Below are 139,330 nucleotides of genomic sequence, written 5' to 3'. Positions count from 1 at the left end.
ACGAAGAAAGCATAATACTAAACTTCGAGTCACCGAAGAAACTAACAATGACTACAAATAAACAAAAGCTATTGACACATGTTCAATTTATATTTCTACTTATAAAACAATGAATTTCATCCATTAAATATCGGGGAAATTCAACAAAATTTTTAGTCAACACAGTTATAAGTGACATCCTTCGTAGAATACTTTGTGTGCGCTTGAACAACTCTAATGTTCAGTAAATACAGCAGATTTCCGTAACAACAAACTTCATTACATATTAAAACCATTGAACTTCTTGACTAAACAAAACATGTATTAAAACAAGCTCAACTTGTTTTCAAACAAAAGTTTCATATTTTGGAAACAAAACGATTACGGTGCGCGTTCAGTCAAATTTTTAGTTATTCACCAATCACACATTTTCTTGAAACAAAATTCACATTACTGGAAGGAACTCACGCCGTGTTATCTTGAATAAATTGATAGCCACCATGATCGTTCAAAGGCTTGATTCGGTTCTACGACTACATTGCATATGCAACTACATTGTTAACGATTTATAAAAAAACTTTAAAAATTGCATTTAATAATATCCACACGCCAATTTTTTTTCTATCCATTAGTATTTTATACGATTATGCTGATGTAAAAGAAAAAAAAATTTCTCCGACGTAGTATGTTATTGAAACAAATATCGATGGTTGATTGCGTAGCGATGGAATGCCCCATTGGCATTTATTATACATCGGTTTATACTTATTACACATCAGTTTATACTTATTATACATTCCGACGTTGGTGACGCACATTGCCGCACGGAGTCATATGTATATTCAACATTTAGCCGATTCAATACTGACGTGGGCTTCATTATATCCAAGATACTGATCAGTTTTTAAATTTTCCATTTTCAATCTTCATTTTATCGTATCAACCGTGGTGTATTTTTTCTCTCTTCATATTTACGTGCTCTATTGTTGCGGCAAAACCTCATTCTGCAACAAACGCGTACGCCATATCACAAACAATCGATAAGTGTTATTTTTTGTTTTCAGCATGTTTGCGTCACAAATATCGATGAAATTATATACAAAGACACGAGATGTGCTATAAAGAAATAAAGACAAAAAGAATAACACAAAGCTCTGGAAATAAAAAATGCGAAATTTTTTTTATTCTATGTTGAATCGTCTGCTGCGAGTTGGCACATACGTTACACTTTTACGAGCGTGTTTTGACTTCGAAGTCGTCACATTTTTACTGCGTAGGTATTAATCGACTTTATAGCCCAGGAAAGTTAGCATTTTGCATTGGAATAATTCCTTTTTATTCGATTTTGGTACACAGATCCGTTTTCGTCTCTTAAACAAAATCTGAAACGTCCCCGCATCTCAGCACCGGACGTCACATCGATGATACCTGAAATTTTCAGATTTGACTGAAGATGGAATCATAATTAGGTCTGTGTCAATATTCCAGGTTTTGATTTTTCTAAATAATAACCATGCCCGATAGAGTCGGTCCCCATGAGCCGTTTGCCTTGTGTGGGGCAGGGGGGGATAAATTAGTGAGCATCATTATGCATGCGTCTGCAACAGTCCTGAGATGTTCAATAGAAACACCTGCATTCGCACAAGGGGCAAGGAAATATGCAGAAAACTTTGCCCAGGTGTAGCTGGACCGAATTCAAACCTCAAATTTCTGGTGCAGCGCCTGAACGACGTGACCCGTTTTACAATTTTTGCGAGTGATGTCGAAGTCCTCGAGGATACGCTGAGGATTTGAATTTAGCTACTATACGGTCGATTTGGAATACATTCTATATTTATACCAATTTAATTATGATCCCATTTTTATCCAACTTGAAACATTTCAAGATGTACACTTGGAGACAATGAATCTGAGACGGTTAATTTTTTAGACTAGACAGTTATGTTGGCAACACAGACAAACCTACAGCGCCATAGTCGGCCGAGCGAGAAACAAAATTAATCTCAGTAAACGTAACATAACTCACGACCGTCGAATCTAACCTCAGGATTGCAATCCAACAAATCATTATGCCCCCGGTATTCTATGGTTAGATTCGATGGTCATGATTTATGTTATGTTTATTGAGATTGAGTTTGTTTCACGCTCGGCCGACTATGGCACTCTAGGTTTCTCTGTGTTATCAACGCAACTGTTTAGTATAAAAAATTAGCCACCTCAGATTCATTGTCACCAAGTGTACAAATGTGGGCATTAATTCAGAGACGTTAGATAGGTTAGTTTTTCGGCCAAATCGATTACGTTGGTAACGCAGATTCAGCTCGCAGTGCTACTGTCGGCCGGTCTATGAACTAGCCGTCTCTGAATTAAAGTTCACATGGTTTTTGGTATATACTCGACTAAAAATGTGGAAAAAACCTGTTTTTATACAGTATGAGAACCTACTTTAAAATGGGTTTCGTATTGGGGAAAATCAGACTTTTTTTTCACTAAAAACTGTATAGGTCATGTGGCTGACTGATGACAGGAAGCGCCAAAAGTTTGAGGTTATTCGAAAAAAAAAAAAAATCACGAACTTGTGTAAGCTTGTTGGGTAGCGACGGTATCGCCATCCGATGGATAATCGTGAGAACTGTATTCCTCAAATAATCAGTAAATAAATTTGGCAACGTGGCGTGATTTTCTTGTGTTGTAGTCTGCTTGAACCTTCGATGTTTACCTCGCTATAACCTTTATTTTTGTGAATCGAAATGTCGTATCAGTTACGATTTGAAGGGAGATTCGTGGTGAAAAAAAAATAAAAATAAACTGTTTTAGCAGTACCATATCTAAACAGCAGAAAAGTAATAATTTGAATACCGCGCGTAATGTGTTTACTTCCGATGTTGCCAAATGTACAACCTAACTAAAATTACAATCGGATAGTTTTTTTAAATTATGTTTTTAATTATTAGATGACGGACAAAATGCACAAAAATTTGATATATTATTCTTAAATATTCATTTTATCTTATTCAATATTTTTTCCCGTCCTAAATATTTTATTCTAAAACAACCAACTCGAAATTATCTGTTTTTATCCTAGTCCCCATCTACATAATATAAAATAGCTCAAATTTAAAATCAAAAAATTCAGTAACTAAACGGTAAATCATTTTCAAACTTTACAGGATTGTTTAAAATTACTTTATAAATTATGTAATTAAAACTCATTTGAATTCAACATTTCTGAAATTACTATCCAACTACCTTAAGGCCTAAGAGCCGAAAAGTTAAAGCATGTTCATATCTTGGTGTGTACTAAAGGATATCCAAATTGCTGCGAGATAAAAATTTTGACCCTAGAAAGCTCGGCAAAAGTTGGTGGATCGCCCTCGTGCAAGATAAGGGAACTTTGGCAGGCAAATCAATACAGTATGTGTGTAATTTGAAATGTGTGTAACGTGTGAATCGATTTTCACGGATGAGCATGCGAACACTTGGGTATGTGCAACCGGAGGACCGAGTGCCTTTTCGATGCAATTTGACAGGTGTTGGGAATCCCCGAACTGAATGACGAGGCAAGTTTGCGAACACTTTCGGCCTCCGGCTCGAATCGCGGACTCACATCACTGCGGAAGTTATTGCAGGGTGAATGTACGACGGTGGCGAGGGTGTCAAAATGCAATTCATCATTCCCGGACAGCCGGCTAAAACCCTCAGGTACCGATTCAAGCTTGTGCAGAGTGCGCACGCATCAAACGCATCAATCTTATTCTGGAATAACTTTTCAGCGAACATTCTCCTCGTCAATATCAAAGAGCGCCAGCCACCCTGACTAGATGAGGTCATGGAGGCTTATCTACCCAACACGATGAGAAAATTAAACCTTCGGGCTCCGGATGACTACTCGCAATCAGAGTACTTTCAGAGGGTGGAAACAAAAGTAACAAGAAAAAATAACAATCTAGATCAAAGCCCGAACTGCTTCACGTTGCAAATCCAAGGATCAAACACTTGTTTTTCAAATTTTAGAATACGATCTTGTTTGAATCTTCTTGGAATGTTTCAGAAGAAGAGTAGCTACGCGGTGTTTCTTCGATAGCAATTACGTGGTAAGGAATTCTAGTGTACGTGTAATTTTTACAGCCTTTGAGCAGGTATTCAACTGACAGAAAGTGTTTGCTGCAATTTGTGCCTAAACTTCACTGTAAAATTTATATCACCATCGTCTGTTACCGATTTTTCAAATTACATTCTCAATTTTTGGGACTTGCGTTAGTGGAAGATAAAATCGTATTTCAGTTAATCTTGCTGTTGTATAATAATTGATTTGATTGATATACAGATATTTGTGCAGCTGGAATAAAATTGCAATCATGTTAATTGAGGTCATGCTACAGTTTCCTGATTGCAAATTAATTATTAACCATCTGCGTTAAACCCAAGTATGTGCAACTCTGGAAACTCGAAACGAATTATTATCTCTGATTAGTTAACCTAACCTATATGAGTTTAGCGAGAGTTGTTGCTTGTTGCTGACATCCCGTTTAGCATTGTAATAGCAGAGGATATTAACTGAATTCTGAATACCCAAAACCCACGAATGCTCATCGTAAGCTGTTCTGGAATTTATCACCGTTCCGTTTGTCCCCCCCTACCGAGCAAACCGTTCGAAATCCCGCGTCGATTCACCAAACATTTACATAATTTCATATACACTGTATAGGTAAACGCGTACGTACACAGATGTAGGAATGTCGAAATTTATAGCTTCATTTTACAAACCGATCTCCGTCGACCTCTCGACTAGAGGTATGGATGGTCAAGTCAGGAATAACTAATCGTAACTCGACGCATATTTGGTTTACCCAACTTGCCCAGCACCAAATCCTACATATGTATTCGGCACGCTGGAATCGTGGAAACAAAAATCCATTTGAGGATTGCGGAAACCCTGCATACACATTGCATAATGTACATTGCGCGTTGCCAAGACTTGACTACAAGATTAAAATAAAATGGAATAATTTCAACCGAAATTTTAAAAAATTGTATTACTTTCGAATATACGATATTGCTAACAAGGAAGGTATCCCAGGTCGATCTCTCCGATTTTATTTCTTTTGTAATATGTTATACCAGACTAAAACCTAAGCGACACGTATTTTTTTTTATCTGCCATCAAACACTTTAAGGGAGTGAAACAACCCTCCAAAGTAAGGCATGTCGAGGGGTGGTTCGGCAGTTTTACTCACAAGAACATAATATTTTTTAATCAATTCAACCGAGATAGTTTTCACGTAACGAGAAATGGAGAATTTAATTTTCTGAATAAGGAAAAAAAAATGTCAAATCGTTCCTTGGCATGCCTTACTTCGAAGGGTGGTTTCACCCTCTTAAAGTGTTTAACGGCAGATCAAAAAAAATTCGTGTCGTTCAGTTTTTAGTCTAATAAAACATATTACAAAATTATTCAAATCGGAGAAATCGACCTAGGGTACCTTCCTTGTAAATGCAGGGATTTTTCAAATCGGACTTGAATACGGAGAAAACTCGAGACACGTGCTCAAAAATTGAAATTTTCTGGCTGTGAATGGATTCAACGCCTAATCTATTCTATTGCATAACATAACTTTCATTACATGGGGTATGTGATGTTTAAATAGGTTCAGTTCGTATTTCTACGACCTAGAATTTCATCGATTCCACACGTAAACGTCGATCATCTTTGCACAAAAGTATACAAGTAATTTTTTCCACCTGCATAGTTCTTCTGACTTTATTAATTTATAGAACGAACAATAGTTAAGTTTTCTGAAGAGTATATGAAGCATGTAGCAAGATTAAATTTATTTTTATTATCTTGCCAGTTATTCACGAAGTTCCTTCTCATTCGCTCCTGACAATGATATCAAACTTCGAGTTCCAATTGTTCGTCGCTTTTCGTTCGCTGCGCTGATATCAGAAAACTCGGGGTTAACGAAAATTGACACTTCTAACGTAACTCGTTTGTGTGATGAATTTCACCAGAAGAACAACACGATCGTCTTTCGATATACTGACGAATAAGCGGTACAAAACGTATGTGTTCAATTGCAGGGATGAGTTTTTGTTCGCAAGACTTCTAATCTCCGGAGTGATGTGAATTTCCATAATGTATGATACCGTAGAATGGACATTGAATTGCGCAGTGTCAACAGCTTTGAGTAGGAACTGTTTGTACCTACAAACTTGCTGCGAAATCGAAGTATTAAATATTCAGACACCAACTGACAGTTAGATTCGTATGATGCCTTCTCCCTGATCGAATTCACAAAAATAAGACGAAGGCTTTGCTCGTTTTTCCTCGTATCAATAACGACGGTTGCCCACTAACAGCACCTCACATACAATGTGTCGCCTAACTGAAAAACGTAAAAGGTACAAAAACAATGTTGTTATAATGTTTTCCCGACCGTAAGAGGGCCAAAAAACAGTGTATATCGTTGAAAAATTTGTTGAATTTGAACAAGACACGCTGTGTGTAAGTTTCAGCCAAATCAATTTGGATGGCTTTTGGAATACTGCAAATGGTTTATGTAGATTTTTAGTAAAATCTGCACTCTTTCAGTGAAATTCTTGTTTTCAAATAGGTATCAGAAATTTCATACAAAGATGCAAAACTTGTACAGGTATAATATATGTAATATGAGGTTTACTTTATTGAGTAGTCAAATGGGTGGCTGTAAAATAACTAAGAACCGTTTCTCTGAAATAAACAAAGATTTTGTATTTGATTTACTTATTCAAACTTACATAGTTACTATATGCAACTTGAAATAAACAAAGAAACTACATTCAATGTTTATTCTTAACCTCTTTCATTCGCTCTATTACAATAATCTATTTACTTATTATTTGCACCTGATATTTCGCAATCTCTATCTCCTCTCTTTTTGCCTCAATCGTACCGATGGTCCACTACTTTACCGACCCGCGTGTGAGCGCGGGTCTATTCAAATCATGGTTAAGGAAGTAAACTTCCTTACATATATATGAGTTTTATTCATGAGTCATGACTTGCTCTGAAAAATATCTGTGAATCGGATAGCTATGAAGTTCAATCTTTATCGTGGATATCGTAAAGGAACTATTTATTTATAAAAATCTCAAAAACTGTTAAAGGTGCAAGAAACTTGAGAGGAGGAGTTCAGGAAATTAGCAATCTAATTTTACATTGAAAACCCCGCATATCTTGTATTGCCAGTGAAGCGGCATTTCGAATCTAATAAAAAGGAATTGAAAGTGGATATAACAACGTTCTATTTCGTAGTATAAACGACATCACCGATCTTCGCCCGGTTATCCATAACGCCTCGTACGTCGTATCGCCCCTGGTGATCTTAAGTTATAATCTTTTAAACGACCGTTCACGCCTGGGTGTGAGTAAGTCGAGCGAACATAACTGACTAGGAGTTCCCAGTGTCGTGTGTGCATGTATAAGCTCGGAGGAGATTAACACGTTTTACCAAAAGCTCGAGGGGCAGGGGCTTCGTCCCGCATTGTATAATATGCCATTTATGCCCCTTTACATATGCCTCGTCACGATCCAAGGTCTGCGCAATCGAATACAATCTTAAATTCAACGGCTGATATACGTTCAAGGGTGACGGGACACTATGCTAATCACCCCTTCGACGCCACGTCCGTTGCGTGTACACAACTCGTTCGAATGCCACTGGGATTCAAAGAATAATCAAGCCCGATGTTTATTGCTTATCGTTCGTTTCGGAAAGGGCTGCAACTCTTCTAGCTGTGTAGCAGGTAGTCGAGGAAATAAAGCACTAAAAACGGTCCAACTGTCGATTTTTTGAGCAGTAAGACGGATTTTAATACGGTTTTTTGCATTCGATTCGTAAGAGCGCCTACAAACTTTGTGAACTAAATTGATTAATTAATTTTTTGAAAATGCATTATGGCATTAATAATATGCATTTTGCAAGAGCACTACCAAGAGACACTAAATAAAAAATTTGCTACTCGGGGGTTTTTGGGGTCGCTGAACACGAATATCGCCACGGCAACCGTCTCCGAGGTACCTGGTGCCCAGGGTGGACGGTATCAACGTCTTCTCCTAGAGTTTTGGCGAAAATTGTGATCGAATTTGTCGAAACTCGTTGCTTGGGGGTTTTTGGGGTCACTGAATACGAATATCGATACGGCAAACGTCTCCGAGGAACATGGTGCCCAGGGTGAACGTTTCAACGTCTTTTTCTGGAATTATCTTGAGTATTATCATTTTTACCTCAATTAAAGAACATTGTTCTTGATTCAATCACAAATTCGATCACAATTTTCGCCAAAACTCTAGGAGAAGACGTTGATACTGTCCACCCTGGGCACCAGGTACCTCGGAGACGGTTGCCGTGGCGATATTCGTGTTCATCGACCCCAAAAACCCCCGAGTAGCAAATTTTTTGTTTAGTGTCTCTTGGAAGTGCACTTGCAAAATGCATATTATTAATGCCATAATGCATTTTCAAAAAATTAATTAATCAATTTAGTTCACAAAGTTTGTAGGCGCTCTTACGAAGCGGATGCAAAAAACCGCATTAAAATCCGTCTTACTGCTCAAAAAATCGACAGTCCATTGCTTTATTTCCTCGACTAAGGGTATTCAGATTCGAAGCAACATTTCGGTTTCACCACTCCCACCTTCTTTTGCCTCGGACGTAGAATTGCGCCAGCTGTGACTTTTTCCTGTCAATGATGCACAGGTGTTGATAATATTAAAAACAACTGATATTTCACTTGGTCAGTAAGGACAGACTCTAGGCACCTCATAAAAAGGAATTACGTACCGGTTTTCAAATTTGCCACGTCTTTAACGGTAAATACATTAGTTGTTCAAAAAGATTCTCCATTTTTTGTTTCAACGTACTTGTTGACTGTTCGTGTCACGATCGGAGCATATATTTCTTGTAAAAAGTACCTAATTCTGGTAACCAAAAATTGCCAGGCTTCGATGACGCGTAATTTACAATTTGCTGTCAAAATCTTTTTATCACGAGCAGGAAAAAATTTGAAAATTCTATTTTTCGCAGTAGGTGACTGAATTTATGTTCGTTACTAGATGTCCATTCGCTGAATTTTAGGCAGAATAATCCGAGGGTTCCGGCAGTGACATTCAACCATTAATTACCACGAACATATAAATTGAACTGTGCAGCAAGATGCATTTGCATACACGTTGTAATTACGGATCATGCGCAGTATCCTATACAAACTCTGAAACCTAGCACACATCCTAGCCTCTGCAGTATTCGAGCATCCCGCAGTCTCCTCTTCACCTCTTGTCCACGATACACAAGCCGCCAATTACTTGCGGTTGCCGGTGACCAGTCTTAGCCCTCCATTAGATTCCTAACGTGTGGTGTAATTACGGCACTCAGGATTAAACGGAGGTATTTCGTATCTTCGTACACGCATGAAAAATTCTTGCGCAAAGATGATCGAAACCAGCAAACATCCGTGATTAAAAATTTGATGATTTGCTATGTGTGTCAAGGCGTAAAACAAAAGGCATGTAATTGTAAATTTTTGAGGCCCCTCGCTTCGCAGAGGCCCAGATCTGAGTTCTTGTCTTCTATTAAGCGTGAACTTTGACTTCTGCATTACAGGAAATCATAAGACAACGATGTTACGTGAGCGTTTTCTCTCTAATTTCACTCTTAGGTTCTGAACCTTAGGAACAACGAATTTATGCCATCTTATTTACAGGGTGATTTTTTTACGCAAAACCGTTAATTACAAATACAACAACTTGAGGGTTCGAAGAGGTAAAAAATTTAACGGTATCACATTTTTTGCAAGTTGAGACGTCAATGACGTGTAAGAATCAACTTTGTTTGTCTTTTTTTTTTTAATGCAATGGTATATTTTTTCCTGAGATCTGAAAGTGCATCAAATTCTGCATCGAAAAGTACCGGCCTACGTATATTCTCAACTTGATGGTCTGACGATTCGTATTGAATATAGAAGAGAAGACAGAGAGGGAGAGAGAGAGAGACGAGTTTGGGTCGAGAAGGTTTAGTAGATCTGCGTAGTTCGCTAATGTAAGACGTGTCATAACAGTGAGTTGAAGCGTAAATCCTAGCCAGGTAGAAATTTTAACTGAACATAGTACAGAGAACACAAAACCTTCATTCGCAATATTTTTTATTCATTTTTAAACATCGTCACCGTATTCTACATATATCTACGTATCTCACTGAGAAACCTCTCTCGGCTCGGTTTTATTTCGCGAACAATTTTCTCCTCACTCATCATCGTTTTATCTTTCTATTTATACATATGTGCGTTATTTGTTATTTATTATGTGTTTTTTTTAAACTATCAGGCTAATTTTGTTAGACCTGTGACGAGTAGGGTCCCTTTTATATTGTAAAAATAAAATAACGAATTTAAGAAAGGGTGGATAGATAAATGGAATAAAAAAATAAAGAAATTGCCAAAATTATATTAATTAATTTCTCTTGTCTGATTTCATGTTTTTATATCTTTATCTGATTTTATCGCGTAGATCGTAGAAGAACCTAAAATCGTTACAATAGGTTACAAGATATTAGCCGCGAAAACTGCGACTTTATATAAAAGAATATTTTGGCCCTTTTCGGTACTTGAATGCTTGGGTACAGAAATTTTTCTGCGGTACCGCGAGTTATCGATATAACCTTGCTGGTGTCTGACCATCTGAAAACTGATTCAACCTGTAACTCGACATACAATAAAAATCCAAGTTTCTTTGATTCGTCGAAAACGATACTTTTTTCGCTAAAACTTGTGAAAATACTAGCGTGTTAGTGTCAAAAAAAAAAACATATATAATACATTTCGTTATGGGGCTGGATTTAGTGAAGAAACTCCAAATTATTTTCTCTTGCAAAATCCTACGCAAATTGTAAATATTCTAGAATGCGTATATTGTATAATATATACCTATATAAAATACCTAATAAAATTGTACAATATTATGAATTATAGTATCTACATTTTAGATCTGTCTCATTATATGATTCGACGACAAAACTGCGTGGAAGATATAAGAGAAAAAAAGTCATAGCTTCCAAACTTTACCCGGTTCCATAATGGTATTTACACATGTAGTTTTATTACAGCAACACAAAAGTATTTCTTGAAAGATCTTCGAGAAATTGACGAAACTATAAGGTTTATTTTTGATATTTCATCAACTTCATTTTAATTTAAAAATTCACTTGAAACTGAAGTTTTTTTATATCCCACTTTTCTTTGTGTAATCTATAGTTTTCGAGTTATATTTATATTTAATCATCGGAAATTAGCGATTTTCGTTTATAGTTTAACGTGTAAACGACTTCGAATAGAAACCTACAAAAACTCACATATATTATAATCAGTTAAAGATTGATATTTTATAAACTTTGTGGTGAAAAGGTGTTGTCTCCCAAATTTCTATCCTCAACTTTACTTTATTACGGTTATTTATTTATTTAGTTCGTTACGAGAAGTCTTATCAATTTATCGCAAGATAAGATTGGTGATTTGCTTAAGGTGTTTCCTTTTAAATTTGATGAATTTTTGAAACCTTCAGCTGGTTAGATCCTAGTCTTTAGTTCTCTGGAAGACTTGTCCTTTTAGATAAACTAAAGTTGCCAGTATCTCTCTGATGAACTCTTACAGAACAGAGGTGGAACGACTTAAATTGAATAATGAATCTAAATAAACTTTTCCAGTGCACTTCATGATACCAGCGATATGAAATTCGTAAATAACTTTATTTATTATTCACAAAACGTCCCAATTTCTTCAACATCTTTTACCGAATGCTTTCTCCTCCCTTTTCACAACAATCCCGTGAAAAGAGCGTTGTTTATCAAACTTGAACTTATTTCCTAGGCAATCGAACATTTACAAACAACTTTAAATGAACTTAGAACTAATTTACAAGCTATAAGCCAACGAACAAGCCTTCCCTACACAAATTTAAATCGATTTTGACAGGATTAGGGTTATGATCAGCTTTATAACACGCAGAATGTCCCATACATAAGGTTCATACAGCAGCTTACTAGAAATGAAAGCAGTGATTTTCCATCTAGCACACCGTGTAAACGACGTGTAAATACAATATTCGCATTCCCGCAAGTATCTGCGAGCCGGCTGGCGCTTTAATGCGTTTCCACGCGCGTGTTCCTGCAGAACGTTTGGCGGTGTGGTTGAGATTTTATCTACCCCTTGGCTCCTGCAGGACGGGGACCAGGGCCAGAGATAGTCGGCTCGAAACCCGGTCTTCGTCACGCAGACGGGGACTCTGGTAAATCAACCTAAACACCAAACATGCGCTGCAGGTCATGTAGGGGCGGGTGTGAGTCCTTTTGCTCGTGTGTGTTTACGCAGAACCCTCCCCGACTCGTCAAGCTGTGTTTGAGAGAACTGCGGACTACCCTAAACCTGAATTACGTCGTGGCTTGTGGAGTTGGTCAAGAATTTCGGGTCATTTGTTCAACCACCAGGGGGACGAAAGGTGGATGTACGTCTGGTAGACACAGTCCAGGGATTATTTCGTATCACGGGTCGGTGATTACGTGGATTGGACACTAATTATCTCATCGCATCCTCAAAAATGATGTCTACTTTAACACAAACGGCCGATTGACAGATAGTACGTTGTGCATCAAGGGCGGAAAGAAGATAATTACGAGTGAAATCGCCCTCCAGCCGTCTTTGCACACGATTTTTCTTTTTTTTTTTTTGTTCTTGTTCCTTTGAAAACGCCACATTTGCACTCGCTACACATGCGCGAGAAGGCGAGTTTTCAACTAGGATCCAACAAAAAAAGAACTTCCCGATATGAAATCTTTTTTCAATTTCATTCGAAGAATTCGTCCAACTCCGTGAACTTCTTGCTTTCTTTACTTGCTGCTCAATGTTTTTACTCTCATTGTTAGCGTCAGTTATCGTGCTATTATTACTCTTATAGTATTATTGTTGTTAGTATCGATATTGGTGTCGGTATAATTAGTTTTCGCATTAGTATGGATGCTAGTAATGTCGTACTGCTACCTTTAATGTTGTCGTCCATACCACAATGGCTTGTGAATTATTGGACTTGCTATTCGAGAACTACAAATCCTCATGACATTGATTTGTTTATTCGAATTACTTCTGTCCTTTGTGACTAGTTACCCCAACCCAGCGCAAGAATTCTGATGACTTTATAATATTTGCATTAAGTTTTGTCAAACTACGGACTCAAATCAAGTTCACGCAACGTAATATTCATGTACACGTACGTTTTTCTCAGGATATCTTACGTCGCGCTACTTTTTCTATCCTTATACCTAGCGTATGCATGTCACGCGTATGTCGAAGATTCTATAAATATTCATATCGGCATGACGGAGATCGTCAAATAATGAGCATCGAGAGATACTTGTAACATGAAGAGACTGCACGGTTCAAGGTATCCCTCTCAGCGATATCTTAAGTGGTAAATATGTACCGTTGAAGTGAAATTGGGCACCGTGAGATATGTGTCAAGTTATAGGTTCACTCTGCTGAAAAATAAAGTGGGTGTAGTGTGCAATATAATTGCAGCTTCTACCGTACGTACGAGGAAAGAGAGTGGGTGCTTGATCGAGATATAAGTCTCTGCCGACTGCACTTATAAGAAATACCGCACGTGTAAGTGCCGCGTAAAGTATTGAACTAAAAAAAAAATTTTCATCGTTGCAAGCGTCGCAGTGGCGCCAGGCGCAAGTTAAACGTTGCAAACCATTTCCGTCGAGTTCGAAATAGGAGGAGACTTTGTACCGCGATGTAACGCCTTTTTTTGTTTTAATTTATTGTTTCGTTATTTGGCGAGAAAAACTGTTTACCGGATGAAAAATGGAACCGCGGAATGAGAAAAATGAGTCAGGAATAGGAAGTAAACGTTAAAAGAAAAAATCTTAATGGCCGTTAATTATCCGTTTTCTCTTGAAACTTGAAAATCAACCGCGCGTGTGCCAAATAATTCAATCTCATTGGTCGGCGAAATCTTCCCGCAGCGATATTTTTGTCTGCAATGCAGGCGGGCCAACGTAAACGAAATGTGTACGTTTGAATTTTCAAAGAACATGAGCATTAGATTCCGACCGTTCTTTGAAGAATCAACTTTCCGACCCCAATAACAAATGCTTTCCAAACCTTTCCGAGTCGCCACCTCAATTATTGGAGATTCTAACCTCGAAAATTCGTATCAACTACATCGCCGGCAGAAACAGTTTGACAGCTGAAAACTCGGGATGGCCAGCCTGCACGAACAGCCGATAAAACTCGCGCATGCGCGGTTGATTTTCAAGTTTCACGAGATTGTCCCGGTATGTGTACGGATTCGTACAACACGTGACATCGAAAGGCGGCCGTGAAATAAAACCCGGAACCGCGGATTTTCAGAGAAAATATTATAGATAATAGTTACGGAAACATCAAAGGCAGTCGAAATGGACACCACGGAATTGAGTATTCCTGACAGGTGAAACCGCTTTTGTGAAATCTATACGGTGACAATTTTTTCAAATGCATATTGTTTTTTCGCGAATATACAAGCTGTAGCGTCACGTTCAACTGAACTGTAAATACTATTGTTTGTATTTCCTTTGAAAACCCGAGTCTGCCATTTGAAAATTCTCTATCTAGTCAATAGTTTGAGTGATGCTTATTCATCTACTCAATTCGAAACAGAATACCTTGTAAAAATATGATTTTCGGTCCAGACTTATGACGAAAAGATAAAATCTTGAGACGGAAAAAACGGATACATTGTACCTAATGCTGCTTAACTCACCAAGCGTGTGTTTCCAATTTGAAACCAAACTCTGTCGTACGCTCGACCTAATCCTAAGAGGACACTTTTTGAGCCTGCGTGATTCGTCAAATTAACGAAATCTAGTAAGAAGAAAACAGCGAAAAGGTCAAATCTTTTTAATGTGCAGTCAAAGGATTCGCTTTCTTCGTGTAATAAACGTTTACTACTTTTCAGTATTATGAAAAGCAAATATAAAATCATCGACTACATCTACTGAAAGTTTCATGTTTTATACAGAAGGTTGGAAAAGTTTGACATTTTATCAAGCTTCCCGCATCATATTCATGTCTTCGATTGATAAATCATGAATAAAAAGTATTCCGAGTAGTCAAAACTGATAATTCTCGAATTTCACTTTGCAAATGTTTATAAAAATTTTACTCTCACGCACCATTGCTCACAATCAGTGAAAGAAAATTGAACCATAGTAAAACTCAACAACTGAAAAGCTGAAGATGATTTCACTTTAATTAATTTTCATAATGGTCATGACATGATTTGAGATTTACAGCGAAAACCACTTGAACTCATAGTTTGGTGGAAGCTCAGTTCTGGATTACTTTCAGAAATCGTATTAATCTACTTTTGTACTTTTCTTTTTGTAAACCGTCGGATGAAATTGTCGCACGTTACGCGTGCAAGTTGGAAAGACTTCATATTGTTCAATATACGTCCGCAGTGATGGAGAAAGCATTTAAACGAGTATTTGACTATTGACCCGGAAGCGAAATGTATATAAACATTTTCATTTCAACGTTTCTTCAGCGGATCTGTGTTAACCTTTTTATCCGAACTCTAGCGAAACTTTGCAATGCTGTTATCGTCAATTGTGAAAGCACATTGACACATTAGGGATTTGACCCGTTAACCCCGTCGACGAACAATCGATTGGATGTTAATTTTTCGTGACAATGGAACCGATCTTTTGTCCTCCGAGAGGTACAGCAAGAAGTGAATGAAAACAAAGATGAAGGTACGGGCGGGAAAATGTGTCCTTGAACATGCGAAATCTAGTTGTCCCGAAATGACAACAGACGTGTCGTGGTGGAATTCAGGCCGAATATTATTGCTGCGGCGTCGCAACTCGTCGAGTGCTAAGTCACACGCCTCAAATATATACACCGCATGATCGTCCGCTTACAATTAGAAGCACACAGCGCCAATGAATGCGACGCAAACGAAGCCGGGAACGCAACAGGCAGTAATCGTGCGGTAACTTTAAACGCAAGATGATTCACCAGAGGTGACCGTCGGCGAATCTTGAGTACCTGTGTTACGGGAGAACGCAAGTCGTAAGCATGCACGCAATCGTGTACGATTGTGGTTTCTACACAAAGCGACAGAGCTGTACTTGAGAGATGGTGCCTCGAGGTGTAAGCGGAATTAGATACATATGTATAATGTGTACTCACTCCCTAGAATTACGTTTTTGCATACTGTTATTCTGTAAATTTCAAACAAGATTTTAAGGTCACGTAATACTCCTACCTTTACCAACCGAGCAAGGTCACCCTTTTTCTTCCTATATTAAATAAACAAACGAACGAAACGGGTTTCCAATTTCAACTTTTGTCGCGGATTTCAGGAAAGTTACTCATATCCCGGAAATCGTCAAAAAAATGTGTGCCCGAGCGCCCACCTGATCGTTAGAGCATCTTTTGTTTACAAAATTATTGTAATTCTTAGTTCTAGTCTAGCGACCTAAACATTGTATGAGAACATTGGCACAATGGTTCCTTTTATTCCTCATTCTTTCCGGAATAGCGCAACGTATCTCAGCTATGCATTTAGCGGCTCCTGAATTGCGGGAAATGTGGGAATAGTAACACTTGTCAAAAAGCTAGAAATTTTTTAAATGATTTTCATGATAAGATTAGCTTTCCTGAATTCTGCTACAACAGAGCAATGCACCGTTGAAATTTGAACCCCCTCGGTTCGTTTTTTCATTTAATACAGGAAGAAAAAGTGTCAGTTTGCTCGGTCGGTAAAGGTAGGAGTACTACATGATCTTAATATTATGATGACAATGGAAATGCGAGACCAATTCTTGGCCTATTACACGTAGTTGATTCGATTGTTGACAGTAGATAACTGATTACTGGAAACGGAAAAAAATTACTACGGTAAACTCGGTACAGCGTAATGTAGCTGAAATTTTGTTTACTCTTAATTTGTATATCGATGCACCTTTTTACAAACTTGTAACACGATTGTCTCAAACATTTGCGAAAAAATCACGCTTGAAGCCAGTACTCGTAACACATTCCCTGTACCGAGCCAATAAAACGCGGATGTTTTTGTTATTGCATTTGACTCGTCCGTGCTAATCTGATGAAAAACGAAAATGTGGCAGAAAGAAAAAATTAGAAAAATGCCAAAAAAAAAAAAAACCAACAACTTTTTACTCATAGGATTTATCGGTAGATGTAGAAAAAGTTCGATATTCACGACGAATTCTCTCGTGCGACGGCCGAGAGCGAAACGTTTTGGCAACGTTGCACTCTGAGAGATTGTGTCCGGTGTACATAAGTGTACACTAATACATACATTCTTCAGAAGCTAGGTTCCAATGTACAGATTGACTATTTAACGATAGAATGGTCTAACGTGAATGCGTTAAAATTTTAGAACAAAAGCAGGTCTCTTGTTAGGTCGAGCAACCTTCATGAATTCAGATGAGCGGTCGCCGGGATGTATGTAACCTTAAATTCTTCTTGTTTCTTGTTGGACGTTGCGATGTTGCCACGGCCAGTCTCTGCGCAATGTACATGAGTGTGCGCATATAGATATAGGGATAAGCGTGTGTGAGTCAACTGTATCAGTCCAAAAGTTGACACTGGATCGTTCAAATCTCACATATAAAATATTACTTTTCTCGTTCTTTATTTGAATGAACCAGCGTGAATTTAGATCAACTGAAAAAAAAAAGAAAATTTCTAAAACAATTTCTGTTTAGTTCAGCTTAGTAAACGATTTACATAGTTGAGGGAGTTACTTGACTCAGGCCGGTTAATGTTTCAATCAAATAAATGAAAGCACAGTTGACAAATCCAATATAGTTGAGTAAATTTGATAATGTGGTTGAGTTTAGTAAACAAATAATGTATTTGATAAATCGCATTTAGTTTAGTGTGGTAGATGATTTAGTGGGGAAATCTAATTGAATTAATTAACGCCTGCTCGAATTAACTGGATTACAGATTATTCAGCCACTCGAATTCAATTGAATTCGGTGAATGATTTAGTTTAACATGGTAAGTGATTGATTTAAGTGTAATAAATAATCTAGTTGAGGGAAGCAATTGAATCAACAAACGTGTTTTTCAATCAAATGAACATTATAATATTTGACAATTCGGATTTAGTTGAGTAGTATATGTAGTAAACAAATCCGTTTAATACATATAATTGTGAGTATGTGTATGGCTCAAAATAAATAAGGAAGAGTCATCCAGCCTGTAAGCGATAGTTTAGCGTAGTGGTTATAAGTGTACGACTTTGACATTTGTAGGTCATGAGTTTAGAGTATGGCGTTAAAAAAAAAAAATCCAAGACGCTCATTCTTCGACATACAACTAATTATCAATAGTTGGCGTATAGGTAACGTGTTTGGTAAGTTGCAATTGTGTTAATTACAATGCAGATTTCACTTTTATTTTTAAGAAAATTTTCAATTTTAAATTTTACAATCCTGTGTTCTCTGGGATTACTTATTTGGCAAATTCAGACGTTTCTTTGTAGATTCACAGAACTGATAGATTTTTCGCGTCTCCTGTTCTTTTTTTTAAACTGAAACGTCATATGGTACAAATAATCAAATATACCAATCAAGTCGATCAAATATTCCATCAATGCAGAGCAGCTACAAATAGTTCACGCAAATTAGCATTTTTAGGAGAAATAATTTAAAAAGAGTTCAAATTTGATGTACGAGCTCCTGATATAAGCAGAAACAAATATCCGAAAAGTTGGGTGCATCATCCCCTAAATTGAGAAAAACAACCCCCAGCAGGTACTTTTTTTTGGGTTTTTCAATTTTTCTAACGAACCGTTGCTCGAACGGGTAAAAAGTATACAGATCAAAATGTTTATCATAAAATTTTACATAAACTATGTTCTATTGGCTTTTTACCTAATTCGCACTTAACTCTCACAATTAGCGTTTAAAGTAGGGGGTAGTTTACAGCGCGCAGTCAAAAATTGGCTCAAACTATTTTTTTACAGCAAATATCACGAAAACGGTTTATTTGTTGAAAAAAATTAATACCAACGAACTTGTAGCGTGGAATCTCATCTTCAAAATGAATATTTAAAAAATTTTTTTACAATAAATTTGAGATGTTTTTTCTCTTGTTGTTTTGCGAACATATATTTGCTATTTTGCCGAATTGATGTAATCAAATATATATTCATCAACTGAATAATTTTTCGGCCTCAAATTAATGTTTATTTCGCGGTCCAGAACTGCCGTAGTTAGTTCAGTGAAAGAATATTCACTTCGCCCAACAAATCTTTTTTCTCTGTGTGCATGAAATTCATCCTACATCAAATCCATCAGTCTTTTTATCGAGCCCAATAATCAATCCATTATTTCAAAGCGTCAGAATTTTGAACAAGACCGAGAAATTGGTAGAATCATTCCCCGCTCAAACGAATATCGATATTGCTGTACGTAATTATACGCTTGTATTTCAATATGAGAAACATTTATTACCGATATCTAAACCGTGTGAGATATTGATACTAAAGGGATTTTGATTTTTTGTTATATTTTGTTAATGTTTTTAATCCTGATATTTTTGAAGTTATTGTTACCGTCAACCCTGCAAGAAAAGTGTTTGAAAATGTAATAATAAGTGTCTGGAAAAATCCTCATTTTCAATGAGTATATATAATACAGTAATCAATCATGAAAATTCAAACAAAATCTACATGTTATTATTATACTGCATTATTTTATTACGAAAGTACTAAACTGAACTAAACTAAACTCCGTTATATGAGAAATGTAAAATTCTATAGTCAATTTAACACTGAAATCTTATTTCATTTTACTGATTACATCAATATTATGACCATATTTTCTTGTTGATATTTACCGTCTTCGCAGAACTTTTGACATTCCTAACCATGATGGCAATGACAGCAATGCAAGTGATATCGAATATCAAGAATTCATGTTGATGACATTGAGTACATAGCTTATTTAAAACCCTACTGTTATCTTTACTGCAAGTGACTTTCTCCAATATCAGCAAGAGACGCTTCCATTGCATGCATTAGATTTGTGTCACAAAGTCCACAAGTTTGATATTTCCAACTGGTATCCCAAGTCTTTAGTAAATTCAAGAGGCAGGCAGACGCTATTGACATAGCCGTTGGACGTTGGCCACAATATTAACCACGTAAGAATACAATAATAATAATCGTTCATCTTATATTTTACTCTCTGAAATATTTCGAATATTATCTGAAACTTGAATTTGATTTGACCTAAGAAAAAAATGTTTTTCAATTGCGAAGTGTGAGAGAAATGGTGAAAATCCAGTGTGAACCGTTCAAATTTCTGCTCTCTAAAGACCTGTAATTATTCACCAAAGTTGCGTTGTCCAAAGCATTGTTTGTTATGAAAAACAAAATGACGAATGATTATTGAAATGAGTAATTCGGTAGTATCGATATTTTATGGGGATGAAATTTCAACTGTCAGCTGCTGCAATTATCGAAATGTTCCAGTGAAAAAAATTTCACGATAACGGCAAACCAAAGTACGTTGCAAAAAATATGGAGTTAATTGATTAAATATGTAGTTAAACCAATAATTCGGTCTAGACTCTACAGAAAATTGGTTGTTCTCGTTGATCAAACATTTACAGGCCAAATTAAAATGTAGCTGAACGAAAACTGCTTGGATCCTCGATGCATATTATTCGAATTTCATGAAAAAGAGATGAACTTATCACCGTCACCTGAACCTGGTGCGAAGGAAACAAACCGTTCTTAGACTAAAACAAACTTCAAGTTATTATTACTCGAGCGAATTAAACGAATGGAATCCATCGTTTTTCCAGTTATAACGCATTATAGTTTAGTCATTACTGAAAACTTCTCCAAGGAATGTGAACAATAACTTTTAGAATTAAAAAAAAGGGCTGGAGATCAAAATATAGAAAGATTAAAATCGTAGAAAGCTCAGACGGTTTACATTTTGTGGTTTGAAAATCCGTACCGATTGTAAATTTCGGCGTGCTATGTTCTGATTAATTCAGGTAATTTTTTATTTCGGCTTGATATTTCTAAATTTCGAATTTCAGATACCCCGAGTTTGTACATTTCGAAAATTCTGTTCGGCCGATTTGCGCATTTCCTTCCGCTTCCGGAAATTGTGAAATTCTACGACAATCAATAGAATGCATCTCTCAGTTTCCGTGCGAGTACGCATTGTTGCCTTGTTGGGCGTTCTCCAGCGCAGCCACAGGGCTTCTACCCCGTTCTTCAGAACTCGGGCCGGCGTCGACAAGCGGTTTTACCGTTTGTTTGAATCTCTCTCTACTCAGTCACACGCCTCCAAAGGCTTGTGGTGGGGGGGCGAAAGTATGCGCGCGCATCTCGAAACCACGCTGCCAAGCGACCGGTCGGACGTTACCCGCGTGTTTCGGATCCCTTCGGTTTAGTGACTCCGAAACTTCTTAGCGGTAACGTCGTGCGTCGAACGATTTCCGTACTCCCCTCGACACCGCGCTTATTTAAAACCGCGAAATTACCCTCGGACAACTAAAACTAGCGTGGGCACATCTGCGAGTAGAATATTGAACGAGGTAAAAAATCATCGGCAAGGGTTGAAATCCCAACCCCCTCACCCTTCACGAACAGAATCAAGTGAGTGGCGGAATCGGAGCTGAAAAAAGTGACGGTGGTGTTCAGTGAAAGTGATCGCAAGGATTCCACCGACCAAAATGGGCCTCCTCACTTCGCTCGTCGTCCTCATCGCGATTTCGCCGATCGTTTCGTCGGAGCCGAGCGTGGAAAAGATACGGACCGCGATTCCAAGGTGCTGCCGATCCGGCGAGACGCTGGTCGAAGGGTCGAAGGGCGAAGTCGGCAGGTGCGTACCGACAACGGCGATGTGGCAACCTTTGATATTCTCGCTTTCGAGCCGAGGGCAAATCCCAATACCGGACGACTGGGATATCCGAGAGAACACGCGTCCGCACTGCGGAGTCGACAGGGTCCTGAGCTTCTATCCGAACTCGAAGACCCAGCCGTTCATCTTCTTCGACAACGGTCTCCTGATCTTGAACAGTGGTACCGGAAATGCCTACGAGCCCGACCAATACTGCGCCGAAAACGAGGCGTTGCTTCTATGCAGGATGAAGGAGGAACTGAAGCCGATGGTCTTCCAGTGCTGCGGAAGCGAGGCCACTTTGCACGAGGATAAATCTCAGTGCGCCCTAATGCCGGAAGGCTCGCCACCCGACACTTTCGCGATACCGAACGCTACCAGTTACGATATTATACTGGATTTCCCAAACTGCGAACATGTGGGAAATTATTCGGTGATCGGTGACGTGGATGATGCACACATCATGGAAAACGGGACTCTGATTTTCGATCATCTCAACATCCCGCCGGGACAGTTTTGCATCGAGAAAACTTACGATATGAAATCGGTCAAGGTTATCGCCTGTACCGAACACGCTAAAGTCAGGTGAGTCACGGAGCGTTGGGTGAAATTTGACCGGTATTTTTGTTGCAAACCGGTACCGGTGATCTCAGCGAATAGTGAGGCTGGGAATTGAGTATTTGAGTGAAATTTTTTTTACTTTTTCATTTTTAGGGGTGCACAATGCAGTGCAAGCCAAAATAACGAGGACGTATTTTTTGTTTTTCGTTAAAAATGATAATTTTTCACGTTACAGGTGATTGAATTTCACTGATTTTAAAATATATAGATATATCTTAACATGGGTGACGTCACAATGTTATAGTTTTCAATCTGTTATATTGATGGCAATTTTAATTCAATCGGAAAATAAAAAATACGTCCAAAATATTTCTTTCCAATCTACAAGAATATGAAATAAAAAAAAATCATTCAAATACTCGATCATTGAAATCGTGTGTTTATTTTGCGATCTCGAGAGCTTTTAAGGATGTAGAGGTCGTACGTTACAGTCCACTGATAATTTTGATGCAGCAAATGCGTGACCAAACACACGTGTAAAAAGTGGAACTCAACCTCACGAAATTGAAAATGATTTTGAAATAATCCCTGCGATCCGGAAAGAAAATTTGTATGCACTGAATTTCGGCTGTAAGAAGTGTTGTCAGCAAAGTCAGAATAATCGACTTTTTTCAGAAATAAGCGATAGAATAATGTTATTTCTCTGAAGTTTTTAATACAATTCGAAATTTAGATTTTAGAAAGTTTTTACCGTGTCACGGAAGACTTTTTCAGTTATATACAGCTAGATAAGCTTGAGCGAGATATTCTGTGCCTTTGTTTTGTCATGTTTCTATTCAAACCACTTTATCGATCCGACTGTACATCCTTGTTTCATCCGAAACATTCGTCTTGAAAATTCTCATTTGCCAAAAAGCATATCATTAGTATACTATAATATTATACGAAGCTATTAATGATATGAATAAAGACGGCCTGTAGATATACATCAGAATATCAAAGACGTGAAGAATGTTTCCAGCTAGAGTATTTATATTCTTTATTACATAGAATACTCGTATGTAAGACGTAACAAGTCCTCTGTAATCCGTAGTTGATTTTTCATCAGAATTTATTTCACTAGAGTATCCGATAAAGCTGATGCTAGGATAATTAAAATAATTAAAATAGTAAGTTTTGTCGTCCAAGATTCTTTGAAAGTATTGCCTATAATTTGGCAAGCTTTACTTCCAGCTCCAGCTTTGCCAGTATCAAAGACTTCGGTCAATCCGACACAAGATTTTTGGTGAAGAATCTTCAGACTATCTGATGTTTGGTGACGAAATTTCTACCGAGAATTTTAAAAGGATCTATATTTTAGCGGGATGTATTTAATGTTGATAGCATACGCACACATACTCGAAGACAAGACACGTGGCTCGAATTCAGAAGTCTGAAAGGAGAGAAGAACATGTCATGTTTTATTCTTGTAGGGATTGCACAGCGGTTGAATAAAGCCTGGCGATATATGGTAATTTCCAAGATCGAGCTGATTCGGGAAATATGAAACTTGTATAACGTGGTGAACAAAAAGTCGGAATATGCGAAGGGTTTTACGACTTCCGCGGTGTGTTTTATATGTTTTCTGACAACCCTATTTGTAAGTTGTCTGTTCAAAGGGGGTCGGGATCGAAATCGATTACAGAGAGAGACTGTTTTGGTATCACCACAGAACAGGTTTTAAGTCATTCCTTTGAGAAATAGGATATTGTAACGGGTTCTAGCCTGCATCAAACCACGTCAAACGTCACTTATTTTGACTATTTTGAAAGTCTCTGCGAATCAATGAGTACGAAGTTAGTAACGTTACTGTAACGATGCTTGTTTAGGAAAGAGCGTTGCTTCGCATCTTTGTAAATGTCTGAAATCTAGTAAACCATCGTAAATAAAATATACTCGTATTTTACGAAACAAACTCCTCGAAAGTCATTCTAAAATTGTACAATAACGATTTTATCCCTGATGTTTCGTTACGTTAACGTTACTAACTTCAGCCACATACGCGTCACTGATGTGATAATACCGCATAAAAATACAAATGTCCAAAAAAAGATTTGTTGTACCGAGCAACAATAGTACCAAGACATCTATTCATACGATTGAATTACCTCTTATCGCAGGAATACATTTGTTGGAATCATTTTCGCATAAAACCAAGAAGTTTTCGGATAATTTTGTTTGGCGTCGCATGTAGAATTGCACTGACTGCGGAATTTTCGCATCGTGATCTAAGACGAAATAAGTGATATTTCACTCGGTTAGTAAATTTGAAATGAAAGAGAATCGGAAATCGGTAAATCAAAGCGAACCCTTGATTCTCATTTCTGAAAACGTGACGTCCTTACGTAATTCGCTTTACATCAAATGTCATTGATGTGAAAGAACTGACCGATTCATTTTTGATTATATCGGTCATTTGGAAAATCGTTAGTATCCGTTACTGCCGAGCAGTTCAGAAACCGTTACTCTGTAATCTCAGATAACATCAGAAAAGAAAGTAAACGTAGCACCAATGCTACGAAACACTTTCGCGAAAGGTACATACAGGACCTTACGCATCGTTCTAGCATAACGGCAGAACTTGGGAGAAAATTCGTACCGTCAATATCTCAGTGAAATTGTCTTGGATATTTGAATAAAGGTATCGACAACCTTGCTTTAAGAGTTTGATTTTTCCTCGTCGAATTTAAATTCCCACCAACATAAAAATCGGCCGAATCAATAACGTTAAAAGTATTTTTTCACCTACACATTCGTTGCAATGTTAATTGCAATAATCCTACCTCGTAAATTTTAGTACCATTAAAGCTTTCAGAAAATTTGCAAAAACGCAACGCCAATTGTTGAAAATCATAAAGACATCGGGTAGATTACACATCAGGTATAATATATACGTATTTCACAATTCAAATACTATACGAGGGGTATAGACTTTGGAATTGAAACAAGCAATTAGTGCTGATATTATATAATCTTCGCAAACAGCGATCGTCGAACAGATCTCGATCGATGATTTTCAAAATAGCTACACGATACAGTTACAGCGAAGTTCGCAACCATTTGATTATATTCTGGGTTTTACAACATCGAGATCGGAAGACACGGTATATACATTGTACCTACTATGTATGTTCAACGTGTAGAGCGACCCACTTAAAACCGGGATCGACGGTTATTCTTACCGATATTGTGTACACGTATACGGTAATAAATTATTTTATTTCTCTCCCACATTCTTCCGAATCTAAACATTCCGAGAAAGCAGGATTAGCTGACGGCATCTCTTATTCTGCGTATTTTAAAAATAATTTCAGTATGGTTCCGAGTATCGTGTTATTATACCTGTGTATGTTGGAACATCGCGATCAACGAAAGAGATGAGGTTAAATTCGTTACACTTCCTACGCAAAGGCTGAATCCAAAAATATTAGCGATAACAAACCGAGGTGTCTGCAGATCTAATAGGATACGTTATACACGCGAAAAGAAGAAGACCACATCCTTAGACTCACCTTGCGAATCGGGTAAAATGCTTTATGTGTATATCAATCGCGCGCCTTTGAACATATCGAATGTCGGAAATATAAACTTGCGTACTTTGTACGAGGAACCAACCTGCGTTGTTGTACAATAATACGACGGTTCGGCTTTCACCTGTCAAAACTTGCGTGCCTGCGTACATTCGTCAAGAGCAGGCGAACCGCGATCTGCAAAGTCATCGGTATACGTACTGCAACACCGACAAGAAATAAGAAAACAACAAACAGCACGATAATTATTGTTTTACTAGCACCGTGCAGGTTTAGTAAATAAATTTTGAACATTTTTCGACGCATCATTCGTTCTCGTATTATTGCGCTATTTGTAGTTTAGTTTTATTTCTCTTTTGTTTTTTTCATTTGTCGTTTTCTTGACAAAGTTGAAGTTAGTAATAAAATGTTGAATAACTTTGAAGGTGTTAAATTTTCGATGCAAAAAGACTTCTTCTAAAAATACATCGTTTAGTCCACGTCACAAATTTCAACATCGTTTATTTTTATCTTCGATCAATTTTTCGATTCCCGTTAAATGAGGCTTTCTTGTTAATTAGACAATCTCTTTCAATATTAAAGTTCCCAACTCTACTTTCGGTTTCAGCGAAAAAAATTTATGTATATTGTAGATGTATATAAATTATCTGTTGAAACAATAGCAAATCGATCGACGATCTGTGGATATGTCATTAGAAAAAACGTATTTTGAAGATAATGTATCCATACATACTTTCAATTTCATGGAAGCATCTGATTCACATGAGAGAATCCTAAAAAAATCAATTATGCAAGAAATTTTTGACATGTTTTGAACCTGGATCACTTTTAACTTGATGATTCTGATACTCTAATTATGTTAAAAACTGATTTTCAACCGGTTTTGTACGCCACAGTTGATTCCCAAAAGCGCTACGCTACCGGATAAATCTCCCGTTCGACAGGGAAACTAGTGAAAAGGATCAATGCTCGCCTATGACAATTATTAGCTATGCAATTAATGGCTTGGTAACGTCCCACTTGACCTGCATGGAAATTAATTGAAATACTTGCTTTCGCATTATCGTTCGCAAACTCTTCTACGAACAACTTTAACACGCTGCTCGAGGACGTGTCGTACAATAAATATAACGGAGATAAAATAAAAAAGAGAGAGAGAGAGAGAGACGTTAATTCTTTCTGGCACGCAGGCGATGGCGTATGGATCAATCAAAAGATCGTTAAAATCCCTCCACGTATCATTTTCTTTCCTCCGGCATAATCAATCACGCAACTTTCCTCGAACGTTCGCTGATCCAAACTGATCATCAACGACCCCTTCAAAGCGCCGCAATCCCTTGCTGCACCAACCAGCTTCATATCTCGTCGTTATCTCGCTCTGTGAGGTTAACTGCGTTCTGCTTTACGATATCCTATTAATCTTTATACACGCTTTCCAATCAAGTATTCAGCTCGATCGATCAACTTTAGTACAATCAATTGCTCCACGGATTTAAAACCGCCATGCACTGCTCCAGTGCTACAATCGAACTGCCAAATACAAGACGATATCCCAATTTTTACCATAGATGTTTGAAGCCGCACCACTTCTATTACATTTTTCTATCCATCCCCATCGAAACAAGCAAGCCTATCAGTTTCTCCGGAATTCGGAATGCAATCGTCATTTTCTAAAAGGAAAAAGCGAATCCTCTGGCGCAGCAACGAGATGTACCGTCAACATATCGAGGTCAACAATATTTCTTTCTCGAGTTACTATAACTATAAATTCTGTCGTTTCAGCAGAATTCGCTGAGACGATGGAGTTGCAAAATTTCTACCCATGTATAAGGCTAGAATTTTGATTGCCTGCTAAATGATGAAACATTTTTGGTCATGACGGTCTTGACTTGCGATAGCTTCTGAAACATGACAATATGGGATTCGTGCTGGGTATTAAACCTCCTATACCTCGCATATCTTTATGAAATTTCATGCGAATTCACACACGGGAATCTGCATATATATACAATTTTTATGCAGATCCTATTTACCCGCCCGATGAACATTATTTTCTCAATTATAGCGATTCCGTTATCTCCGTTTGCGGCGAGTTATTTACGCTACTTTGTGCGGCGTCCCAGTATATTAACTTTTCAAGGACTGTACACTATTTTCTCGTTTGATTCTCCGCGACGGGCTGACCCGCATGTTATTACTCATTTAACAAAATGTATATATTTACAATTGGCATAACTTCGACCGTGTCAAGCTTCTTCAGCCTTTAGTGAATTTTATGATACCCGTATTTATTCGTACGACGGTCACATATTGTTAAAATTTTATTCGAATCGAAGACACTGATTTTTGTATCGCATAAACATTTTGCTAGCGCGCTACTTCGATAAATTCACAGGATGTTTTTTATTCGGGGAAAACATAATCGTCCAACCTTGTTTTAACTGTTACTACAGAGCTGGTGTTTTTAAAAAAAATCATATTATCCACGAAATGATACGAGAATTAGTAATTAATTGGGTTCAGGTTTTTTATTATTCCAATTTTTGCTTCACCGTGTTACCATTTCTTGAACATTACGAACAAACTTATACGATTAAACTTTCGGTAAAATCATTTTTTTTTTTTTTTTAGTTTTATCACAGTTTAATTTTTTACAAGCTCTGATTTTTCCTAGCGAAATTACATCACCGAAAGGTTCTTAAAAATGTCGTGTAATGTTCCGAAAGTAACGTTAACAGAATCTAGCAACTTTTTGCTACACAAGTCCTTTCTCCTGTGAAAAAATTACTTGGCCCATTTTACATAATAACGAATTCTTCTACTTTTATGATATTTGAAAATTATTGTCCCAGTATGGTCAGATGTCCTACCAATTACCACTGCCTGCTGTACGTACTTCGTATCTTGATCTAGTCTAGGGAATAAGCAATAAAATCTGACGAGCGCTTAACGTCCTAATTACAGGTCTGCAATCGACGAGGAAACTAGCCCACACTTCACTCTATATGCGGTCGGATTCCTGATCAGCGTTGTATTCCTGGCGGCCACCCTCGCAGCCGGATGGCTGTTGCCAACAGCCCACCATGTCCTCCATTGGCGGTGCCAGACGCAGCATGTTGTCTGCCTGATGCTGGCCGACCTTCTCATGGCCATCATTTACCTCGGCAGCAAGTCGCTACACCCCAATGCCTGCAAATCCATAGGTGAGTAGAGATTAACATTCAAAATACAGCCCCTCGTTTATCGTTGGACTTGCTATTCAACGGTTAGAATTTTCCCGCACGATTCGCGAAAATATTTCGGTTCAACCACACCGCGATACGTTGTACGAGAAATTTCTCTTTCAATCGTTCAAGAGTGCAGTGAAAATCGCACATCGCGACGCGTTCCATAAGGTAAGACTTTGCAGGACACGCCATGCTCGAAGGACGAGAACTCGCGAAAGCCTGAAACTGACATCGCGGCAGACGACGATAACATTTGAAACCCTATCGAACTCCTGCGTGATTTCGTCTACCGGGGTTGAAAATCACAGTTTCGGAATATCGTTTCCCTCCTGCAATATACCGAGAGGAAATTCGGTTCAGCCTAGAGCAGGTACCACGAGAAGCTGTGATTACCAGATCATAGTTTGCCATCTGTCATTTCCTATTCTGAAATTTCCGTGTCGTACGGTATGCTGCGACGGAAATGGGTCTGGTTTAGACCAAGCGGATGCAGTCCGCTTTGCAAACAATTGCTGCGAGTTGTTCACCGGTTTGAAACTGCAGTTTAAATATTACAGCGAAGTCGACGAATCGTCATCATCTGCGAGACGGTGCAACGGCATCAAACTTCTGCCGGAGTGACTTATCCCTCCAGAAATTAGACTTGTGCCTGTGCCTCCAAGCTCTCCGTCCACTAGTTCGAACAGATGCCCGTGCGCCACTTCCGGTCGTGCGGAGAGCTTTTAACGCATTCCGTTTCCTGCATTTATCCCACAAGCGTCACGGACATTCTTGCCTACGATGAATCTGTTAGACCGTATAGAGTGTCTAATTCTGTTAGGATATACGAATCGCTCTGCTGGTGACATTTCGAAATACGTGACCGTTTTTTCACTACCAAATTCTGCGTTTCTTTCTCAATATGTCTGCTGGTTTTCGTAGATAAGGGATTGCCGCCTGGCGTTCAATTTATACAAAGATGATTTGCAGAGTGACGATGGAAAAAATTTGCGAAACGGTGATGCACAGATTGCAGCCGTCGGGATACGCGCGCGAGGTCAGGTATCTGAACTTGGATAGTTCTAATCTTGAGAATAAATGTATAGAGGATTCGCAATTTTCTCTTAAAGAAATGCGGATACCCCGTAATCATCGTGATGGATGTAAGGAATACCCGTAATTCCATAGCATGGATAAGATGCCAGTATTAAACCTGCTTGTTTGTCTCTATGTAATTTGATACGTAATCAGAAAGGCTACGGACAAGGGTAATGGAAATTCTAGCCGAAACGGTGATTTAAAGTGCGGGGTAACACTTGGGGGGAACTGATATAACGGAACGTCACTTGATATACTCCGTGAAATGCCGAGACGTATAGGTTATCGAATATTTTCTCTCATCACCCGTGAGTGTACACTGAGAGAAATTTTTACTTCCGGTTACCGCTCAGTCCTGGACTATTTTCATTTTTTACCACAATCGGAAAATACAGTTCTAGGTAGAAAATGAAAATTAGTTTTCTACCTGTTACCGGAAAGTCTGGTATCCGTTACTATTCTTTCTCATTACGATCACTGTTACCATATTTTGTTGCAACTGTTGCGAAAATTTAACGCTTGTGCGACAATAAATTGACGTTAAAGCCTTGTTTAATTAAAAAAGTAGAGTAAACCGAACAGACTGATTTTGCGTTGCAATTACTAAAAAAGGATCGACGATAGCGCAAAATGGTTACGCGTAGCTCGTTTTTCGTAATTCCAACAATATTCAAACAGTTTTTTTAACGATACCTGTTTTACTCAATTTTTCTAGTTACTGTAACAAATGAATTTTTTCTCTGTGTACGTTAGAATGCTGCATACATTCACAACGTCGGCAGCATACGCGGCAATTTTTATCAACACGCACACGCCGCGGCTCTCCGTGACACAGACATATTACAGAGAGGTGAAAAAGAAGGGTTTGGAAGCTGGGAATTAATTGCCGCAATCTAAAACGTTCGCTGCTGAACCTTTTTACCAGTATTTCAAATTCCCCGAACCACGCAACCCAAGTTATCTCTCTAAAACGCTCATCACTCGCATCTTCTTTCACTTTTAAGTGTATTCCTCCAAGCGGTCAAATGCATTTGGGTATATTCTTGGCAAACCACTTTCCTTTTTTTTTTTTTACGCCTCGGCTGTTCGATCTTTTCCACCGTTCTTTGTTACTCGAAAAAATATGTACGTTCACTGCCTTACCGCGCAGCACATGGATGCCACCAAAGCGGCAAAAGTAATGGGCTTCAGATGTGCGACCGCAACACCCGCATAAGGGCAAGATGCGGTTGTGATCCTCAGAATGAGGCGAAGATTTGTGCCGTTGTCCATTGACGGGAGATACCGTTTTATTTACACGGATTATTTCGGCTTAAAATTTCGAAGAAACCGGATGATGAGCTCTTGGATATTAACAAGAAGATGGTACTGTGACCGATTTGTCTGAAACGAATTTTTTTTACAATTGGTACTTGCACCACGAGAGACATAATTATTATTTCACATCGCCATTGAATGGAATTTAAGAGGAATTGATACGCGGCAGGCAGAAGTAGAAACAATTATTCTAACAAACGGTTATTGATTATTAAGAAAAAGTCAATCACGATCATTTCCCACGCCAATGCAACGATGTGTGGCAATAATGTGTGACAATGTGTAAGGCATGAAATTCATTAACGCTCGTGAAAGCGTTCGAGTGGCATAGAGTACGCCATGCTTTCGTTTCTGATGCACATATCAATGAGTTGAGTCAGGCTCAGTAGCGATTCACATCGTATCTTCGCGCTCAAGCCTCTATTGTGAAAATTCTCTAACAATTCCGAGACTTGATAACCACATGCGAGAACAAATAATTTGCCAAACGGTCTCATGATTGCGAATCAGTGATCGGTAAAGACGTCAAAAAATTACAGTTCGAATATCGGTTAGAACGTGGAGAAGACTAAAAACAGTTTGCCAGTTTCTTCACTCACGAGACACAGTGATGATTGCTGAAACAATCGCATCGTGTATCCCGTTTTCTGTAATATCGTTCACCCACACACGTTTTATGTAATAGGCGAGAAACTCGGGGTTGAAAATATATTAACAAGTAATTTGAATAAATTTAGAGACGGTGACTCAGAGAGGCCTAATCGAACGTCTTGATCGCAGTTTTCGAACTTTTTGCAACTGTCGTCATACGGAACGACGTTTTTTTTTTTTTTTTTTTTTTGCGAGGCGATTTATTATCCAGAGAAATTAATGCACGCGTTTATAACGTGGATAATGTATCTATTATTGCACTTGCGGCGTGTAATTTCTACCGCGCAAGTAACGTGTACGTATACACGACGACGTTCAAAGTCTGTAATAATGGGTGCGGTCCAATTATTTCGTTAGGCTAGTGCTCGATCGGTCTTTGCAGCGTCCTTGACGGGAATTATTTCACTCGATTCTTACGCAGTTCAAAAGTGTATTTATGCCGATAATACGGCCAGGCGAGACTAGCACCAACAGCAGCCATACTGATTTCACGGGAAAAACATCTGATCTCAAGTCTGCTGAAATTGGGAGTTTGTTCTACAGGATTGACTGAATTTTCAGTGAATTGTCTGAACGTTCTTTATTTTTCTTCTGTCAGTCCATGTCTGTGTTAACATACTTGTCAAAGCATATCTTTCAACGACTCGACTTTCATAGTTCGTTACAGAATGTTACGAGTATACATTATTCAAAATATAGACTTCATCGCGGTTACGACGTTCTCAACTCATTGACACATTTTCTTTTTTTATAATCAACTCGCGCGAAATATTCGAAATTTTCAATGCTTGGTCGTTTCTGCTTCCTTCGTGATGGTAGGAAATAAATTTTTACCTACTGCAACGAAACCGATCAAATTATTTTTGCTCACTTGTAACGTTGAATGAGCCTAAATTAATACTCCAAATTAGTTCAAATTATCGGAGATCGATTTCTTTTTCCCAAGGTTATCTTACACATTTTAAGAACAAAACATCAAGTTTTTAAAGTAAACAAACTTTTAGAGGAATGCATTAAAATTTCAGCACCTTCGTTTCTCCCGATCTGTAGTAACTGCACAAAGTTTAAAACTGTAAACTGATTCGAATTCGTGAAAAACGTTGCGTCAATATAGCAGTTTGAAGTAAACGAGGAATAAATGATTTAGCGTTAATGTTTTGACACATGAATCGTAAGAAAATCTGAGATATGCAAGAAAGGAGTGGCTTGTGCTCGTAAAAAGCTCACATCCATGTAAGTAAAAAGCAAATCCATGCAGCCCTCGCTGCGTTGCATTGTAGGCGCCAACTCTTGAATCTTCATAAACGCTCAATTATTTCTCTCGACTCGTTGATGTATTCTTAGCAGCTCGAGCACTACTGCGTGTAGCGTACAAGCACACTGTACATGCGTTTATATACGTGGCTACATACATGTACACATAAAATAAGCCTCTTCCTCGTCGTCCAACAGAGGCCTGCGCTCCAATCTTTCAGCCACTCAAAAACGGTTCGGCTGCATTTCTGGCTTGACTGATTCTGGTTTGACTCTAGTACGGCGTAATCACGGATTTTGATAAGAAACTGTCGCCTAGATTGACTTGGCCCCCGTATAGGACCACTAAGAATGAGTCGTTCATTACGATCGTCTCCTCTTATTGCATTGAGAACAATCTCTGCTTATGGTTAGCCCATGCAGGACTTTGCTGTCGTTCATTTTCCAACATTGTCTATCCTGAAGATGAGAATTGTAAATATTCCTGGAAATGGCAATTTAACATTTTTTACAATTCATTCAACGATTACACAGCAAATTACTGTAAGTCATAGCCCTTGGCGTAACTGTAACACACGTCTCTTAAGCTGGAATAACCACTTCATCAAAATCGAAAATGACCTATATGGGTATTTAGTGCTCTTTAGTTGCTAATTTGTTCCCCAAATTTTGATTTTGTTGCTCCAGTGATTTCGCCGAAATTAAGGGCGATGTCAAGTATAAAAAAAGTTGGCAAAGCCAGGCAAACGGATGACGGAATATTAACGAAAAAATTATGAGAATTGGTTGCTAATTAGTTGCTCAAACAATACACTCATTTCGAACTGAAAGAATCAACCCCTGCTCCGGAAACCACCCCCAAGTCGTCACGTACAAACAATACGCTTGAAATGTAATTGAATGTACTGTACATTTTGTTTTCAACTAATAAATCACTGAATCACGTGAATTTGTCGTATCACCGATTTTGTTGCTCAACCCCCAACACCCAAAACTCACCCCCATGCCAACGACGCTACACAGAAATGACAGAACGCGCGGATATAAAAATTCGTTAAAAATTGATTTCAGATCCGCGATTTAGTTGCTCTCGATGTACCGTATCACCGATTTTGTTGCTCAACCCCCAACACCCGAAACTCACCCCCATGCCAACGACGCTACACAGAAATGACAGAACGCGCGGATATAAAAATTCGTTAAAAATTGATTTCAGATCCGCGATTTAGTTGCTCTCGATGTACCGTATCACCGATTTTGTTGCTCAACCCCCAACACCCGAAACTCACCCCCATGCCAACGACGCTACACAGAAATGACAGAACGCGCGGATATAAAAATTCGTTAAAAATTGATTTCAGACCCGCGAATTAGTTGCTCTCGATGTACCGTATCACCGATTTTGTTGCTCAACCCCCAACACCCGAAACTCACCCCCATGCCAACGACGCTACACAGAAATGACAGAACGCGCGGATATAAAAATTCGTTAAAAATTGATTTCAGATCCGCGAATTAGTTGCTCTCGATGTACCGTATCACCGATTTTGTTGCTCAACCCCCAACACCCGAAACTCACCCCCATGCCAACGACGCTACACAGAAATGACAGAACGCGCGGATATAAAAATTCGTTAAAAATTGATTTCAGATCCGCGAATTAGTTGCTCTCGATGTACCGTATCACCGATTTTGTTGCTCAACCCCCAACACCCGAAACTCACCCCCATGCCAACTACGTACAGAAAAGTGATGGAACGCACGTTTTCTATTGATATGCTGTTATTAGGATTCTGCCGTTCCACCCTTTATTCATTAAAATCACCCCTTTGTCAACTTATCTTGATAAAAATTAGAGTTTCACGTGTCAAAGTTGCTCGGCTCTATATCTAATGTCCAAAGTTAACGCTGCTGATGAGATTGCCATGATCGGAGAATGAGCTCGCCCACGAGTCTTATCCACTTTACAACTCGTCTTTCCAATCCAACTATTCGTGCTGTAATAATGTGTCGAGTTAAATAGTTTTGAGTGCCTGTAGAACGCCCAATATTATTTTATTCTCCCAATGTAATTCCTCGTGGCTTGACAGGCGTTTATGTCTATGGTATGTTAATGACATGTGTCGGTTGTTCCGCGATTATTTCAACAGCATTTCATTTCACCTCTAGTCTCATTTGTTCATTTGTAGAGGATTTTGTAGTCTTTCTACACCTTTAGAGGACGGTAACACCCATACACGGGGGCAACGCATGATCGACACTTTACCCATAACAGTTTCAACATATTAGATATCTTTTTTATGCATTTTCTAAAGGAGACCAAGAATCCGAAATCCGTGTCCTCTAAACTTATTACCTCCGCTCTCGTATCAATTTCCCAAAGAGGTATTGATATAATATGTCGTATACAAATATCTGAAAAAAGTCTCATTTTACGCAACAAGAATGCCAGAAGATGTATTCCTGTGATTTAATTACCACTTATTGCAGGTATACATATCCTTGCATCATTTCCACTCAAAACAAAAGATTTTTTAACAATAAATAATTAATATAAACTGAAACTTGGATAAAGATGAGATTTATATAACTGTATATGTCATGAAACACAAGAAAATCCAAATATCATTCAAGGCCGAGTAAAAATGGGTCACGTATTGTAATGCAGTCTCAGGTAACCCTGTAATGTTTTTTTTTTAATGCAATAACGGAATAACGCACATATTTCTGAAAATCTCAGAATTTGTAATTTATATTGATGACTTGGAATTATGTCCAAGATGACCGTCGTTGGCATGGGGGTGAGTTTCGGGTGTTGGGGGTTGAGCAACAAAATCGGTGATACGGTACATCGAGAGCAACTAAATCGCGGATCTGAAATCAATTTTCAACAAATTTTTATATCCGCGCGTTCTGTCATTTCTGTGTAGCGTCGTTGGCATGGGGGTGAGTTTCGGGTGTTGGGGGTTGAGCAACAAAATCGGTGATACGGTACATCGAGAGCAACTAATTCGCGGATCTGAAATCAATTTTCAACAAATTTTTATATCCGCGCGTTCTGTCATTTCTGTGTAGCGTCGTTGGCATGGGGGTGAGTTTCGGGTGTTGGGGGTTGAGCAACAAAATCGGTGATACGGTACATCGAGAGCAACTAATTCGCGGATCTGAAATCAATTTTTAACGAATTTTTATATCCGCGCGTTCTGTCATTTCTGTGTAGCGTCGTTGGCATGGGGGTGAGTTTCGGGTGTTGGGGGTTGAGCAACAAAATCGGTGATACGGTACATCGAGAGCAACTAATTCGCGGATCTGAAATCAATTTTTAACGAATTTTTATATCCGCGCGTTCTGTCATTTCTGTGTAGCGTCGTTGGCATGGGGGTGAGTTTCGGGTGTTGGGGGTTGAGCAACAAAATCGGTGATACGGTACATCGAGAGCAACTAATTCGCGGATCTGAAATCAATTTTTAACAAATTTTTATATCCGCGCGTTCTGTCATTTCTGTGTAGCGTCGTTGGCATGGGGGTGAGTTTCGGGTGTTGGGGGTTGAGCAACAAAATCGGTGATACGACAAATTCACGTGATTCAGTGATTTATTAGTTGAAAACAAAATGTACAGTACATTCAATTACATTTCAAGCGTATTGTTTGTACGTGACGACTTGGGGGTGGTTTCCGGAGCAGGGGTTGATTCTTTCAGTTCGAAATGAGTGTATTGTTTGAGCAACTAATTAGCAACCAATTCTCATAATTTTTTCGTTAATATTCCGTCATCCGTTTGCCTGGCTTTGCCAACTTTTTTTAAACTTGACATCGCCCTTAATTTCGGCGAAATCACTGGAGCAACAAAATCAAAATTTGGGGAACAAATTAGCAACTAAAGAGCACTAAATACCCATATAGGTCATTTTCGATTTTGATGAAGTGGTTATTCCAGCTTAAGAGACGTCTGTAACACAATGAAATGTATCTCACGAATTAACTCCTTGATTGTCAGTGACACACGTATGGATGGAAAACAGTTGTGCCACTTTTGTGTCGTGACACAATTGTGGACATTTAATAAAAAAAACGTGCTCTTGTTACATCGATTTGACTGCAATTTGATAAATCATCGTTTTTGAGGTCGCTGAATTATAGGATAAACCTATGACATTTTTTTTTTTTCTAAGGGGTTGATGGAGGATACAAAGATAGAAATACGACTATTAAAATTTTTTCAATTACTCGTCGACTGCTTGCATATAACGTCTGCTGATCTCCGCCTGTTTTCTGCACATCAACAATCAAGCAAGTTTACCAATTCGTTAGTAAAAATAACGTTCTGAGATGGCAAAAATCAGCGGAACTCAACGCGTGAGCGTTGTCATCTGTCAACTGAAACATTGGCCAACGAAATTCTCCGAAAACATAAGGCTGAGAACATTGACCTTTAAAAATCAGAAGCACAGTAAGAATTGTTGTCATAAAACACGTGCATTGATTATCGGGATAGTTATAACAACGGATGAATCAGGTCAACTGCAGAAACTTGTCAAGTTAATTTTACGAATGTGATAACTCAAAACGGGAAAATGTTTATTCGTGAGAATCGTCACGGGGTGAAACATTGAGAATAAAAGAAACCTATGAGCGACGAAATGATTTCAAGTTCAAGGCAGTTACCGAATGTTTCGTTTCAGTTGACTTGAGCATGACGAATGCTGGCGCAAAGATAAAGTTTGCCAAAAAATGTTGCGGTAGTCTTAATTGCGTGTATTCACCGTTTTTTTTTAGATCGACTCGAGGTCACCGATCTTAAAACTCGTTGAACAGAGGTTCGTTGAACTTGTCGCAGCAATTAGCATTTGATGCCGCAGACTTTGAGAATAGGAAGTGACGTCCCCCTGTAATTTTTTTCACAATCGCTACGAAAGGTCAAACACAATTGGGCCATTATTTCATGAAAATCTACTTAGAAATGAGTTAAGGTTATCGTGCGGTACATCGAATGTCCAAAACTGAAGAGGTACTTCCAATATACTTTTCTAGGTCTTGATTGAGTACAGTTACCAAGAGCAGTGGCGTCAGCGCATTCGGTACATCTCGGAGTTAATGACACGCACGAAGCAGCGAGATAGACCGAAAGACGCATATGAGTAGAAAGTGTGTAGATTGTTCGTACGAACGTGTGTAAGTTTTTTTTTTTTTTTTGAAAGTGTGGACTATATTAACTCACGGGTGGCAGTGTCAGCGTCAGAAAACAAGGTTGCAGCTCTCCGTTTTTATACCAGCTTCAGTTTATCTACGAAGCAGGATAATTTTTTTTCTCTCATTGAGTAACTAAATAAAGTTTGTACAAAATATCTTCCTATCAAATACGTATAATATTATCGTGGGTAAACCTCCATACAGCATTATCTCGTCTATGTAGACTGAACACATAAAGCGATGGATCCACTAACGGCAATTTGCATCCACAACGATATATGCTCTTCTTATCTTAAATTCATCACACCGTCGGGATTGTAGCTAGAAATAAAATATTTACCGCTACTAATAACATTGCTGATCCGTAGATCGGACATGTTGCGATTGATAGTGCAGGTCAGAACTTTGATTCGCACTCGTAATGATGATTCTGCTCGTGTGCAATGTATGCAAACACAAGTTGTAGAAAAGAGGACAGTTACGCTAATTTAGGTCAGTATTAACTGATGAAAATGCAAATGTTGCTGTTTTTTTTACACATTTCTTAATCTGCCACGTTTCTTCTCTTTTTTTCTTCTTTTTTTTTTGTCACTTGATCACGCCTGCGGAGTTAATTTTCGCGATGACATAGATTGAATCGTTGCTGCTTATTTAATACTGGTATATATACGTCACTTACCAATGATGGAAATTTAATATAACAAAGCAAAGATAGAGGTGAATTCGTTTAGCCTTAGACTCGAATTGATTCTCGGTTTTTATTTTGGGGCCTTACGGTATATTTGTAGTAGTAGGTATAAGGCCGCAGTCACGGACAACAACTTTCGCGAGTCATTCGGTTTAAAACTTTGGCGCCTATTCAAATCCAGCTCTCGTTTCTTTTGTTTCATTTTTTTACTTCAGTCTTTTAATCGCTGCTTTTCTCAGCGGTGACTGTCACCCTGTATAAATACAGACGGTGCCAATATTTAACAACTAAGCTCTATGGCTCCATCGTTTGTTTCTGTGAGATCTTGGAGATTTTAGACTTTGCTAGACCCAGATGTGAACACCACCCTTGAATTTTTATTTCAAAAAAGGCCATAGTCGGGTTAAAATGGCCAATTGACTTCGGACGGAAATGGCTTTTAAAGTTCCAATGAGATTTTCGAAAAAATTTCAGATTCGTGCTTCAATGATATCCATCTTTAGATTTCATTTGTCTATAAATGTCAATTTTTTCGAAAAACTGCCACGATAAAGGTGAGTCCAAAATGTTGTAAATCTCTGTAACAGTATTTAAAACTACAGGGTTCTGTTTCTGAAAAGACGTCAAAAACATATTCTGCACAGCTTGAAATTGCTACTGACCAAAAGTTTATAATTACTTCTGTTAGTCCGTTTGTACTAAAGGTTTGGAGATGTTTATTTTATTTCTTTTTGTTTGTTTTTTTTTATCACTATTTAATATAACACGATATAATGCAGTGACATCACACGTCCAACCTTCTTTCAAAATTCATTGAGATTTCCTCGGTTCCTCTTAATTTTTACCGATACACCAATAGACGGGGATTAGCTTTATTTATGGTCGTGATTAGTACGGCGCTTAATCCATTCTCAGTAATTAATTGTAAGTGTAGAACCTGGTATAAGTGTAGCCTAGATTCGGATCACTGCTGAGGTCATCGGGCTTAGCAATTCTTCGAGCGGCGAGCCCTTCCAGTTCGTGACTCTAAATTGGTCAATTATTCCTTAATCCATCGATCGGCAGCTCAGGAAAGGTGTTCGTCATTTTCTTAATAATCCTTCTCCTTTTTTATCGTGCGAGGAATTCTCAAACGCACTCCTCTACCTGCACGCAAAGAGATTAGGTATACATTGCTTTTAACAGTAATCCTTCAAACTTTAATATGCACTTAGGTGTACCGTGCATCTAAAAAAGGTCAAGTTTCTATACCTGTGCAGTTTTCTCACGTATACGTAGTGTGGAAATATTCTTCTTAGAAACTTGGCGAAGAGCTTTTGATTTCCACGTACTCTCAATACTGTTAAGAAACTCTCAAATCGTGTAAGACAATTTTTCGGAAAATATATAAGGTCTAAACATTTAGAATACTGTCAGAATTATGATGCTGGATTGTTATACCGGCTTTATTTCGACTTTAGTACAACGTATTGCTTTGAATTTCAATGTCAAAGGCACACAAGTTCCAATAACACGCCTGATGTTTTTTGTGGTATTAATAATTTGTCAGCCATTCAGGAATAAACACATTGAAAGACTAATCGTACGTTCTTAACCAATCTCCGATTAGATTATTGTCCGGTAGCTGTGGTTCTTGAGTAAAGAAGATTAAGCGCCATCTGGTAGTTGTTCCGATGCCTCCAGTACAAATAAGATGACCGTGCGATTATTCGAATGAAAAGTTCACCAGTTACAATTTCAAGGAAAAACATGAGTCCCGGTAGAAAGGAAAATATGCTCGACGGTGTAGACGACAAACTTTTCACATTTCTCACCTAATGGTACAAATCTGTCAAAACTGAATTCCTTGTCATTATCGAGTGTTGAAGAATCGATTTTTCTCGCAACAGTCCAATAAATGTTCTCGAAAATGTTGATCGACTCTTTTCCACTAAAAAAATATACACCTAAGAGAAATCTTCACCGGATCGCCAACCATGTGTTTAAGAGGGGCGAGCAAAAACTACGAACCCTGCGTGCAGGACCGGAAAGAAAATAGAGTTCTTCGAACGGTTCTGTAACCCTGTTACGCTGGCAAAAAAAGTCTGTTAACCGAGTGAAGAGGAAGCGAGGAGGAGAAACTCCGGTCTTATCCAACAGTTTCCGAAATGTAGGTAGGTATAGCAATCAATTCCCCGCACTTTATGGCAGGGATGGGTCGGGGAGCGACGGGTATTTCCAAGAATCGTCCTTCCTTCGCAATTCATTTTCGTGGCGGTAGGTGCCCCGGTTCTTCTGAAAGGAAGGAATTATCTTTCCTGGTACCCCGACGCCTCCTGATCTTGTTACCGAATGAAAAGAAACCACTCTATATACCCTACGCGGCGAAGTTCTGGTGCAGCTGACGAGGCAAGCAGGGGCGCCGAGTTCCGTTCACCCTCAAATATAATTCACACAGGCTTCATCTTGCGCAACGATCCTGCACCACACATCCAGCTGCGTCGCTAAAGAATAATATCCGCTCTCAAATTTCTCCGATCTCGGTGTTGAACTGACTTCAATACTTTACATCGACACGCACTACAAAGCGGTATAAACCTACGTCATGGCGGAAAAATTGACAAAGACTGTTTGCTGAATAAACTGAGGAAATCATACTTCTCGCGAGTTTGCATTATTACGAGAGAAAACGAACTGCGAAACTCGGCAGACTGAAAAGAGAATCTCACTGCGCATCCACGAGCTTTGTTGTCTCTTCATGCAGGCTTGCCAACTCAAGCTTCAGCTGTCAAACGTATCTCACGGAGGTTATGTAGATGATGCGAATTTGTTTTTTCTTTTATTCATTGCAAACAGATCTCAAATTGTTGATGTAGCGAGTAGAGAAGGCGTGGTGAAGTTTTATTGTTATACATATAATCGACCGGTGACTGACAACTGTTACGAGTCAAGATTACAACGTAAATTCAATTTGCCGCTTGATGCGGGAAAGTTTGACATCTCACGTTTCGTTTCGAGTAGTTGGCTCTTCTATACGTAACAGACGAAAATATTTTCACGGTACGATCTCGCCGACCAACAGAATCCAGTTATTCTGCGCATGCGCTGTCGATCATTCGGCCTGCTAATTGTAAGTTTCGCTGTTTTCTCTCTGTATATATGCGACACGGAGCGCAATCTTGAACGCTAGAAAATGTGAGTAGTCGAGTATAGTTTAAATTTTATATCAACTTTCCAAAGCAGTGATTTCAATATTTGACGAAGTCCGTTTACAAAAGAATGAGAAAAAAAAAAAATTCTACTTCTAACAAATTTGCATGTATCACACAGTTCATCACACCGGTGTAAAATATATTCTCATTTATCCGTAATATTCTCCAAAAAAGGTGAATCATCCATCGCGTGAATAAATTTGAAGTATAATACTCGGAAACTTTCTTTGCCTACAACACATCTGTATTCATGATATCTAATGATTAGTCGAGAATAGCACGATAATAGTAACTTGAGAATCACTCTTGAGTTTATTCGAACCGACCAATTGCTAACGTGGAAAAAGCGATGGAAAAATTGTTCATCATCCCGCAAGATTCTTCGATAATTGAGATATTCCGTCGTAACGGTGTCCCTGAAAGTCAGAAAAACCGTAGCTACAGTCATCCCCCCCACCTTACGTCGGAGGACGGAGATCGTTCGGGTATTCCTTCATCGGTCGTAACGAGCGTGTTGAGAAGATGAGGATCGTCCCTGATTCCGGGGGCTGAGGGCCGGATGGCGGGACTCTGTAAGGGAGGATCGACCGCGGGGATTCCCCCAGGTCGGTACAAAAACAAGGGAAGAGATCTATGTACACCGGGGTGGTAGCCAGTCGTTCCTACGACGGCGGAGCCTACATATTGTCTCCGAGGCGATGAGGACGGAGAAACTGGGAAGAAGAGGGGGGGGGGGGGGGGTGAAAATCACCACCGTAGGAGGCTCGGACTCCCCCCAATTGTCTGGCGATTCTCGGCGCCGCGGTTTTCTCTCCTTCTCTCTCTCTCTCTGTCTGTCTCTTTCGCGCCCCCTGACGCTTCTCTTTCTCTCTGTTATTTTAACCGCTTGTGCGTCTAGCCGAAATGCATTGTGGTGACTGGAGCTGGGTGCAGAAAAATGGCTGCATTCCAAACCCGGTGCATGGTCGTTGTTATCGTCGCGCCGATGTCTATATCTCGCGAATCAACAAAAGGTCCGCTCCGATATCTGTCCTGTGTATTCGGTTTTCCGCTAGACTAAACGAGGTTTTGTCATCTGCAATGGAGAAAACTCGAAGACAATCTGCCTGCCGAAGATAATTGATTTATCATAGATGTCCGCGTCACTTGCGACTGAAAAATTATGACGATCGTCTCAGAAATTTTCGCTGCTAAGAAGACCGCGCAAAAATGTAAACGACGTATTTAGTTTGGCCTTTGAGGCACGTTGATTTGTTCTGGTTGACCGAACTTCAGGTATAACGTTAATCATTTTAACGTGACTAAAATTTTTTGCAATTTTACAACAGGGTGTAACGTTTGAAAAGATTTTCTTTTGCTTCCATCTAAAAACCTTGTAATTAGCAAGAATAAAATTCAGCCACGTTCATTATGCGGATTTGATTAATTGATGCGTCTTAAAAATTATGCACAGAAAAGAATAATATTGTCCAAATATATTTCAATGAGATATTATTTCAAGTAAATTTGTGATTCATTCGAAGAAAAAAAAAAAAGTTCGTTTTTTGAAGATACACGTGTGCGATTAGTAATACATTAATGTACAGTTAATAGTTTGAATAGTAGAAGAGAGGAATTCAATTTATAAATGCGTGAGAACATTCCGTAAATTGAATATTGATGGAGATCAGTTCGCTCCCGGCATGTCGGTTGAACTTACGATTACCAAATTAATTCGTCGAATAATTAGCCTGTCATTACGGGAGAACGACTTTCATAGTGAAATCTAATCGAAAACCTGCTCGGTATGAAACTTATTTCTCGATAGTATTTTCGTCGCGCTAATTATTGATCACATCCAAGTATAAACAAAAGATTGTCTATTTTTTAAGTATTTCAACGCGAATTACTCATTTAAGTAAAAATAAAATATTAGCGGATATAAAATTTCTTGCCAATATAAACGGCAAAAACTCAGCGTTGTTTTCTTTTCACGAGAAACTTCGCCTTCTAACTTTGTGTGTATATGCATATCTAAGTATTGCGCTGTAAGAAATTTATCATCGATCAAGATATTTCGGGGTTGAATATTCTAAGGAAAAAAAAAACCTCGTGTATATCCTGTTTACAAACTCGAGAATATCAAATATGATAATTCCAAGAAATTTTTGAAGCGCCATTCCTATTTTCGCGACTGGTAAACAGCCAGAATTCTGTTTAACTTTGAAGTCTTTCAAAGTGATCGCTTTTGAACTTGCGGTGAAAATTGTCCGCTACTACTGTGATTTTTTTCCTCCTCGTATCAACCTTTACGTCTTTAAATATATATTTCACCCTGCATGTACATTCCTGTACACGCTTACAGTCGTGGGCCTCAAAATTTATGCATTTTTTTATAAAACTGTTCTCTTCCTGCAGCCTTTAGATCGAATCCGCTCCAGTTACAAATAATTAATCACAATCTGTAGATGGATATTTGAGAGGGATGTTCTTAGAAATTACAAGAAATCCATTCGTTTCACTGATTAACGGAAATCATTGCGAATGACTTGGAATCAATAAACGTTATTAAAAATCATGATAAATGCGAAGCGGTTCTTAATCGTATGGATCTCGAGTGTTTTTTACTATTTTTTATCCAATTGACTGTTTCCTTTTATTTCCAGTTTACCGAGTGACAACTATTATTTCCCAATCATGTTACAGTGTTCCAGGTGATTTCTCAGTAACTTCCATGAGAGAAAAATAATTTGTTGGACTAGCAAATTTTAGAGTTGATATAAATGCAGCAAAAATTTTCGCTGAAATGGCAGAGCAAAGTTTTGTAAGCATAGCGTAGTGAACTTCTCAATGTAGCAAACCCGTTAGTTAAACTCGAAAAATTCTAGCTGTTGCAACAAATTTTTTTTCTGTATCTGACAATGAATCAACATCTGAATTTGTTATTCCAGCGAATTAAAGTTTTCTGTGCAGCGACTGCGGTAATTTTTTGTGGTTTTCTGTGACTTCACCTAATCCGGAAATCACTGAAAATCACCTATAATGCTAGGAAAAACACGTGACTGAGTAAAAATCAATAGAAATTGATGTTCATGAATTGAAATAATTCGTTCGATTTCCAAGAGAATGATCCCTCGTGATATAACGTGAATTATTTTCTTGAGAGTTATGAGAATTCATAATATGATCATCATCGGCTGACTAATAACAGCTAATTTTGCAATTCGGACCAAATATGAAATGGCTAAAAATTGTAGATTCTCCTGGTTTTGAGTAAAATGATGTAATACGTCGGAATTGCTAACGATAAAGTGTTCCATCGTCTGCTATAGTTTAGTGCGCATGCGCTACAATTCGAGACGAGATTGAAGTTAGTAACGTTATCGTAACGAAACATTGAAAAAAAAAGGAATTTTCTTATTTTTACTCTGACTTTGAAGGAACGAAGTTTTTAAAATATAAGCATGTTTTGTTTTATCGCGCTTTACCGCACCTCAAACGTATTCCAAAATTGCGAAATAGCGGTTTTTCCTCAGCTTGAATCTTTACGATAACGTTACTTACTTCAACATGGTAATTCGAGAGCAGTTGTTTGTCAGGGCGACCAACCGTCATGAACGTAACCTCAAAAATTTTGACAACTTTCGGTGTTGAACATAACTACCAGCGTCAACCGTCAAAATTTTGGAGGTTACGTTCACGACGGTTGGTCGCCCTGACAAACAACTGCTCTCGAATTGTTGCGCATGCATATTTTTAACTATAGCAGACGACGAACCATTCTACCGCTAGCACTTCACCCTGTACATACCGATAATACGTCGACATGGATAGAGCGTTGCCTCTAAAAAGTATAAATATCCAAATGGTGCAGTTGCAGTGTCTGCCACTTGTTCGTAATTTTATACAACAATTTCCTTGTACGTCGTATGCGTATCACTCTAATTGTACACCGGTTACGTATAAAACATTCTTGCAAAGTACATGCCCGCCGAAAAATCAATAAAGACGTTAAGAATTGATTGCATAATCGTCGGCTTCGCTCGTCGTTGCAAACACTCTTTGATATGCAGAGGAGAGAAAAAAAAAACTAACACTATGTTCCGGAAATGGGCAAAAACCTGATATTTTCTTTATTCTGCTACGTGTTATAGGTGCATGAAAATGAAATATCTCTGAATTAAAGTCGAGAGCGTTTTCTGTTTTTTTTTCTTTTCTTTTAAAGAATAAAAGACAACAATTCAGGATAATCTTCGCAATTGCTGATCATACAGCTACGTATAAAGCACATTTGTCTGTAAACTTTGTAGGAAAGTACACGAAATATAATTACACCAATGATTATGCAGTAAATTATGAAATTGAAGTAATATGCAATTCGAGTATTGTAGGGTGATAACTTTATATGTGAAATTTGTGAACATTTATAATATCGTATTCATGAAATTGTCGGTATCTTTTCACGGTAAATATTCAGTAAAAGTTGGATTCATACAGTTTTACCAAAACTTAACAACTTGTGCGATACTGCAAAACTGTAAAACTAAGATTTTTTATAATAGTCGGAATGATATTGAACATTGATTGCAAATTTATTTGCTTTTATGCAATGCTAATTCTCTTATTCAAGATCATTTTATATCGGCAAAAAAATGTATTGCTCAACAGCTTTTATCGAATGACACGATTTCTTTCGACTTTGGTTTTTTTTTTCAAATCGCAAGGGAAGGATGAAAACGATAAAAAATAATACACATACAGGAAATTGCGTTCGCTGAATGTAATCAATTCAAAATAAATTAGCTCAACGAATTTTCATTTTTAAAGAAGCGTTTGAAATTCCCAAAAAAATTAGTGGCGTTATTATTCAGAATTATTCTTAAGAAGAGGACCATTGTTTAATTGATTTGGAAAAGACTCTTACACGCGGTATGAATAGAAACTCTGCTCCGCGCAAATGTGGGTTTAAGATTTCTGGAATTTCTTGCCAAATATTATCCAACTAGTAGAAACGGCGAGCATTAGGATGGATTGATAAACAAATAGAATGCAGAGGCGGTGAGTTTGGTAAGAAAATAATCAAACACACCTCGTGGGCTTACGGTACCTACCGCTATACGTGATAATAAAATGCATGCGTATATGACTGATTCGTGAAAATTATTTCTGAACTTGGCAGTTGTGCGCAATGGAGGAGATACACCAGAAACGGAGTTCATAATGTTTATGCGCCTAGTCGAGAAGCGCCAAATCACCGCAAACCGTTTCCACGAAACTTGAAGTTAGAGCGCCATGAATCAACAGTCGTTAAAACGAGCATCCGGATCGCTCCGGAAGTAACCAAGAAACGATATCACCAGCCGGAAGCTCGCCTTAGAATAGTTGATAAAGGGATTTCACATTCCTACGAATTAAATTTAAAATCTGCTTTTATTGTCTTGCGCTTCCGTGCGCGCGCAAAAAGATGAATTCGGAAAACACACTCATTTAAAAGAACGAGGATCCGATGATTCGAATTAACTTTCTACATTGTGATTCCTCTGGAGTTGTCATTTGTTATCATCATAAAGCAAAAGGAAAACGTATATAACACAAAGATACAATAAAAATCGTACGTGTTGCGAAATTGTCATTTTTGTCTCTTTTACATTCACTTCAGTCGCGTAACTTTTTCGTACTTTTCAATTACTTGTAAACTCGAATGGAGCAGGCTTTTTTCATGCTAGTTTCGCGTTTGCACGAATTGAATTCAATAACTGTTAAGAATTTGAACCTGTGTTGAGATTTGCAGATTTGATCCAGTGAAGTGGAATTTTTTTTTTTTTTTTTGATTACTTTAAATTATCCTGTACAAGATTTGAAGTAAAAAAAAGTCACCGGGTCCTGAATGTAAAGACAAACAAATTTTTTTTTAGCATTTTATCCATAACGAATAAGCTGGCTAGGATAAAAACGTGGCGTAAAAAATTTAGCAGTAAATAAAAGCACCTTGAATCAAATAACCAGTTAATGTTATACATTTACGTGACAAAAAATGTATACAACTAATTAATACCATTACCTATAAAAAAAAAAAAAAAACATATCTCAACCATCTTAAAGGCAGATCAATGTTATCCTATACTCATAATCAAATAAAAACTACCGCACATTTCGCAAGACAAATAATTTACGAATATCCGGATCTATCAGGTCCATAAAAAAGTAATAGTTTATTCGTTTACTTCTAACGCACGGTTATCTCACACACGACTGATTCGCGAATTTACCGCCTCGCTGGCTGCTGCAGATGTGCAACGTTGCATAGATGCGCTCGTTCAGTTTTAGGTATCTGTGTAACCGTGTTGTACGATTTTTCCCTTTTTTCCGTTTCTTTACTTCATATTATGTACGTGTACACGTCCCTCGTTACCTTCTCCCTTTTACACGCATAACTTTTACATTTTTATTATATTTTCATCCCTCCCTTTCCATTTTCTTTTTGTCAGTTTCACTCGTTCCTTCGTTATTCACCTCACGGCTGACATAGCATACGTCCAATTATCTTCTCTGCGGATCGCTGTACTTGAACTCGTAAAGATACAAAACGCGAACGATGCTCGATTCTTTTATTGTACCTGTTGTCTATGGCAATGATAAAGATCGTTTGCGATAATATTATAACGAACGTAACTATATCTCAAGATGATACAATAAAAGCTAACAATGCAGTAAAAGCTACAATAGCTTACAATTCCAATTATAATAACGATACAACGATATGTCAGTGTGTTATTAAGGACAATTGCTGAGTCGTGATGTCAATTTGCGAACGATGATAGAGTAAATGCACATCGGACTGGCTCGTTGTATTCGAGCAAATAAATTAATTGAACTTTAAGACAGTTGCGCAAATCACGTAACCGAAAAACGTATTAATACATAAATTATTACAAATCATTTATTTTAGGCTCCGTAAAAAAGAATTTCACGAAACCTTACAGGTTTTTTATCTGACAATAGTAACTGGTAACAACTTAACAAATCCTTAATTTCATTAATTTAATTGTAGGTACGCAATTTGACAGCTAAAATAGTTTTAGGTACTTAAAATTGATTTCTAGCGAAAAAGTTTTATGATTATTGTTTTATATTTTTAATTATCACTATACCGGACGACAATGAGGAAATAAAAATTTTTAAACAAAGCGAACCAGTTTGTTAGTCTTAGACATTAAACATTTAGGCGATCCATGTACGATGAAGACCTCAAAATGTTTTGATGAAGTCTACTTGAAATATGTGAATATTGAAACATATTTATGCCAATTCTTCGTGATTCCGAATAGAAAATTTTTCTTTTTTCATAAAACCGATGGACTACCAAAATAACCATGAATTCTGTAACCGCTAATGAAGGAATTTCATTCCGTGTATATCGTATTCTATGTTTTTTTCATACTTTCCCGCAGACAGCGTGACTGCTTGATATCAGAACGTACAGCCGTTAAAACTGGTCCTCAAGGCGGTTGAATAAATTAATAGAATAAGCAGCTGTAAATATTCACGGTTAGTCAAGCTGGTACAAAAAGTAAGTGGATTTTGTAAGATGCGAAAAAAAGATTGGATGACAGGCGCGTGATAAATATCGCAGCTATTTGACGTACTAAAGTCTAGTCCGTGATCGATAAAGAAAAAGGTCATTTTCAAATAACATGAAGGATAAATTTTTCTCATTTCATAAATTCGCGCAATGTATGTTCAATTCATCATCACGACGAGTCGCTTAATTTTCGGGATTCATCCAACGACTAGAAAACCTGCACCAGGATATTAATGAATTTCGAAGTAACTGTTAATAGTTGAGTAAAAGTGTCGGTTACAAAATATTGTGCCCGATATTCCAGATCGTGTACAGTTTGACAATGAGAGTCACATGCCAGTGTGAGGATAGTGCGTGCGGATGCTCAGCACTGCATACTCGTATAAGAAAGTGACCAAGATCGGTGACTCGAGGAATGTTGCCAAGCCTATAACCCAAGGTCGGCGTTCGTTTATCTTCGAGCATCGCCGCTTGTACACTTCCCTGCGATTTTCGTTCGTTTGAAACTATTTCTTCGCTTACAGTTAGCATGAGTAAATAATATGCTATGCCAGTAGGAAATAATGAATAAAAATAAACAAAAACAGGAGAAAAAATGTGAGCAATCCGCTTTATTCAACGTAATCTCGTCAGTTACCGATCGTAACGTGACGTTAAAATCATTACAGTCATTTTTCCAATGTATGTTAGTCAATAATTAGTCATTTTAAAGCGTATATTATTCACCACGTACATAACCTACTTCAGAAATCACATGTTTTGAAAAAATCTTTACAATTCGTTAATCTAACTACCATAATAATCAACGAAAATTTAAACAATTAATGTTTTCTCGACAAACAAATGTATCATTTACAAAATTTAAACTAGTAAGTTACACACGAATGTCGTGTTCAACATTTATGTATCATTGTTGCTTGAAGGTGGTCGGCAGATGGCCCGGCCGAAACGTCGACAAACAAATAAATAGTCGCGTTGACCAACAATCGACGAAACTTACCTCAATAGGAAATAATTACCAATAAGAAGATCATTTTTATATCATACATTTACGGTTACTTCAAGGAATCTGAAAATTAGTCAAAATGTTGGTACAGTCGGTTTGTGAGACTTAAGCCTAACCTAACCTAACCTAACCTAACTTAAGCTGGTAATTATTCTCTTCGTTGCCGTCCGGAAATTTTTTATACTCGCAGTGCTAAGTTTTTGTTGTTCAAATCACTCGATGCAGGATGCTCGTTTTACAGATATACGAGTCTTTTCCTTGCGGCTATATTATAGCCATCTTCATGCCCCAACTGAACGTGCTATAGTTCGTTCGTTGACATTGCAGAGAGATCAGCTCAGGAAGAAACGGTACTAAAACTAGAGCGACCATTGAACATAATCAAGTAGAGACAGAGAAACGTGGATAGTCGGAAGGTACGGTGAAGTGGGACATCGGACAAAGAAAGAGCGCTAGTTACCAGGAATTATTAGAGCATGAACTAAAAGATAGACAAGATGTATTCATTTCGCTTCTCCGTGTAGCAAAACCTGCGACGAGTGTGTTAAAGTCAAAGCAGAGCTGTACTATAAACTTATACTCGTGTTCATTTTTCAGGGCACAATTTTCAATCTGACTCAAAACAAAATATGTCACCAGTACGTAGCTAAATTTATTTATTCTGCGACATTACAATCAAGACAAATAAAAAATCTCTCGCTTGGCACGATTGGAATCAGTGAAAAACGTAGACAAATTAGATTTTTAGTTCATTGGGAAAATTTCGGTCATTAAACCTTACAAAACAGGTCAAACACCATACTCGTAACTGCTTTTTCCGCTCTTGGTACGCAATGTATTATTTCGGATGCGTTAAAAAACTGTAATAGTTACGTAGTGTACAGTGATCACAAAAGGGAAACCCGTTATTTAGCGATTTTGGAATTGTCCGAAATTTAGTAAATCGTAATGAAACAAAACACACTCATATTTCAAAATCATATTTCTAACTTCCTTCAAAATCATTGTAAGATTAAGAAGATAGTGATTTTTTCCCCAGTGTTTCGTTACAATAACGTTACTAGCTTCAAACCTCGTGATTGCAACAAGAAATTTCACTCGCGCAATGTAATTGACTGACAAGGGTGAAGTATCGCGTGTCACTGAAGTTGTTTCATTATAGTGAGAAAAAGTTGAGGCACGTGTTCTAGAAGGCATGATTTTGAAAGGTTTAGTACGCATCTGTAGGCAATCCTAAACTTATGTGAGGAAATCCATTATACGCAGCCAGGGTGTAAGAACCACATGCTGAACGCTGCAGCATGCGCGTATAGCAGACACTATTTCCAAGCGAATCGCCGTCGCTGCACGACGAGAAATTTCTACTGTGGTTACCTACAGTTCTTAACTTCAGCACTACACGTGGAGCGTTTCACTGTCCGTCGTCACCCCGTAAATACTTCCCAACAACCTAGGCTCCGACTTAAAGGGGCCTAGTCGATTTCGACGCTAGAGTATATCGGGACAATCTCTTGAAACTTGAAAATGAACTGCGCATACGCCAAATTATTAAATCTCCTTGCGATGCAGGCGGACCAACGTACACAAAATGTGTACGTTTGAATTTTCAAAGAGCATAAGCATTAAATTCCGACCTTTCTTTGAAGAATCAACTTTCTGACCCAATAAAAATGCTTCCCAAACCTTTCCGAGTCACCACCTCAATTATTGGAGATTCTAACCTCGAAAATTCGTATCAACTATCGACAGCTGAAAACTCGGGATGACCAGCCTGCGCGAACAGCCGATAAAACTCGCGCATGCGCAGTTGATTTTCAAGTCTCAAGAGATTGTCCCGGTATATTCCCAAATATCGAATTCCACATAAATCAAACGCGACGAAGGGATTATCAGCCCCATTCTATACGCAATTCTGAACAAAAGCATTCCAATAAATTTTCAATTGACGTAAACTAAAAAAATGGTATGAATTCTACGAATTTACTATTGCGATTTCGTAGAATCCGTGCCATTTCGTCGTTTCTGCGTCAATTGAAAATGTTTTAGAGTGTTTTTATTCAGGATTGCGTGTAGAATGGGACTAATAAACCATTTTTTACGTTTCAGATACGTGGACTTCGATATTCGGAGATATCGGGAAGACGGGTTCTAGTTGTCACACTTTTTAATCTCTGAATTTTAAAATTTTTTAAAATGTAATTTGATTTAATTCAGATACGGGGCGCTTTAGATGCATCCTTTGCGTGCCTCGGGAAAATTCGTGGTTTTTCCGAAGCAAGTCTGAATAGGGTTTTTCGAATTTTCCAAAAAATTTCGGAGCTTGACAATTCACCCTGGAGGCGGGGTACGTTGTCCTAAGTATTTTAAATGACGAAAACGGGTAAAAAATTGTAGATAATTTTTTTTTTCTCTTTTGCATCTTTGTTTTCTTATTTTTTTTTTTTGTTTTGATGTTAGAAACTTGGGTTTTGAATGTACATTTTTAAGTAATAATTCTTTTCTCCATTGTATTTTTCCCTGGAGACCACAAAATATTCGGCACAGACTCCGAAACGTCGGAAACCATGAAAAAAACCCACCAAAATGTCGAAATGGGGCAAGTTGTCTCGAAATTGTTGTCAGATGTGACAATTTACCCCAACTCGCGATTTTCTTTAAAAATGTGCATATCTTGTTGACCCGCTATTTCAATATCAAAAACATGTACATATATCAAATGAAAGCAAGAAGAATCACTTTTCCGATTACCTTATTGCGAAATATCCCAATGCAGCCAAGAAAATGAGAAAAAACATATTCATGGTATGGAAAATAATTACATATCAGGTCCAATTTCAGTTTTTCAATCAGTGAGATACTCTAGTTAACAACATTTATTTCTTTCAAACATTGAACTACAACTCCAATCTATAGCGTGGCTCGTTCCGATATCTAGCCGTGGAAATATGGACCTTCTGACAGCTAAAACCCGTCTCCTATACTCCAAGTCGGAATCTACAAGTGCACCCCCTTAACGAAGCGAATGGCTGCGCGTGCTGCCAACGGATTTTACTGTCGAAAGTTACACAGACGGTGGGTGGAGAGACTTTCCAATCCCCTGAACTGCCAGCTCATTTGATAAAATAATATTGGAAAACATGTCGAAGATTTTGATAGCTGGAGACTTTGATCTTTGCCAAACCATCATGACATGATGAAACGGCGGTGCAAGGAATATAAATAAATATCGTCGGATTTTCGAGCCGTACAACCGGACTGACTAACTCGAGTTTTTGTAGTCTCTTTATTTTTCAACAATTTCAGACGCTTCGATTTATTTGCGCTCACAATCAGTTCAGTAAAGATAACATTTCTGGAATCACAGGATTAATAGTGAAACTATTGGAATATATTTGCGAACACGTTGTACTTATATCTAAGAATTTATCAGTTTTTTGTACAATCTTTGAGAATTCCGAAAACTTGCATACGATTTCAAAAATTTTTCAAGGATATTGCACCGGTTATTTCTTTTTTACACATTCTATCGACGATAATGATTTTTCTTCAAATCAAAAGAACTATTTCTGAATGTTTTATTTCTACCTCGCTACTTTTATTACAATTTGATCGTTTCATCAATGGAAGAACTTTTACTTTAACCAAATTTCGTCATTTGGAAGCAACCTTTTATGTGCGTAACGCACATGTGTTACATATTACACATGTCATTAAGGCTTGATTTATTTTTTCTGTAAAATTTGACTCTAGCTCAAATACAGGAAATATACCAATAATATACATTAACATCATCGAGAAACTTGCGGTGTTTGAATTTGTACGACTAATGTCTCCTATTGTGACATAAAGTGATTTGTGACTCGAGCGAACCTCCTCGTAGAAACAATACCTAACCATTTTCTGACTTATCGAGTTTCTTCTACTCGGTACTTCACATAACGCCGGATTTAAATTTTTTTATGTATAGTCCGAGAGGTCCAGCACACTCCCTCAATTCACAACACTGTGTCACACACTACAGTAAATTTTCCTAATTGGGGCGTGAAGAATTTTTCCTCTCGTTTATAATTCACAATTTCAGCCGTTCCGGTTAATCAGCTAATAACGCCAACTACAGTAGAATTACGCCTGTTCTTATTAGCGAATTCCTTCGCGCACATGAAACCACATTTATACGTTATAAGTTACACTCTGATACTCACGCCACGCACATGTTTTAAGGGGGTATTCTAGTGTAGAAATTTTAAAAAATCGATTTTTTTTTTTTTTATTTTCAAAGCTTAACCTTTCAAGAATGTGTCCTTAAAAGGACAAGTCAAAATTTCAATTATTTTCAGAGATATAGCTATTTTAGTGACACGTCTTCAATACTGGAATCTGGCTCGGCTGGAACGAATTTTACTCGAAACTTTAAACGCGTTTTTCTCAAAACTACATTTTTCAAAACGGTTGACATGATTTCTCAAGTTCTATTGAACCGATTTACTTGAAATTTGGTGAGAATCTTCTCAATACATGTCTCTATCGCACGAACTATTATTATAACGAAATAATAATTTTTACTATTTTTAAAAAATTCAGAAACGTCCAAAACAGTCAAAAAAAACGTATTATTTTTTCGGACAGCCGTAATTTGGCGAAGAAAAATTTTTTTTCGACTTTTTTTTAGTTAGTACGATAGCTGCATTTATGTAGATTAATAATCTTTTTTTTTTTTTCTGATTTTGAAAATGCTTGCAATCGTGACAACATTGGCGCGCCATTTTTTTTGTACCCCCCACTTCAACAACTCATAGCACTTTCAATTTTGTATTTTTTGACTTGTTTTTTTTTTTTTTTGTAATCGTGAAATAATAATAAACGCCTGATAAAAAAATGGATGGTAAAAATATTTTTTGTTTTTTCTTTATAGCACTTCAAAAAACACCTCAAATTCATGCCTCTACACTAGAATACCCCCTTAAACGAGAATTACAGTCTCATTTCTGCAAACGCTGATTGTGCGAAAAGGTCCAGATAATTCTGCACTTACCTACCGTTTTCACCTTACAGTAATATACAGTAACGGCAAGTGTATGCAACATACATGTCCGATCGCCTGCAGCGGCAGAAGCAGCAGCAGGACCTAGATATTTATCAGGAAAAATAGATTCAATATATTCCAGTCTCGTTCACTCGGCTTCACGTCCCCTCGACCCTCTCTTAAATTGACTTCCTATTTCACTTTTCTGGGGACGAATGTTCGGTGCATCTTGGATTTATACTAGAGGAATGCGTTACTCGTACAGTATGGTCAAAAAATTTACGAATATAGAAATTTTGCAACAACGAGTGAACAATTGTGAACACGAAGTTAATTGATTGAGTTGAATTTAAGGATGTTTCACTGCACAGTATAGTCGAATGAGTTTGGAGATCAAAAAAACTGGGACTCTGGTCAATCGAATTAAATTTGATTGAAACTGTATTCTATATCACAGAAAAAAGTTTTTAAAGACAATTAGGAAAAATTTTTTAATAGTTTTCAATAATTTTGTCATTAGGAGCAGTTGTTTTAGTTGAATTATACTCGATTAGCTTGGGTTGTATTTTTACACATATTTCTTTGAAAACGGTCTTTACAATATTCGCCTCATCTTCGATTACATTAATATTCCAACGTGAAAAAAAAATTGAAGAGGTGTGTATTCGAAAAAGCTCAATTGTTACAAATTTTTGAATCACCATGTTCTGGTACTGACGGCTTTTTCAACGTGAAAAATGTAGATAAGATGTTGAAATTTTGGCAATATGATACCACGCAAAAATTTTCTTTAATATATTCTTTAAGTAACTTTCTACCCAGTGAAAGACAGAAATATTGCCATGAAGAAGATGGGTACAATAAATTAATATTTCTAAAACCTTCAATCAAAATAATTGCGATTTTTCAAGTAAAATACAAAAATCAACGAATTTCCGCCCCTTTTGAAAACGCAGTATTTCAATTTATTTCAACGAACAAACTTCACTCGCACTCCTCGGTCTTCTGTTTGGTACATTTTTTCAGCTTCGCTACTCTTTGGGCCAGATTGTACGGGTATCAAACCCCTAAATTACGGCTACTGCAGACTGCCATATTTTAACGGCTCAATGCATCGTCCAATTCGATTTATGTCCACCACTTTAACCCCAAACAATTTTCTCACCCTGCTCCCTCTACCAGGGTTTCTGCGCTTTTCAATCAGTCAGCAACGTCACGCCTCTGCACGAATCGTTGTAAAATCTTTCTCCATACCGCCTGTTTCTTCCCCTCGAAACTCCGTAGTCCTTCCTTTTAAGTTCCTCCTTTACGGGTTACCACCAGGCTGTCCATGTTTTCCCTCGTAATTACATGTTTTGTGCCGCAGGTACCGCTCTTCTATGTCCAATATTTAATTGCAGTCGAATCCCCTCCGCGCCCTTTGTGAAGAACGATATCCGACGTTAAAATCGATTAGATGGCTCCGGATGCCCGCTTCGGATCGCTCTGATTTTTCTTTTAATTGTTTTCAATTTGTTCGCGGTTCTTTTTGTTTTAGTTTTTTTTTACCTTTCTTTAATCCTCTTGGCTCGTTGAGAAAGACCAGCCATTCCAGGGCTAATTGGACTTATCGTATTTCTTTAATTATATACCATAATCAATAATTTCAAGCTGAACTACGTAACCATTCAACGAGGGTCAATAGATTTCATTTAGAGCTACTATGGACTCGATTTAGAAGCAGGCAACCTTCTAATTTGAAGGAAATTATTTCGTACGAGATTCAAAGGACTCACTTCGAAAATTTAATGTTCAAATTATTTGAGAATTGTTATGTGGGAGGTGGTTTAGATAAATACTTCTAGTCAGTGAGTATTTCTTTTGCAAGCAGAATTTTCGGTTTTTCGCTCTCACCTGAAAAACTTGTTGCAGATCGCAAGAGGAGGATCCTCGCAATAGGATATTTCTTAAAACGATGCACTCGGAACTCCAAGTTTTTTCCATTTAAATAACACAGAGAAGATGCCTTTTTTTAAATTCCCTACTACTCAGTCACATTTGATAATGCGAACTCGATGCTGAAAGCATTTCGCAACAACAATTAAGTGCTTTGACAACAAAATTCATAGCTTAAACCGCTCAATAGTTAAGCCTCGGCTGAAAGGTCAATTTTATGTAAAAATTTATCCTCAAACGTCCTTAGTGACAAAACTATGATTTATTTACAACACAAGCCCGAATAACACTTTTCTACAAAATTTAACTCTTCGCAGCGCTGTTTCTCTATCAACCCCGCATCACTAAATTCCTCTTGGTGTTAGGAATTAAAAAAAAAATGTCCCGTACCATTTAAACGGGAACCTTCGAGTTCGAATAGCGATCTTTAAAAATTTCATACTTTTCTCATACTCACAAGTTTTTCAGGTGGCAGTAAGGAAACAATAACGTTGCAACCAAAGGGAACGCTGTATATGTAGAATATCGAACCGCGTGACACGTACGTTCTAAAAATTGACAAGAATACGCAATAAAAGTAGATTCTCTGCAACTGAACATGAACACCGTGCACTGATTAAAGTACAAGCTCGGCTGTGTAGTGAGAAAGAAGTTTTGCTGTTTTGTTCGAATGTGTCCGAACGCTGCATGGACGTCGCCGAGAAAGGCTGCGGACACGGGTTATGGTTTATACGTGCCGCTATGCAAATTGCAGTTTCTTTAGGCCTGAGCCTGTGCAGCAGCAGTAGGAGAGGTGTAGAGTATCTTACGGTGTTGTTTATACCTACGTAACCGTATACTATATACGTTATATATTCGCGTACACACTATTCAAGAATCGAATATAGTCACGTTTGACTTGCCTCGTGCTAAATACCAGCCTGCATGCGGTTCAGTACCGCTCAGTTATAGGTATACACACTGTGCAGTATGCATACATGTTCCAGTGCATGCCTACAAGTCAAATCGACAATTGCATTTAGGTCCAGAACCGCTGCTGCGTACATATCTCTGAATTTACACAGCTGATAATTTTCATCTGATCTACAGATGCAGACTTCCGTCTGTAAATACGGAGTGAATAGCTAAAGACGAAATGGTCCGTCATTTGTTATTGGAAAATGTCGTCATGAACATGGAAACAAATGTGTCCTTTATGAACATTAAGGGGGTATTCTAGTGTAGAGGCATGAATTTGAGGTGTTTTTTGAAGTGCTATAAACAAAAAACAAAAAATATTTTTACCATCCATTTTTTTATCAGGCGTTTATTATTATTTCACGATTACAAAAAAAAAAAACAAGTCAAAAAATACAAAATTGAAAGTGCTATGAGTTGTTGAAGTGGGGGGTACAAAAAAAAATGGCGCGCCAATGTTGTCACGATTGCAAGCATTTTCAAAATCAAAAAAAAAAAAAAATAAGATTATTAATCTACATAAATGCAGCTATCGTACTAACTAAAAAAAAGTCGAAAAAAAATTTTTTTTTGCCAAATTACGGCTGTCCGAAAAAATAATACGTTTTTTTTTTACTTTTTTGGACGTTTCTGAATTTTTTAAAAATAGTAAAGATTATTATTTCGTTATAATAATAGTTCGTGCGATAGAGACATGTATTGAGAAGATTCTCACCAAATTTCAAGTAAATCGGTTCAATAGAACTTGAGAAATCATGTCAACCGTTTTGAAAAATGTAGTTTTGAGAAAAACGCGTTTAAAGTTTCGAGTAAAATTCGTTCCAGCCGCGCCAGTATTGAAGACGTGTCACTAAAATAGCTATATCTCTGAAAATAATTGAAATTTTGACTTGTCCTTTTAAGGACACATTCTTGAAAGGTTAAGCTTTGAAAATATAAAAAAAAAAAATCGATTTTTTCAAATTTCTACTCTAGAATACCCCCTTAAACTAGTCGTAAGTTACGCATGAATGTCTTGTTAAACATTTATGTATCATTGTTGCCTGAAGGTGGTCGGCAGATGGCCCGGCCGAAACATCGACAAACAAATAAATAGCCGCGTTGACCAACAATCGACGAAACTCACCACGCTAGGAAATAATTACCAATAAGAAGATCATTCTTATATCATACACTTACGATTACTTCAAGGAATCTGAAAATTAGTCAAAATGTTGGTACAGTCGGTTTGTGAAACTTAAGCCTAACCTAACCTAACCTAACCTAACCTAACTTAAGCTGGTAATTATTCTCTTCGTCGCCGTCCGGAAATTTTTTATACTTGCCGTGCTAAGTTTTTGTTGTTCAAATCACTCGATGCAGGATGCTTGTTCTACAGATCTACGAGTCTTTTCCCCAAGTCTATTTCCGTTCGTCATTTGCTATTGAAAAATGTCCTCATGACGTCAGAGCCTGGTTGTCGGTGTCATTCTATCACCACATAACCTAAGTTTTTAATTTTAATAGAGGCAAATGGTAATTCCTAAGGTTTCAAATTACTCATGTCACAAAAATTAATTAAACATAATCAATAATGTACCTGTTCTACCATCCAAACGTGAAAAAACCAGGTCAACAGTCAGCTGTTGTCAGCCTGATTGCATTAGTTTGATTTTTTCCACCAGCATTACAAAATGACAATCACAATAGTTTAATGCACATGCGCTACAATTTAGGAGCAGTTGTTTACCAGGGCGACCAACCGTCACAAATTTAGACGACAGTTAGCCACGATGCATGTAACCTCAAAAATTGGACAGCTGTAGGTGTTGAACACAACTGCCTGCATCAATTGTCAAAATTTTTGAGGTTACGTTCATAAAGGTTGGTCGCCCTGACAAACAACTGCTCTAGAAACATACCGTATGCGCATTAAACGACGGATCATTCTATCGTTAACGATTCACTCTGTAACTACTTGTACTGACAGTAAAAAACACTATCGGAAACATAAAAAACTGACCGAAGTAACGATGAAGTGCTCTTAAATGACTCGTGATTGGTTATCGTTTGGTTTTTACGCCCCAAGAACTTAATAAGAATCATGAACATCATGAATTACTGATATTGACTTCCAATATTTACTATTCGATACGTTTGAAATTGACTGAACGGGAGTAAAATGGAGACATCTATGGAAAAGTACTGTTTTCAAGAAGTTCAGAGCGAAACATGACAAGGTACTGATGAACTTTTAGATACTGATAATACTGTAGAATTTCAGGATCAAGTCGATTTACTGTCACTTATTTTTAAAAAAGTATAAAGAGTTTCAGGCCAATTCTGAAATGAGGGATGCAATGAATCGATCCGGTCGCCTCCGATTACCTTCTGCAGCCTCTTAATTTGTAAATTTGAAATTCGAGGTCGAAACGGTGAACCCTACCGTCAGGTAACTAACACTAATTATCGGTAGGTTCGAGGAAGAGTAATGGAACGGTACGGTTCAACGGGTAGGTGAGTAATCGAATTACTCTGAGGATTATTTAATTGTATTAACTCCGGCTCACCTGCAGGATCGAGTGTCGACCTGGACCACCTGGTTCAACTCGACAACTAAGTTCTGCTGCATTAAACACGCCGATCAGTTGCGACGATCCGTAATTTCGTTCCGCTTCGCCTGCCATCCTTCGAACGAATTTGACCTTTGAAGTACATCCCGCAGATTATCCGATCTGCACTAATTGTCCGCAGAGACGGAAAATTAAAAATTGCAGAATTTCACGGTTTGCGGAATTCTGGAAAATTCATCCGTGGGGTAATTTTTAAAGATTGACAAGTGCGGAAGAAGCGTAAGAATATTGATAGTTTAGGTAAATTGAATACTGAATTCTTGGCAAAGGGACGAGTCACATTCCGAATAAGTTTACGGTCAAAATATTTGTAGAGTAAACTTGTAAATATATGCTAAGAATAAACTGTGCGTATTTCTTCGCTCTACGGATAAGTAATTAATAAACTGATGGAAATTGGCTGTTTGAAGTTTGAAAGAAAAAAATCTCAGAAATATATCTTCATTTTAAATAAATTGCAGGGAATTAGTGGGTAAATTTCTTGGAAACCTAATAAAGTATTCGTAAATTAAGAAAAAAAAGTTTGGGAAAGTCAAATGTCCGTCAGTTTCAGACTTATATTGTAGTTTCAGAAGACTTGAGTATTCTGAAGAATGGTAGAAAAAATGGAAAAAGTATAAACGAATTAAAATGATGGTCAAAATTTTTTTTTTTTTTTTATCCTCTATTCCTTTTGAGATTTTTTTTCTAATTTTTAATATTTACCTAAAACTCTTGTATTTCTCTAACATACTCAAACCGTTGAAATACTTTCTATAGACGAGATTATACGATTTTCACCTTTTTTACGAATAGTCGCTAGACAAAACTCGTTCACTATGAACAACGTACACTGAGAAAAATTTCAATTGTTATAGTAACTAGAAAAATTCAGTAAAACAGGTATCGTTAAAAAAACTGTTTGAATATTGTTGGAATCACAAAAAACGAGGTACACGAAACCATTTTGCGCTGTGGTCGATCCTTTTTTGGTAATTGCAACGCAAAATCAGTTTGGTTTGTGGTTTAATCTAGTTTTTTAGTTAAACAAGGCTTTAACATCAATTTATCGTTGCACAAGCATTAAATTTTCGCAACAGTTGCAAGAAAATCTAGCATCAGCGATCGTAATGAGAAAAAATAGTAACGGATACTAGACTTTCCGGTAACTGCTAGAAAACTAATTTTCACTTTCTACCTAGAACTATATTTTTCGATTACGGTAAAAAATGAAATTACTCAAGGACTGAGCCGTAACCGGAACTAAAAATTTCTCTGAGTGTACATTAAACCAAAACATCGTCTAGATCAGGACTTCCCAACCGGTGTGGCGCGCCCCCCTGGTGGGGCGTAGAGAAATAGCAAGGGGGGCGCAACACGCGTTTGCAATTTCGAAAGAAAATTAATTTAACGGATTTTAACGCGTATATTATAACGTCATAATATCACAGTGATTGATTCCGTCTATAAATAACTTTGGCAAAAACTGTACCTAGAATCGACAAGCTAGTACAGAACGTGCAAGCTCAAGTATCTCACTAGTAATAATATTAATATTCATTTGAAAATACATAAAAGTTGTAATTGATAAATAAATCATAATAAAATAAAGTGCGTTTGTTTTATTGCCACGAAAAATATTATGGGGGGGGCATGAAAACTTTATTTATATTACGGGGGGGCTTGACACGAAAAAGGTTGGGAAACCCTGGTCTAGATCTAATGAACAGCAATCTAAAACTCGCTTGACGTTACAAGGATCGAAATTGGACTTTTTATTTCAATGTGTCGATCAAGTTTCACTCTAGTAATTTTCCCTATAATCAAGCCTTTCGATGCCTGCAAATAACAATTTTCTCCGATCCCGTTAAATTCGATTGTCCCGTCAGACGGGATCCCGGGTATTTCAAGTCCCGTTTGGGCCCATTCGGGCCGATCGACTTTCGCCCGGCTTTTCAGTACAAACCTGCAGCTATACTAGTATAGTAGCGCGAATTCGGGCCCTGCGTCATTCGGGGACAATGCCGCTTTGTGTTATCTTCGCTGCTCATTGTACTACCGGCTGTATTCCAACCATAAAGTAAATAATGTACTGCGCGAGTATTGAATTATAGCGTGTTACCGCCGGCGCTGTTCACCTCCTCCATGGTCTTGAGCTCTTACAATAATCTAGGCTGCCGCTAATTCTGCTCGAAGTTTGGTTTAAACTGTAAAATTTGAATGGATCTAAAAGTTTGTGCTTGAAATTTCAATTTTTTCAGATTTTCGACAGAGTCCTCTGACTTTTCCATGATTTTTCTTAAATGGAAAACCAAAATCCGTTTCTTAATTTTCGCTGTACATCAAGCGTTTTTTGTATTGATATTTGACACATACTTGTCACGGACGTGTAAACATTGTTTTTATCATACTTGCATGTAAATTGGTAAACAACCAATGAGAACAGGGAATGCTGATCGATACACTGTCGAATTGAGTCACATAAGAATTAATTATACCTGATAATCTATCCGGAAGTTGAACATATCCCTGCAGTATTCAAGAGACTAAAGTTATTAGTAACGAAACATTGAGAGGAAAAATCACCGTTTTGCAATTTTATAATGACTTTAAAGTAGTCTAGTTTCCAAAATATGTATATATTTTTCGCTGCTATAATTGACTGCATCTCGCAATCGGATATCCTTGATACTGCGAAATAACGATTTTATACAAACGTGAATGATTTATCAGTATCCCTGACACGCTTAAATCGACGCTACGCTCAACCCAAGTGCTATAACGCTCTACGATATTATCGCTAATTATACCTGCAGCTATTAAATCACTGCCCTAATTAATAGGGATTATACGGCTTAGCGGGTCGATGCGGAACGGAGGGTCGTTAGGATAATAGAAAAGGTAAAAAGGATTTCGATTTTCAATTTGGCCTACCACGATGATGAAAATCTGCAGCTCTCGGGGTCTTGATGAGCTGTTGACTAGGCTGGTGCACCCAGCGCGGCTAATTAGTTTCCAAATTTTACGCGCCCTAATTCCGCACCGCTATAGTCGATACAGCTTGTCCTCCCCTAATTGCAGCGACCCTCACCTGACGGGATTTCCAAATTGTTCGTCTGTGACCTGTCAGTCATCGGAGGCGCATTGCGGTGATCGTGCGATGCGACCATCGCACGTATCTACGTGTCTAGTTATTCACAGGCTGTGCACGTTTGCAAAAAAAAATAAAAAAAATTCGTCGAAACGTTTGTTAGAACTTCGTGTTGCAATTCAGATATCTGGAGTATCGATTTTGCATTTTGTGTATTCACTTGAGGATGTTTATTTAATAAATTATTGTATTCGGCAGCTACGAATATCTCTTGGAACTATGTGAACGTAGAAAATAGTTGTAATTTTAACGAAAGCTTCGCCATTAATGCGTCATTTCAAATCGTTCAAAAATTAATACGAATTGAGCTGATTCGTTCGATCTTATTGTACGGTGGCATATTTTAGTTTCTTCAAGTTTGATAAAACGGATTTTCTTCTTTCCTGAAGTCCATGAAATACTGCCATTTGTTGATAGTAAATATAATTGTTATCGACGAAATATTGTCAAATTAAATATTCAATAATGCCAGCGTAATAAAAACAATTGTTTCAGCAGCTTTGTAGAAAATAGTCTTCTGAATAAAACGGGCCACCTTATGGGGTAAAATCTAACGAACAGATTGTACTTTCGAACATTTTGAACCAATTTGAAATAAAACATTGATATCTGAGATTTTTTTTTTATAGCTCTGGTATTTTCTGTTTCTGTGAAATACTCAACGAACGACTATCTCGTATTAAAATTAATAACAAGTGCCGATTCTCGGCCAACCTTGACCATTTTTTTATTCGTTTATTACGTCATATCCGCAGATGTTTGCGAATGGATGAAAAAGTCAAAGATCGATTATCTTACAATAAGCAGATATGAGAATTCATCCACTACCAAGTCCAACTTTTCAAACACATTCCTTTCACCCTCTAGAAAGTCTGTAGATATTTCGTAATAGTCATTACTTATAAGTATACAAGTGAAATTGCAAAGCACACAATCGAGCAATTCAAGCAATTCGTGTAGAAATTGCAACGATCAACGCAGCTGTTTGCCGTTGGTAAACCGCCGTGCACTGCGTCGATCTAGCGCGAGACGTAGAATTATTTCAATCGAATGAAAACACCGGGGAACACGGTAAATTGAAGATCGAATCCTAAAATTATACGCTACGCACGTTAAACTGGACCGGAAATTGGACAAATTGCCAAACCGCAATCCGCGTTTCCTTAATCGTGGCCACACCTTCGGTATTAAAACCTTGAGTTTTCCCGCTCCAAGAAAATAAATTAGTTGACAAAATTTCTTCAACCATACAACGTCGAACACAAAATATTTCCAACGGTTAAAATTCGACTGCAAGTCGATAAAAGTGTGCAATAGATTCGGTTACAAATTTCTTATTGAGAAAAAAAAATACTATAGTTGAAATTTTTTCCGTAGATAAAAATTTCTTACGAAATTGAGCAAGGTTTCTAATTGGCTCGGCCTCGCCTCGTACTTCAATTTGCGTAAAGCAAACGCAGGTTAATTGGCAGGGGGTGTGTAGCGTTGAAAAAAGGGTAACCAAGAAACGGGAATATAATCCTGCGAAATTGAAGGAAGGCACGGTGGAGGAGGCGGGGGAGAACGGAAATAGCCCAATCGGACCGAACTCCGGGTTTGGAAGCGGACCAGTTTTGACCCCGGGTTTGGGGAACGTCGCAACGCTTCGTTTTGGTATGCGAGTCGTATGCGAGGGAAATGGCATTTGCACCCCGGGATGCACACTTGGACTATTTCTCAACGGACCAGCGACTCCGCGAATCGTCCTGCCAACCAATACTCTGTGACTTTCGCTGATTCACGTCCGGTTTCTCTCGAACCCCGCATGGCCCCCCCCCCCCCCCCCCCCCCCGAACAATCGAATCCTGATTGTCTCTGGCGTCACCAGATGCTGCATTCCGCCTGCCCTTCGCGTCTTCAAGTTCAAGGTGTCGGGAGATTCTTCTCAGGTTGCGATCCGTGAAATCGTGGTGAAATAAAGTGGATGATGCAATTATAGGAGATTAGAAAATAGAAGGGTCACGATATCTAAGAAACAAGCTAAGTCTTTTGTAAACTTGTAGCTTTTACGACATATGCTTGGAAAGTTCGATTTCCACAGTTTGTGGAGCGTGTGTAAAATTCACAATTTCCAAACAGTGCGGGAAAACAAAGTTGGCGCATGCGCACAATTGGTATGGCATATGTTACGCACTGGAAGTTTGTTTGGCGCATGCGCACTTTCGGACAACTCAATTTCACGCACTGTGTCGTTGAGCGTTAATTACCCAATTCCAATTGCACATGCTGTCTGTGGCACTTTCGTTACTTCTCGAGTCAAAGTTTCCTTCACGGGTGTTGGAAAAATGACGGCGATATCTGACTCGTGCGATTGCAGAACTCGCCTTTGCGGCTCACGCTGAAAACCGCACGCTCATTGGAAATCACCCGCTTCCCGCACTTGTAATACAATACAGCAATATAAAATTTTTAAATGTGCGAAGTCGAAATGCAGAAAAGACGTAATGTACACATGGAGAAAACATTGATTGAATTTACCAAACATGGCGATCAAATATAGCGAAAGAAATATTCTAACGATTTAAAAAAACGCTATTTGATTCACAAAAGAAGTTGTTAGAACGAGAGTTTGGATCGTGAAGTGAAACCGCATTTACTTTAATTCGAAAATCATTTCTTTCGGCATATTTGATCATCATATACCTACTTGATAAATTCATCCATTTTTTTTCTCCATTTTGTGACTGTAGAAAAGTATAAAGTAGGCAGAGAGAACCAAAATATAGAACCGTCGGAATTTTTTGGGAACTTTGTCGCTTATCGTCGGACTTTCGACAATTCTACATTTTAAGTTTCTCATAGATACACTTGATTTTTCTACGTTTTGACTATTCGACATTTCGACATTCTATAAAATAGATTTTCACGTTTTTTTGAAATTCAATACGTATTGTTATCCTCTAGTTTCTGATATCTCTACATTTTTACCACCACTCAAAGAACGTCAAGTAGTTTCATATTTTAACAAACCAGTGAAACGGGTTTGAGAAGAAATCTCTTTTGCCGATTTATCGACGGTACAAATGGATTAGAATTTTTTGATCGTTCATTTATTTTCCGCTTCACGTTACATTGTGAACCAAAATTCATTACCTATGAGTCTTTGACTCTACAGAGATTAGTTCTTTTAATTAATCAGAGTCTCATTAATATTATAAAATAATTTTCTACGGCGCGGATGGTTTCTTGAATAACTGAGATCGCTTTTTCTTTACCTTTACCCGCGTATGTTGAACTTCCGGTATCAGCGAAGCACTTCCTTGGGGCTGAAACGTTTCCTAGGTTCTCGTCATGAAATATCTCTGGCTGACTAATTACTTTCAAAAATAGCATCGATGGGGCGTGTAACTTGTGCGACTGACTGGTATTTCCTATTTCCGGTTCCCAGGTATGTACTCGTATACCTGAAGATATTCGTGATAGATACTCACGCCTTAATAATTTCACTCTTATATCTTTGAATGAACTGAAAATTAGTCATGTAACTAAACGGTGTAATTTGTAGGAATACTTTTTCGCTTATCAGTCACCAGGAAATATTAAGAATCTTAAAAAAGTGGAGGAATTCGGACGATTTACTAAGAAAAAAGATTTTGGTCAGCTTTTCCGAGTTCAACCTTTTACATCGTTTCATTTGTAGTGAAAGTTTTCAAACCAACAATTTTTTTTTTTTTTTTCAAGAATATATTTCTCAACAATAGTAACTGAAAAAACGTTGTTCGCTTATACGAATATTAGAATAGACCGAGTGATCTGTAAAAAAAATAATTGATAATTTCTCGATGTTTACTGTACAAATATATCACGAACTGCTGAAAATTTTGGAGAAATTCTGAATCTTCATTCGTATATCACTAATGCTTCTTACATTAGACTGAGGAAGATGCGATCTTTCGGAAAATAATAGAATTGTATTACACACTTTTATTCTTTGTAATTTGTGGACAAGCGGAGCGAAGATTCTGTTGGCTGGATTTTGCTCTCCTGAATTTTTTTTAAACCTCATAAACTTTCATTATCCTTCACGAAAGTAAAAAAGGAACTGTAAAAAGAATCGCGGCTAAGCTTTCTTTTTCCCCTTCCCGGCTCTTCGAGGAGCAGCGGTAATTGTTATTCCGAGGAAAAAATAATGTTGAAATATTCAACCTCAAAGCCTCTCGACACGCGCTCTTCCTTCCGAACTTTCAGCGACAATATTAATTCACCGGTATATTTTTCCTGCCTTCAGAACTCGATTAAGGGTTCCTGAGGGCTCGCCTCTCTGTCTCTCTCTCTCTTTTTCTTGGTCTTGACACGGTGTGAAGAATAAATTACGTTTCGCCCCTACGCAGCAGGTAATTCCGTGTACGAGCATGTGCATGTAGAAATTCCCCTACTTCGAAAATTGTCACGTCAGCTTCGGCCTGAACCTAAGCTTTTTGCCCCGGGTTGTTATCTTTGAATATGAAGAGGGGAAAGACGACCTTGTCATCCTCGGCTTCCTGTGTATAAGCTTATTTTTTCAACAAATTTTATCAAAACTCCGATCCATAAAATGAATGAGAAATAAAGTTTGTGTATGTTATTCTTTCTGTCTAACGTTTTTCAAAGTTTTCATTTAACCTGCAGCTATTTCACTTGTCACGATATCACGAGATTCGTGATTATAATTTCACCGTTATATGTGTAGCATCGTGGATTTTACCAACTTTCACAGATTTCTCTTTTGGCTATTCGTCATTCTGCAGGGTAAATAATGGCCAATAAACATTCAATCGTATTTTCATTTTCTTTCATTTCGCTTTCGTCACTGCACTTTGTCAGAATGCATATACGTATAACGAATGTCTTGGACAAATATCCGAGGTCAACATTTGAAAAAAGCAGAAACCGTGCTTACGTAATATTTCTGAAAAATCGTTGTGTAAAACCAGAATTAACTGAAGTTGGAAAATTTACGTTACACTTCGCTGAGATGTTAATTATCTTAGATCTTGATTGACAAAAATCTATTCTTTTTACATACAGTATTACAATTGTGAACAGCAAACATTTCTTCAAAAATATGAAAATTAAAAATACTCGAATTATAAATGAAAGCCTGCATATTGATGGTTAATTTCAGATTGATTTGTTCAGGTTCATTTGTTTGATTTCACTTGACGGTGCATTTTATTCGCAAGTTCTACTAAATCACTGAAACAGATGTACTTTTTTTTCTAGCAGATAATTCAATATTGCCATTTGTTGATTATAATCAATATCGGTACTAATTTACAAAATTAAACATGCAACAATACCAGAATAATAAAAACAATTGTTTCGATTACTTTGTAGAAAATAGTGTTCTGGATAAAATGAGCCATTATATTGAGTAAAATCGAATGAAACTATCATATTTTTCGCTAATTTAAAGCGATTCAAAATGAAGCATTCAGGTCTAAGCTTTTGTTTATAATTCTGTTATTTTCCGTTTTTGTATCCTTCATGAGATATATAACTTAACTATAATTCGTAACTTACGAATATAGTAATTTTAGAAATACTCGACTATCTCGTAATAAAATTATTAAAAAGTTTCAAATTGTGATCAACCAGTCTCCTTAAAATCTGATTTCACCCCTTGACAAAAAAGTATGAAATCTCATCAAGTTCTCGAAACAGTGTCGAAAACCCTGATAATCAAGCCAAGCTTTTGCAGCCCTAAAATATAAATCCAAAAATCGAATACCGTGGTTAGCACTTTTGCAATGTATGTACATCAGAACTTGAAAAATTTTACTGCGTCATATTTGTGTGTAGAAATCGCAGCAGCGAGTTTCGAGTTGACAAGCAAATATTCCAGAGTGGCCACACACCCAAAAAACGTGGAAAAAACTGAAAATATCAGTTTGGTATTTTGGGAATTAAAAATAATTTTTTTTAACACAACGAGTTTAATATTTTTCGTCGAGAAAAAAAAGTTTCTTAAACTGACATTTTTGTAGATTATATTCTTCGTCAATTTGAATTGAATTTGAACCTAATATCGAGTTAATCGGCTGAAAGATTTGGGTTTTAGTAACTTACTAGAACCGGGAAAATGTCAGGGAACACTAGGATTTGGGTCCTGGAAAACTTGGAAATCTCATGGAACTTGTTTCCCAAAAATTTTCGGCCACCGTGTATATACACTGGCCCAGATTTGGCGGAAAAGGAAAGGTTTTGGCGTAGCGCAGCAGTTCCGCCGGCGCAACGCTCTGCAGAGATCGCGAGACACGGCCGACCTAGTGCCACGGTAATGAACAAGAAGTGAATCATCCAGCTCGCGCAAATATAACTGGACTCGGTTTATAACACCCAGACGAAGGAGCGGAAGTAACGTGCGCAGGGCTGACGAAGTGCGTGTAACCCCGTCACGGTGTGTGGCTGACTTTAATACGCGGGCCGTTACGCTGAAAATGGTAATTCGCCTCGTTGCGTTCAACGCGTGAACTCGAAACAATCCATTTTTCCAAATTTCATTTACGGACGGGTCTCGAGAAATTGTGAAAACAAAATTGAGGTTCGTTTCACGATTATAGGCTGCACAGTGATTTCCCTGTTTCTCCAAAAGTACCCTCCAATTGTACCCTAAGGCATTGAATTTTCCCCTAAAACCCCCATATTTTTTCAAGTTAGTTATTATTATTATTATTTTTTTTTTATTTTTTTTTTCTATCATTTGCAAACTAAAATGGACTGAAGAAATAAATTTGATGCTTGAGCACAATGTTTATATTATACTTAAAAGCTTCGAACTTTGACGCATAAATTTGCAGATATTATTCGTACAGCGATGCGATTCGTTAGTTTTCAACGTTTTCCCGAAGCCCAGTTTGAGAATTCATTTGAAAATTCTTTGCGACGCAGAAAGTATATTCTGTATAAATTCATCTTTTCATGCACCATTAGGCGAAGAAAAACTTTCCAATGTCACGGTTTTATGGGTCCATAAATAAGTCTTTGGAACGGAACCAGCCTTCTTACATGATTCAAAACTGAAGCAATTAGGATGATTGAATTTTTCAGAAATAACAATAAACGACAAGTGTGGGTAAGAAGTAGCTTTCACTTGAATAACGATCCACGTATTTGTAACCCGAAATATCATCATTTTCTTACATAATAAGGCACAATGTAACGCGCCCATGGAATATGCTTGTACGCAGAATGCAAAGCCAACAAAGAACAATACTTGAATAGGACCAAAATAATACTTTGTCGTATTGTCAAAAACTATAATAAAGCGTGAAAAATTATATACAAATCCAGAACGAGTATTTGACTATCAAATCGGTCATTTTATTTTTCACTTGTATTTGAACAGGAAAGAAAAAATTGTCAACCGAGTGTTTACACCAGAATTTGTTGAAAAACGGACTACTAAAATTTGAGGCAATGGTGCGCGGTTTTTAGACCTTTGATTCACGCTGGGACACGCGGCGTCCAACCTTTTTTTTTTGCAGTTTTTTATTTATTAAAATATTTTTTTGGTAACAGCTGGCGAATTTTTTGGTTCCACAATGTCCCTGAAATATTTCTAAATCTAAGAAAAATACAAAATTTATTTATTCATTAATTGCAAAAATAGCGCATGTAAACAAATGGTCGGAGGTCGCACTTTTGCACGAAAAAAGGATTGTCTGCTAATCTACCGTGAAAATCCAAATTCCAATATTTACACAAACTTAACACGTACACAACAAAAAATTTTACAGAATTTTTTAAAAATTTCTTCTCTTGCTTTTGTTTATTCGCCATATTGGATCCACCATTTTGAATTTTTGAATTTCGAGTTTAGAATCGTAACGAGCGACCCCAAAAGCTCATTATACCTATGTAAAGTTTCAAGTGAATCGCACGTAAGGAATAATGTATGCATGAAAGAATTCAGTAACTGCCGTTAGCCGTTTATCTCGACCTAGAGAACTAGATATTCGCTTTTGCACAGACAATCGGTTGTTACAAAACTGTAGAGTGTATAATCTTGATCGCCGTGATAATTCGCAGGAACTTCGTTTGATTCATGGGTGGGTGGCTACTCGCGACGACAACTGCCCCATATTATATCCGAGAGTCTGAAAGTGGCGGGAAACAAAAACGAGTGAATATGAGAAGCTAAACGCGAAACACGCAATCTAATCTCGCCCCATGCAAATCAAGGACTTAACTAGCTGCCGCCCCGGGATACGGGGAGTCCGGATTTCCCCTTGGCGAATTGCGCGCGTCATCCGCGTGACCCTCCGCACCATGGGAGTCGGCGAACCATATCGTACTTGAATTAACCATCACCCAGTGGGCACTGGAGAACCAATTCCCGTTATACACCTAAGGGTCTTTTACAGACCAGGACCCCTCCGCCTCTCGATTTTCGCGGCGCATTGTATCGAGGAGGAGGTGGAGGAGGTGGAGGAGGAAGGGAACGCACCCAACGATCAACGGACGTCCTTGTTTACCCCAAGTTATAATTGCCGCGTGGGCGTAATTAGTTTGAGCGGGAATTTAATTATCACCGCTAACTCACGTAGCGATTAACCTTCGATTTTACGCGGGCAAAAAACACTTGTTCGGAATACAAATCTGCCGCGATAGTCTAAGGAAAATTAACATCCGCATGCGCATGCGCGAAATCGTGCGATCCCATTGATAGATTCAAGTCTGCTCGTCAGGTTGACCAACTCGGTTGCGGTCAGACGCTAATTGACAAAATTTCTAGGCGCTTCGAGGTTATGTTTCGTTGAGAATTTAAGATGGCCTGAATGTGATAACTCTGTAATTGAGTCAATGTAACCTCTAAACGCTTTCAAATACACGCCGTCTCAGAATCACTGGCCCCATGTGCACCTATTGACAGTTCACGCTGGGACCCAACCAGATATAGTTGGCCAGCCTGTCTAAATAACAACAAAAAAACTTAACGCATGCGGAACGGAGTCTTCAATATCCCGAGACTGTCACGGTGCAGGTATATAGGTTAGAAATAGCCATCTACCATCATGAGGAGGGCCTACGAATCTGGGTAACTGATTTATTGTTTATTTGACAAAGGTCCAAACCGTGGACAATGGTCACGGTAATCTTTGAATACCTTGCTGGGACTGCAACTCATCTACGAGTCACACGAGCAGGGACGTTGAGGATTCGCAGTCTATACCCCGTAAAAAAGAAAAAAAGGAAAGTGGTCCCTTTGAATTTTTTTACCAGGTTTATGATTTCCCTTCTTGAGATATGGTTCAACTGTTTACGAACATTCGTACCAACAACTAGAAATTAAAATTAACACCAATAATTATCGTTAGTATTCGCTCAAGACTTTTGAACTCTACTTTATAATGAATTTGTAAACTTGTATTCTTATCCGACTTTATTATCCAATATATATTATCATAAAAACTTTATAGTAGTAACAGCATTTGCATCCAATATTCGATTATCTATATCTCTACTTGAAACAAGTAATCGTCCTCTTCTCTTGTTCTATTCTTCTCACAATCGTCAATAATTTATCCATCTCCATCACATTGAAATTGATACCTATTTTACCAGTTCTGGTAAACCTTCGGTAAATACCGGGGTTGGTAACTCTCTCAGGGGTTGGAACCCGACGCAGTAAGTGTCTGCTTATCCAGCTATCAATAAAAAGCTCCACCGCAAATTCATCCATTGCGGATCTGCGTAATCAAAACAGCGAAATATATCTGCTGAATATCAGTTTGCATCTTGAAAAAATACTATAATTTATTGCATTAACTAATATTTAATCGGAGTAACTGAATCTGCGTCTCCCCATTCAAATCCAGTGTTCCGAATGGTTGAACCGGAAACTTTCCTCAATACCGTGGCACATGGTGGCCCGTGTTGTTTGTCGTTCTGGCGCCTTATTGTACCTACTTATAGTCGTGCTAGAAAAATGCATGGCATGGTTTTGCCGTCGGTTAATTGCTTTATAAATAATTGGGGAGCTACGGGGTTTTTACCTCGGGCCCAGGGAATTCACATTTCTCTGGAGCATACCGGTTTATTTTGGTCCAGAAATAAACTTCCCACAATTTTATAATCCCGCGCGTTTATGTGAAAACTTTCCGAGAACACAATGGGCCTTCCGGTCTCTAAGGACTGCCCCTTATTCCTTTGTCACAACAGATTTTACATTCAAAATTTACCGCACCGCCAACCTGTTTTCCCTTTATACTAAAAAAATTTCACGAACCACGTTTCGTGTCTAATTAAATTTAGGCGTCAATCCCTCGATCGCTGTAACGATACGCTCAGACGTTTATGGGTAAACCTCTGTTATCCTAAATTAACGATATCTCAATCTTGGCACTAACGTAAATGTTTAGAAACACGCGATAAAACCGCAGAATTATTTTTTACGTTCAAAACACATACATTCGTGGCTAACAGATGTGTTCCATTTCTTTTTGTTTCAGCGGTATTGACCCACTTCTTCTTTCTGGCAGCATTCTTCTGGCTGAACACCATGTGCTTTAACATCTGGTGGACTTTCAGGTAAGTTTACAACACCGTCATTTTTATTTTTTATTTTTTCTACTTTTTTTTTCAATTTCTATCAATGTCTGCGAACACGTCTCTACACTCTTTGGTTTACAATTCGAATGTCGACACACTTTCCCCGTTACATTGTGTCTACCGTTTCAGACGTTCCTCGATGCTACAGTTGTAAAATATTCGAATGGTTGAGCAATGCGTGTTTTTTCAGTCTACCATGAAATTCGACGATTTATCTTTCGACAGACTTGTTGCATTTCGTTAACTTTGTTTTTTAATTTTTATTTCTTCGAAGAAAAGAAAATCTGAGGGCTCTGACTCGGATCGACAAATTACCCAAACATCTTTGCTTCTGACGAGTTAATTCGAGAGTCCAACTTTTCTTCATCGGAGTTGATTATTTCCATTCAAACGCTACGTGGAACATTCAAAATCCAATACGACGCACTGCTAATATCGACAATGCTGGTGCGACTTTGAGGTTCAGTTTTTATCTACTGAAATACTTATTCTAGGTTTGAGACAATAATTCTACGATTCCACAAACAGTTTATACGCAATTAAATCGTCTTTCGCAATATGAAACTGTCACATTGAATGTACAAATTGAAATCCCACACAATCTGCACTTCGAATTGAAAATTGGTAACGTCATAAATTATACTTGAAAATTAGCATTCTATGAGATTTATGTTAGGTTTTTTATTTCGTATTCCGGAATGCATCGACGATGTTTTGAGACGAAGATTATTGATACCGCGGTTGTGAAATCATCGCGTGAAAAACACTGTAATGAAATGCGTAATGTAATTCATTGAAGCTGATGAAGTTTTCTTTTTCTTTCGATGAATTCAAAATCACTGGTCCGAGAAAAATCTAATTATTTCAACGACTGAATTGACATCACCATTTTTGCAGATCATTCGCAAACTTATAGCTTATATAAAATGTTGGTGTATCTTGCGAAGCTGCAGCTTGATATGCTCGATATAATCAAACGCCGACGATTGACGCCGCGAATCGTTTCTTAATTAGCACGTCAGAGGATATAATGCAATCAGCATAGAATAGCTACGTGATTGGAGATGCTCATACGCTCGACTGCAAAGCTAACTCGAGGCTTTGCGGGGATAATTCAATGCATCTGTCTTTCTAAAAGCTAACACGTGTTTAATTCCATTTATTGCATACACATGCTAATTACGATACTAACGCATATTTATGCACGTGGTAAATAAAATTACGTTCACCGTATTTCCCTGCCAGTTTGCATTAGAGGCATTTTTTCGTATTATACTGCCTAAGAATACTTACGTTGTTATAGGTTCCGATTTTATAATAAACGTTATAAAACACGTCATTTCACATTCTATGAAATTCTTAACAATAGACAGAATACAGACCCGACCTATAGTGGAACAACAGGAGAAATCTAATGTTTAGCGATTTATTCAGTTATGTTCATTTCCAGAAATACATTACGTACGTTTTAAGTCAGATACCGTTTCTATGTTCAAAAGCGGTGAAAAAATTAGCTGCGTTTATTTCATTGCGAGAAAGACTTCCTGAAGAAACCCGCACAATAGCGGGAAAGACACGAAGAAGAAGAAGAACAACGAAAATATACTTAACCGTGAAGAAAGATAAAGGTTGGCATTGTGTCGATTGTATTGTACAAGAACAGTTGACTAATTCGAATAATTAGTATAATTAGAAGCACACGCCTCTCGGTTAACTGTTTAGCTTGTTCGTCAATCTCGCGAAGCAGACATTTACACAAATTACCGTCATTATTTAAAGACTAGCTGTGATGTAACCGCTCTTGTTTCGCTGAAAAAAAAAAAAAAAAAATAATTCAACCAACGGGCTGAACATCGATTCTTCTTCATCGTTCACTATCTTTCTACTTCTCTTTCCAAGTAGTCCATCTATTCAAATCACACCGCGATTCAAATCGCTCGTAATTATTACACCGATTAAAATTAATTAGTACCTCAATCCCAAAATTTTAATCTTAATCGCGCATTTCATACGGTAAACAGTCGAGTCTTTCAAACTATTTTTATCAAAACACGTATGCTTGTGAATCCGTTTGGTCTCAGAAGATGATACTGTTCTTACTGAACGGTGAAACACACGTGTCCAGATGAATGCAATTTTTCTGCGATCATTCAGAGAATTTGACGTTAAAAAGAGATTAGTTGTTATAATTACACCTTGAATAGTATTTTTATATCCTTCTTGTCTATCTATCTATCTAACCTTATGCATTATGAATTTCTAAAATTTAATACCTATCAATGAAAAAATTAGTTACACTAAGGTGAACTTGAAAAAGTCGTTATTGACTAATGCCTGTACATATTCATTGTCAGTAAATGTAAAAAAATAAAAGTAAAAACGCGAATCAGGTTTGAAAACAGGAAAATTTTCAAGCGTGGGGTAATTTTTTTTCTCCGAATCGCACAGAACGGCCCAAATTTTGAATTGCTAATCGAGATGACAATTTTCTTTGAATAACACATATCAACCTCGCCGATAAACATACTGAGTTACAATTCAGTGATCTATGCTAGATCCGATCATCCGCAGAATGTTACTGCACCTGGAGTTTTTCACAAACGTGTATTATGCAAAAAAAAAAAAAAAAAAGATTCAGGAAGAAACTTTACAGTTAATTTAATCAAAGTTCACCTTCTCACGGACGATTTATACGGCTAATTGTAAGTATACCGTGACCTAGCTGCTCAACCAAGTTTGACGGTCGTGTAGCTGCGTAATGCACTTTTGCACCAGATTTTGCACACTCAACATGCTATACGGACTATGCATCGATCCTACGCGAAATTATGCTGCGTCTCATAAAAAATGTTCCTGATAATTGATGATTATTTTTAAATGTAGCAAACAGTCGAGTAGAAAAATTGCCAATAACGGGTCCTTGATTATTATTCTCACCGATTCAATCCGCGTATTTCGTCTTAAAAATAATACAGTCAAACTTGTTAACCGATTTTTATTCACCTGTAATGTTTCTAGATTGGTCAAAGTTCGTTTATTCCGATAATTTATAATCATTACCTTAAAATATTGTAATCTTTATTATTTTGTTTATAACACAGAAATAAAATTTATTATCTAGTATTAGAAATTTGATACTCGTGTGAAAAACGAATGGAGAAATCAACGCGTCAGGATAAGATAATGGATCAATTAAGGGTATTTTTTATGTTAATGGTACAAAATTCAGAGAACTGATTTTAAAATTTTTCATGCATAAAATACATCAAACCCCACAACATCTAGATATCTCCAACAAACTGAAACACCATCTTCAAAATATATCTTTCTTTATCAACTAAAACATCAATTTAAATAACAATCTTGAAATTGAAAACTTGTTACGTACGTTTGCGATTTATCTTGTATCCACAGATCGATTTTCTCCATAATCCCGACATCTGACAAACTTATACAGCGTAAAAATAGATATTTCAACCAAGCTTGATAATCCTTCTGAATTCGGTCTCAAAGATTGCAAAAACGGCGTTCTGGAAAATGTCAACCCCCATCGATTCCTTTCACATTACCACGTGATATCTACGGGCAACAAAAGAAATGAGAAAATATTGCAGTCTAGAAGTTTACTTGCTTCGGTAAACACAATCTGTGTCCGATAAAAAAACATGAATAATGGGTGAGAGATATTGAAACAAAGTCTTTCTCGTATCGTCGCACCATACGATCGTAAGAAGTGAACTTTGGCGAGTAGCCAGATTTCGGAGCTGTCAATTAGATTGATATTTACGCAAGGAAAAGTGAAAACCACGTCGTTGTTTTACTTCTGCATCAAAAGTTTCACACATTTATATATGTATGTATGTGTAATAATATTACTGAAGCTGTGAATTAGGACGTCCGTGTCTTTTTTTTTTTTTTTATATATATAAGGCGGAGATCATTATATTATGCGGGTGGTACTTTGAGAATCCGACACTTCAATATCGGACCTTGCGCAGATCGTCAATTTATTTGTTTACTTGCCGGAATATAGCGAAGCATAATATGTGTTGATGTATAAGAAAACTAAAATACACCAAGCTTTGAAATATTTTTGGATTTTCCAACTCATCCGCGTTTGATCGGCGTTGAGAAATTTATCAAAAGCGTTCCAACGAAGTAAAAAATGATTCGATGATTCATATTTCGAAGAAATATCAAAAAATATTATACAATAACAGAAACCTTTTTTATTATTATTATTATTATTCCAAGCGCATTTTTCCGTTTCCGTGTTGTTAATCTCCTTTTTTTTCTACATTTTGGTGTGTATATTTATTTTACTCCAAACAAACAAAGTCTCCGGATATATTTTTTCGCGGAATATCCCGACGAATATTAATTTGCTCGATTTTACAATTAAATTAGACACACCGCTGTCGAGGACATGAGGGTGCAAAGGGCTGGTCACCCACTAGACCGTAGTATAATATTTAGCTTAGCTGCCAGCTATGGAGCGACTGTTTTTTGAAACAACGTTGCTCTGCACCGCACCAGTTAAAGATATTACAATTCCCTGTGAAAAAGTAGGAAAAAAACTTTCCGGATTGGTTAAAGAGTTTCGAGATCGCAATTCTGTTAAAAAAAATAAACGAAATAAAAATGAGACAAGAAAAGCTGCAGAAAAATTCACAAACGCTATTGTTATAAAAATAAACGAGGAATACAATAAAAAATAGCCGTTTGTAGAATCTAAAAATCTCATTCCGGGTCGATAAAGTTCGCAAACAAGATGTTTTCATTGCCACAAGAGTCTAAAAGTCTGCCTTATACTGAATTTAAACTGAGATACCAATTTTAAGTTGTTTTTTTTTTTCAACAATATTTTACTGCGGGCAATAATTGTGCCGTAATAATTCAATTTCACCCGTTGTCGTTCAGCATTCAACGACTAATTCGAAATAATAGCGTATAAATATTGCAAATGAAAATTGGATTTCAGACATTTCATTGAGCATTTCATGAGCAGAATAAAGAAAAAATTCTTCGTTCGAAATTCCCAGCGACGAGTAAAAATGTTTTACCTACAAATTAAATTGGTGTATATGATGAATCTTGTGTTTAAAAATTTCATGTAATACATAATGCATAGAACAGTTTCGAGTAACATTCTCATCATGGTACGCTTGGGGGTGATACGAATTCACCAAACGCTATTGCATTCACGTTCAAGTCAGGCGGTCATAGCTTTTTTCTTCAAGATTGTGAACGCGTGTCTCCGGTGTAGCGAGAGGGACGTCGCCGCGACGTGGAGAGAGCACGACCCACGCCATGACCTGTGACCCTACATCCAAGGAACATCTCAGCGACATTGCCTAATAATATGTAAATTCGGTTTACGTCGGAACTCAGTGTAATCCGCCACCTGGAAACTCGGAGGTTGTTGACAATGCACGTATGTGTACCTATACGCTGAGTACAAACGTTAGGGAGCGGTGTTGGAATTCCGAATTTGAAAAGCTCCGCAAGCGCCAAATTCCGCATTTTTTTAATTGGCTGCTTTCGGAACTTAAACCGCGCCCCAACGTGGGGAATAAAATTATAGCGATGACAGAATACAATCGTGATTCACGCCTGATTCGTATGCAGAACGAGCACTATGCGATGTTGATTCGGCTTCTCACAAGAAGATCCATCAAAATGTAATCCGAAGCGTGGCTATTGCTTGGCCACGTATAAAAATACTCAGGTTTATTACACTTGAAAAAAAAATATCGTCAAAGTTCTCAACCTTCATTCGAGATAAGGGTAAATCCAACAAAAATATCGTTGTGATCAGGACAGTACTTGAAACTATCACGTCGAAGCTGAATTGAACCATGAACTGATAGTTTAAAGACCTGCGCAACTGTGCTTTTGCCATTTATTTTCTTCTCAGTATAGTCGGAGAGATTCTGTTTTTCTGGTTAAACGTTGCTCAACTATTACTTATCTCTTGATTCTAGGTTCATCGAGATAGAAGTCTTTCACTAATGTTTACTGAAAGATTGAACACTGCATATCTCAAACAAATATCCTAAATGATTAAATTGTTTTAATGGATACTTGAACTTGATTTAGGGATAACCCCAAAATAATGTATACACAGGTACAAAGAGTTAGAAATTATAAAGAGTATGAACCAAGTACAAAATTACCAAACATGAAGAGACCGTTCAAGAAGAAAACGTAAACTTGTACCAAGATAATGCCCGCAAGTAGATTTAAGTGAGGAGATAAGACCAAGAAAAAGTGCGGAAGCACTAAAGTGGAAGAGCTCATTGAAAAAAAGAAACGTTTGTATGTAAATACGAGTAAATGTGGACTAGAATGCGAATTGTAAGACGAATGACACAGTGGCTGGAGGGTATGAGGAATGTGTGATATGTATGAGGAATTCCAGAACCTCTGAGACAGAAGAGAAGAGCATATATAAGGAAGAAGAGAAAAATAGGCCGCAGTTAGGAGAAAAGAAGTAGAGATACTTTCGTCAGAGAGATTACATAAGTTGGAGTCACTGGAGCATCCATGATGGTAGAAAAATGTAGGTTGTTTGAAATGGAAGGTTTCAAGATAAAGAATACATATATGTATGATGTAACAGACGAAGAAGTAGCCAGGAAGTCGTGGAGATAAGACCAGAAGCTATAAGTCAATCGAGAAACAGAGAAATAGAAGGAGAACGAAAAATCGAGAAGACATGGAAAGTGTCGCATGAAAATCGCAATCAAAGTTATACGGCATTTCGCTCCGCAGCATCATTTAAAATATTGCGAATCGTTTACGTTTCATAAAATCATTTCTACGCCGTAATCTTGATCATTTTAAAGCACCAATTAGCAGCCTATTGTGCTTTTATACAGATTGAATTGTTACCGACCGAATGATCCGTTGTCTGCAACAATTTAATGCGCATGTGCCACAATCCGAGAGCAATTGTTTCTCAGGGTGACCAACCGTCCTCCTAAATTTAGAAGACAGTTCGCCGTGATGTATGTAACCTCAAAAATTTTGACAGCTGCCGATGTTGAAGACAACTGTCAAAATTTTTGAGGTTATATTCACGACGGTTGGTCACCCTGACAATCAACTACTCTCGGTTTGTAGCGCATGCGCATTAAATTGTAGCACGTGACGGGCTATTCTGCGTTAGCAATTCACTGTGCGAATTGTATACACACGAACATTTCTATGATCGAAAAACATCAGAAACCGCCATTCAGTCTTCACATCACCAGTAGCAACGGCGTTTTTCATCAATCATTAAACCTCTTCAAAAAATCACGAGATTGAACAAACGTATACTAATTCGCCACAGAAATGTTGATATTACACGACGATAACTACTACGAGAGCAGAAAACCACAGCCTGACTTGGGACCAGTGAAAAACTTCAAACGTTTCATCTGGAACCCTGAAAACAAATCAGTTCTGGACAGAACGTGCAGAAGCTGGAGTAATATCAAAATTTTTTACCTCATTTCGCTCGTATGGAATTGATTTCTATTATACTATTCTTTGCAGTTCGACTCACTGTATTCTACCTGGTATTCTTTGGAGTGATATTCTCGCTATTTTTCCTTCAAATGTGGATCACGATAACGTACATCAGCTCTGTAAATGCGCCGCACACTTTCATCCCTACGTACAGAAGAGAGTTATTTCGTCTATGGAATTACAGAATCCCTCAGTTTCCCATGTTTACTCACGGCAGTCATGAGCATGGTTAGTGCAAAAATGAAACAAATCAGTTCATTATACTTTACTTTGTCATCGTTCCATCAGAAATCTACTCTATTCCATGGTTTCAAGACTGTTAGCAGGATTCGAAAACCCCGAGATTTAAGCGAAAAATCGACATCTTTGTAGGTTTATTAGTCACTTTTTTGCCGACTATAGAATTGTCCCTATGGATTTAAATCAATTTTTCGCAGGCCAGCTACTCGCACCCAAAAACGATACTTACAAATAAAGGAGCCGTAGATCTACGCGTCGATCAGTAAATCAAGCGACCAACCTCGTACGATCGGCAAGTGTGTAACAAGGAACAAAGGATCTTCTCCCAATCTGGACTGTGCCAAACCACGTACCTATCAGAGGAAACTACGCAGCGGCGATTATCGAAACGTGCTCTTGTGAGCTCGAGGTGAAGATACGCCGATTGGCGTATCGCGTGTAAATACGGCTTTGACAGTGAACTCGACGGATCGTGACATTGTTACCGTTTGCGTCACGATCCACGACCTACTCGTTCAGCCGCGAAGAGCAACGCCGTGCACAAAGAGTCTCGATCTCAAACTGCGCTCACACCGATCTTCCAGCAGCTCTGCGTCGGTGTGATCTTTCAGCTCTTTACCGCCACCATGGGCTTTTACCGTGGTAAAAATCGGGCCTCAGTGTGAACTAGGCCTAAGACTTACCAGCCTACCGTAGCAAGCAGCTGTAAAGAGTGCCGGAGGAGTACAACGACCCCTCAAGTGCAGGTCGCCACAGCAGCACACCTGCATCACCTGTGGCAGAAGCCGTCTTTCTTGGTATCACATTGAGGTCGATGCAGAGATCGGTATCTCGATGATTGTTCAATTATCTCCGTTTAATTGGGGTTAGTTTATATTGTTCTCGGTAAATTAAGGACAAGTCGATCCTGACATGAACTATCCCGAGAAAAATTGTACGGTATACTTGTCTCTCCTCTGGTTTACTTGAACACTGGTGGAATCGCAATGTTCCTCATCACGTGCCCTTATTTTGACTTATATGCTAACTTTGCTTCGGTGTTATTCAGTCGAACAGATTGCTGCTAGCTGTAATATCGTTATTTACATTAATATTCTGACCGCGCCTGTGGTATATGACTGCATTTCATGACACGCCTGATACGTGAAAGCTTTTATTTACTTTTATCGTCGATTATACTATACCAGTCTATTTACGCTTCAACTATCGCCTGAGATACGAAGCCTTGATTAACATCCAGGGAGGCACTGTGTGATAATAATTCAGCCAGTATACATTCCATTTCCTATATTTACCTGAAAATAATATATAAGATTTTGGTACTCTACTAAAAGATTGTTGTACCGCTGAACTGGAGTAAACATTTCATTCGATTAACAGAATTAATATTTAGGATATTTTGGAGATGAGTAAGAACTTACATCACTTGCAAGGCCAAATTCAAGGTGACACAAAGTCTGGTGAATTTGCATATACTCAAGAATGCAAAGCTTATGGCTGCGAACCAATCTTAGTGAAGAGCGCATCCTTGATTGTTGACTCATTTCCTTCTTCCCAACCTTCGAGTGTGGGTTTTATACAAAACGCTTGAAATGTGCGCCTCTATTCTGATAATTGCAATTCCCAGCCTTCCCACTAATTCCGGTTGACCTCTGCGTCGTTGGCGCGATTTCTATTACATTTCTGCATGCTGATCTTCAGCCAGGAGTCACGTATAGGTGGGAGCAGCCATGACTCTTGCGTAAGAATTCCTAATCGCCGAGTGTTTTATTACGCGATTGCACGACTCCCTCCCGCGAAGGTGCCGAGACTCTTGAGAATGCACTTTGTATTCAAGGTGGAACCTGCGGCGACGGTCGTTGAACAAAATGCCCGCCTTTTTATTCGAGGATTTTCAAATTATACCGCATTTTCTGACCCCGGACCATCCGGGGCAGCAGTTAATCTCCAATTTCGAATGCACTCTCTCCCGTGTGCGAATTTTTATACACCGAGTAGTTTGCTATTACCATAATACGTCAGTAAATTTTTTCGTGGAAATGAGGTAAGTCCGGGATTAACCAGAAAACATTTTTCACCTCTGTGTATTTCCACTGTTATATTAATCCTGCAAAAGCGGAACAGAAATAAAAAAGAAGGTCACGAATTATAAGCCCCAAGCAAACCAGATGCAGGAGGCTTAAGTCAGACAGGTCGTAGACGGACAAATTAAACTAACCCCGAATGGATTACAGAGGGAGAAATTTAACTACCGGTTATCCGAATAACGTAATCGCCCTGGTCCATTGTAAGTCTCAATTAGATTACTCGCGGTCGTTCTTGATACACTGTGGATGCGTGCGTGCGTGTGCCTCGCGTGATCAACGCGTTCTCGAGTCATCGTTCGCATCGCATTTATCGAGCCCACAATGATGTCGACCCACACTTGCACAATGAGGCAGGCCGAGGCCACTTTGTACACGGAAATGACGACGAGTGAATTAACGGATGATCAACCTAGTTGAAAGAAAAAAACAAACAAACAAGTACACGCTGTACGACGAGTATTTCTTTTACAAATCTTAACACTATCATTCGTGTTGCGTTACATCCACCATGAAAGGTCTCGACGAATTACTGTGACCAGTAAAATAGCCAAAGCTATTAAAAATTTTAAATGGGAAACAGTATTAGCTAACTAATCGCACCCGGCGTTTCGGTTCGGCGAAGAATAACGGCCCTCCCAGCGTTCGACCAATCAACATCGTCAGGCATCAGCGCTTTTCTCTGTACTTTTCCGCCACGGGGAAGTGTGGTAACAGTAATTGGTTTACGTCAAGTTGCTTCGATTTGGAAGGATTGCAGCCTCAGAATACTTGTGCATGAAACTAAAAATGAAAATTTTTACTTATTGGTCACTAATTTTTATAAAGCTGGAACGATTTTGATGGTTGATTAGTCGTATTAATGGGAATACAGTATCGATAGTCACTAAGAGAATAACTCAACAATACGTACAAAAAAAAACGTTGCTAGGGTTTTACCTCGTCTATCTGTTTGTTTGTCTATTTCCCAAAGGCTGCGAAACTAGCATTTTTTTTTTTTTTTTTGAGAAAACAGACGCTATGATATTATGGAGCTCACAATAAGTAGCGAACCTTCAAACTGATCACAGTGGGGTGCGCATCGCCAAAATTAAGTCGTTTCGACGTTTCCTCGTCATCGGGGTACGGACGAAGTCTTCGTTTCATTTCACAAATTGACTATAGATATTTTGATAAAAGGCAGCTTCACAAAGGAAATTGCTGGAATTTTTTTGAAATTGATATCACACCGTCACAGAACTGTCGCTGCGATGTATTTTCTTGTGTAGTCTGCAAACGGGCACCTCTGAAGACGTTGAATTTAGTCGTATATGACATGTACCCTTGTACAACGAGAACTCGAGATCAAACAGATGTGTACACGCACATGTAGGTAATCTGAAAACTGAATTGCAGAATGTAGAATACGCGCCGTGGGTGATCCTCTCCAATATTCCTTGATCAGCGTTGCGCGAAAAGAGACACTGCAAGGTACAGGGGGTGCTCTACAGGCAGCGACGGCTCTCCGCTTGGTTTGAGACTGATACGCGTGAAGTGATCTTGGGAAAGTTTCACTCGTGCGTTATTGCACCCGGGTTTCCATGGCCACATGCTTGCCTCTCGCTTCAGACTTGCAATTTCTGACGGAAGGATCCTCGTTTGGGTGGAATTAAGACCTCAGCCATTCTGTCCTCGTTGAATGTTCAACTTCAAAGCGGTCTTCTTGGAAGGCTGAAGAGGCGAGTAGGCGGGTTCGGGCCCAAGTTTGGCTAGCTAGCTGCAAAGCAAATATCGAGGGAATATTAAACTGCCCCCTCCCCCCCCCCCCCTTCCTTCTCCCATCCAATGACACTTCGCGTTTGATCAGCCGCCCCAAGCATTTTACCGGAGACTAGGAGCCCTCAATTTTCACCAGAAATCCCAACGCGTTCCCGGCTACCGAACTGCGCTTCTCCACCTGTCGATTTTTGAGGCTGCACGCAAACCATAGCCACGGAATGTCTACAGAGTCTACCGGTCATTGATCCCTCGCCGGAAGATATTCCTTCGTCAAATATCATGCCGACAAGCCAAAGTGACACTCCCTTAATGGATTGCTCCTCGAGCCAAGGAGCTTCTCTGCAAGATTGATGGACTCCTAGGTACGGATGCTCGCAAGATCAGTTATTGGAAGGATTTCATGTGACGCAGGGTGTCCTCGGACATTCGATAATCATGGTAAAAGGTTGAAGAAGCCGAGCGATGGAATTCCTTGGATTTAAGTGTTTGACCAGGCGGATGCAGGATGGTTGGATCAACTGATCGAAATATCCAACACGCGACGAATCGTATCGGGCTTCGGTTAGAGCTCTTTTTCTTTGTCGACGTCATCTTGTTCCAACTTCTCTCGCAACACTTGACTCTCCGTCCCCGGTCTGTTTTTCAACTTCCTGCAATTAGCTCGTCTCTCTGTTTCTTACTTGTTATAAATATACACTTTAACGTTCCTCAGAGGTTATATATAATTATTCGTACAAAAATCTTTTTGCCTCTGCAGTTACAGTCTCAGGTAGAGACTGAATCAGGTGTACTCGGGTAAAAAGTTTCTTGAAACAATAATGTCACGCCCGTTCCTACCAAAAATTCCCCATAGACTTCAAGATCAATAATGGAAAAGCTTTTGAAATCACACTCCTTAAGAATGATACCTAAATACGTACAATATTCTATCGAAGTAAATGTATTTTCATTACGCAAAATTCGATGCGAAACAAATTACGCCTCGGAAACCGCGTTTTATTTTTTCCCTTGAACCGCCTCGTGCCCAAGTTTTATACAATGTATGTATCCATTTCTTGCTCTTACTTTGTACATATAATAAACTTAAAAAATGTAAGCGAAGTAACGCGTGTTCCCTTTGCCGCATGAGACTCTTCGCGGTATATATTTCAGCTGGAGGGTGAGAACCCTTTCAGCTCCTCCACTTCTCATCGAGGCTTTTTGTCTCCGTCAGGGCGTAAGCGGAACTACGGCAAAGACGCTAAAAAATTGCGATGGCCATAATACAAGCAGTCCCGATTCATCAGAGTCCCTCTTAATCCCGTGACGTCGGCTACCCACCCTCGGGACTTTGGCAAGCGTGATCCAACTTCTGCAAAGCCTCTAAATCCAGCGGGCCCAGCGGAATCGAGAAACAAATTGAACGCTGGTGAAACAAAGTTATTATGAACGTTACTGCGCAGAAGCTGGTGGCAGAAAGGGATTGAACCAAAACCGGTCCATGTATGCTCTTCGTGCTTTATCCTTCTCAAAAAAGCGAGAGGCTACAGAAATGAGAAGAAAAAATCCCTACGGGGCTTAACCGGACAATTTGGAGAACAGATAACGTTGCTTCTAGAAATATTCTCAATTATCATATCGCAAAGAGATTTGAAAGGAAGAAAGAGGCTTAGGGCTGGATTTTTAGCGAAAGAAACGGCCCTTCCTTTTTCTCAATCTTTCCGTTCCTTCCAGGTTTTACTTAACTGACGTGGGTTACATCGCTGTCGTCGTATACAATACTTTCGTACTAACTTGCGGACTGGAAGATCGTATGAAAGATGGTAAATTTGTGCTAGCGCTCGGGTTTCGCGGTTATTAAATTAAGGCTGTCCGTCCTCGCTTTCCCGAGTTTATCGTGAAAAATATGTGCGGACTATCGATCGGTACCCCGGAAAATTCCATCGCGCCACGTATGTTGACGTTCACAGAATGAAATGACGTGGGTCCTGATCAATTTATGCTAATTCATATTCTTTATAATAAACACGTATATTTCTCCCAGGTCGAACCCGCTGCACGTCAAACTCTAGTGTGTAGCGGGCCTGCTGTAATTAGAAATGAATTCGAAAGGGCTGAACCGGGAAGGGTGCTCTTTCGCATTTTAATAACTCTCTTCCCGAGGAGTCAATTATATCACATCAGAGGAGAGGGACGAGACGGTGTAATAAACTCGACGAGACACGATGAGCTGGGCTACTTCATTCATTAGCTCTCCTCGTGCGATTAATGAACTTTTTAAAATTGCGCATTGTTACCACTCTCTCGGAAAATTCAAGGACCGCGAAGTTACTCCTACAACTTCATGACTGTATATCCTCGTTTACCGCATCTACTTTTTCATCAAATTGCAAATAGTAATGATAGTGCAATGTCGCCTTATGCGATGACGAGAACGTCTCGTCAGGGACAACACGCAGGTGCATCGGTGAAGGAATTTACATCGAAATTGCAAAGACCAGTTTCAGACTTGTATCTTCCTACAGATCATACTAACTGCCAAACCTCTTCAGGATTATACGTGAATTTCATGCATTGACGAGTCGAAGACTGAATAGGAGGTCTGGACGTTATTTGGAAATTGAAGTAGGTTGACTCCTGACCATATTACTCACCTTGTAGCTATGCTATTTTGAACAACTGCAGCTGTGAACCTGATCTAAAATTCGCGAAATTGCAAATTACCGAATATTAATTTGAATCAAACTTTATTGTCGCTGGATCTTTGTAGGCATAAAGAAAAATATACAAAGCACGTGCTTGCACATCCTGCATTTCCACTTATAGTCGGCATACCAAAGAGACGATTGGCACAAAACTGTCTGCGGAATGTTGCGAAATACTGAATTTCCTGCACGTTTATTTCTCTTTTTTTTCCACGAATGCCAATGTCTACGACTAAAACGCACCGCGTACGTGAGTTTAGTTATAACTTTCGACTCTCTGCGGTCTACGCAGGCAACCGACCGGACGATGCAGAGGACAGCCTAGCCTTTTCAGGAGAGACTCGAGCAACCAAATATAGGGAACAGTTGGAATGCGACACACGTACATGGGACCATCTTGAACACTTTGAGCGGGCCGAATACTCTTTGTTTTAATGGTTCAACTCAGCGTCGGATCAACTGTCGTCTGGGGCTATTTACACACCGATGCAGTTTGGCAATTTCCAATTGATTCCAAGGTTCTAGTATCGCAGGTCTTCCGGATCTTTTCGCGGCCCTGTAGCGGTTGCGTTTTCGTCGATTCATATACTCCTCCATTCGTATCGCGTATTCTTCACTCTGTTCCCATTCATCGGACTCAATGTCGTCGTATTTTAATTGCTATGCCTCCGAGGCTTCCATAAGTCATTATAGCTGTGGCGTCGACGACGTGAGGCTTTTGTACTAGCGCCATTTATTCATTTGAAACTCGCTTATTTCCGCACAGATGTTATCACCCAGCTCATTTAAATCGCCATAATTACTCATCGCCTCAAACCAAAGCTCACATTTCAGGATGCACTTCCCGAGTCGAGTCAAGTGTCAAGTAACACCGGCATTGAACTATTTCTCAGTATACGATATTTTATTCGCTGCAATTTTATGACTTGCCATATCGACAAAAAAAATTTCCGTTCTATACGCAAGGTTAAAATATCATATCTTAATGTTCAAGCGTTCTCTGATTTCAAATGCCACAATTGAGCATCGAAACTCCCAGTGGTAAGGTAACGGTGAATAAAATGACGCGTCCGAAGCGATATTTCCGTAGATAAAGGCGGCAACGTCTTCTTAGGGGCAAAACGTACTTCTTGGCCATCTCCAGCGTAGGCGCCTGTACTGCCCGAGGTTTGAGCATCGAACAACTGTCGTAGATTCTTATCGATCTCCTTGGCGTGGTCCTTTTTGAAAAACGGTCTGCCCCCCGAGAGTATCTCGTAAATCCATGCGCCTGGGGCCTTCCGGCAATTAGAGGGATGGACCGATTTCTATCTGCGATCGAGGAGCCCTGGCGCATATTCTTAAGAGTTTGGGTCACGTTGGCCTCAAACGCCCCTCGACCCTGCTTAATTGGTTAATTTGGTAGTCAAAACGGGCCGGCAGACGCCAACCGCAGACGAAACTGGCGACAGCTCGCATCTTTCCGCCCCTTAACTGACGTCAAAGTTCTCCTTCTATCTGAATGAAAGTAACTCGTCGCTCTTGTCTTGACCCGTATAGGCAGATAAGATTCGGGAGAAAGTGTCAGTTTACAGATTGGACATGGAGATCCGAGTCGCTTCGAGCTCAGAAACGATTTGTACTTACCAAAATTTATCTTCGGTGGAAACAGGATACTGCTTTACTGGGAACCCGATTCATCTAATTGGGAGAACGCTTTTCTCTTTTACATCCAAGGAGCTTATCAACAATTTTCGAGTTTTTTTGGGGGGGGGGGGGGGGCGGATTTTAAAAAATTGATAACTTGGTACTAACTCAGTGAAACCGATTTCCGAACTTTATCAATCAGAAAGAATTTTGCCCAGACTCGGATTCGCAGAATCAAGCCCGCGTCAATATGAACAAATCAAAGAACAATCTGACACTGCTTTTCCTCAGTAAAGTGTTCTCTTCTTTTCTGTTTTAATTTTTTTTTTTTTTTTTTTCAATCATCCGTAATTACCACCAATTCAATCGTTTCACCATCACGTTGAATTTCATAGACTATCGATCTCCGAAATCTACACACAAGTGATTGAATATAACTTTCAGATCCAAGAGACGTGAATATTTTTGGTTTGAAAAATGAACAATTATACTCGGCTTGTAAAAGTATAACTATTACATATGGTTAAAAAAAAATGCAACATCTATAGTTATTTTTTACTCAAGCCATTCATTCATAAGTGTCTGTCCAATTTCTGTCAATGTGTCAATTTCAAAGGCTCTTGAACTTTGAACTTTGACTTGGCATATAAACAGAGTCTTGACTCACACGCCTCGCCGTACGGGCGATAAACGCATGATGCATGGAACCGCACGTCACGTATATCCATCCATAGGGCTCAACTCTAATTCTTGGGATTCACCGTGGCGACGACGACGATTCGATGTTGACTGTAGATTCATTAGAGTTCAGGCGCCCCTCAACTACGAGCAGTAGCGAACCTGGTAAATATAGACCTGATAGTAAACCTTGTCAATGCTGCGGTTACCCAGTGATTAAAAGCGGTCCTTTTGACTTGAGATAAACAAACGGCGAGGTTTAATCAACGATCCTATATTGGCAGCCCTGCGGTCATTCGCTATGTAGATAAATTCAGACGCGTGACAGATCAGAAAGTTGGAAATTTCAGGCATCGAATATTTCATGATAAACAATTACAAGGTAGTGCAGAATTAATCAGAGTGCATTTTTGCGAAGGGAAAAAGAAATGCAGTGAAAACATTTTACCCGCAGAGAATTCAGTGCACTTCAATAATCCGGATGACCGAAACTTTAATATCAGGTAATTGAGACGCGCAGCTGCTTTTCCCTCTCATTTAGATTTGCCTACGTGTATACTGGATACCCTACTCTGTAAATGCAAATTCGAAGCAGAAGATGAAATATTGTGAATTGATCGAACATGGGTTGCTAAGCTGGCGCTTCCTCAGTTGCAGCGGCACTTTTGTCTGTGATCTCAGGGAGATTTTTCATCGTACAAATTCGAGGGTCCCTCGGGGATGGAGCAGGGAAATAATAGTACACCAACAACTAGGAAACCATTCTTCCGTTCATTCGTGAAAGGATCACAGCTTCGGGTACGTTATGCCTACCGGTTTAATCTGGGATGAGCCGTCATTAAGCGCAGGGCACAAAATTCATTCACCGCTTGTATTTCAACACGTATACAGAATTTGGAATAACCTATGTCCATTGGTAAAAACCAAAATAACAGGCCAATTCAGCTGCGAGAATGACGTCTGAGCTCCTGCCACCTGGCGGAAGATCGCGAACTGACACGTGACAACCGCAGAACGCATTCAATCGTTCTTAAACCGTTGCAAATCAGTCACATCTCTTTTTTCTTAGCTCCTCGATAAGATGAATTTAGTTCGCAGCTCGTATGATACTTTACTGATAGCACAGATGCATCCGTAAAATTTTGCCAAAATTGGCCTAGCCGTTTTTGAAATCACTGATAACAAACTAACTGATGCTTTCTCTTTGTATATAATAGCAGTGTAAAAATTTAGATTTCGCATAGAAGATGATATAAAATAACGAAAAATCTTCTATCAAATGGTTATGGCATATTTTTTTCCGAATTATCTCCTGGCCAAAAATAATTCGCAATGGCTTTTAGCCTGGACCGTCAGTAGCACGTCAATTCTGGGAATTATCTTTCCATTTCTAGTTGCGAAGCTGGCGCAATATTGATTTCAGCTTAATGCAGTTCACGAATTCGCATTCGATGAATGGATGGAGATTCCAAGAAATTTTTTATTCTCATTTTTAACTGCATTGTCTTCGTCATTGGTGCACGGACAGAGACGTTTTACCTACGGCTATAATGGCTCCAGTTTCAGCTCACACATGGCAGGGATATATATATAAGGTATTCGACCTGAAGCACAACTCTGTAGGTATGAGGGGTCGCCGTGAAGCGGAGCAGTTTTTCACCTCACGGTTATCACTTTTTATGACACTCAAGTGCGCTGCGGTACGCTGATTGACTTCGCAAAAACCATAAAATCGACCAGCTCGCTCTGAAATATTTTATAGACAACGTGCATAGAACTGGCAACTGAAACGCGTACGTGGATGATTAAGTATCCTTGGAAATCTTGAGAATAGGTCACAAAAAAGCTTCATTATCCGTATATTATGAAATATCATGAATAAAAGCTCACTGAGTGATTCTATGTTGGAAACTTGCAAAAATTTTGAATTTCAGGTAAAAACGTTTGCGTAGTGAGTTTCTTTTTAATTCTAAATTTGTAAAATTAGGCGCACTATTTGTACTGAAAAAAATTTCAACAGTACTAAAAAAATTTTATAAAATACGTATCGTTACAGCTGTTTAAATATTGTTGGAATCACAAAAAGAGGTGGTACAAGTAACTATTTTATGCGTTCAGAGTCATCATTACTATATTTTCTGGTAATTTCGACGCAAAAATCAGTTTGTTCAGTCAACTGTTCTCTTATTAGTAGAATAAGGCCCCAACGTTAATTTACTATTGTACCGTAATCAAATTTTCGCAAGAGTTACAAGAAAATATAGTAAAAGCGACCATGATCAGAAAGAATAGTTACAGATACTAGAGTTCCTGGTTAAAGTTGCAAAACGAATTTGCATTTTTTACCAAAAATTATATTTTTCGTTTGTGGTATAAAATTTCAAGAGTTTACGACCGTGCAGTAATCGCAACTAAAAGCAGACGGATAATACCATCAGCAACAAACATATTTCAGATAGGAACATTCAGGTAAATCGTTGTTTCAAGAGAGTTGTCAAAATCTACTACTTGAGGTTCGTAAAAATTTATCATTGTGAGTCCACAGATAATATAGGCTGATCCTTTTCATAAAACTACCCTGTATCTCAGTCGCAGATACCTGGCCGCAGAAAATCCCTCTGCACTTACCTGGGTAGAAAACCTTCTTTTCTACCTGCATGCCTCCTGAACAAACAACGCGGCGCCTTTGCACCCAATAATCAAGCAGCACTAAGCATTTTTACCGCGAATCGTATTTTAGGCTTGGTTTCACAACCGAGAAGACTAATGTTTATGACTATGGAAGCAACGTTTTTTTACGAAAGTAATGGTAAATATGGAAGATCAAGATGTCACTATTTCCAAATGCATGGTGGTAAAAGTTCTGATTAGAATCAGTAAAATACATAAGTTGGCCAAGTGAAAACTCTGCGAAGAAATTATGAAGTTCTGAATTGGTAAATATTACTTCTGCACCAAATTTGATGAATTTAGTTGATATTAAGAGATTTAAAAATTATGTTAATATAGTAACAGAGTTTAGAGTATCTCTGTTTCGTCATGGAAATACGCGAAGGTTTAAAAAGTTTGATGCCTCAACTTGGCCGATAACATTTACGCGATTTTCACTCAAATCTTATCCGCATCGAATCGAGTCATTGCTCCGGAATTTAAAACCGAAACTGTTCGTGCCTCAAGATATAGGCTGGAAAATAAATACACCGATGATGAAATTTTGTTACAAGTTGAGAAGGAATTTTTTTTTTTAATCCCAGTACTTTTCAGACTGGGGAAATCTGGATGCACAGAACATGCATAACAAATTTTTCACTCCGTACGTAATTTTCCGTGAAAATTGATTTTCCCGTCGAACGTGACCAAGCGAACGGTGAACTCTCGTTATCTGAAGGCGGACGATACAGTTGTGCGATAAAACTGACCCTTAGACAGAGCAAATGTTAGATCCGATAGTGCAACGTAAACATATCATCGATAAGTCAATGCCGTTTATTACATGGTGAGGTTTTTCTGTCTGCGGAGTGAAGTCTCGTACCATAATATACGGTTGAAACGCACTGAAGTCTAGAAACGATCAACACGCATTGACGAAAGCCTGTAGAAAAAAAAAAAAACCTGGTCGGTGAAGTAGAGCGACGTCCGGAAGTTTGTGATCGTAAAACCAAGGTGCCCGATCTGTCCACTTTTCTTCTTTCGCACCGCTCGACGTCGTTACTGAAGATGAGTAAATTCGCTCTGTTTCACATGGTGTGCATTCACGAGCAAATCGGGTGAAACTAAACCCCGCGGTAAGCTTCCTCGAATCTCGGTCGTTTAAATATTGCATGAAACGGCCCCCTCGACTCTACTCAGCTTCAAACATGCGCCCCCACGTTCAACGTCCCCTCAAAGGCGACCAATGCGCCAATTTCATGCTTCAACACCCCAAAACTTCCGTTCAATACCGAAAATTCTATTCATGATGTTATTAAGACGGCGGCTGACGATGAGTCGTTCATTTAATTTCTGTTCACAGCAGGTTCTTTCTTCTTCACTTTTTGCTGAACCGTTTATCGTAAATTGAAATCTCCTACATTGTATAATACAAAACATATTTCATTTCGGACACAGGAAGAAGTACATGGGCCGATCCGCTAACGTTCGGTCGGATACTTCGGTGCCAAAATTCAATCTCAAACACGTTTTTTCGACATTTTTATTTCAGTATGTGTGAAACGTGTCTGATCCCTTTCGTATATAAAAAAAATGTCAGGAACACGACTTTAATTTGTAACTTCTGAGGATCTGCTTTAAAATAGATTTCATATCTGCAAAAACCAGACTTTTTTTGCACGACAAACACGTTGGGTCATATTTTTTTCCGTCAATTCGCTGAAAAAGGTTGAATTCGAATTCGAATTCGGTAAGGCTTGTAAAAATATTTTTATATCCAAGTGTCCACAGTAACGTATCCAATTATAGTCACGTCAAAATTCTGACACTGAAAAAATGGCCGGAAGTTGATGGATTAGCCCCATACGCTCATATATAATCCTGATGTAAAAGTCGACCTGACTTGATAATTCATCCGTCGCTTACAATTACCTTTATTTATCAAAGCGTTACTTCCGATCCGAGAAATACCCGACATTACGTAGCGGATCATCACGGTTCGGTTAAAGCCCAGACCTATGATTGAGGTTATGAAAAGACAAAAGAAACCCGTTAGGGTTTGTCAAGAATCCGGATCAACGTCCAGATGACTGTTTTAACCGTTTCCTTGATGGGATACGTGCTCTTCGAGGCAAATAATGAGAGCAATGAGCTTCACTGCTGGTCTGTTGTAATTGAGCGCTAACTTTACGAGATCTACGGTATAACCGGAAGAGGAATCGGCCACTGCAAACGTGGTGAACATGACGGCGAACACGGATAGTGACAGTTGCGCGTTCATGCTGGAATCACCGTTAACAGGAAGCGGCGACAAGCGGTTCCCTTGGTCACCGAAAGAAACGCGTCTCCTCTTCTTCTTATCCTGACGAGCGTGACTCGAATCGAGGTATATGTTCAGAAACTTGTGGATATATGTGAAATATGCATGACTCGCAACGCGCGGGTAGGAAAAAATTGCGTTGTGAATTTTTACAAGACTACCTTAGTCCTCGTTTTACCAAGTGGAGTAGAAAGAATCCTGACCATTTAACGAGTATACCGGGACAATTTCTTGAAACTTGAAAATCAACTGCGCATGCGCGAGTTTTATCGGCTGTTCGTACAGGCTGACCATCCCGAGTTTCAGCTATCAAACTGTATCTGCCGGCGATGTAGTTGATGTGAATTTTCGAGGTTAGAATCTGAAATAATTGAGGTGGTGACTCGGAAAGGTTTGGGAAGCATTTGTTATTGGGTCGGAAAGTTGATTCTTGAAAGAAAGGTCGGAATTTAATGCTTATGCTCTTTGAAAATTCAAAGGTACACATTTTGTGTACGTTGGCCCGCCTGCATCGCAGACAAGGATATCGCTACGGGAAGATTTCGCCGACCAATGAGATTGAATTATTTGGCGCATGCGCGGTTGATTTTCAAGTTTCAAGAGATTGTCCCGGTAGAGGTTTTCTCAAGAGGAGTTCATACACGCGTTCTAATCTTCATAGGTATAATTACACCTATTACACTGTGATGTTCAGGAGTTCGGTAACACAGATCGTGTAATGCATCGTCAGAGGGATGGATCTCAGCGGCATAAACGACACGGAAACTGGTGCAATTGCACTTAATTGCGAGCGGTCATAATCAGGATGCTGTAATTTATAGAAATTTAAAACAAACCTACGCTAATTCCACTTAATAACCATCTCGGCCAACTGCAGTGTACTTCCGCATCGCTCAGTCAATTGTACACACGGATATAATGTTTATCATTCCCCTTATTCGCGGCTTAGCTACTTTTGCCAATTGTTCGTATCTCTCGTGCGAAAAGCACACTATCGTCAATATGATATATTAATGGATAAGCACCGTCGGCGACTTCGGCATGGTCAGTATGAAGTAACACACACTTGATGTATGCCGAGTATGGAGTTTTCATACATGGGAAAAGTAGCGAAACACATCTGCAGATTGGATATTGTTGATAGGTGAAGACTTGAATATAATCAAATTAAAAATTATAGAAGATTGTTATTGAGTCAGTAACTTCGTTGCTTCGAACTTTCTGCGTATCTCTGTCTAAAAAATACCGTACCCATTGCATTCCATCCGGAATTCGTTTCTTTTTTCTTTTAGGATTATTCCATTCATCCCAGCGTCAGAAGTTGAAAACTCATATCTTATGTTAATACTGGTATCTAGATGGATACACACAGCGATCCTTTACATTCGGACAAAAATGGTAATAGAAATCAATCGAACCTCGATTACGAATAAGTGAAATGTTGAACTTCAAGCTACTTTTGACTTTATTAAATAATAATGTATAAATGAGGGTCATATGTTTCTAAAGTATGCAAAGTTATAACGTTAATCAAAATACCATGTAACTGTGATAGAGTAAATGAACAACCCCCTTACGTTCCCACTTCTACACTGTGAAAAATTTCATTTGTCATAGTAACTATAAAAATTCAATAAAACAGGTATCGTTAAAAAAAACTGTTTGAATATAGTTGGAATTACGAAAAACGAGCTACGCGTAACCATTTTGCGCTATCGTCGATCCTTTTTTGGTAATTGCAACGCAAAATCAGTTTGTGATGTTTACTCTACTTTTTTACTTAAATAAGTCTTGAACGTCAATTTATCGTTGCACAGGCATTAGATTTTCGCAACAGTTGCAAGAAAATACATAGCAACAGTGATCGTAATGAGAAGGAAAAGTAACGGATACTAGACTTTCCGGTAACAGCTACGAAACTAATTTTCATTTTCTACCAAGAGCTATATTTTTCGATTGTGATTGTGAAAAAATAATAAGTCGGCGGCCCTGTGGATAAGTAACACATCGTTCACGTTGCATGCAATGTGTGCCTGCGTTGCGTACATGCATATGGGCGCCACGCGCATGAGAAAGCTAAATCTCTAACACTTTTAACATTCCATCGAGTAAGTGTGAACGCGCAAACGGTATGCCCACGGGTCGTGTTTACAATTCTGTAATTTTGGGCCGAGCCTCTTGAAAATCCCAGTAAAACGCATACCGCGATATTCACGGGGCGTGAATTAACCAACCCGTGTCAAACCTCGAGAGAGTCACACGTGCAGGGCCGACAGTTTTGAGTCATGCGTCTTTCGGAGAGACTCAAGATCATCCGGAGCCGCGTGCACTTGGCGTCTGTTTTATCCGGTTCTTTCTTTTCCAAGTTCACTTTTACTGTTTTATTTTCTTGTTTTCGTTTTTTTCGAGACCGGAAAGTTCGTGTCTCGAGTCGATATACTCGTCAGTGGCGCCAGGCGCTGCACTAAAAGTAAAAACTGCAGCATTTGTTGTTATACCGCAGTCAGAAATATGCAACGATTCCCCCCTCAATTCCGGCTCGTGGCAGTTGAAGTGATGAAACCGGTACAAATGTGGGAAAAAATTGCGGACCGCGTTGTAGATTATCACGAAATAATTTGCTAATGGGTTTCTGATTTCTCGCCATGGCTGCACGCTGACACATCCCGGGGTGTCTGCACTCGTTTTTAACACAACTGCAGCAACGCCGTGTAGTCGCCTCCCGTGCTCGAGGGACACGTCGAATCGACATACCGACGTAACAGAGAACATGACGTGAATCCAACGCGTTTTGTACGTGCAGCAAGAGCTCCAAAAGTGATTTGAATATCAAGTTAGCGTCGATTATCGCACACCACCCACACCATCAACAAGTCACTGTACATATAATATGCGATGCTCACCGGTTGAAGGACATTTTATATATCATGTTTGATGCGGGCCGGTTAAAATAGTTTTATGGATATTTTATATACCGTCGACAAAATTATTGACAGTAATAGTACCGTTTTTAATGATACTTCGGACCAAGCATGACGAAAACACCATTCGATGACCATGACCTGAATGCTATAATCCGTGGATTGCATAGATCATTCACCGCATCTTCCAGATAGTTTTTGGATCACTGTTTGCATATCTGGGTATAAGTTCTTACTGTTCGTAAACGCCTTATAAATTTCACAAACTTCCGAATCAATCTCGAAAAGAATAAAGAGCGTTCAAACATTTATCTGTCTTTTCGTTTCTCGTCATACCGTGTATCACTATTTTCTTTGTCTATATCTATATTCTGCAATTCCATTATATTAGCAATCGTAGATAGAGTGACGCGTAATTGAATAACCCCTGGATCAAAGTCACTAAAAAATTAGTACAGGATGCATACAGCAAATTTTACCTGGGTCTTTTTTCATCGCTCTGTGCACGATGAGATCCTCAACCGTCCGTGGAAGCAGAGCGTCGAGTTTCTGGCTGAGCGACTAGCCTCGCGTTTATTAGCTAGATAGATGCTTCTTGTAAGGACCGGACAATGACACCTTGTTCAGCTCTGTCTCCCACGCATAGCCGGACTTACTAAGATTGTCGAGGCACGTTGAACCGTTCCCAAGGAAGATCTGGCGACAGCGAATTTTCCATGCCAACGCCTGTAATTCCGTGCTTCAGAAAAGAGAAAGTTCGCATATTCTGCAACTCATTGTACCCGTCAGTGCAAATATTTTTCAACTCTCTCTTTTTGAAATATGCAGAAGTTTCACGAAAGTATCATTTTCCTCGGATTGAAATAGGCATTCAATTTTCAAACCGGAATAAATTACTTACTCCTCAACACTGTTAATTCCGATTTATTGTTGGGGCATTTGTAAGAAAAAATTGTCGAAAGAAGTTTCTTTTCGTAACATGTTCAAACAGTACAAATTCTCTAATTTGCTCACTGAAATACGTATGTACAAATTTTTCGTAGCATTTATTTCAGACATCAGTATTCAAAATACAAAATCCTCGATCAAAATTCTCTCTGTTTTCATAGGAATTGAATTTATTTTCCACAACAGCACTTTGCTAAATCAGATTCGACCGCCATGATTTTCATACTCATTCTAAAATTTTTAATGCATTTAAAATCAACGACCGGAAGTGGAGGTTCTTCTCCAAAATCGATATATAGATGCTGAACCAAGGTGCTATGCACTTACAGGTCACGAGACAAACGATTCCAATCGCTTCCAAAGTGGTTCCGAAATGTTTCGAGCACTTTAAAAATGACTCCAAGCCATTTGAAATTAATTTCAACAAGTTTCCAGCGATTTCTGAACAGTCATTATCAAAAGTGCACCGGGCTAAATTTCTAATATATGGAAACGTCGAAGTTTTATTGCAAATCTAAATTCTGCTGAAACCCACTGACAACCTTGAGTTTGTTCGGTACTTCCAACCGTATAACGTTGCGTTGAATCCGTGAAAAACTTTTGTTAGAATGTAAAATTTCGAACTTTGCGTGAAATAATTCACAGAGAGATAATCTGAAGCACTTAGTTTCAGAATTTTTCAGGGACAACTTTTCACCTTTTCCCATTCCTACCATCTATAAACGACGTATCGACATCTCTACGGATGGGTGTCCTAACGATTGCAGAACAACAGGAACGTTGACAAGTAATTGTGAACAATGCGGCGTTGATACTTCCGCAGTTTTTAACGCCTCTGTGTTCTCGATCCTCTTGCGAATGCAATACGGTCAATAAAGGTTACGATCGCGTTACACGAGTAGCACTGTTTCCTGACCACAATACGAACGCGGGTAGAGGGTTGAGGCCAGCATAGGTAGGGACTTGAATCTGTTTTTAATACGACGGTATTCCATCCGATGGGTTCTGAACACAGTTACTTATCCCAGGTTTATTTTCAAACTTTCTCTTTATCTCTTCCCGTGCCATTCACTCTCTCCCAACCTACAAACACGTTCGCATCTCCCGTCGTGCGTGGAGGTTAGCCTTCCAAGTTTGATGAACTCGCGACCGACATTTCCATCGTCCGCAGCGGTACGACCCAACAAGTTTTTACCTGCACCTGTAGCGAGTTTCCTGAACTCCCAAAAAGCCAAATTTTTGTCCGGTTTGACGTTGCTCGTGATCCACAGCACTGATCCTGTCATTGTTCACCTCTTTGCCAGAGGTCATACACGCCCTGCCCATAACTCTTATTACAAACATGCTGAAATTAATTCAACGCTGAAAGCATTACTTGAAACAACGAGCGGCTCAAACATCGTACTATTGTAAATTTTCGTTGGTAACTCACTTCAAAGGGGCCTCAGAACACTTTTTCATCCAGGCCTTCTAATAAGCTCCACATGTAGCTAGTAACTCGATATATTTCTGGAAACTTTAAACCCGGCATCCGACACCATACGAGACGGTCGAAGCCTCGCTTTCATTATCAAAGACTCCCTGCGCTCGATAAAACAATTATAACTACCTGGCCAGGGTGTCAAGTTCTTTCATAGATGATGCCCTTGCATACACAGCTCGACCGCGTGCACTAAATACACTATATAGCATGGCAAGGGGTCTGACAATGAGTCACGTTTAGTCGATTGTGAGAAGATAAGTTTTAAAATACAAACGTACTTTTCGAAGAATTGACACTCCGAGAACAAAGTATAAACGGAGGATACAAAAATGACCAGTTTTTTAGTAAATAAATTTGTAACAGCGTGAAAGTGAAAGAGTGAAATTCTCCATTGATCTGCGTGAACTAACTATCACGTACCAATTCACACGTAGTGACATTTTAGAGCTATTGCCGTGATTACATGCTGAGTCATCTTTCCTTATACGCCTAGTGGTTGGGTAGATGTTCCGATGGACCGTAAGAATACCTACGACTTGCACCTTAGTGTGGCGACCTCGGTCCAGGTCTATACGTGGTGAGGATGCAAGGCCGTTGGAAGGCTCCGACGTTCGCAGAACTGCGACAAGTAGAATGTAGAAAAAGGAGTAAAAGAATAGCGAAAAAAGGAACGCACGACGAACGGATGCCAGATGACGCTGGTCACTGGAATGCTTCGACCGTTGCGAATACCTGCACGATACCGTCGGACCAAGCTGTAAATCCCACCGGGGACCGGAAACAAAAAACAAGAGCTCCGAAATTTGCGATGGTAACTGTTTTTAAATCACGAGTTATGTAGCGGAAAAACAATTCTGTAGAATTCGTATATTGAAATGAAAATTTCTTTTCTTTGATAGACACGCCAAAACCCGCACTATCCAAAACCCATGGAAATGTTCAACTGTTCAAAGTTCAATTCAGCGTAACATATGAATTGTACTTCAATACAACAAGCAAGCTTTCAATAACGAGTGGTATTTTAAAATTTGTATAATCTTCTTTATATAGTGGAAGAGACTCGTTCGTTTGGATAAATGATTAACTAGCTGATAATTCGGATGGAAAAATCAACTCGTTTGAATGTAGGGGCTTCTGTTATTAGTATTAATGTAGCCCCTGAACCATGATGAGTAGAAATTATTACGCCTGATGTACAACTAAATAGGTCAACAGGTTCGGATATTCAAATTGGATGTACTTCTGGGTGCATGATTTGGTCCGGAAAAGTCGACGCAGCTCTAAAATAAATAATTTTAATTATTAGTTAAAATTATTATCAGTTTTCGGTTACAGTACTAGATCGTTTACGATGTAAAGGTCGTTATCAAATAATTGATCTCTCTCGAAAGTGATTTAAACTTCATCTACAAACACTGTATGATACGTGACGCCGCATTACAATCAGTTCAATCTTAGCACACAATTTGTCCAATAAGCAATTTTCTTCTTGTGCAATATATTATATTCTATTTTATTTCGCACCCCTAATTTACATATCTGTCATCTTAACTGATCGAATTTCAGATGCAAATACACAGTTTCCTAGTCTAGTAATTTTTAGTCAGGAATATTGTGAAATTACAGGATATCACATGTTTGTCAAATTCAAAGTTTTTCCGACAGCCAATGGTCAAAAAGTACAATGGCTACACGATACAAGAATCACTGCAATCTCTTGTGTCGAATACTGAAAGAAGCGATAATAAGAACAGAACTTGAAACTGTAAAAGGGTAAAAATCTAGGAAGCCAAAAAATACAATTGCCTAAATTCCCCTATTTTTTTTTCTTTTTCTTTTTAAGTCTGTATTTATTCTAACCATTTTAATTTTCGAATCCTATAGTTCAACCTGAATTCGTATATTTTTTGATATTACTGCGTTTATTCTGAAGATCTCATAGTTATAATTGAGATGAAAATATACACTCATTCGATTTTAAAATCGTACGCAGCAAAAAATGAGCAAACTGTAATACACGTTCTTCGACCATGATATTGAAAATCAACGATGCAACTTCTACGGACTAATTCGTCTCTTACGAATCGTCGAACGGTATGCGTCACCTGTTTCCGTAGACAAGAAGTTGACGGACAGCATGGTACAGTGGAACAACGTACAACGGGGAGTACCAGCAGCGAAAAATATCGTTTCGTGGGCTTTGTGGAAATGGTGAAAACAGTAAACCAGGGAACATAAAAATCCAGTAAATCGCAGGGATTGCGCCGTCGCAGATACGTGTAACAGCGGTTAATAACGCAGTTTGCTGAATAACGGTCTCGCTTACGTGGGATATTCATGCCCGTTTGTTGTAGGTACATACCTAGGCACCGGTGCAACGGTGCAGCGCAGCATCCGCGCTAATAATAATGACCGTGACAATAATGATGGCCATACGTTTCAGCGGTAATCGCTTTCCGATACCGACTGAGGTGTGCACGATGCGCTTCCGGGCCTATCGATGTATCCGAGAGTGTGTTAGTGTGCTTGATCATTGCGCGATCCTCCTCCACCATAGACCCAAGCGTACGTGGGATGATTACCCTGTTACTAGGTGAGTGGACGTGAATCCGGGAAGGTTTTGTTCCTGCAACTACAGGGATCTGTCATTCGCGCCTTCCAGTCCGAAGTCTGCGCGATCCCCAAAATGCGGGGATTCCAAAATTTGAAACGCGCTGCTGTAGTTAGACGCTGATTCGCGAACTCTTTCTTGTCATGCACTTGTGGGGGGAATTACGAGGCTGAAGGTAGCAGCCGGAATTAGCAGCCAAACGTTCTGTTGTTCACTCGAATGGGGCGGCGTTGAAGTTCCGAATTTGAAAAGTTTCGAAAATGCCAAAAACCGAAATTTTTGGTGGCTAGACTCGAAGTGAAGAAATCAAACTCTAACGAAAGATCAAAGTTTCGAATGGTTCGAAACCCGACGACTCAAAGTTCCCAAATGTAAGATTCTGAAAATTCACGTTACGATAGAGCAAAATTCCGAAAATTAAAATGTACTTAGACAGTATAGTTTTCTCAGTGAGTGGGTGTAAAAAATGAAAAAGAAAACGAAAATTAGTACGACCAGGATGCAAAACCAAGAAATATCGAAGTGGTGAAATTTCACCAAACCAGAAATTCACAGAACTGAAAATCTTTGATCATTCACAATTTCGATGTTTCAGATTCAAATTTTCTCATTGTCGCACTTTCGGAACTTTAACGTGTCGGAGTTATGCCCCTTCGGAACTCTGCACTTTCGGAACTTTGAGCGTTGGGTTTCAGACCATTCAAAACTTTGATGTTTCGTCAAAGTTTGATTTCTTCAGTTCAAGTTACGTAACCAAAAATTCGGAATTTTGAGCTTTCGGAAATTTTGAAATTCGGAAATTCAATCCCGCCCCAAGTCGCCAGGCTTTCCACGGAAAGTCAGAAATACGTAGCTGTGGCTCCGGAATTCAGAATTCTTCATAATGAACTTTTGATCGAAGCACGTCAATAGCAACCGTATATAATGCCTCAGCTCTGACCAAACAGTAATTAATATTTCCTGGTCGGTCTATACACCTACACGCTGGCTTTGCTGGCAATTGATTAGCTTTCGTGTGGTAACTCTGTTAATTACTCTCTGATTGTGAGCGACGAAGCCCTTGCTCGCGCGCTTCGCGGGTCGGTAGCTAAACCCGGCTAATAGAGATCGCAAATTTAATATCGCGAGCATGTCGAATTTTTGTTGGTAAAATCGAGTAAAACTGTACGCTTTCCCTCCCGCATATGTGAATGACTCGAGCAAACATTTAATATTGATAAAATGTGGACAGTGTTCATACACAAAATGGAAATTGAGTAATTCGGGGTACTCGCGAATATGCTTGAAAAACTGAAAAAGTCATCACGAGGCTTTTGCAACTTTTTCAATTTTGTTCTGTCTGTGTACTCTTCGAAAACTTTATTTGTATAACTATTTAAAATTGTCGATATTATCAAAAATTCATCTCATATGAGAACCTGAAAATTGTGGTGAAGCGATAGTTTCGGAGTAATCTGTAGCAATGACTGAAGGTGGGAATTATTATTTATCGCATGTTGGATAGGCAAAGTTAAGAAAGACACATAAAAGCGCATACTGTACTGAAATATTTATTAATGTTTATTGTATTCTCGAGGCCTAATCTTTATCCTGCCCCGTTGCGAAATTTAACTTCCTAAAATATGTATCAGTAAAAAGTATACGGTACGAATAGCTTTATTGAAAATCATTATTCATTTACAGTCATAATATTATGTTAAACCGTCTTATTTTTTTTTTTTACAAATTAAACTTCTATCGATACTATTTACACTCATGAAATCATTTCAGAGTATAATATTCGATGAGCAAATCAATGCTCAGCACTTGATCTAAGTCTGTCCGGTGACATCACAACTCAATTATTTACTTCAATATATAATATACGTGCAAAATTGCTGCCATTGCGAGTGGGCGCACTTTTTCAATCTCACGCGCTAATACCCCTCATAAAATTCCATTAGTGTGATGCAACAATTCCCTATAACTAAGCTGCTACCCATCTATTGAATTTCTGCGAAAATCCTGCGAGAATTTTTCAACTGCTATAAATTTTCAATTTGGCTGCGGCCTCTTGCGAAAGATTGAGCACAAGATAAGCTTACGTTGCAAAGAGAGAGGGAAATGACCGAGAAGAATCTTCTTTCAACGCTCCTCGCATTTGGTCAGCTGATGCCAAGAGCCATGGTGCATGCAGAAATGGTCAAGTGCTGATTTGAATATCGGGAAGGGTAGCCAGACTCTCAGGATTCGCCACCCTGCGGCCAATTTTAATCAAAACCATTTGCAAAGGTATCGAAGTTACGGGTGAAATGAATCGCTTAGAAATCTCATACCTGAAGCTTAAACCTTAGCAGTAAAGTTAAATCAAGCGTTTGAACATTCGTGATACACTCTTTGATGGACTACAGTGGATAGTCGTTAATGGACATTTTGAAAAGCCTTTATTTTTTACGCAGCATTAACTCAATCAAGCACTGACTGACAAAATCACATTTCTTTACAATGTTGAGTAGCAATTGAGTTGAGTAATGTGCTGCATTCTCGGGCCAATATACCTATGTGTACAAATTCTGTATGATAGTCCAGTTGACCTAGGTCTGACTTAAAAATATTCAGGATATGGCTGCATTTTTGTGTATAGGGGTTTTCGACCTTCAGGAACTCAAATCTGTAGTCATTTTTAAGCTGCGTAGCCGGCGTCTCGATAAAACAACAATATATGGTGCTTTTTGCGTTGTCCTCAAAAACTACTATCAATAGATGAAAGATGTCTTGACCATCGCGGAGTGCGGGAAATTCTACATCGAAATATGTCCTCACACGTCGAAAACGGAGTCGAATAACAAATTAAGAAAACAGAAATCCTACTTATCGATGCCATCTGGGGAATTTTGGTACACTAATTCCGGTTTTCTTAATTGGTTAATCCGACTCCGTTTCCGACATGTGCGGGCATAATTCGATGTAGAATTTTCCGTTCTACACGATGGTCAACTCATTTTTTACCCATCGATAGCAGTTTTTGAGAAACACGCAAAAAACGTCAAATTTTGCTGTTTTCTCGAAACGCCGGCTATGCAGCTCAAAAATGACTTGAGATTTAAGTTCGTGAAGATCAAAAACCCCTATACCCTGAGTATTTTTAATTCAGACCTATTTTGACTGGACTAATCGCGTGAAAATAGTCGGACAGCAGTATTCGAATATTTTAACTATCCAGCCTCTGATAGATTCGAGTGTATTACCGATTCCATAAGTGGGAGGTTCAGAAATATCATCTAAAAGCAGCGTAGGCGTCAGGAGGCTTCATACGGCTGCGTGAAAAATCGGATAACATCCGCTGTGGTTGACCTCTGCAACGACCGTCTGCACATAGTGCGGCTTCTCCGCCTCCGCCTCCACTTCCACCTCCGCGGGAGTATCCCATAAGCGTGAAAGGATCTTCTGTGACTAGCCACGTCAGTTATACCAACAGAGTTCAAAGGCGCAATTAAATGGACAGTTCGATCGGCTGCTCCAATGAAGGAGTACGTGACAGGAATGAGTTTACTTCATCGCTACCACGCAGCGGTTCCAACGCGCGATGCGAGGCAACGATTGTTGCTGTTTCACCTCGCACGATAAGACGACTCGAAGACGGGCTAATCGCCGTTGAATGCACGGAAAGAAAAACGAACGATACTCCTGGTTTATATATTCGTTGGCCAAAACACAAAATAGGCGTGCACCATGCCACCTCGTGACCTCGTTTTCTTATGCAATTCAGCCATCTCCTTTGTACATTGTTGTCTATGTTTTATTTTAACAAAGATAGTATTCATCCTAATGTTTTCTACTTGTTTCTGTTCAAGTTATTTTATCAAAATCGTTTAAGTGGGACGATAAATATAGCTTGAACGCATGCTTTTTTTATTTATCGCAATTTTCGCGAGGAAAAAATCGTCACTTTAGATTTTGTGTATATATTCTCCATTTAACCCCCATACTCACATCAAAAAATCAAAAACTTTTTAATAAGAATACTGATATCAAATTCATGATTATTTTTTAATATTCTTTTTTTCATTCATCTATTTACTTACTTGTTTTTTCAACGTCCAATTTCTAACAATTATTGATTCAAAATTAGGCTACTATTTAAATGGAGAAGTGTTATGATAGACGATGACAGAGTTGCCAAACCGTTTTGCGTAGACTTTACTTCTTTTTAGTATTAAATCTAATTGAAATTTAAACCAATCAGTACTGGAATTAGTTGTTCATAAATCAGGGCACTGAAATAAAAAAACTAACGCTTATAGCTCGTTTTCTGTGACGATTCTACGGTTTTGAAATTTTCAGAATTCGTTAGTAAAATACCGTGACCTATTATAATCGAATAGCAGTATGAATCGGTTTCGAAGTATTTTTTAGCCAATTAAATACTCAATGACGGAAAATTATGGCATAATATCATGTCAGGAAATTTAGGACCATTTTGAGAGTTGAAGTAAGATGCGGTCTCATTGCAGGATAATCGAAATCAAAACTTGAGAGCGGTTCTCTGTATCGTTAAATAAGTATGAAAGTATAGAATGATGAAACCTTTTTGAAAACCGACAAAAAGCGTAAAAGCGTAAGAACGTTGCTCGATATTTCCTGCGCTACTACATAATTTTTGCGCAGAAACTGCTTATATAACCGCTCGACACCTCATTCCAGAGTCATAAATATATATATATATATATGTATGCATTTCTTGCCGGTTAGTGTTGCAACATCTGCGCATGGATGAGGGTAATAAAATGCTGCCTGGAATAACACAAAATCTCTAAAGGTGTACATGTTGGCTCTACAAAATTGGTCTTCGTCGGGAACTTGAACGACTTTATATGAGACGCGACGCATACATTTATGCAATTTAAGGTTGTGGGGTAGCTGTTCCGATCGATGCATGTACATACATATCGCGTTGTACATTGGAGCAAGAAGAACCCTTCGCTCGCGCCAGCGTGACTGGTAGCTTATTAATATTCAACGACTGCCTAGAACTTGTGAATGCAAAGGCACAAAGGACGGTACCGCTGTAAAAAACACCCCGTCCTTGTGATTTCAAGTCTGTAGAAAGGACCTGTGTGATTGAGCCACACGCGCCAATTAATGATAAAATATTGCTTAGAAGAGGGTCGTTTCAATACCGATGGTCAAAAAGTTGCCTGTCATTCCAAAAACTATTATTCATAAGGAATCAAATTCGGGGCCCGTATGAGGGTTTCAGTAGTGCACTTTATCGAGATAGAATTACACCTATAGTCCACATCAAAAGTTGAGAAAAGATGAAGCACCGTTTAATTAAGCTCAAGCAATCTTATTTGCCCCAATGACAGTGACCACGAATGAAAAAAAAAAACATGTCTATTGTAATAGAAATTAATGGAAATGAATAAAAGAAAATTTGAATAGTTGGATCATAGATGATATATAAAAAATGTAGAAAAAGGTTTTACCAGTAAATTGTTTCAACTCTGATTAGATTCTAACGAGATTGATGGTATGTGAACTTAATTTTTCAGACTCAATTTTAGATACATTCAAAGAATCCTTTTCCTCCCGCATCTTTCCGTATCTTGGAATTGTTTGCGTACCACGCGTAGCTTAGTTGTCTATTCGGTCTTGTTCCAAGACGCAAGGCCGATGAACATGTATCGTCGACATAATCAGCGTAATTATAAGCAACTTCGCCGCGGCTGCAGAATAGCCAGCCAGTAACGCGTAATACGGCGACCTTAGAGACTTGAGGAATACATTAAACCGCTCTGAATGCAAGAGAGGAATTAATCGCAGTCCCAGACACGAGATCGCGCCAGCACGGCAGCAGCAGAAAGCAGACGAGCATCTCCAACGACTCGTCTTCGCAACTTCAGTGCATTAATTTCATCTACTTAAAAGCGCATTACCTTTTGACTCGCGCCAATGAATGAATGGGGTATCTGTCCGGCTTGAAACGTTCTCGTCGCTTTTTGAACCAGTCTACTGTCTGCAGGCGTTCCTCTGCTTCCTGGAACACTTTCACATCACAGCTCTCACGTCCGCTTGCTGTGCCGCAATCGCGTGTAGCTTTCTGCATTGCGTACTACAAACATCGACGCAGAAAGCCTGCTATCCGTTTCCTACGATCCACAACCTGCTTTTCGAGTGGTCCATTTGTGGCTGCAGTCTGCAAGCACGCGCGAATTTTCAGACCATGTGCTGAGAGATGGGTTCGCGTATTTTTAAACCAAGGTTACTCGGCAACCCCGGGTCTGGGTACAGAATCGGTAATTGAGGTTGTCGTATAAGAGAAACGGGACGTTGTTAGCCGAAGACTTTTCCGTTTGTCATTAGGAAAAAGGCGAGTCCTATGAATAAAGATTCGCTTCGAACGGCCGTCGAGCATCAGCAGATGGGCTCTTTTCATAAGGAAGAAAAGGTTTTCATTAAACTGAAATATGATGCAGTGCGACCGTCAAATAAATCCCGATGTGGGAAGATCCCCCAGCGGAATAAGACCTTACGGGGTGAGGATTTGGAACTGGTGAATATATATAATACAGTTTTGTAAAGATATACGGTCGACAATGGATCCGGGGGACCTGAACTTGCCGGGTCTTTTCCAGCCGTTCGGTTGCAATGATTTGTTCGGGGTATAATAATCCCTACGCCAGGCTTTCATTCCTATCCAAATCCTCTGTAATGCCACGTCAGGAACGTGCAGACTCCCCCCTTGAACCTAAGCCTCCACGAGTGCAGGCGCCAAGTTATAAGTCGCTACTTTGGATTTAATGAGGCGCATTATGCTTCGACTTTATTCATAGAATCGTATCTTCCAAAGGCGGCAATAAAATCCTTGGACAGAGTTTGAACAGAAATTGTCTACGGACATTTTTTCACGAATATGAGCATTCTTCGTGCAGCACATCTGAAATATGATTTCTGTGTTGAAAGAAAAGAAGTCGCCTGATCTTACTCCGTGCGTGTATAATACTGTATGTGATCCATACAATATGAATTTTCCCTCGTCTTTTAATCCCGCGCGTTCGCAACGAGCACTGGCATGGAAAAGTCAAAGTGGAATTTTGCGCAATGCCAAACGCGTAGATAACTGCAGGAAGAAGATGAGTAAGATCGGAAAAATAAGTGACAATATGGAATGTATTTATGAGGTAAATAATTACACGGCTAAAAAACGCCGCCACGCCATGCAGTCAGTTCATGTTGTTTTTTCCATCCTTTTTCCGACGTTTTTTTTTTTAACTCTGCACTTCTTGCTCTGCCATCAGCCCTCGTTACCACTCATATACTTATAGCTTATACTTCAACGTTTTTACACAAGATGCTGGGACTACCGTAAGTGCAGTAGTATAAGACGCGCATTCCGCTTCTTCGCAAATGGAAAACCTTCAAGAGTCGTTGAGTGTACAATATACACGTGGAGTATAGATTCTGGTCTTCCACGTCCGAGAGAGGCTGCCGCTACACCTATACATGTACATCCTATGAAAATTTATTCCGTCTTCTCTGAGCATGCCGCTCGGAAAGGTCGTGTGTTGCGGTTTAATGATTCGAGAATGTCCTTGTCCTCCGACTGTCAAGGACGAGCTGTGAGCTACCCAAGAAGTCTCGTATGTACTGTGTGCGTCAAATTCATGGAAGCTAGATTTTTTCAAGATACAGCAGTTTTGCAAGTCTGCATTTGCACTACGGTGTATTAAACATGTCGCGATCTACAAATCAAAAAAATATTTACAAACATTGAGTTATGGACACACTTTCGTTTAGTATATGCATTCATGTTCATCTCCAACGTGCATGTATAGAACCACCAGCTACGCCATAATTGAAGAATTAGTGTCGTCAAGAACTGTGAACGTCAAAATGTTACTTTGAAAAAAATTCAAATCTAGAACTCTCAATTGAGAAATGCAACAAAAAATGTAGGTAATATGTGAAAGTAATCCCTGTGTTATAAATAATTACTCCACGATACATTAGAATGTAGTAGCGTCGACTCTTCATGGTAGTCTGGTTAACCACAACTTAAATCGATACGACCAATCACGCGCAGATAGCGTACCGCAAAAGATATGCTTGCAGCCAGTTAGACCAGCTTGTACCTAGTTCACGTACTGTAATTATAGTACGGCTTAGAGAAGTCCGCGTAACTATGACCTTTTCATTCGTACCTGCAGATTGCTGTCCTTCACAAGCTTCGCTCGCTGTCATTGTAGGTTTCATTGGATGCTTAACAATCCTGTTGAAGGATCGTGTTACGAAGTGTTCCTCGAAAACAACAAGAGGCCATTATCACATCACAAAGGACACCGACGTGTTTCCCGTTCCAAAATCTAGCACCGATTTGATGATCAGTCTCCCAGTCTCAGTCCTCCGAGTTTCACGGCTAAGCGTCCTTTCCCTTCATCAACAAATGACCACTTGTCAGAGACAACCGTCAACTCCCTTGGCACTCTTTACTCCGGATTCGAAGCCGTTTGTTTGGACTGTAGAACCGTCTCGAGGACTTTGGAGAGCTCCTGTCTGGGGCATAGGGAGTCCCTAAAGGCAGCGTAGAACTCGGTTTGAATATTTTACGTTGCTCAAAGGGTAAAAATTTTAATTCCAAACATTCTTATGACGCTCTGTACAATTTCGCGGACGGTTTCTTGCCGCGCGCAAATCTCCGCTTCAACCCTCTCCTGCGACCCTCTCACCTATTATCCCATCGAGCTCTCGTGACCTCACGATTCCAAGTATCCTTCAATCTGGTGAAACGAGTTTGCACTCGCTTTGTTCCCGCATTCGCGTTCAGTGGCTGCAGTAGAATTCACACTGCGGGATCCGGCTCCAGAACTTGAACATTCTTTCGTTCACACCGACTCAAGTCGAATTCGTAATTTACCCATCACGATCATCTTCCTCGATTTTCATCCTTCGATAAGAGGTTGGCCCAAAACCGGATCTTAGTGAGACTGTGGAATGAGACTCGTTGACAGTCGTTGTAAATTCAGCCTAACCCGAAGGATGGAAGCACTACGACGACCTAGCGGTACGTTATGTGATACCTTTCTATACCAGCTTCTGTTCCCCACTGGGTATAGAACGCGCGCAAGATCGAGCTGAAAGAAATTCGCTTCCGTGCGACACGCGATGCTCACGAACGACAGTGAACCTGGGCCCTCCTGCCAATATCCTACAATTGTCACCACGGATCTCACACTTGAGCTCGTTTACAGTTCGTGTCGTTAATCCTAACCTATCCTAATCCATCGAAACTTAACGCAACTGGTGTATTATTCTATACCCAATCGATACGCATATCAAGTCCAACCATGCTCTACCCCTCATCGCTTTCATCCGCAGGGCGAAAAGCTCTCCAATATTACGTCTCTTAATATTTCCCCGAAATTCATCGTGGTTTTTTCGTATATGGAATTTTGACGAATCATAATACATTTTTTTAGCCAAGTCATTTCACAAAGCTAGGATATAGAAGCTTGTTACTCAATAATCTTGATGATTGCTAGATTCTAAGTATCCGTCATTAAGTTTTAAGTATCAAGAGTAAGCATGGTTCCGAAATCTGTAGTATTGCAATGTAACATTCAGAATTCATGGGCCTAAACTGGTTCGATTCTGGATACAAATTTCACCGACTAGATCGTTACGAGCGCATTGTTGGGTTCAGTTTATGATCTCGCCGAGATGGGGCGATGGAATGATTTCAAACCCGTTAAAATTTCTAGCACCTTCCCAGTCTCGTCGTGCTAACCTGCCGAGTAATAATTATAACCGTAAACCTGTGTCCGTAGTCATTGTTCGAGCTCCGTTTTAATGACGTCATAATTCCGGACGTCATTCACGCTGATCGGTATTCTGCGGGAAATTACCGCAGCGTCGCGAGGTGAATACGACACGATGCTTCAACTGATTGACGTCGCATTGTCTCCCGTTATCGAATCTCCGACATCCACCCTGACCATAACACTATGTAAAAAACTGAAAAGCCGAAGTAGAATTTTCTAAAAATTACGCTTTTATATAGAATCAAGTTTAATCAGTCTGTGTACCTAATTCCAAGCTGCAATAATTGATATTGGATTACCAGCATACAACTTCACCCGACACATGATTATATAAATCTGCAGGTGACTTTAAATCATATGTAACGACGTCTGTGACTCTGACTGGTGCCACATATCTTTTATACTGCATTTCACAAATTCTTCAATGAGATACACAATCTTAAGGTGATTCTATTTTCCTACTTGGCCCAGTGATATAACCTATATTACAGTCTCACTGATTTGTCGTTACTAAGAAGTGTAACAAAAGTAATTTCAGTTGGTCAAGTTATGAAGGAATATAGCATCGTCTTGACAGTGCGAGTCGTACTTATGCGTGACTTGAACCTAGTTAGGAACTACTAAATTTTGCTTACAATATTGCATTGGTATTATAAGTAGTCACCGAGTGAGCCCTTTTCCCAGCTTAGAAAATCTCGATACAGATCTGGCCGATCAAGCGCCATTATGCAATGATCCAATAAACGTCTAGAAGCAGTTTCTTTTCCTTGTGCGTCAGAAACGTGATACATCTATTGATCGATTTTAATATGCGATCAGCTTCTGGCTGAGGGGAACGTTGTGGATAACCGCCCCGTAGAGCGTACTGTTGCTATACATATACCAGGGGCATTGATTTTTTACAGCTCCAAGATTTTATAGTCGGCACAGGGACGACATCGACAGAGTATTTTTAATCCAGACATTTATTTCAAGGTGGTGATTCGCTGGCGTCTGCGACGATGACCACTGCCATGTCCCGTCCCTAATAAAGCGACGTCTTGACAACCGCGTACATGCCCACATGCTATAACGTATACACTTATACCTGAGTAGCAACGACCTGTCACTAACGCTAATGCCAACATCACTCTTATTTATTACCTCTCCCACTTGGCAAAGCCAGCTCGCACATGATCGATGCAGGTCTTACATCCGTACTACAGGAGACCCAAATCCCTAATGACGTCCTCACCCTACATTCTCTCAGTCGGTCGTGGCTCACTTTCAAGAAAGAGATAAAAAAATCGGCACTACAACTTTCTAATGGCAAGATGAATGATCGAAACTAATGAGCCAATTAATACCTACGACTTCGGTTGTATACATCACAGAACACCAAACGGTAATCCTTATCCATCTTGGCTTGCAGTTCGATTGAGACTGCAAGAATTATACGTGAATTTTAAATATGCCATTTTCTCGGTTGAATGAAACACGTCATTCACGCACAATTGCGTCCGGTGTAAAATAATCTTCTTAAATCGTTACTAGTCTGGTCACGTAATTCAACGAAACAGTCGCACCATATTATGGAGACCGTCTAACATTGGCTCAACATATCAATTAGCGATACGTACTTTCGGGTACACGAGACCAGAAAAACAGCAAATCCGATCGTTAGATAATCTCCTCGATTCTCTACGTGAGTCATTTGAACTCACTAAATAACAAATTCTCATTGAAATTCCCTCTGTGTCTTTCTAATCCTTCTACACGTTGACACGGTCCGTCATGCGGAATAAACTGGTGAAGTAAAGTGTTTTCTTTTTCTCTTGCAGAGACTTGAGGCCGGCGAGTCTGGAAAAGGGCCAGGAAATTTTGAGGCTTAGGGTGTACGCCTGTTACGCTTGGGGCGGTCCTCTCTTTATAGCCGGTTTAGCGGCACTGCTTGACAATCTGCCGGAACAACCTGGACTCATATTCCTCAGACCACGTTTCGGCGAGAAATACTGCTGGTTTTACGGTAGGTGAAAAGTCTACATTAACAATGACAGCGATATGCGATCTTGCTTGTTCCGTGAAAGAAGTTTCCTAAGGGCCATTCAAAAAATTTTCGGCACGATGAGTCCGGGTATTTCTTTCTCCGTTACTCCAAGAACACCACTTTTCCTTCCTTCCGAGTCTCGCTTACCGATGCAATGGCCCTTGGCGTCGACTGCCTATCTCGTGACAGAGAATACCGGCTATGGGGTAGATATAAATCCGGCGCCAGCCGGCCATCCGAAGACACCCTGGCGCTTGGCGATACACGGTCGACCCGCGGCCAAACCGAGGGGTAGATCTAAAAGTATATAAATACCCACGCACACATGCATCCACCGTGTATGATGGCTCTGAATACGCGTAAATGCCTTCCACACGTTCGCGGGACATGAGAGAGCAGACAGAAATCCGGCATTCCAAGAGGGGATTTAACGAAATGGATCCAACTACCACTGCACGGTCCCTATAGGAAGAGCCATTTCGAAAGATCCATGCGATTCGTTAATGTACGGTGACTGATATAAATTTATGCCCCGGGATGAAAATCGTTATTATCCCCGAAAGGCCAACCGTCCCTCTGACCCTGTAAAACTTCAGAATAGGGGAAGGTCCAATTGGCTGAACGAAGTCGTTGAAGTTGGGAAAGTTTTTCGTGGTTCGTCATCTCGACGAAATTCAGCTTCTCTTCAAACTTTAGAATTCGATCAATTTAAAATAAGTGTAGATAATAGTATTTAAATTCGATAACATTTGTTTTTTTTCAATATACATTCATCAAAACGGAATACTGTTAATTTTTTCTGAATAATAAAAACACTGGCGTGGCTCTTCGGATAATCAGTGCAAAATCGTACAAAATGTTTTTAGAGTATTTTCAGAGCGTTTTTGAACCACCGTCGCAGACTAACCCTCTTATAGGGTAAATAACTAGTCCGCAATTCTGCATGGTGCTTGTGTGATAAATGTTACGAATGCATAGCATATATTATACATAGCTGTCGAAGCGAATTCCCTTTTTGCCTTTCCATAGCCCATCTTGATGATACTTCCCCTAGGTAATAATTCAGATTTGCACTTCCGATTTTCCTGCTTTTTTTCGTCTACCAATGAGTTGGTCAACCAAACCATCATGGCTCCAAAGATAGACTGTTGGAATGATAATGTTGAAAATACGTAGTGCTAAAAATTTTCTATAAAATTCTACACCATTTTGGTGGTGATTTTAAAATTATTTGATGTGAATTTGACTCTCTTAATCCGATTGGCGGTATAAATTTTACACCAAACGATGTTAACTTGCATCGATACCTCAATTTTTAAACAGTGTATGTCTTATATGCTTTTGATAAAAATGACCAAAGTTCCATCTATCTTGAAACTAGTATACCAAAATACTGTTAGCATTCATCCCGTCGTCATTTGCCTACGATTATTGATATGCATCGTTAAGATGAAACACTTCACCTTCTCAGTTTTCAATATTTTCTGCAACAAGCTATAATAGTGGGATTTTACCGTTTGATATCTGCAGAGGTACCTGTACCTAACACTTAGTAACTTACATAGTACTCTTTAGTTGTTAACTCTAGGTCTGCTAGACAAATGACAGTTGAAAGTTTGTCCCCATCGCACGTCCAGTCACAGATTCTATTGGTATGTACTGTGGTCATATTTCAATTTCTACACATTAACGAGAGAGGCGAAGACAAACGGGAAACGAAATTGTGGCCCATTGCATCAGGTATTGACCGGTGTAGCAATAAGACACTTGTGTTTGTTATGGTTTGCCACTGAGTGAGATATAACTAGGGAAACAGCTATCGTTGGCCAACGGCCAAATCCAAGCGGATATATAGAGATAAGTCCGCACGCAACCGTATCCCTGACGGAAGAATCGCCTCTATACAACGTTACAATGTCTACACGTCTTGCAGATAGAAACTTTCTTAATGTCCACAGGAACTCCCTGTCTCTGAAACGTTATTACGGTTCTGTACAAATAACGTTAGACAATAAAAAGCCAGAAATTTTTGGCATCCAAACTTTTCTTCATCCGTACAAAAAATTCTTCAGACATTCACCTCGTCTCTCTAACCCGCTCTCTGACTTTTATCTATTTAATAATTTCAGAGTTGGAAAGCTGGTATAAAAGCCTACTTCAAGTACCGAACATTCAATCATTCCATTTAGCAATTTTTAGAAGTAATCTCGGGATAAACAATTTTACTCTTCATCATCTTTAGTGATATAAAAAAAGTATTGATTTCGGTCGAAAATCACTTGTTCTAAATTCAACGAATCTTTGAGATTCGAACCTATGGAATCCGAAAAATAGGTTTTCAGAAAATGTCGGTCTGCCGGTATGTCTGTCTGACCGACAAACTTCCGCGATGATCTTGAAAATGGCTGGATGAAAAAGTTTGAAACTTACAGGATTTTACAATCTAATGATTGGCATGAAAAATTGCCACGTCCAGTTTAATTTAAACTTCCGGTTATACCGAAAATAAATCGATTTTCAATGTTCTACCGACAAACGTATACTTTTCCTCTTATTATTTTTCTAAATAAACGATCATTTTTTTCTCAGTTATATATTTATTTTTGAAAAATGTATACATTTTTGGTTTTCCAAAAATTTTTGTTATTCTCATTTTTCTTTCAAATCTTTTTCATTTGGCTGCCAAGTTTTATCAGTATCAGATTTCTCACTCGGCCGTTTCCGAGATCGCCAACATCGAAGTTTGTCGAACAGACCAATTGAAAATTGTTTTTTCGGTTTGGTTTTATGGAGGGAGCATAGACCGAGAGCTCTTCTTTTCTTTCTCTCTCTCTATCTCTCTCTCTGCCTCCCCCCTCTCTTTGCTCAACCATTCACTAGAATGGGTAGGAGAAGCTATTCTTCTCAAAAAAAAAAAAAAATTGCAGAGGGTAAGCGCTCTAAGTTGCTTCGAGGGTGAGATCGTAATGAGCTTTACTTAAAATCTTTTGGTGCATGTCTTCTGATCAGAAAGCGTCTATGTCACCAAACGTTGAATATTGCTCACCGTCTGTACATCTGTTGTGTTTATCTTCTGCCAGGCTGACAGATTGAAATGAAGGAAATCTTTTTCCGTATGTATATAGACGAACGTTGGTATACAAGTTTCCATGCAACAATGAAACAAATGTAATGAATTATTGGCTGGAATTTTACATCTTCTGAAAAGTATTCCTACTATCCACAATGTGATCAAGAATGATTAATAATCATTTTCACGACATCATTGAGTTATGGACTCAAATGTTTTTTTGATAAAACAAAAGTCGTTGATCATAAAATTACAAAAATGAAAATTTTTAATCTGAATCTTAAGTCTATATTTAATATTTTCGAATTATCACTAATCGCATTAATTCCTTGACTAATTCGCAGTGGACTTAATGTCAGCGAAATCAAAATTGAAAATAATGTAGACCATGGTGTAAAAATAAATTGAATACCAAACAGAAAAATCTCCGTATTGTAAAATTCAATGGCGAATTTATTTTTCACTGTTTTCAAGAAAATTGAGCTATATTTTAGGTAGGTAATTGGTATGCGGGAAAAGGCAGTCTTATGAATAAAATTTTAGAAAATATATGTAAACGATACACACCAGTCACGCAACGTCGAAAAATGGGGCTGAAAGTAATACGCGGTGCATGTGTAAAATTTTTATAACTTAATTCTGCGGAAAAATTGTACAATGAAAAATTTACACGTCCCCGCCTGATCTCACCTATGATTCGTTTAAAGGAATTGATAAATGCACGGAGCACACCTACGGCGTCGATGATTTATCGGTCACCTATATTTAAAAATAGACCCCCAGATATACGGCCGGCCACCCAGCACTACTTGGGTGCATCAGTGCGACCAACATCGCTTCGCGCCGACAAACGCACGAGATTTCCCAGCACACACAGGCGTGTTTACCATACGCGAATTGGCCAGCAAGTACGTAAATTGCGAGAGAGTAAAACTGGGTCGATTACAATGCAAGCTACTATTCTCCACTTATTACGATAATGCGATACTCCTTGCGAGCAAAAGGGCCAGCGACTCCAGTCGGGAGATTATTTATGGGTTTGTCTTCCATGGGGTGACACAGCTGATAACGTTATACTGGATAGACGGAGGGATGTAGTTAGTAATCGCTATTCTATTCTATAAGCTGGAGCGCCGCACCCCTCGCTCCAATTTCTCCCATCGCTTCGACTTCCGCTTTACTTCCATAGTTCACCGCCCGACAATTACACTTGTTGTACTATTGTTCTTATTATTTTGCATTACCATTTCTCTCTCTCGTTCTCGCTCCACATACTCAAGGAGATTGATTGGCTAAAAACCGATACTGTTCGTTAAATTCGGTAAGACGTAGTCGTAGATTGAGTATTTATCACATTATTCTAGTCGCAAATTAGCATCAAGATCTCTTCCGAAATATACAAAAAAAAAAATAAATAGTATATTGTGTAACAAGGAAGACAACTCGGTCTTTTCGGACCGAGCGTAAGTTTGCAATATGGGTTGAAGGTGAGCCGTAGATGAATATTGCAAATATGCGAGGCGAAAATACCCTTGCCACCTTGTTGCAAACGATTCATTGTATTGCAAGCGTATGTTACGCGATTTTGCACGAAGTACGAAATTGAGGTTAGGGTCGCGTAATATCAGATTTGTTCGCGACAGCGCATGCGTGCAGTACGCCGCGCATGCGCATTCGCAGTCTCACTTGACCGTCATAGAAACGCGTACTTTGTGTTCAGAAAACACACATGAAAAAACGCGTAAAACATTCTCGATGTTACATAAAATAAAATATAAACCGTCACTATGTACAAAAGCGTAGATTCCGATTCTTTATTTCAAATATCTTCAAATTTTTTTAAAGTCGGTATAGTGTCATTCCATTTCACTCTACATGGCTCATTTTGTCCAAAAGTGAAACAGTTATCCTATTTTATCAGAAGTCGATTTAATACTGCCATTTTTTAATCATAATCAATACCAGTGTAATATTGTCATATTATATTGTATTACCAGTGTGGAAAGTGCGTGATTTCCGTTTAGACGAATATTGGCAGATATTGCCCATACGTTTGACACACGCTATTTTTGCAATACCTTTGAAGGAAAGTATTACCTGAGAAGCACCGTCGCGACGGTGCCATAGACAGCATGTGAAATTGCGGTTTGGTAATTTACCGCCATTGAAACAGTGCATACAATTGATTTTTTTGAAATGCACCAAAAAAGATAATTCTAGTGTGTAAAATTGAGCATTTTACTTGTGCGCATGCGCCAACGTCGGTTTACCGCACTGTTCGGAAATGGGGCGATTTACGCGAACTCCACAGGATTCGAAAATCGAACTTTCCAAGCAAGCATTGAAAAAAATTGAATATCTAACGATGTCAATATAACCAAAACAAAGTTTTTCAGTGAATTTATCGAAAACAATTTTCCGCATTAAGATGGGGCATCATAGAGTGAAATAGAAGGAACCCACTAATTTTTGAGCTATTTGGAATCTATTTAAAATGAAGCATATTTATATAAGCCCTTGCTTATAATTCCCCCAATTTTTACTTCCGTATTTCTGAGTAGATCGTCGTAGTTTCTGAATATCGTAATTTGGTGAATGCTCAACGCACGACCGATCGGTTTTCGGCCAACCAACCTCCATAATTATAATTCAACTTACTCTGCCGTTCGGTAGATCGAAACAGGAATTACAAGAACAGCTACGAATTACGATATTGAGGTTGTTGCATGTTCTTGATGTTTATTGTTTCAGCTTCAAAACTGTACCTGTCTTTATTTGTTCGAAGAATATTTTCGAACGAGTCGATTCCTTTGCGTATGTATAAGTTTATTTTTGCAGAGACCGAGCAAGCTATATCTTACTGCTATATTTATACGGCAACTCAATGCAAAGGCGAAAGTAAATTCTGCCCCACCTTCAAAATTGTTTTACATTGAATCGTTGGAACAATAATCTGTTTTTGAATCGTTACCGTGCGAAGTCGACATCGCCATTTGTACAACTTTTATCAAATCTGCAACTTATATTTGTGTCGGTTTTAAATTATTTTGTAGATTTACACTTACTAAAAATTGAATTGATTGTTTCTTAAACATTTTAGTCATAAACCAATACCAGTAAGAAGCATTGTTTGTCTTTTGATTCTCCGAAAACGATTTCACGCGGTGATGAGAACTTTAAATTAAACTTTTCCAGTATCCATTCTACTACAGCTGCTCTTGGTCTATTCGGGGATTACTGAATTTCCGTGGAAAATGAAACCAGAATTATCGTTATTCTTCTAGACAAATAGCTGACAAGGTAATTAGGAATAATAGAGTCGGTCAACAAATGCAAAAACTCCGATATGATAAGCTGGGAACATTTGGGCTTGAATTGTTCTTTTTATCATTCAAAACATTGATAGAAAGTGTGAATTCAATCAAACTTACAGATGCTGGTTTTCTTAAACGGCCTACGAGTGGAATTTATTACAGAATATAAAGGGGTCTAATATTTTAAGAATCTGTATAAGAACAAATTTATTGTAAGCGTAGGAAGGCAAAATTGTCAAAATAGATTAATAAATTGCTTCGTATGCAGTATACAGTATTCCGTTTACTTGAGATGTACAGTTCAAAAAAAAAAAAGAAACATTTTATATTTTGTCAAAAAACTATCCCCTTGGTACCGTAAAGAATTGAAAACCGTGAATTTTGATAGAATTACTTCATTAATTGCTGATCTGTGGTGGGTCACATTATCAGATACTTTATGATAATGCTAAATCAGTTTCTTCAATTTCAACGAATAATAGCTAATTTTTTTAGCTATGAACCCAACACAAATCGCCTGACATATTTTTTCGTTAATATAAACATATTTCAAAGTAAAGCACCTCTTCATTTATTATTTGCAAACTATATTGATTTTACAGAAGTTGATTTGCCGGTTGATTGAAGTAAGTCGAAGAAAATTTTTTAAAAACATCTTAAACAAAAGGTACAAAAAAGCGGCAGTAACTAATGTTTAAATGTTGTTGCAACAAGAATGTGTGTATATATCCTCCTAATTTTCAACATTCCACTCTCAAGTTATTCACGTCAAAAACGATTGTGAAATTGAAAATCACATTCGACTCCCCGATCGAATGCCGGTAATAAACAAACCCGATGCCGTTGCTGACGAGTAATTTGCTATATGGAATAAATTCACCCTTTTCAGCTGCATTAATAGCGCGACTTCCGTTAACGCGATGCACGGACATTGATTTTGACGACTGATAACCTGGCAGCTCCCGGTACGTCCTGGCACGCCCCATGCAAGACACCCCATAACGTTTACCAGGCGCCACAATCCCGGCTCAGGTTCTAATAATGCACGCAGAGACTTGACAGCTAATCAAAACGAACTCCGCGCCGAATTCTGAAACCATTAGATTCTGGTTTCCGGCTCGTAATTTTCAACTGTGTAAGCAGTTCTCCCTTCGTCTAAATATACAAGTCTGATCTCGTATCGCGCTACCACGTTTATAAATTAATCGTGCTAATTCTATCGCGTCTATTGAAGTATTTTTTCGTTCACACCTCGCGGGGTAAGAACTCGATGGAAATGAGTATGGGAAAAAGTGGGAAAAAGCATTGCGATTTTGAGGGTAAATCTAATACTTGTCTAGATTTCGACAAACCGTGATCACTTGCGAAGCAAACGGGGAAAACTGATTGGTCCGAGTTTAGAGCCGGTCCCAGAAATTCCCACTATTTACGTTGTTTTGGAAAAAATTTAATTTTCAACAAAAGTTTTTTATTTTTGCGATACACTCTAAGATGGATCGGTCGATTTTACCAGATATCTGATCAAACCTGTAAGTTAAACGAAGCAAAACTAACGAACCAAAACATTGAGATCCAATGAAAATTCAACGTTTCATCTTCAGGGTGATACTAATAACTTTACTTCCGCTCTGAATACATACAACCGGGAGTTTACAAAATTTACAAACACGCGACTGGCTTGATGTAAGACTGTTGGAAAAATATCGCAAATTCAGAATCCAATGATATGAACCGCTTTACTGAATTTTTTTGAGAACACCCAGAAACCATTTTCCGTAGTTTTAGGTAAAATAACGAGTATATTAAAATAGCTTTTGCGGCATGGGACAAGTCAATGAAAAATTGATTTTCATATACGGTAAATAAAGACCTCAGTGACTGTCTGTCGTAGATGTGTAAGAAGCTATATTATCCGTATATTTTTTGAGTCAGTTTCCCCAGAACCAGACCAATTGACGTATGAATTATTCTTGAGAAGTTAACTGTGATTTAGAAATAAACGCGGCTGGCGTACTTCGAATTTTTGGCCATTTATACTATACGTCTGTTATCTCTTGAAATTGTGAAAGAAGAAAATCATTTCACGTTCACGTCTGCGTTACGTTCTGCATAGATTGACCAAACGACTGATTTTAAGAAATTGAACCATGGAAATTGTCCAGAGTGAATATTCAGTTATTCGTTTTTACCGATCGAGCTGAGTAGCAACGCCGCGATAACCGATTATTCGCGAATTTTCCAAACTCCATCGATTCGCCAAGCCCGCTAAATCGCGTTCTAAATAAACGCTACCGTTGCCAATTTTCTGCCGAGCTATGTGAAATAAATTAATCGTAAACGATCTTTAACGTAACCAAACATTACACAACGTGCGAATTATATCGCGGGACCCGATTGCTATTTCTACACATTCTCGATTCTGGATCTCCGCGTCTACTTAGCAATTTACGTTCTTCCGCGATTATACGGTTATCGACCTGAACAACGGTGAAATTATTTTTCCGTCTTCACTCCAAATGTCTTCCGTTTATTGCGCCACAAGTAGAGCTGGAAATTCCACGTATACCGCCGCTTTCGATAATTCTACATGCAATCGGTTAAGCGGGGCATAGTGATAAAAAAGGTACGCGTTGTAACAGCCGGAAAGACGATGCACTCAGTGGGAAAATGTTGTTAAGAATCAAGTTGCGACCGCAAGTTATGAAAAACAGAAAGTATAACCGCATCAGTGAGATGCGAGAGCTCGCAGTTTCGTTGAAATGATATTTGTTAAGGTCATGTAGCACTCCTACCTTTACTGACTGAGCAAACTCACCCTTTGACTTCCTATATTGAGTAAACAAACGAACGGAAAGGGTTCAAATTTCGACGGTACATCGCTCTTTTGTAGCGGAATTCAGGAAAGTTACTCATATCCCGAAAATCGTCCAAAAAATTAATGGTTTTTTGACAGGTGTTACCATTCCCACATTTCCCGGATTTCAGGGACGAAAACGTGCACAGTTTGCGCAATTCCGGATAGAATGAGGAGTAAAATGAGCCATCGTGATACTGTATTCATGCAATATTAAGGTCGCTAGACGAGAACCAGGAATTACAATAATTTTTTAAATAAAAAATGCTCTGACGGTCAGCTGGGCGCACGGCCAACCAAGGAACGCTCGGCCGTAATTTGAAGTCACTCTTGAGCTGCTATGCTCAAATCTCTGATAATAATATCGTGTGTTTTATTTGTTCAGGAAGCATGGAGAGTCTGACTTACTTCTTTGGACCAGTCGGCATTCTGCTGACAATCAACGTTCTGCTTTTCGCTGCTACAGCTCGCGAGCTTACCTGTGGCCTATGGAAGCGTGAAGTAGTCAAGAGCACAACGGAGAGGTAAGCCAATCTAATTGTACTCCTAAATTATCATCCAAATTAGCTACACTGCAACGAGGGTGCAGAGAAGCGATTCTTCTCTCACCTTCAAAGAGAATGTGAAAGAGATAGAGAGCGAGAATATGAATTTGAATGTTTGTGTGTCCTGGAATTACACCTTAACGACAAAAGATAAGGATGTAGTAGCAGGGAACTGAATATTGTAACGAGAGAAAGAGAGAGAAAGGGAGAAAGTGAACCAAAGCGTGTTGACTAATTGTGAAATAATTACTAATTAACTGCGTTACCCTGAGTAGGTAACTTTAACAAAATGAGATCGCATCTCTGCACCTTTTGAAAGTGAAACGAACAATATTCATTTATGTAGATATTATTTCTAAAGAAGTGACGATAAACATTAGATTGCTTTTCGTCTCTTTATGTTGTATATAATTATCTCGATGCGACTAAATAATGTGACGTCAGTAAATTGGTTTCGCAAAATGAAATTTTTCGCGAGAAGCTGCTTAATTATGCGTGCGAATGATACACATTGAGAAGGAAAATTGAATATACATGAATACCTGAAAGCGAAGAACGAAGCAATCCTCACGATTTATATAGCTTATGGTTAGAATTTTTTTTACGAGGGTGCCCTGGTCGAAAAATACTGAGCCCAGAATTTTTTCCAACATCTTCGAAACGCTGCACCCAAATCGTTCGTCCTTGCGGTGTTCGATTTTTCTTAAGGAATATATTCCGATGATATTATAAAATCAATCTAAATCGAGAAAATGTTACGTTGTGTGAATTGTAAAATGTAGGCGTGCACTTACGTCGATTAGAATCTGAGCCTAGGCACCTTCGAACAATTGACAATCGCCAATTGTCACCATTTTCCAAAAAGCTTATGGTTTCTTTTCTTCAGCGTGAAATACAATTCTTCTTGGGATCTATCTGTTCAGAATATCATGTAGAATGGTGGTTTTATGCTGTTTTTTAGATAAAAGTCAACTAAGCTCAGATTTTAACGGCCATAAGTGCACGCGCACATTTTCCGATCACACGACGCAAAATTTCAATCGATTTCAATTCAATTTCGATCGATTTTATAATTTTATCGGAATCTTTACTGGACCAGGACACCACCCGAAAATAATCCAGGACTTCTTTTCGTGCACCTAAAATATAGTATTACAATCGACGTGAGGTTCGTCTTCCTCATTTTCTATCGGTTGATATTCCGTCGAAATTTTTATGCATTTCATTCTTGTTATTGACGTGATTATCTACTGTATTTGAAATCCAAGAAATTCGCAATCCAACGTTGCCTGAGAGCGACGATGTTGCAGTAGCGCCTTTTACACTCGGATAAAATGAAATACACGCTAGTATTGGTATCCTGAAAATCTTGCCCACCCATCTCAGACGAAATAATATTTACGACAGCACTCTGTGATATTATATTTACATTCGAGAAAGAACAGACGGGAGAGCGGACGCGCTGAACGAGTGAACACGAACTTTGACGGTCACCAGGCATTATATATCTTACGTGAAAAATTCGTAAGCCACGCAAATTTTCTTACTTGTTTACCTCGCGCTGTTCCCTCCGTCCGATTGTGAGTCAACTCTTTCCTGCACTCCTCTTCTACTATTTTTGGAAACGGTATTCACAATTCAGGGGACACAATTTAACACTTTGCTACATGCGCGTTGTGACTTTTATCCAGGATGCAGAAGTTCTTAAGGATGTTTACAGACCGTACAGTCCTGTGGAAACATAAGTTGAAAAAAAAAAAATAACAAGATAGATAGCTGGGTTCGGAAAGTTAAGATCCGGTTAATCGAGTTTAATCGTGTCAACAGAGTTTCTTCTCAACGCGGAACAAAAAAATTAAAATAAAGAAACTTGAGTTAATAAAAATTTGAATGACGTCACATTGTCGTCTTTTTTTATTATCAAAATCGCATTATTTGTCCAATTTCGGTAGGTCAGGGGCCAATTTGTTTTGTGAACGAATATCCTAAAAATCGTCTGCGATCCATTTTTTTCGCTGGACTTTAGTTTATCACAATTCCTTTCACCAGAAGTGATTTTTTTTCTGAAATTTGAGACTGATGCTTATGATATTCTGTTTTTCGTTTGTATTCTATTTTAGTCATTCCATTTTTTAGGCATGTGGCTTATAATAAAACTAGACGCTTGTATAGAAGATGATCGAATTCGTGAATTGAGTTCACCTAAATTAGCCAATAAACACATTTTCCCTTTGCATCTCAGGGTAAGATAAAAGTTCTCGAATCCCTGAGAACCTTGTGAAACCTATTCAACTCTTCTGTAAGATAAGGATTTATTTTATTTTCAAACTTGAGTGAAAAAAATTACGCAAGCAAACAAAGTTTCAACTCGGGATAGACCTACCAGCTAAGAAATTATTGTATCTCTGAAAACTTTTCCGGACTTATAGTACAAAGCTGAAACCTTACACCGCATCATGTGCTTTTTTATAACGACTGTATTTTCTCAAAAATTAGACACCCTTGTAAGAAACATCAAATTGTTTGCTATTTTTGGAAACAGTACACATAAGAAATTAAAATGATACTAACGGAAATCGGTATAAGTGAAGTTTTATGAATGGGTTTATTTTCTTGCAAAATAATTTCATTTCAATTTTACAATGGTGAGAAAAATGGCATTTTTAAGAATAGCTTTTTCACGAAAAATCTTAGCAGAACTTGCTTTCTTTCAGATAGCCACCTTGTCAACTGAAATCAGATCATAGATTGAATTGAAAGACAGACATTTATCGAAAAAAAATTGCACCTTTTCAATTCTTTATGAGTGTCATTAGTTTCCGATTATTAATAAGCTAAAACCAGTTCAAGGATGCCTGAACTGTTTACTCCTATCTCTGTGATTTATGCCGTCTACAGTAGAGAAACGTAACATTATAGAACATAATATTATTAGCGTGACCGAATCTGTATATTCTCTATTAATATCAAATTTAACTTACGCTGGTCTCCTTGACACGTTGAAGTGAAAATTTACACATAAAAAAATCGTCGTCTCGTACACCGGATGAGAGGGCAACATCTATCTGATTGAAAGTATAAAATATTCAGCGAACCGCGTTGTGCCAGTTGAAAAATAACAGTGAACCGTATCAGTTATAAGGCACAGTTTGCTCGCCTGGGCAAATCAGAGCTTTTCCATAGAAGACTCGGCCTACGAGGAATTTAAAAAAAAAACATAGGTATGGAATGAGCAGCGTTCCCTTGTCCCACGCGATTTCAAACGACACGTTTTATTGTGTCGTGATACCGGACGCCAGTCGTTCGAAGACGTCGTTATACCCCAGGTCAACGATGGATGTAGACGACTAAATCTGAATTTAATTTCGGTTCAAGGCCGACGATCAAAGCAGCCGGCTGGTCTAAAAAAAAACACGCGTAAACGCGAATTACATAGTCTATTGCTCATTGTCAGTAATTCAAACGAATGTATGAAATGTATCAATAAATCAATCACATAAACACAGTGATCACGGTACCTGGTTTAGCGAAATTGACATCGTAACTTTTACGCTGGTACTCGATCATTTATAATTTGCCAACCCTCCTCTGCGAGCGAGAGTGTGCTGCAGCACTATTATCTTCCTGCTCTTCACCTTTGATTAATGATCCTGTTTATTATCACAAAATTGTTGCAGATGCCTGCGAGTCCCTCGGTAACGATTTAAAAGATTGAACTATACAACGCGGCAACAGCTGTGCTTGATCTCTCAAGATTAATTGTCTGCCTACAAATCTTCCTCTTCGTGCAGTTCTATTGATTTGTGCCCGCAAAAAATTTATGCTTTATTAAACTTTGAACGCTTCTTGAATTCGTATACAATCGAAATACATTGCAGTGGAACGAACGTATATTGTTTTAGTCTTTCGGGAACTTCGGTTGTATTCAATTTTGACTTTCAAAATATCCCGCGCAGTTCCTCAAATGGCTGCTATTGGTCATGACCTTATTTACGTCATCACTCGTACTTGCACCTTGCGCCATCTTCCGGATCGCGTGAGAAGTTTCGCATCGCGCGGCGCTACACTCAATCTTTTCCCTAGTGTCTTCATGGTCAAATGACAGCGAAAGAATATTTTCAACCTGAACATTTCAGCGCGTGTGCAGCAATTATTGAAAACTGCACCCTCAGCAGCGGTTTCGCAAAGATTTTTTTCCACTGTCAGTTCAATTGAAACCGTCAAAATGCCACGGTATCCTTTTAAATACAGAGACGCACATGTGATGCGAAAAAATTTTAAACTCTTTTAACCATTTTTTTTTTTTTTCTTGAACTAACTTGAAAGTGAAATATTTTGTAATCCAGAAATCGTCAATTGTTAAATACACTGAAAATGTTTGAAACCCGATGAATTCACTCATAGCATGCATATCTATAATAGATATAGAAACGTGAAAAAAATGCATAAATTTCAACGGATATTGCTTCGGTAATTTTTTCTTTTACATCTACGAGGGCATAAAGAATGCACTTGGAAAAAAATGAACAAATTTTGCCCAGTTCTTCGAAGCTCGTATTAACCATCGAGATTGGCTATTTCTAACTGGCCAACGATTTCAAAAATCTGCTCAATTTCTCGCGGACGTTATAAGATGGATACATTAAAACAAACACTTGTAACCCGACGATATCTAAGTATTATTGCAGAGTAAAAATAAACAACGATCCTGGCGTTTCAGAGGTGCCTGGTTTTATACCACGATCGAAGGTCACGGAGCGTATGGTGTCTGAGAAAATAAATTTTCATTTAACCTGCAGTAGCCAAGTGGATGTCTGTCTCCGCTCTCGTAACCGCGTCCATTCGAATAGCCCGCAGACGGACGCCTGTAGAACCTCGTTTAATGCTTTTGATATCGAAGCCTGGCTGATTGTGGATAACCCGAAGTGTTAGATTCTATCCCTGTGACACAGAGCATCGACGTGATTGGAACAAGTGTTTGGAGTCCAAGTCGTGGACGTATGCCCGTTAGGACACAAGCATATTTTTGATCGAAGAATTCGTCCTTGGATGTTTTCAGTTTCTCGTAAACACGTCATTCAATATTTATAGATGTATTTCTTGTTTCCTGTTGGTCGCGACGCTACGCTTTTCGTTTTGACGTATTTGTACCTTGCGTCCAATCGGGTGACAAGATTCACCCTCAAAGTAGCCATCGAAACGACCGGCGCGACGCCGCCTACGGATAAATGGTAAATCTGACATCGTTTCTCAAATCTTGCTTAATTTATATTCCAACTGAATTTACCGATCGTAATATGTTCGCTGTATACACAAGCTGTACAACTTACCAGACACGGTATCGCGGTTTATTTTTCACGCAGCGTTCGCTGCAGCGGAATTTCTTTTTTCTTGCAAATTCACTCTATGCCTGCAGTTCTATACAATAATCGCTTCCTTCTGCAGATCACACAGCGAGAAATGATACACACCGTTGCAATAAACTTATTTCATATTTTTACGCACAGGCATACATTCCATTGCAATAATGTCATGTTTATTATCCAGTATCCAAATTCGTTTTGACGTCACTAAAACTACTTTTTTTTTTTAGATGGTAAATACATTCATGCGGTAGATACGATAAATTATTGGAGACGTATTGAGAAGAGCTATTTTTTCCCAGGAGTGATATTAAACAACCTTTTCCTTTCAACACATCGCCGATTTTCGATAAAATCGGTACTTCTGTACCTATGTATTAAAAAAAAAAAAATTGATTTGGCAAAATTTACACGGAATGCTTTGTCATTGATATATGTAGGAGATCCACGGTTCTGTGAAAAAAAAAAACTTGCGCCGACATTAATTTTTTATCTCACATCACCGCATAGAATTCATGCAAACTATTTATCGAGTGGGAGATCCATAATAAATACCATAATGTGTATTGAATCGTTTTTCAGAATATTCACATCCCTTTATCCCGATGATATAAATTCTGCGTACTATTCAGAAAGATAAAATAGCTGAAATGTACATCTTCTGGCAGAATAAGTTGACTGAACGAACTGTCAAATAAATCCAGAATTTAGAAATAGCTTTATAGTCAATCCCGAGAATCGATTGAGTTCTTACTGAACGTATTTTGGATAATTTTAAATTGTTAGACGTGCATAGAACCTCATGCAATAAGTAATAACTATTTGGAATCAGTGACAGAACTGGATCTCAAATATAAGTATCGCTTCCATTTTTTATAAAAGGAAAGAAACATAATGTATTGGCAACGAGAAGTTATGATTAAGAAAATTGAAAATTGATATGGTAAAGAAATAATCAGATATGATTTCTTATTAACTACAGAACCCCGTGGCCAACATTTCAATTCGCCCACCAGTTATAATTCGTGAAAATTCTGGACGAATTCTAGAGCTTTAAGATCACTCGGTGTTTAACACGAAGAACAAGGAACATAAATTAAATTTGTATTTTTTTTCTTACGTTTTTAAATTTGGCTTGAAACCCGCCATCGGCCGGTCATAGTCAAAATACGCGTTCCTTACCTAAAATCACGAAGTACTAAAAACAATCTCGAAAGTGCCCCAATTCACAAGTCAACCCACATCAGCATTATCTTTCCCCCAGATTTTGTGTCAAACTTTTTCTTGTATCTCTTTCGGGTTTCGAGATATTCGCCTGGCGTGATTGAAAAAGTCCACCCTGTACATCGTACTCATACATTTGGAATTTATGCAGTGCATGGAAAGATAAGAAAACAATTCTGTCATTTCGGACGTCGGCTCGTCTAGGACGGAGCGCAACATACCAGTCTGAGTAAAGCTGACGCTTATTTCCGAACGACGACTCGAAATGCCATCGTGTTTCTGTTAGTTTCTCCGACTGTTTTTTGGTGTAGTCTTTGACCGCGTAAGTGCCAGTCGTTTATAATAATTAGCGATGCGCCATCCAAAATAAACTGGCTGTAGTTCGTGGTTCGTGGATGGTCCGTGCAGAGGAAACTCTGCAGAGGATCGTTCCGAAGGCGTCGCTCGACTCTCTAAAAGACTGTTGTCACAGGTCCCCGGCGCTAGCTACATTTCGGAGCAAATAGCGCTCATTAAAACGTCATTATCCTCAATCTATCACGCCATCTCTAGAATCTGAGGGTAATTTATACGCCCTCCTAAAACAAAAGAGACTAGCCTCACCGAATACCGGATTTCAGACATTCGTTCCATCCTAACGACCGCGTCCAAGTCATTCTCAGCACAATTTTACCATATTCATGATCGCGTGAGGTCTTAAACGTATTGAAGTTACTTAAATTTGTTCATATTATTTCCAAATTTCTCATCTATACAATGGCACAATCGATACTTTTCAAGTAAAGTTCAACAGTCGACAGGCAGACGAGAGTAAGACCATTGACAAAATTGAACTGCAACTTTTATCGAAAAAGATAAAGGTGTACGGACATGGATAATATTTGTGTTCCTTGATTTTGAAATATGAAGAACTAGTAGTTTCTTGGCTCCTGCAAAATCGATCGTGTCAAGTGAAGTTATTGCTTTACAATCTGTGATTAAACTAAACCAGATAGTTGCCTGCAGGATTAAGTGGAGAAGAAAAGGGTGATTTTAGAAGCGGTGCTGATATGTCAGAACCACCCACAGCGAAGCATTCTCATCTCGATTTTCTTCTGGTTGTTTTGCTAGGTATAAGTTCTCACTTATAACAATCCCAATTCTTTTCCAATCCTCAATCACACGCTTACACATACGTTAACATAAACAGATACACATTACTGTCACCGTTGTAAGCATTCTATTGGAAATACACCAGCTTAGATTGCCAGGTCAGGTGCCAGTTGCTTATAATTGTGAAAATTGTGCCATTTATACGTCAATTCGAGTTGGTAAAACAACTCAATGAGAATTTTTACCTCCGCAAGCAGATGCCACCCAAAGTTTTACTTCTCATACATTAAACGTGCAAATACAGCGTTCACTCGTTCAATTTTCTCACTACTTGTGTGTTGAGCGGCTTATCCTCATGTCTTAACACTAATCCATAGCGCGCATCATCAAAATTATGAACAAGACTTTATATAGGATAAAACGTACGTGAGAATTTTAGGATCGCTTTATCGAAGTGGTATCTTCTTATAGACTTAGCTCGGGAGTGTTTTACTATACACAACGAAAGTTGAAGTTATACGTATATTGCAGTTGAAGGGAAATTGATCACGTACTGTTTTATTTATACTACGCGTAGGAATTGATCGTGGGGCCAAGTACCCACGAGTGTGTCCCATCTCTAAACATATACCGAATCTGTCACATGATTAAAAAATATTGTCATTGACCATGGAAAGATAACCTTTGACTCGGTCTTTGACAGGCAAACACCTCTTGACGTTGGGGATCAAAACGTTCTAATGTCTACATGATTCGTAAAATCAGAATTCCAAGCTTCAAATCGCCACAGCAATTTCTGATAGTACTAGAATTAGATGCGATTTGATGCAACCGATTCTTTGCACGGAACCAACGGCCATTGTGTAATCGGGGAATACCAGAGCCTGACTCGTGATATAATCGATAGTCTAAAGACCTGGCTAACAGTATTTTAAATGTAACGAAGCTTTAATCCTTGACTTAAATGGTCGTTCGTTGATGAACAAGCGTCTTAGAGATCCTACTGTCGGCGATGTTAACGAGAATTTTCACTTCAATTTTTCAGAGCCGCACTAGGACGCGTTTGCATGAAGCTGGTCGTCGTGATGGGAGTGACTTGGGTTGTAGACCTTATTTCGTGGATCGCCGGAGGACCCCAGTATCTATGGTACTTCCCAGACATGGTCAACGCGCTCCAGGGAGTCTTCATATTCGCTGTTGTTGGCTGTCAGCCTCAAGTTTGGACCGCTTTGAAAAGACTGTGCAACAGAAATCCGCGTACGAATGCCGGAAGACAAGGAAACGCGGTGAGCACAACGAGCAACGGAATGCCGAGCATGGGTGACAGCGTCACACAGAATCAGAGCACGAAATCTGTGCCGTTAGAAACTATCTGCTAAAGAAAGAAACGGACGAGGTAGACATACTACGATGAAATTTGAAAAGTTCCTTTTACCACCAAACAGTGGAATGGGTACCAGAGTATGTCATCGATGACGACCATTTTTTAGTGGAAAAACAGAGGAATCGGAACGACGAAAGGGGAATGAACTGTATCTGTCTTGACAAGTCTTAAGGAAAAGAAAATTACCGCATGGTTATTTATAATCTCAATTAACATATGCTAAACAGACGATGAAAAGAGTACTTCGACCTCTATTATGTTAAAAGTATCACACACCATCGAGGTAAATCTGTGAACAATCCTGGATCGTAATTTTGGATTAATATTTGCAAATTCATTGTCCGACACGTAATATTACGTATTCAATGCGTTTTTACTCTCAAAGAATATCCTAGCACAATTCTTGATGACCAACTGACCTTCGTTGTGCAATTGAAATGTTGGTACGCGTTTGCAGCGGACGTCAGCTAATCGAGATTGCGAAATAATTGGCATCGCGGCGGTCTAATATTATTATATTGACATTCTTGTTTCTTTTACGTGTACCGGCCCATTTTTAACTAACGTTCGTTAATGAGTAGTCAAGGATTTTTCAATCAATTTCATTTTACCGATGAATAGAAAAAAAATTAACCTCCTCCAAACTCTTCGCGCATTCAAGGAGGAAATGGCGGTAATAAGACCAAGCGTAATCATACGTGAATATTATTAGATACTGACAATATGAACGAGGAAATCAATGCCTTTTGAAATGCCTTTATATAACACGTCAGTGTTTACCGAAACGAATTGTATTCAAAAAATTTCACGCCTGAAGCCAATGCGTCTAAGATATTGCGTCCAGTTAGAATTTTGACGTTTAACAGATATGAAAAATTCAAAGTCCAAGTTTGAAAAATTAAAAAAACTGTCACCGCAACTGACGTAAACGTACAATGCGTTATTGCAACTGCGTTGACGTTGCGAAAAATTGATAAATGAATGAAATGAGAGTTCAAAGAATAACGGAAAACCCATGATAGGAGATTCGTTCCTTTGCGCGACTGCACTTTAACATGTACGCATGTGCACATAAATTTCGTTGAATGAATTCTCAATTTTGAGCCAAAGTAAAGTTACAAGTTTCTCAACAGTAGCCATTTTGATTTCGCACCAGCGACAAAATATTTTACGAACATTTTTTTCTGAATTTCAACGGAATGTCGAATTTTATCTTGTTGCGGACAATTAATCCACCAACAACTTGAAAAATACCTCATCTTTTTTGAGAATTCAAGCAACGAAATTCGCTTGTATGCTCATGTACATGTGTTTGCGAAAAGGAGTAAAAGAGATCGCCTTATGGCGATAACCTCTCCAGATGACGCGTTTGACTGCCAATACTTTTATCCGAGTAAACGTTTGACAGTTTTAACCGTGTATTTATTACTATGTATATAGTACACCTCTGATGTAAGGTTACATGTAGATATTAGCTTCTTCTTCTTTATGGAAGTAAGTTTATAACGCTCATAAATTATATATCATGGTATTTACTCATTTGCTAACAATTATGATAAATGAAATGTATTCATGCGTAAAAAATAGGTGTCCCATTTAACTGTTTCTAGGACTTTTACTTCATGTATTCAGTTTTGGAAGCTTGCGCTTCCGAAATAAAAAACTGTACCGATCAGAGTGCGATGAGTGCTCGTTAATTTTATAATATAAAATGGTAATTTGAAGGAACTGAGATTTGCCAAAAAAGGAACCTCAAATTATTTCACAAAGAGAGCACCGATGTTTCCGCATCGAATATGACTGAAGTATTTTAATAGTCCTGCAGTTTAACTCATCTTAGTAGTTTGTGTTTAATGTGTGATGAAATTTTTTGACATAAGTCAAAATCCCATAGATTTCCGGTATTAGTAGTCAGTGTTTTGTGTCGAAGGCGATTTCAAGTTAATTTTGAGGGTGAAATGATTAGTGAAAATCTTTTTGAAATAATATCATCAGGAATATAGAAGAACTGATCACGAATGCTGACCTAAGAATTAAGAAATAGAAATTTTCGCAATTTATTTACTCCATATGATTTTGAAGCTCATCCACTAAGCAGATTTTTTGCATTTCAGATGCTTACACGGCGCATTAATTTTCAACAATTTTTTTTGAAATTAGCAGTTTTCATAGTTTTATCAAATGAAGAGCTATCTGCAGTTACTTGTAATAACTTGCCGTTAAGAAGCGCTCATTTCTTTCTTCTTACAGTTCTGTATAATTCATAAAAATACTATCAATTTTTACAACTTGACCCGTGATACTTAATACACCCCCTCGACACTAGAAAATCAACTCTCGCAAAGGCTACTTTACGTCATTTAGTAACAACAGTATGTGCATAAAATTAAGTGAAATCATCATTGTTTCTTCAGGTGTGCACCTTAAGACTGAGCAGATGGCATCATGGCGTAGAATGTTATGCCGTTAGTATATCATCATGCTGTAGTTTCTTATTACACATCGAGTGATGATGTACGGTAGCTGCAACGCGAGCTGATGCACCTGCGACTGCGAAGTACTTCGAACAATAATTTATACCGGGACAATGTCTTGATACTTGAAAATCAACTGCGCATGCGCAAGTTTTATCGGCTGTTCATGCAGGCTGGCCATCCCGAATTTTCAGCTGTCAAATTGTTTCTGCCGGCGATGTAGTTGATACGAATTTTCGAGGCTAGAATCTTAAATAATAGAGGCAGTGATTCGGAAAGGTTTGGGGAAGCATTTGTTATTGGGTCGGAAAGTTGATTCTTCAAAGAACCGTCGGAATTTAATGCTTATGCACATTGAATATTCGAACGTACACATTTTGCGTACGTTGGCCCGCCTGCTTCGGAGACAAAACTATCGCTGCGGAAAGATTTCGCCGACCAATGAGATTGAATTATTTGGCGCACGCGCAGTTGATTTTCAAGTTTCAAGAGATTGTCCCGGTATAATGATCGTCCCGTAACAGAATCCATACGCCCTCTCGCTATAACAAACCTCCTCACCAATTATTGGCCAAAATTATCGTCCGGATCCCCGGTTTGTTCTCGTTTAGGCAGAGCGGGTGCTTTCGGTCGCGTTGATCGTGTATGCTATGGCTCTATGTGTATCTTGGGAATTACCTGCAATTATATTCATGTTAGATACGAATGTAAACACTTGCGGGGGTATACGTGAAATTACTAATTCTAAGTTGATTGTATTCGATGTTATGCCGTGTGTTCAGGTTCGTTCTTGCTGAAATTTTTATATGCAAATTACTCTAAGTCACATTTGGCCAAATATGCTTTGCTGAAGACGGTAAATTCTGATATTTTATTTTCTTTACCTTTCCCACTGTCAGTTTGCTTTGTTTTTTTTTTTTTTTTTAATCTGAATATTTGTAGTAAAAAATTTCAACAGACAGTGTGTGTGTGTGTATGTGTGTGTCCGTGTGTGTAACAATATTGTATCGTTTCAGTAATCTTGTTGTAGTAGATCATTGCACCGTTCTTGTAAATAACATTATTTCTATGCATATTATATATTTACCATGTCGCATTGCAGTGCAACACTTTTCTAATCGTAAATATATATTTATATGTATTAACAATTATAAATTAGTACGTAGGTATATTGAATAGTTATGTGATTCTC

At 38.6% G+C, this 139,330-nt stretch overlaps 2 protein-coding genes across 2 annotated transcripts; both read left to right on the top strand.

Moving 5' to 3' along the window:
* Nucleotides 1-21,514: 21,514 nt before the first annotated feature.
* On the top strand, nucleotides 21,515-136,297 carry LOC124306362 (probable G-protein coupled receptor Mth-like 1). Its single transcript, XM_046766983.1, has 6 exons — nucleotides 21,515-22,538; nucleotides 29,048-29,286; nucleotides 75,376-75,454; nucleotides 116,613-116,797; nucleotides 126,442-126,580; nucleotides 135,326-136,297. The coding sequence occupies exons 1-6, from the start codon at nucleotides 21,787-21,789 to the stop codon at nucleotides 135,657-135,659; spliced, it is 1,728 nt and encodes a 575-aa protein (XP_046622939.1). The 5' UTR covers nucleotides 21,515-21,786; the 3' UTR covers nucleotides 135,660-136,297.
* On the top strand, nucleotides 82,673-84,523 carry LOC124306363 (sodium/potassium-transporting ATPase subunit beta-2-like). Its single transcript, XM_046766984.1, has 3 exons — nucleotides 82,673-82,949; nucleotides 83,018-83,218; nucleotides 83,428-84,523. Exons 1-3 carry the CDS (start codon nucleotides 82,814-82,816, stop codon nucleotides 83,463-83,465), a joined length of 375 nt encoding a protein of 124 aa, XP_046622940.1. The 5' UTR covers nucleotides 82,673-82,813; the 3' UTR covers nucleotides 83,466-84,523.
* Nucleotides 136,298-139,330: the final 3,033 nt, after the last annotated feature.

Source organism: Neodiprion virginianus, chromosome 5, assembly GCF_021901495.1.
Source record: "Neodiprion virginianus isolate iyNeoVirg1 chromosome 5, iyNeoVirg1.1, whole genome shotgun sequence".
Classification (NCBI taxonomy): Eukaryota; Metazoa; Arthropoda; class Insecta; order Hymenoptera; family Diprionidae; genus Neodiprion; species Neodiprion virginianus.
This window is presented reverse-complemented; position numbering and strand designations above follow the sequence as displayed.

What these genes read in the sequence shown, in the direction of transcription:
- LOC124306362 (XM_046766983.1), top strand. Translation starts at nt 21,787, where the DNA reads ATGGGCCTCCTCACTTCGCTCGTCGTCCTCATCGCGATTTCGCCGATC. An exon ending in CAATGCCTGCAAATCCATAG is followed by an intron (nt 29,287 to 75,375) that starts GTGAGTAGAGAT and finishes TTTTTGTTTCAG; the next exon opens with CGGTATTGACCCACTTCTTC. An exon ending in AACATCTGGTGGACTTTCAG is followed by an intron (nt 75,455 to 116,612) that starts GTAAGTTTACAA and finishes TTTCTCTTGCAG; the next exon opens with AGACTTGAGGCCGGCGAGTC.
- LOC124306363 (XM_046766984.1), top strand. Translation starts at nt 82,814, where the DNA reads ATGTTGATATTACACGACGATAACTACTACGAGAGCAGAAAACCACAG. An exon ending in CAGAACGTGCAGAAGCTGGA is followed by an intron (nt 82,950 to 83,017) that starts GTAATATCAAAA and finishes TATTCTTTGCAG; the next exon opens with TTCGACTCACTGTATTCTAC. An exon ending in TCACGGCAGTCATGAGCATG is followed by an intron (nt 83,219 to 83,427) that starts GTTAGTGCAAAA and finishes AATTTTTCGCAG; the next exon opens with GCCAGCTACTCGCACCCAAA.